This window comes from Pelobates fuscus, chromosome 10, assembly GCF_036172605.1.
Source record: "Pelobates fuscus isolate aPelFus1 chromosome 10, aPelFus1.pri, whole genome shotgun sequence".
Lineage (NCBI taxonomy): Eukaryota > Metazoa > Chordata > Amphibia > Anura > Pelobatidae > Pelobates > Pelobates fuscus.
This window is the reverse complement of record NC_086326.1, coordinates 105,541,496-105,685,674: the sequence shown is the minus strand read 5'-3', so window position 1 is coordinate 105,685,674 and position 144,179 is coordinate 105,541,496. Positions and strand designations below refer to the sequence as shown.

Sequence of the window (144,179 nt, the reverse complement as noted above, 5' to 3'; positions counted from 1 at the left end):
TCCCTAGACATAATTTGAAACACACTTTAAATTCTCATGTTCATAAATAACCCTGGGTGCCTTCTATTAATCCAGATTTTGACAGTAGAAGTGTTATTATACACACAGCAAAGATGAGCACAAAAAAATACTTACCCATTCATCTTGCAGAGACTTCAGGATTGCTGGGATACTTGTAGCAGATGGTGGCTTGGGACGAATTGGATGAGCAACTGAAAATGAATTAAACGTATGTCAGAGGCAAGTACTTCAAGAGACAAAACACATTAAGGTCGCAAACCAATAGAAGGTCTAAAAGGTTAATGTTTTAAACCAAGTGGATAGTAAAGTAAGGGATAACAATTGCCCACTCAAATTCAGTATTCATACAAGCTCTAGTGTAACCAGCATATAAGTGTACAATCCACACTCAAGAGCTCAGAGCTAGGATTGTACTGCCATACACTGGTTATACCTGAGCTGGTATGAAGGGTAAGCACTTGTATTGACATTTTACCCTATTGGACCTTCTCTTTTGTTTCCCCTATAAGTCACAACTAAGCAGCGCAGAAAAAGTACAACCTTTTTCATCTTGTCGTCGTTATATATACACAGATAAGAATTTATGTTAGGCACAACCTGGTTTCTTTGCTTTATTTTCTGTGACAGAAGAGTATCAAGAATTTGTTCTTAGAATGTATAGAGGTGATAGTAACTGACCTTTGATGTCTATAAGCTGCTCCTCACTTAGTGGCTGATTAGTCACAGGATCTGTCCCATTTTCAGCCAAATACTTCTCAATGAGACGCCGATCAAACACATGACCCGAAAGTGGGGAGACACAGGGGCGGTCAGTGACCTCATTGCTGACTGAATAAGAGGAGACAGGGAATGACAATAGAGTAGCTCGTGAACACACATTTATACAGAAATGTTTACTAATCAATACGATTACCCAAAATGTTGAAATATACTAACAGGGTTATTCACTAAAGTGAGAATTCAATGTAAATTTCAAATTTAAGGCCAAAATAGCCAAACTTGAAACATTCTCTAAGTCAGCTGTGCTTTCCATTCAGCTAGTTTGCCATTAAATTTGAAAGTCACTGTGAATTCTTACTTTAATAAATAAGCCAGTAAGGAAATAAAAAAAAGAATGTAAAAAATAAATAAAAAATCACACGTGTCTAGCAAGACAGAAGGTCAGGAGTAGCCATACTGCATTGTAAAGCAAGAAGTGGTAAAGGTGTATTTTAGAGTATTTTATTATTTGCCGTTTCGTTCAGGTGTGATTTAAGCAAAATAACTAAGTCATATAGTATTTGTCTTGAACAAAAAGAAAACAGAGTGCAGCACACAATAGGCGCTAAACAGGAAAGTGCGTCTAACCCCACTGTGAAATCAATCACCTAATTCCACCATACAATCATAGAACATAAACATATTGTGGGTGGCACACACTGTGAGAAAATACCAACTATACACAGTGAAAGGGTGCGTATAACATGTATAAGATGGTATAAATACCCTTACGTATTTTCTTTATCAGATACAGCTGTAAAAGATGGTAGAGGTTACTGAGCCTGTGGAACACTGGCTCAGGTAAATCAGTGTAGATTAGACAAAGTCCAATGAATGTGTCCTCCACAATATATGAGAAAATTCCAAGTTAAAAAGACTTAAAAACAAAGCAAAAAAAAAACATACGTAAAAGTTCTTACATCAAAGTAAGGTGCCTTCAGCAAGGAATATTTCCCATAGAACCCACACACAACACATTCAACTTAAATGTCTCTCAGGTGATACATCTGAGGAAGACTTAAGTTGAAACGCGTTGTGTGTGGATTGCATGGGAAATATCCCTTGCTGAAGGCACCTTATTTTGATGTAAGAACTTTTATGTATGTTTTTTTTTTTATAAATTGAGGTCTTTTAAACTTGGAATTTTCAAGAAGAGTGCCTGCAAGAGAAACATAGCTCTCCCCTCCTTCCCTCCCACCGTTGCACACATTTTTGTTAAATGCTATAGCTGAGATCGAGCACTTTGGGCCTAAACTTTGAAATCCGGGGTTCAATTGGCCTTTCAGAGAACGAGCCTCTCGGTGTCAGTACGATTTAACCTCTTGAGATAATAGTGAGTCTGGGGGCCTCCTGACACCATAACAACTTTATTTAAATGAAGTTGCTGTGGTGCCTGGAGTGTCCCTTTAAGGTATTACCACTTAGCACTGAATACACCGGACACGTTCTCTGTTAGAGAGAGCACACACTGTGACTCCGCAGAGCCGGACTAGTAATAGACGCGGACTGGCTATAGGGCCGCTCTGAGTACTCACTGTAGCAGGTTAGGGACATCTCTCCGCTGTCTCCTCTCTCTGACCCGGTGCTCTGATCGCAGAATTTGACTCAGTCTACGGATGCCGAGCGGCGATTGGCTCTGACTTTGTGATCGCAGCCTCCTGATTGGCCCAATCCCCTTTCGCGGGCTTGCTCGGGGTTACCGAGCTAGGGATGAAGACAGCGTGCCGCCGAAGTCCACAAGGTACTTCCGGTTTGTCGTTTCCGCTTCCGAGTAAGTGGGATTTCCGGTTTGGTTGAAGGGCCTATGCGATCCGTAGTGACGTCATGACATCTATGCATGCCCGGACCGCCATCTTGGATTCTGGACAAATTGTCACGTAGTTCACTGTTGTTTGTTCCTATGAAGGATGTGTTGAGGACTTGGGTAAATAAAATGGCAAGTGCTAATATCACGAAAGTGGTGGCTGGTGATGGATAACTTGCGGCCCTCCTGGACTTTGAAATGCCATTTTGCTGACTGAGGATTGTGGGAAACATAGTCTGTAGGTTAGAGATAGAGTTGCCCGATTCATCATGTTTTTTTCAGGCTGATCACATGGATTCCTTATGTTGTTGGGCAGCACATGAAAATAGCTGTTTGGCAGTATGTCACCTGTCACAAACTCTGGCTCCTGTCCCTCTGGGTTAGTTCTAGAAATAATTATTATTATTATTTATAAAGCGCCAACAAATGTAACAGCGCCGTACAATGGGTGGATTGCATATCACTTTGTAGGGGCCAAGACCAATTACTGGTACCAATATTCTGCCAGTAGTGTTCTAAAGGGGGAGGGGCACTATGTGCCGTAAGAGGAGGCGGCTCGGACCCAGCCTGACTCTGGCAGCTCCTCTCTCCAATTCCCGTAAGCCTGGTATTCCGTGCTGAGTAACCCATGGCAGTGTTTTGGGGGCTTGCAAGAAATGGAGAGAGGAGCTGAAGATAGCGTGCACTGGACCTCGGCTGCCGGATGCCCTATCGGCAATATCGAAACGATTGTCAGAAAATTACTTGAAGCAATTGTGTCAAGACAACACCTGTTTTGCATATTTGTGCATTTGTGAGGGATTCTATTCAGGGGGTTGAATAATTTTGAGACTGGAAAAGTTACACATTGCATTTACAGTTACATTTGGGAAAACCACTTAAAGCATTCATTGTGTTCAGCTATTTTATTTCATTTTGTTTGGTTTGTTCATTGCAAACAGCTGAAAGTCTATACATTTTGACAATTTACCCGATTTTCAATGGGGGTTGAATAATTTTGATTACTATATATATATATATATATATATATATATACACACACACATACAACTGAGAACTGATTGCATATCGGACAACGTATAGGTGAGAATTTAAGCTTATTATTTGATAAATTATTTTTTTAATGTTTTTCTGTCCAGACAAAATTTTAGTTTTTGTTCCCATTAAAGGGACACTATAGTCACCTGAACAACTTTAGCTTAATGAAGCAATTTTGGTGTATAGAACGTGCCCCTGCATCCTCACTGCTCAATCCTCTGCCATTTAAATCCCTTTGTTTATGAACCCTAGTCACACCTCCCTGCATGTGACTTGCAAAGCCTTCCATAAACACTTCCTGTAAAGAGAGCCCTATTTAGGCTTTCTTTATTGCAAGTTCTGTTTAATTAAGATTTTCTTATGCCCTGCTATGTTAATAGCTTGCTAGACCCTGCAAGAGCCTCCTGTATGTGATTAAAGTTCAATTTAGAGATTGAGATACAATTATTTAAGGTAAATTACATCTGTTTGAAAGTGCAACCAGCTTTATTTTCATGCAGGCTCTGTCAATCATAGCCAGGGGAGGTGTGGCTAGGGCTGCATAAACAGAAACAAAGTGATTTGACTCCTAAATGACAGTGAATTGAGCAGTGCAATTGCAGGGGAATGGTCTATACACTAAAACTGCTTTATTTAGCTAAAGTAATTTAGGTGACTATAGTGTTCCTTTAACTAATGCGATATCTAGGCATGTTGAAATTAAAAATAGATGTAAACATTACTTTCCAGGACATCCAAAATACTAGGATTCTAAGAGTGTTTTTTTCTGCAACCCGCTTAGTAGTGAATTGGTTAATATTTAAAGGGCAAAGTCAAAATGTTAAAAGTCCATACAGAGTCAAGCCATCTGCAAAATAACAGTGAGCTAGTTAGAAATACATTCAAGTGTGTTCCTTTTTTTTTTTTTTTTTTTAATTCTTTATTTTTGCAGTGCTTTTGATGGTTACAGGCAAACATATGGTACCCCAACGGCATTCCGTACGTTGAATTCTAAACATAAGTTACAGTGGGTAGTAGATGGACAATGCACTTTTTTTTTTTTTGATAGTACGTAGATAACAAGCTGATAAATATCGCATTAGTGTATAAAATGCTAGGCTAAAATTGCGCTTAGCTCAACTAGTCACGCATCAGGTCGTAGTTATATTACAATGACGGCAGACTATGACATCGAGATTGCTTATCCATATATAGAGATAGTGCATAGGTTAATAGGTTACGATTTCACTACTAGGTCTGGTCATAAACTAAACATGAAGAATATCCTATTGTGGTATTTAGTCAGCAGAGCAGCAGGCTATGGTTCAGTGGTAGTATGTGTAGAGCACACGAGTAGATTACTTTATGTGTTAAAGTCCCCGCCGGTTGCCTGCTGTCTATGGGCCAGCTAGTGGGTATGTGGAAACATATTATTATCTAGCATAAATTAGAAGTATATGCAATCAGCATAGATTATCAGAATATGCAAAAAACATAAGAGCCAAATGTATAGCGAGAGTTCTGTGGAGATCGCCCGTCTTTTCTTTGATAGCTGCAGAAGGGATTAGGTAGAGAGAGTCAGTAAGGTAATACAGAGTCTGCTGAGTCCCGAGAGTCCGCACTGTTCCGCTGTTCAGGAGCCCCCTCCGGTGCTTGGAAGTGGGGACTAAGCATCTGTGTGTAGTTTAAGCAGTGCCCTCCCGGTGCCCGCTCTGCTGAGCTGCTGGCGCTGTGTGTGAGTCTCTCTGGTGTTGGAGCTCTCCGCGTGGCAAGGTCAGTATCCCCTCAGTGTTCTGTCTCCGGTGGGCCATGGTTGGACTCTGTGGTCTGTTCTGCCCGTCGGTGAGCAGGCTAGTTGCGGTGCGATAGGCTTTGTGAGGTCTCAAGTGCGGGGAGGCTTCGTGTCGGTCAAGGTTCGCAGGAACCGCTGGGTGGTAGGCAGGTCAGGTTGTACGTGCGGGTTCTATCTTTCATTACCTGTGTGCAGGCTCAGGTGGTGGCTGCCGATCGTCTTGTGCTCTGGAGTGCAGGCCCTGCGCACATGGTCTCCGCCATCTTGTGCGTGGGTCTCAGGACTGCATGTCACTGCTTCCACAGCATGCCGCTTAGTTTAGCATGGCTTGGACCGGGATCACCCCCCCGGTCCAGGGGGGGGGGAACGGGGCTCGGTCCGCGGGTATTCCTCGCTTGTCGGGCTCCGTCGGGCAGGATAGTGTCGCGGCGGCCGTCCGCTTCACTCACCGCCAGCCTAGGTCCCGCCTGTTGCAGCGGGCCCCATCCGCCGAGGGACTTAAACTGCGAGAGCAAGCCTCTCCCCAGCCCAGGTAGCCCGGTTCTGTCGAGGGTCGCAGTTGTGCCGGTAATTCTCCCCTGGAATCGTGATTTTCGGGCTATTTGTGCCTCTGTTTGCAGGAGCCGAGCCGCCCTGCGACCGCTCAGCTCGGCGGCCCGGCCCCGCCCCCCGACTACTGCATTATTAACTGCTTTTAGATCTTGTACAGGATGATACTCATCTGATCCCGGCTTCTGAACAGGTAATAATGGAGTGTTCCAAGGGGAGGTACAGAATTTTAGGATGTCATACTTTACACACTTATCCACATAGGTTTGTATATTTTCCTTAGCCCTCTATAATATATGGTACTAACTAAGGCTAACAGGATATGCTCCAAGCTTTAATTCAATGTGTATTGGTGGAATATTGCGAGCAAGTCCTGGAGGATTAATCTCTGTCCATATTCTTGAAATGTCAAATAAGGATTCATCACTCTTAGGGTCTGTATTTGTTATTATAGAGTAGAAGTGCCATTCTTCTTCCCTTTGCACCGATACCGACTCCAGCAATCTCTCATAGAAAGCACTAGGTGACTCGTCGGCTTTCATAAAGGAATTATGGGTCTTCCAATTAAACAGATCAGTCATGGTGAAAGGGACATAAACAAATACAGGGTCTGCCAACTGTAATTGACCATTAATATCAATGTGTGGTGGACCAGGGGTAAGCTGCAGTGGCATTTGTAAATGTCAAAGTTGGAGGGCACCGGTCATTTGTCAGGTTAGGGTGGGACTTAGATAGGGTTGTTTAGTCATAGGTTCCGGTCGGGGAGTGGTGAGGTAGGTGGAAATGGATAAATTAATTTTACTGGTCAGTAACTCGGTTAACAAAATGTTTCGGACAGGGCTAGGAGGAGCCTGACCAGTAACCAAAAATGGTAAAAGTGTATTCCAGCGTCCTATACCATTGACCATTTCATCCAGTTGTATTTCAAAACTAATTTACTGTTACTAAAGGTACACAAGGCTCAGTAATTATGGTGTTATGTCAGTGGTTATGGTGTTTGCAGTGGTTATGGTATTATCAGTGGTTATGGTGTTATCAGTGGTTATGGTGTTTTCAGTGATTATGGTATTGTCAGTGGTTATGGTGTTTTCAGTGATTATGGTATTGTCAGTGGTTATGGTGTTTTCAGTGATTATGGTATTGTCAGTGGTTATGGTGTTTTCAGTGATTATGGTATTGTCAGTGGTTATGGTGTTGTGTAATTGCTGAGAATTATCTGATTCAGTGGACTCAGTTACTGTTATTAAGAATTCTCCTCACAATTTTGACTGCTAATAATAAAACTGAACAATAATAAAAAAAAACTAAAATACCCTTCCACCAAAAAGGGCCTCAGGGTACAAAGAACCAGTTCGGGGGGTAGGTAGGCACAGAAATAGGAGGGCTTAAAGCAAGGGGACAGGCATCTGAGAGCCAGGGACAATAGAGCACAGGTGGACATACCAGCTGCACCAGTTCTTGCTAAAGAATTTAGTTGAGGGATGGTCAGATGGGTCAGATTCCATTGGGGATGGACAAACGAGTTTTGGTAACCATCTAGTAACACAAACGGTTTAACAGTCAAAATATGGAAACTGGTCATAGAATTCAAGCATAATAGATACAGCCACATGTACACGCTGCACTAGATTTAAATCAAGACGGATTACCACAGAGGCCATTCTCTACTACATAAGGTAGTCAGGTGATTTGGAGCCAATTTAACCCCAAAATCACACACATTATATCCCTTTTTAAAGTTATTTAGCATACATTCTAAGGAATCAACAATCCTTTGAATCCGGCGCACCCATACTTGGCAACGGAGCGTCTAATTCAAAGAAACACAACAAACACACCTCCAACAGTCACACTCGTTTCCTTGGCAACAGCACCATGTGGCACAGTTACTAAGCGAAACGCACACAACAAAACAATTCCCGTACACACACAGCTGTTACACCAGTCACTAAATAACTATTACTGCGCCTCTTGGCGAAACTATACAGTCACCCACGCTATAATTCCCTATATCTGAATTACCCGTCTATAACATACCCCAGTAACATCGTCTTTACAAACAGTAGTTATAGTACGGTTAGCATTGGTTAGAGTACAATTTAAAGTCACAGTTCAATTAGTAGTGGTTATGGTGTTAAACATACAACATAGACGACAGTTATTAGTAGTTATTTACAGTATCAGTAATTATACATGGTTATGGTACCGTGCGCTATAATACAGTTACACACTATTCACACTCTCGCTAGACGGCAGAGCCCACACTATCTAGCAAGATATACACGCTACTACAACAATCTTTAACACATTTACAATTCCCAACTAATCTATTGGCCAGTACCTCGATGGACTACCTAAAACTATTTACATCCGTTTTGGTTAGCCACGCTGCCCAAGCACCACATATAGCGAACTAGAGGGCGGAATTTACAACAGCACCCTCTTAGTCTATATACTCAAAAATCTAGTGGGTTCCAAATTTACACGCCTTCCCACTTAGCCAAGATAGGTTGAGATCTAGCGGACTTAGTCTCCCGGTCCCTCCGACCTAGCGAACGTAATATACACCCTAGAACGCTAGTCTAGACAAGACACCGGTGTCCGGCTTGGGCTATTTACACAGAACCCAGCCTGACTCCAAACCAAAATTTAAACGGGCTGACTACAGGGCGTTTAATTACGAGCGGTGCGCCTTCGCTCCTTCCCTCTACTGAGGGGGCAGATTCCATACACAAATAACCCCTTATGGGCCTACCGCACAATCGGTATCCAATACCCCTAGTGGGTCCACCATCTAAAACAGTAGTCGTCTTACCTCCTCGTTCCTGAACCTGGGTTCACACTCATCGACGGGGGCACCCCAGCACTTACTACGTAGAGGCCGATGATCTCCTGGACAACAGACCAGTGGCGCCGAGACAAAAGGAGGTCCACGCAGAAGTTCAGGGGTGCAGCTGTAGAGAACGTGGGCAAAGATAGACCGTCTCACGCCTCTGCTTCTTAGCCAACGTTAACGATGAGCTTCCCGGCCAATTGCACCAAATGATACCGGAGAAACTGACACAGAGAAACTGAAGCCAAGCACAGAGAAGTGGACACAGGTTTCTTCAGGAAGGAAGAGATTCTTTATTCGATTCACCGACCGGGGCTCAGATGGACTAGCGTCACCACAACAAACAGTCTGAGCCCAGAACTGTGTAAATGCATAATATAGACATATAGCTCCTCCTATAGTTAACTCTACCCACATATACTCTTTACCCAATCAGCTGAACAAAGCCTAACTTCCCTTACCTGTTAGACCACATGGCTCACCCAGAACAATGGAGGAGGGGAAGTGTTTTCAGTTTTTGCATTCCTGCACTTGCTCAGTACACTGTTGATTTGATTGTATCTTAGCTACGTGTAACTGACTAACTGATACACCAACATACACATATGCCACGTGGAAATCTCGGTCTACTAAATTTCATTTCTACCGAGCTTCCACCACAATATATGTTTGTGTTCCTGACCCTATAGTGATCCTTTAATATGCCCTGAGCATTGAGACATACATTTTTGTTTCCTCTGAAGGATATAGAGTGTGAAATGTATTTACTTATTTTATTCACTTATTCCTTTAAATTGATTCTGGTTTATCTGTGTAGCGATGAATGTGCTGGCAACTCTACTGGTTATCCTTGGTGTATATCTACTACGTATCTTGTTTTCTGTATTTCAATGATTGTTGATTATGAATTCTATGTTTTGTGATGGATAGGTGTGTTATGTGTCCTTGTCTATTGTCTATGACTTTAAATAGTAATGAGTAAAATTTGCATGTCATTAACGCAAGCTTTAGTGTTTTAAAACATGTCAAATGCTGTACAGCCAACATGAGAGATACCATTGCATGCTATCACTCCTGGAGACTTTGGATGATATAAGACTTTGCAGGACAGGCGCTTATGTTAAAGTGGCCCCCATAAACATACATCTAATCAAATCGTGGATTCCACATTTCCAAATTGTAAAGTGACTAATCCTGAACGTGAATCTTTCATTGGAAACGGAAAGCATGGACAAGATAGATGGTCCATATGGTCCAACTACAAATAATTTTTCTTTAAAAGTAAAAAAAAAAAAAACTAAATAGTACATTGTTTTGTTAGTGTTAAGTGGTATGTTATCCATATTTATGTATTGGTGCAATGGTATTTTGCTATGTCCTTATTCTTTACACTGAAATTATTTTTGAAAAAGCCTTCTGTATAGGTGAAACACACAAGTGTGTTACTTACTTTTTATTTGTTTAATGAAATTAATCTGCATTGTACCCCTGGACCTTCATTGGACATCTTTTATCGGAGAAGCTGTATCTCACATTCCCGGGTGGGGGACAAACCACCCATGCAGTAAAGGACTGAGCAATCCCTATTTGCTTATCCATTGTGAGTATATTTCTCTCTTTATTTTATTTGTTTTATTAATCCAGAGAACACTATTCCTGTTCTTTTATATCCTATATATATCACCAGAGCATCATCTGAAATACACCACGTGGATTATTGGCACAGGGATACGATACCAGAGGAAATCAGGACCATCTTAACATCCACAGACGGGTATTGTACTGTCCATACGCTGTGATCTGGAGGTGATCTTGAGCTCCAGAAAAGTGTGAGTGCAATATATTTTTTCCTTATATTAAGTCTCTGCTGTTATAGAAATACTACACTATATTAGTATTCTTGTCCCATTTTGTTTTCTCCCTTATATTGGCTCCATTGGATGCCACACAAGGACTTTAATTGTTAAGCGCTGCTTCCCTACACCCCCCGCTTTACTTGCATCAACGACTAGAAAGAAGAGACTCTGGTGGGAATGTTTTAGCTACTGTAAACATAAGGAACAAGCACCAGAAATCTCACTTGTTGCTATGTCTAATAATAAACCGTCTTTCCTCCTTCAACTAATAATTCCCCGATGGCTACCACAGAATCAGTAAATTATAAACATACATATATTTCTAAGATCACTAACTGGACCCCATAAGTGACTTCTCTACAGTGCCCTTACACCACACCCATAAAGTGATATAAAATAAATAGTTTAACATGCATTTTAGCACAACATGCACATTTGTCAGGAATCAAAAGTATCTGACCAGCTGCCCTCAAACAGACAGAATTTAAAGAGTAAAACTTCCCCTCTTCATTGAATCGGCAATGGGCAGGAGCCCGTCATTCTCAAGGTGCCTCCCTCAAAAGGGGGGATCTCTCCCATAAGAATTTCAGTGGATTATTGAAATATGTTAATAGCATAGATTGGATCTAGTGTTTGTAATGGATATATTGTCACTTATCTTACCCTGATTCAAAGAATGTTAGTATAAAACTCAACATGCAATGTAATAGAACAGTATAGAATAGATCACCGATCATTATTAGTATCTGTATTAAGTGCTATACACATAGGCATGCAGCACACCAAGCACACCCTAATGCAGTCAGACTGCTCGTTCTTGAACAAGCCAATAAGGAGATCAAAAGGCCTCTGTTACCTGCGCTGTGTCCACCCCTAGAAGCTGCGGTCAGAAGCTGGCCCCTGATCCAAGGGGAAGAAGGTAGTACTTCCAGGCCATGTTTTCCGCATCTTACATTGTGTTAGAGCGTTGCAGTGGATTACCATCGCAACACTCTGGTACATTTCCCGGCACTAGCCGGAAGGATCTGTCTGCACCCACTGGGGAATGCAGATATGTTGCATTTCCCACCAGACCACAAGGAATCAGGAATTCCCTCTCCATGGCCCAAGTTAAGCCTCTGGAATTTGGGGAAAAACATTATTATTTAATATTTTGTATAAATAAAAATGTACATTGTTTTTGTAACCCTTCCCTCTGTCCCTTTTCTTCTTTTACTACATGTTCTAACCACCACTACAAGTCCTAACCCTCACTTCACATTGTAGCCCCCCACTAAAGCTCCTAACCCCTCACTTGCCTCTACCCCCAAGCTACTTCCCCCTAACCTCCACTACTGCCCCTAAACCCTACTACAACCCCTTTATCCCCACACATCTTTTAACCCCCCACTTAATCTCCTAACCCTCCTACAACAGTCTTTCTATGCCACTACAGCCCCTAATTCTCCATTACAGAACATATTCCACTGTTTTCCAAGTTCTATGGGAAGACAGGAGAATGTTGCAATGCATCCCTTTTTTGTAGGCTATTCTTTTGCATTACTGGTGGTGTCCTGGGAAATGCGTGGCTGAGAATGAGTTTTGTCACCATCATTATCTAAAAACTCATAGTTTGACATCAGAAAATTGTCAGAATCTGTCCTAACTCTGTGTCTAAACACTTTACCAGAATAATAGTCCTCAGAATAACAAACATTTTTTTGATGTTTTTTAGTCTTCATTATCTGTTGGAACAGATCTAGGTTTTGTTTAGGTTCAATCTCCCAATGATTAATGCTGGATCTAATTTAAGTTGAATGACCTTGTGGGCCTTGGGGAATGAGACACATGGGGCAGCTGGAGGAATGAGGCACATGGGGGGTAAGGAATGACACACATGAATGAAGGGGCTGGGGTTCTGTTAAATACTCCAATAAACATAATTGCATATTGAATTGCACTGGATGTGAAGTTTGGCCACCCCTGTCATAGAAGCAAACTGAAAACACATACATTTATACCAGACTTTCATAAAACCTGACAAAAAGTCAAAATGGGATACAGGATCAATATATATATCAAATGTATCTACTTGTGTGGTAAGTGCGGTGTGTATTAATTCAAAGATTTTATTATTAACATGATGTAAAGTCATGATTTTATTACTGACACGGAGGCGAGTATTATGCTGTACTCTTTCTTTATTTCCTTCAGCAGCAAAGAAAAATATAACATGAAAATCAATATAACAACCAGTAAGTAACATAAGAGGCATATCTCCTTAGCGACAGGAACAGACATCAGCAGCCTCTCCACAGCATAATAGGTGGTATGCAATAAACCACTTCCTCGCAATCCCAAAGAACATGGAGAAGAAATAATCCAACAGAAAAGGAACTTCAAAGAATAGGACGTGGGTGAACATCAACCGGAGTTCGAAGTCATGCTGGAAGAGAGAGGATAATATTGTAATATCTAAGCATAAACTGGATGTATGCATAAGAAAACATACTTTATTAAAAGTATCTAACATATAATATAAATATGGAACAAAATTGACAAGAAAAATTATATATATATATATATATATATATATATATGTTATAAACATAGAAGTTAAACACATGAAAGGATATGGATTCATCAATGAAAAAGAAGACTTACCATGAAATTAACTTAACAAATAAGTACCATCATAAGGGATGGGAGAGAGTGATAAAACTCGTCTCTGTGTCATTAATAAAATCTTGACTATCATGTTAATAGTAAAATCTGTGAATTTTATTAAGACACGGAAGCTCCTATTATGCTAGTTTAAAGCTGAGAAATCACATTTCCTGCAAAGTGTTGAAAATCTCGGAATGTAGACTCTGAAGATCAATCAGCCGATATCAAGATATCCTCCAAGCGGCAACCGATTGAGAAAGCCTCAGAGGCCATTTCTCCATGAACCGAATGAGGCGAAAAAAAATAGAGGTGTCAATACCTGCTAGTCACATAACCCTGTGCATGGGGAAAATAGTTGACTCGGTTCGGCATTCCGAAATTCGGGACTTCGTCACTTTGGGAATTCGGCACTTTGACACTTCGGAACTTCGAAACTTCGGCAACTTCAGATCTTAGACACTTCGGAACTTCGGCCCTTCGGCAACTCCGGCATTTCGGGACTTTTCTTCCAGCCGCTTGGTAGATAACTCCTTAATTCCCACTGTATTAGGGAGTTATCTACCAAAAGGCTGACAGATCTAAATTGGTCTTTCAGACAAATTTACTAATACTAAGTAAAAATTACTTAGTATTAGTAAATTGTGCCCCTACTCGCTATACCGCGAGTAGGGGCATGTCTATTAAACAGTGAGCAGCCTGTGGCTGCTCACTGTAAAAAAAAAAAAAAAAAAGGGTCCCCCCTTCCTGAGCGAAAAAAAAAACCTATTGTCCTCCCCACCGGCCCCCACCCCTTAGCAGCGGGTGGGGGCCCTAAATAAAAGTTGGGGGGGGACCTAATGTCTTCCCCCCCTGGCCTCCACCCCTGAGCGGTGGGTGGGGGCCCTTAACAAGAATAAGGGGGGGACCTAATGGCCCCCACCCCTGAGCGGCGGGTGGGGGCCCTAAATACAAATTGGGGGGACATATTGTCCTCTCCCCTGGCCCCCACCCCTGAGCGGTGGGTGGGGACCCTAAACAAGAGTAAGGGGGGACCTAATGTCCTCCCCCCTGGCCCCCACCCGCCTAAATACAAATTGGGGGGACCTATTGTCCTCCCCCATGGCCCCCACCCCTGAGCGGTGGGTGGGGGCCCTAAACAAGAATAAGGGGGGGACCTAATGTCCTCCCCCCAGCCCCCACCCCTGAGCGGGTTTGTGAAGTGGGTACTAAATACAAATGGGTGGGGGCCCTAAATGAGCGGGTTTGTGAAGTGGGTCCTAAATACAAATGGGTGGGGGCCCTAAATACAAATTGGGGGGGGACCTAATGTCCTCCCCCTGGCCCCCACCCATGAGCGGTGGTGGGGGCCCTAAACAAGAATAAGACGGTTGGACCTAATGTCCTCCCCCTCGCCCCCAACCCTGAGCGGTGGGTGGGGGCCCTAAATACAAATTGGGGAGGATCTAATGTCCTCCCCCTGGCCCCCACCCCTGAGCAGTGGGTGGGGGCCCTAAACAAGAATAAGGGGGGGACCTAATGTCCTCCCCCCTGGCCCCCACCCCTGAGCGGTGGGGGCCCTAAACAAGAATAAGGGAAGGGGCCCATTGCCCTCCCGCCTGGCCCCCACCCCTAAGCGGTGGGTGGGGGTCCTAAATACAAATTGGTGGGGGGACCTAATGTCCTCCCCCCTGGCCCCTGAGCCGTGGGTGGGGTCCCTAAACAAGAATAAGGTCCTCACCCCCACCCCTGAGCGGTGGGTGGGGGCCCTAAATGCAAATTTAACCCCCATACCCCCCAGGTGACTAGGGGTCCCCCAAAAAATAAACCCCTACCTACCCCCCTCACCCTAAATATAATGAGGGGGGCCTTTAACTAAGTACCTGTAAAAATTAAAATAAACTTACCATTTGATGTTTTATTTCTTCTAAAATCTTCTTTTTTCAGCCCCAAAAAAGGCCAAATAAAAATCCATAATAACCGACGCAATAAAAAAAATAATCCATCTTCACCCATGGAGGGCTCCGCGCATACAGAGCTCTGCAGGGCGGGGGAAGGCTTATAAATCCTTGCCTCGCCCTGCTATTAGGCTCAGAGCACTCTGATTGGTGGGTTTAAGCCATCCAATCAGAGTGCTCTGACAGGTAAATGTGAAGAGACTGACAGGTAAGTCTCTACATTTACCTGTCACAGCACTCTGATTGGTTGGTTTGAAATCCACCAATCAGAGTGCTCTGTGTCATTTTACACAGCGTGGGAAAGTTCTTTGGAAGTTTTCCACGCTGTGTAATTTGACTCGTAACACTCTTATTGGTTACTTAATCCAATTTAGGTCTTTCAGCCTTTTAGTGGATAGCTCCCTAATACCATGGGAAGTAGGGAGTTATCTACTTATTCATTCCTGGCTAAGTAACTTACATTTTATATGAATGTGTAGTGTTGCAAATGCTTATAGCTGAATCCTGGCAATGTTTGTATACTTTTTATTTGAAATTGTATACAGTGTAACATTCTTCTTCTTTCACTGGGTAAGTATATTAGTACTTAAGCAATACTGTGCTTCAGAACTTCGGGCACTTTGACACCTCGGAACTTCGGCACTTTGACACCTCGGAACTTTGGCAACTTCGGCACTTCAGCACTACTACACTTCGGAAATTCGGTAATTTCGGCAATTCGGCACTTCGGCAATTCAGCTATTCTGACATTCGGAAGCACGAATTTTAATTCGGACCGAAACAAATTGCACATGTCTAATAACATGTCTAAGGGTATGGGTAGATACCAGAATATACGGCTTTTGGAAGGAGATAAAAAGTTGATGCTTCAATGGATCCTATAAAGCAGCAGTACAAACTTCATATTTACGTAAGCATATAACAGAGCATAAGCGAAGTCTACCAGGGAAAGCTGGGTACTGCACTGATTTACAGGAGGTTTCAGTTCTCTGAGAGATGTCAAAGAAGGACACTCTTTGGAGTAAAGGAACGAGCAACAACATAAAGAGCCCGTACCTCAGTGACTTTCTTGCAGGAAATTAAGCAAAAGAGCATGACCAATTTTGCAGAAAGTTGCTTAAGAGATAGCAAATTATTATCTGGCCAAGTTTTGAAAAAAATTCAGGACAATAGAGATGTCCCACAAGACACAGTATTACATAGTTACATAGTTACATAGCTGAAAAGAGACTTGCATCCATCAAGTTCAGCCTTCCTCACGTATGTTTTTGCTGTTGATCCAAAAGAAGGCAAAAAACTTAGTCTAAAGCTGTAGCAGTACTTACCCTCTCCAGGGGCCGGCCGGGGTCCTCTCTTCTCGCCGCGCGCGGCTCATCCGACAGCGAGATCAGGAATGCGGGCAGTGACCGCGAGAAGCGGTCACGTGTCCCGCCTGACACTAAGAGCGCCACCGCGTGTCTCGGGCGCGCTCTTAAAGGGACAGTGGGAGACAAAATTTAAAACAGTCTCCCATTGGCCCATGTCATGCCACATTCCCCATACACTCACGTTTTGGGGGCGTGGATATGACAGGGGCCAATCAAAGTGAACTCTAGGGTATTTATACTCACCTGTTTCCTTAGTACCTTGCCCTATCGTCGTTTCTGTTCAGTTCCCTTTAGTGCTTGTATCGTTCAGTTGTTTTTTTGGTGCTTGACCTTGGATTTGTTCCTGACTCCGCTTTCTCTTTATCTTTGCTTGTCTATCTGCCGGTTTGCTCTCCTGTGTACCAGTCCCTGGCTTGTTCTACTTTACGCTGTCTCTCGGTTCCCTTGACCTCGGCTTGTTCTGGACTCTGTCTTTTCTTGTACTCATCTAAGTCCGGCCATTCTAAGGTCCGGTAAGACGTATCTTGTTTTCTTGCCTCTAGACTATCTGGACTATTCTTGCGTGTTGGGGTATATTACCGTGACAAAAGCGCTTCCAATTTTGCAACAAACTAGGATAAAATTCCTTCTTGACCCCAAAATAGCAGTCACATGTCCCCTTGGATCAAGCAGCTATTACCCCACTAATTAGAAATTATATCCCTGTATGTTATGTTTTTGAAAGTTTTTATCCAATTGCAGTTTAAACATCTGTATGGACTCTGATAAAACCACCTCTTCAGGCAGAGAATTCCATATCCTTATTGCTCTTACTGTAAAAAAAACTATTTTCTTTGCCTTAGATGAAATCTCCTCTCTTCCAGCCTAAATGTGTGACCTTGTGTCCTCTGTATAGCCCTGTTTATGAATAGATTTCCAGATAATGGTTTGTACTGGCCCCAAATATATTTGTATAATGTTATCATATCCCCTCTCAGGCGCCATTTTTTTTCCAAACTAAAGAGATTAAGATTTTTTTTAACCTTTCTTCATAACTAAAATGCTCGTCCTTTTATCAATTTTGTAGGTCGTCTCTGCACTTTTTCTAGTGCCCTGATATCTTTCTTTAGAACAGGTGCCCAAAATTGAACAGCATATTCAAGGTGTGGTCTAACACACTAGGCCGGTTGCCCTGTACTCTCTTGCTCTGCACTTCATAACCTCTCACGGGCTCCACCGTCCGGAGGCCTCCCTCCACTATCTATATAGAATAATCTTGCTTACTTCAGACTTATCCATGGTTATAACTCTCCACTTAATGTTAGCTTGCATAGCCTGTACACCCACTAATCACAAAACTAATATACAAGCATGCATACATAGACCCACTACACTATTATAGTCCTACGCAAGTATTCCTAACCTGCTTTCTCTCACAAATATAAAATGTGCTGTTTTTCTCTGCCATGACAATGTTTGCTATTGAAATGCCTGTACTCGCTGTCGTGGCGCTACAGGCTTATCTGTTATGTTATCTTATGCACAAGAAAAATAAAGAATTTAAAAACAAACAAAAAAAAAATGTTGTTTTTGCCACTGGAGACGGGAAGATCTACAATAAAGTCCATGGACAAGTGAGTCCAGGGTCGTTCACCATTAGGTATGGTTTGCAGGAGATCCACTGGAGGGTGTCGTGGGGTTTTATTTTGAGCGCATACAGGACAGCCAGCTACAAAAGCGGTGACATCCGAACGGAGACTAGGCCACCAAAATTGCAGAGAGACGGACCAGATTAACTGTTTTTAGCCTGGATGTCCAGCTGCTTTGGGGTTGTGATATCTACTTAATAATTTAGTACGGAGATGAATGGGTACAAAACAACGGCTAGAAGTTCCAAACAATTTATGTGGAGTGTCGATTCCAATCTGACCATCTGCCACTGATGGAAATATTTCCACAGCAAGTGCCCTAACCATGTAAACTTGCATCAGATTCTATTATTAAATCCAGAGCTTTGCCGAATATGGCGCATTTGTTCCAAACCTCCATGAGAAGGAGTCACCAGCGGAGTTCATCTATCTCTTCCGAGTCCAGAGTCACCATATCCATGTATTTTGCGCCACCCTTGAGATACGAGGTCTGTAAGCATCTAAGGGCTCAATAGTGAAGAGGGGTTGGGAAAATGGCCTATATAGAGGTCGCTAAAAGGCCTATCAATCTTGCTAAGTATTTGAGAGATAGTTGAGATGCTGTGAGTGCACGCTTGATCTCATTCTTTATAATGACCAGTTTCATCACCGGCAAGTGCAGGGTTTGAAGAGTGAAGTATCCCAATTGTTTAGTAAAATGTGTTCTGTAAAAGAGTCATGATAGCTAGAATGAGAATGTCGTCCAGATATATTATAAGTTGGACTCCATGACTCCTTAGTAGTGCAACCACAGGTTTCATGAGCTTGGTGAAGCACCATGGGGCTGAGGAGAGAAATTATGTTGCACATGAGGGGAGGAGAGCTGAAATATGGGGGCGGGGGGGGGGGGGGGGGGAGCTGACCCATGGGGGGAGGGAGGTGAGCTGGCAAATAGGAGGAAGGGAGCTGGGCCATGGGGGCACATTTAGGGAAGGAGGGAGGTAAGATGGCACATGGGGGGAAGAGGAGAGCTGAGTTGGCACATGGGTAGAACTGGCACATCGGAGAGGGAGGAGAGCTGGCAAAAGGGGATGAGAGGTAGCATATGGGGATGAAGGAGGGAGGTGAGCTGGCATATGGGGAGGAGGTAGGAGAGCTGTTAAATGGGGAGAATTGAGGGACATGAGCTGGCACATGGGGAGGGCAGAGCTTGCACATGGGGAGGTGAACTTCAATATAGAGTGGAGAGGAGAGATGGCACATGAGGGGGAGAAGGGAGGTGAGCTGGCACATGTGGTGGGGAGAGCTGGCACCTGAGGGGAAGGAGAGCTGGCACATAGGGGTGAGGAGGGAGGTTATCCAGTACATGGGGGAAGAACTGGCACATGGGGAGGGAGGAGAGCTGGCATATGGTGATTAACGAGTGAGGTAAGCTGGTATATGGGGAGGAGGGAGGAGAGCTGGCACATGTGGAGGGAGGTGAGTTGGCATATGTGGAGGGGAAAGGAGAGCTGGCACATGGGAGGGAGGAGAGAAGTGAGCAGTCACATGGGGAGGAAAGAGCTCACATGACACGTGAATGAGATACATGGGGGGCTGAGAGAAATGAGACCGATGGGGCCTGAGGGGAATGAGACACATGGGGACTGGAGAGATTGAGACACATGGGGGTCTGGGTGAGGAGATGAGATATATGGAGGGGCTGGGGGGAACACAAAGCGACTGACATACCGACATAGAGGGACTGGAGGAGAAAGAGGCAAGTTGCTGCTGGAAGAGACACACAAATGGAGCTGTGGAGAGAATAACACACAGAGGGGCTGGGGGGGCAAAAGGCTGGGGAAGGGGAAAAAGAGACACACAAAGGTTGGAGTCTAAGAGGTACATAGAGAAAATATGGGGGATAAGATATACTAAAGGGGAGTATAAGACAAAAATGAGAGAATAAGAAACAGAAAAGGTGTAAGAAATTTGAGAGAGGGGATTAGGGGACACATAGGTGAAGCTGTAACTTCCCTCCAAAAAAAAATGCAACTTCATCTGTGTAGCCAAAAATCCTTGCACTGGCCCCCTGGTCTACGTATTGTTGGGTAAAATTATTTCTCTCAGAGGGGAGAATCGGACAGACAGAGATACAAAATCTGTGCAATAACCTTTCACAGCTTGAAGAACCCAAGCGTCTGATGAAATAAGGGACCATACATGGGAAAAATGGGTGAGCCTGCCCCCACTACCAGTAGGGAATAATGGAGATTGTAAAGATTTACCATAAGGTTTTCATCCCGAAGGAACACCTCCTGTGCCAAGAGCGATCCATGTTCGACCACGTATTAGATTTCGATTTATCTAAGGCTGTAAATGTAAAACAAAGGATCCCAACTCCTTAATGAAATTGTCTCCAAAGAGATAACCTTTGGCTTGTGTGCCTGGCTTGTTTAGTGCCATATTAACAAGTTTAGGCTCAATTTAGTTATATTAATATAAGTTATATTGATTTGTGGCATTCAGTGGCAACCATAGTGTTAGCGTTACCTACCAAGCATATCCGTATTTGGATCCAATCACTTATGGTGTCGCGATTCAATTTTAGATCATCTTCGACTGCTTCAAATATCTTGGTTGCTGGGCCAAGATGTCCAGGATTTTATCCTAGCAATTTCTGAGTAAAACAATCTAAGTCTTTATTTGGCTTCAATTCTGTCTTACTGGGGAACTGGCCGATTTTTAGGATTGACCAAGGGTGTCTTACAATCGTCATCTGGGACCGTGAGTGTGGGCATTCTGCCCCTAATTTACTACAGGTAGCCTTCTTGCGCACTCTTGACACAATATATCTAGTCACATTGTCTGAGGGTGACGTAAGTCATCAGGCTCAAATAGGGGCTTGTCTTGAAGGTCTAGGATCTTACCATCATCACCCTAGATCACATGACCTACCTGAACATTGTCTGGTTCAACAGGGAGCATGCCCTGTGAGGAGATGGTTTTATCTACATCAACATCCTCCAAATCAGGATCGGAATAATCCTCATAATCGTTCATATAGGACACAGGGAACTCCTCCTCGATATCAGTAAGCACAGACTCATAATATAGTTGGGCTTTTGCCCTTTCCAAAGTGTAACCGATTTTGAACTGCCCATCTTTATTGTTTTAAAGGAGTGTTTAGCCATACCTAAGGCTTTGGAACCAGGTTACGGTGTTGCAGGGGGCGTTAAGGATTCCGTTGCCTGAGAAATTGGCTGAGAGGATTACTGAGCCTGTAACAGAGCCTGGGTGAAGGTCTGTGATAGCAAGTTTGACATAGCCCCCATCGCTAAAACTAGGACCTTAATCATATATTTTGACATAAAGGAGTCAAATAAAGCCTGCATCTCAGCAGAAGCATTACATTCAGCAGAAAAATCAGTCTCATCCCCAGAGATGCCTGGGGAGGCCCCAAAGTTACCTGAATTACTGTTTGAGATCCAGAAGGTACAGATAGGTCCCTATCAGTCTGCATACTTATTTAAGTTATTAAAACCACAGAAAGATTAATTATTGAAAATAAGACCTGAGGGAGAGTGTTAAATAACCCACAAATAATTGTTGAAGTATTGGGCCAGGAAGGTCACAGAGGACAGCAAAGAAGACTATACTGAAAAAACAAAATTATGAATAGAAATGAATAATATAAGACTAAAATATAGGTTTAAATATATTAAATAAATGAAAATATATTAAAATTATATAGCAACAATATATATGACAGTAAAATTACTAATGCACAACAGTAAACACAATATAAAGATCCCACAGTTAGGAACCATGGGACCCGGTGTCACTTAGCTGAGGGAGCAGCAAAAAGCAAAAAAAGAGGAAGTGGTTAAGTGGATTGTGCTATCATAGCGATGTCTCCAGTATACAGAACAGCTGTACATGATGTTTTAGTAGAGTAATACTAATTGCATATATATATATATATATATTTGTGTACGGGATTATGAAAGGGGCGCACATTAAGTGTGTGTAGTTTTAATATATAAGAGTCGGTTGAGGTGTGCCGAAACCGACGCGAGGTTAGGCCTGCAAAAAGAGGGCCCACCCAGATATAATGATATATAAAGAGGGTGTGGTGGGAGGGAATTTCCAAAATCGTCGAAGACAGGTGAGTAAGGGGTTTGCTGGGTTTAAATAGGGTAAAAATCCCTCCCACAACTTCAGGCATACGCCTTCTATATATATATATATATATATATATATATATATATATTTTATATATATATATATATATATATATATATATTCTTTATGTTTGCTGTGCATAAAGAAACAAAAGCATAAACAAAAGCAACAGCATAAAAAGCAAAATAGTGTACATAAGATAACAGTTGAATGGCATTTGATTGTGATGCACCAAATTTTTACATATTATTGCTTTATGTGTAACTCACAAGTGTGAGGGTTCTGAGGCATTGCATACAGCGGTTCACAAAGGTGCAGAGACTAATACAGTTGACTAAAAATTTTACCCGTGAGTGGAGTTTTCAACACCTCACACTGGGCAGATTAGTTACCAGCCTTGTGCAAGGTTATCCTAAGGAAAGCTGCTCTGCGATACCATACATTGGGGTAAGTTACAGTATTTCGATGCGCAAGGTGATAAGCTAAGGCTAGCATGTGTAAAGTTGTTAGGGCTGTAGAAAGAGAGGACAAATAAGAGAATGATCGGGCTGGTTAAAGATCAGACCACTCGGGGTACACCGAATTAAAGGGAAGGGGGGTCGGAAAGAGACATTCTATGTTTCAGAGTGATGCATGGGTATCTAAAAGCCGTCTTAAGGCATCCTGGTATAAATGTAAGCAATCACTTGTGCAATCATATTATAAAATAGACATAAGTAAAATAATCAGAAACATAGGTAAACGTCGAACCATGTAAAACATACAATCCTTGTTGTGGGAGGGATTGGAAGCAGCAAGCGAGAGGGCTCTAGCCTCAGGTGGTGACTGTGGCATATGTGTCCGAGAAGGCCCTCCATGGTGTGAACGACTTGATGTTTGCTGGGTCCCTGGGAGCTACTGCAGTCCCTGAGTGTCCAGGTTGTGGCATAGAGTCTTCTGTTAGACACAAGGTGCCCAGGAGCGTTGTTGCTTCTTGCAGGTCATGAACTGAGTGGGTGGTCTCTCCTTGCTGGATCTGTAGGGACAGTGGCGAGCGCCATCGGTATTGCAGGCCATTGGCTGCATAGATTTATGCCATAATAGTGTTTCTCCAGAGAGATCCTGGAAGAATGCGAGGGTCATATTTTCAAATGTGAATGGGGCTCTACCCCTTAGAGCAGACTAGACCGCCATCTTATCAGCCATGTTTTTAAAATTGCACCACTAAGTCCCTAGGTGCTGTTGTCTGTGCCCGTCTGGCTTTTGGGATTCAGAATACCCCGTCGAAGGTGAGGTTCTTACCCTGTTTGGATGCCAGCAAGACTCCCATCATCCATCTCAGTAAGTGTGGGTGTTCCGCCACAGGAGTTTCCTCTGGTATGCCCCTGAGCTCTGCCATCGAAACAGCTTGCTTCTCCGTGGAGGCTTCTACTGCTTCCAGGAGGCCCACAAGGCTCGTCAGATCGGTGCGGAGCTGGGCTACGTCCGTCTGGATGGTTTTTTGGAGGGCTCCCAACATCTTTCACAGAATCTCTCTCACTGGGGTAGAGTCTCCCCTTCCATAGGCAGGTGCCAGAGCGTGGGTGTTGGCAGCCCCAAGCTTCCATCATCTAAGGCCAGATTATCCGAGGAGTCGGAGAAGTCCTCATGGTTGGTGGCCATCTTGGGCCCATAGGTTGCATCTGTTGCATGACTAGCCATAAGTAGCAGTGGTATTGTCTTTGTATTGCAATCAGATTTTTTTTGATAGAACAAATTTTAGACTTGTAAAAAAAAAAGATATTTCAAGCACTTATTTGCAGCTTGGTCAATCCAAACCAGAGTCTCTTCTTTCTGTATGGATACTCTGTAGAAGAAGGGGATTGAAAAGCAGAGCCTTAGGGATGTCCAAGTCAGAATGTGACGATATGTAAACTAAAAGGACAGAATACCGAATATGGTGTAATATTAATATGGTATTACTGAGATAAATAAAAGAATTGCACTTACAATTTGTTGGAGCTGATTATTAGATCCAAATATATGGGCCTGGACATTACAATACCCGCCTGTGGATTTGTAGAAGAAGGGTGGAGTCTTAGGGGTGTCCTCAGGTCCAAGTCAGAATGGCAAAAGCTTCATAGCATGCAAAAGCACCAATAAAGATTACACTAAGATTTCTGTTTTTAAATCTAAATATTCTTCCAAACAAATATAACATAAAGAATTGAATTACATTTTACTCCAAGAGCATAATTTATTTACTAGAAAGTCTGCGAGGACTACAGTATATTGACATGACAACCATAAATCTAAAAGCAGGAATCGCTGAGCTTTGTAGATACATCTAAAAAAGGCTTTTTATAATCACTCTGTTTCAAAAAAAATTTTAAACCACAACAAAGACCCAATATATTTGAAATGTTATGCTATAGAGAAAATCCCTCCAAACTCTCTGCCAAACGTGTTGGGTAAAATTCTAGTCTTTTGTACTGCCAAATTTCAAATGTCTGCCCGCTTATGCCAATCTTCTGTGTGAACATGAAATACAAATAATATATGAGGCATCTCATGATAGTTTGAGTGCATTTCATCTATACATTTGTTGATGATTTCACTAGCACAGCATAAAAAATGAAAATGTTATGCCTACCTAAAGCCGATTTTGTAAACCTCATGTTTTATGGATTTACAATCCCTTTAAATTACTAACATGAAACCCATTATGTTAAAAACAACTCAACTCCTTCTACATATGTGTTCCTAGGATATTCATGAGGTATTTGAACTCTAAATACCTGGAAAATTGGCATTTCACGTGATTATTAATCTCTGCAGGCTAACTCCAGGAGGTCGAGAGATATTTTATAATACAAAGAGAGCTCAGGCACATAAATAGCTCAGTGCTGCACCATAAAAATATGTCTTACACAGCATTACCTTTCCTATCCTCTTTGTATAATGGATTAATGTGACACAGGCTCATAATAAGGAGCCCTCTTCATGTTAAGCTGAAGGAGGTTATGATATTCTCTACATCTCGCTCCTCTGCTGCTCACAGATACACACATCTCATATAATTGCCATACTGACAAAGGGCCTCCTGGCGTCTTTTCATGTTTGACCCTTTGATGTTCTAAAAAACGGAGAATCCTACGTAAAATGATCTTCTTTTTTAAAAAGAGGTTTTACTATCTGAAAATATATATTCTGGTTAATATGAAAATATAGTTTTGATTCTAAGCTTGCAGGCTTTACGTGATTTATCCAGAGCTTCGTAGAGACCTGTGTAAATCTTTGTAGATGCAAAATATTGAGGTGAGTTCCTTATTTCGTGAGTTTCTTATTACTAATCCATTAAACTGCAATACCTCATTATTTTCCATCTATATTACTGTACTAATATGGCAACTCAATTCATATCATGACTAAATATATGAATACACAGTAGTAGAAATGGAGGTGTCTGGTACATGGCTTGGGATCGTGACCTGTTGTCCATCCTTTTCCAGCTATCCGGAGTCTATAGAAAGGGTACTTTTCCCTTCCTAGGAAGGTTGTTCCTTTGTTGTGATTATAGCCCTGCTGAGAGAATGGTCAGAATGATATACATTTTCCCCAGGATACCCAAGACTGGATGTAATGGTTCAGAGAACTGCCATTAAAGGGAAATTGGCAAGGCTTACCTGGCTCTGTGCTGACCCGCTTCGATCTCATTAAACAGGTTGATGTTACATTTCTGTAACACCAATCTCCGGTCTTCCCGCATTCCTCTTCTGTTCTTTGCCAATTTTCCCTGCTTGGGGACACTTCCCCAGACAGGGCAAACCTCCACCATGATGCCAACATGCTGACTTTGTTGCCAGTGTGCCGGGGCCTGACCGGAATGATGTCACATCACTCTATTCCTATACTCCCTAGCCTGCACTAGGAACACCAGCTAGGGAGTTAACATAGTTGTTGTGGGTGAAGAATAGGTGTATCCTGTGGGAGGTCTCTTCTGCTCCCCCTGTCTCTCAATTCCTCGGCATTCAGTGTCTGCAGAGGAATTGAAAGAGAGATGATAAAACTGCTAGAATAATATATAGATATAATTTTCTTTTAAAAGAGCTAAAGTTGCATATTTGATATCAAATTCCCTTTAATGGGAGACACACATGGTATTCATACATAATATTGTTTAAACAGTTAACATTTGACAGTAGACATGTGCAATTCGTTTCGGTCCGAATGTGAATTTGGACGAATTTCGGGCAATTCGGACATTCCGGTACTTCCGAATGTCTGAATAGATGAGTTGCCGAATTGTCGAAGTCCCGAAGTTCAGAAATTACCGAATTTTCGAAGTTGCCAAAGTTCTGAAGTATTGAAGTGCCAAAGTTCTGAAGTATTGAAGTGCCGAAGTTCCGAAGCACAGTATTGCCTAAGAACGACTATACTTCCACGGTATTAGGGAGCTATCTACTAAAAGGCTGAAAGACCTAATTTGGTCTTTCAGACAAATTTACTAATACTAAGTAAAGATTACTTAGTATTAGTAAATTATGCCCCTACTCGCTATATTGCCTATGGCTGCTCACTTGAAAAAAAAAAAAAAAAAGGTCCCCCCCTCCCATGTCGCGCGAGTGGGGGCTTCTAACCTGAAGGGGGGACCAATTGCCCCCCCCCCCAGCCCTCAGCCCTGAACGGCAGGTGGGGGCCCTACAGTAAAATAAGGGGGGGCACCTAATGTCCTCCCCCTGGCCCCCACCCCTGAGCGGTGGGTGGGGGCCTTAAATACTAATAAGGAGGTATCCTAATGTCCCCAAAACCCTAGTCACCCCCTTCCCCCCAAAATAACTAACCCCTACCTACCCCCCTCACTCTAAAAATAATGAGGGGATACCATTAACCCCGCCCTGCAATTAGGCTCAGAGCACTCTGATTGGTGGGTTTAAGCCATCCAATCACAGTGCTCTGACAGGTAAATGAAGAGACTGACAGGTAAGTCTCTACATTTACCTGTCACAGCACTCTGATTGGTTGGCTTGAAATCCACCAATCAGAGTGCTCTGTGTCATTTTACACAGCGTGGGAAAGTTCTTTGGAATTTCCCCACGCTGTGTAATTTGACTCATATCACTCTGATCCATAATAACCAACGCACTTTAAAAAAAAAAAAAACAGCGCCAAAAAAAAAATCCATCTTCACCCATGGAGGGCTCCGCGCAGCTCTGCTTATAAAGCCTTGCCCCGTCACTCTGTCACTCTCCAGACTAAACTAGGTCGGTAGCACAGTGACTAATACTTAATTTTGTAACTTAAATCTAATTGTTTTTGCAGCTATGTGCCAGTGTAATACTTTTTGCCTTTTTTGCTTGAATTAAAATGCATTCATTTGAACACCCAAATGAAGTAAAACAGATGCTCACACTAAAAAGGACTGCAAAAGAAATAAATAAAAAAACTAAAAAAAAACTGAAAGTGCAACATAAAATGAAATACCAGAAAATTTTACAATGGTTTATGACAGAACTATACTATCTAAAAGGGCCATACAAGAGGCCAGCAAGTAAAGTATACAACAGCAAAAATCTTGAAAATGTCTAAAATAAATGCCACAAGAGGAATATTTGGAGTGGTTGGCAGCCGAACTGAAATTCACACCTGTGGCACAAAAAGATAAAACACAATCAGAAGAGTAAAAAAGAAAAATGGGATGACTCCTAAAAAAAGCTTGAGGTTCAATGCACAAAAACATATTTGAATGACTAATAAATGTGACTAACTGTGTGTGTATATATATGGTGTGTGTGTGTGTATATATATATATACACACACACACACTTTTTTTAAAAAATTGTAACATATGATCTATTTTATTTATTTACATTTTATAAAGCTGCTTCAAATGTAAAGGTGTACTTGTACTCGTCCTCTCTGGATGCCTGAATAAGCACTTCTTACTATATTGTTTGATTCATTGGTTCTTCTTTGTGTGTTGAGTTTGGCTTGCAAGGGGCAGGCTATCTCTCTGTCGCCCCCCCAGCTCTCCTCTAGCCTCCTCCCTTCTCTCCCACCCTTCTCATTCTCCTCCCTCTTTTGTCTCTGTCTTTGTATTAGCTTGAAAAATCTCTGAACTGAGGCTTCAGGCTACAGACACACAGGCAGACGAGGTGATTTCACCCTCATATATCGACATATCACATTTACACAAACGTGTTCACTCCAGCAATAGGGAAACCCCAGCTAATACACGTTGCTGGACACAAACATGCACTGACAAGCATTATATTTGCTCACACTAAGTAACATTCTATTTTGCACACCATGTAGTTACATATACACAAGACACAATGGCATGCTTTATAAACATACACACAGTCTGCAGGCTGTGATACACCCAGGCACGAGCACACAGACAATGACAGGCACTGGCAAACACCTCGATACAAACATGATGTCAGGGATACTCTGACACACATCCTTGCACACTTGCATGTACTCTCAGGCAGAAATTTGGGGTTTTCGAGCTCTGCTGATATGGAATTATTGATTCTACTCGGGATTCTGAGCATAACTGGAGGTAGGATATGCGTATACCTCTCCATTTGTCTTCCTAGTGCAGCCTGTCTTCCTTGTGTACATGTAATGGTGCTGTGTGGGGTGTGGCTGGGTAGGCAAAATCTCCTAAATGCCACCTGCTTTATCAAGGTAGAGCTATATTATTATTAGCATTTACATAGTGCTAACATATTTCACAGCTGCTTAAAAAATAAAGACATTCATTGTAATCACCATCTACAAATATTAAATCAAACCAAGCTGTATCTACACTGCTTTATTTACTAAAGGCTGACATGTAGAGAAACTGCAAAATGTAAGGGAAAAATGCTGATTTGGAAAAATGATTTAATCCTCAATATTCACAGCCTAACAATTTTAGACTAAATTTTGCAATTCCATTTTCAGTTCACTACCATATAGTGTTTAGTGAATAATGAATTGTTTACCTTGTTTATAATTCAGCACTTACACCCTATACTCAAAATAATTACAGATTGCCTATTTCGTGTTTGCAAATTACATGTTTTATTTAGCACTGTAGCATAGTGTGTGTGTGTTGAATTCTATAATAATCTCCAACACATCTGCAAAGCATGGGGTTGACAAATTGTGAAACATAATGGCACCAAAAACAAACATCAGCATTGCTTGTCATCTGTTTTGAAATGTATGCTCCAGATCTCTTGTATAATATTTTTTGTTAGCGTAGGATTAATCGCATCATTCCACAGTGCAACATGTTAATTTGTGTGTATGCATAATGTAATGTAATGTCATGCCTGGTTTTGCTTTAGCGTTAGACAGTAAGTAACCTAGTACCTATCATTACAGTGGCACAAACAGGTTGCAAACCTGAAAGGCAGACAATGACAAATATTACATTTATGCACCACTCATTTTAGCTCACATGTATAGCTGTATGTATTTGTGTGGTTTGTGTGTGTACATACATACACGGCTTTCTTAAAGGGTCACTATAGTCACCTGAACAACTTTAGCTTAATGAAGCAGTTTTGGTGTATAGAACAAGCCCCATGCAGCCTCACTGCTCAATCCTCTGCCATTTAAGAGTTAAATCCCTTTGTTTATGAACCCTAGTCACACCTCCCTGCATGTGACTTGCACAGCCTTCCATAAACACTTCCTGTAAAGAGAGCCCTATTTAGGCTTTCTTTATTGCAAGTTCTGTTTAATTAAGATTTTCTTATCCCCTGCTATGTTAATAGCTTGCTAGACCCTGCAAGAGCCTCCTGTATGTGATTAAAGTTAAATTTAGAGATTGAGATACAATTATGTAAGGTAAATTACATCTGTTTGAAAGTGAAACCAGTTTTTTTTTTCATGCAAGCTCTGTCAATCATAGCCAGGGGAGGTGTGGCTAGGGCTGCATAAACAGAAACAAAGTGATTTAACTCCTAAATAACAGTGAATTGAGCAGTGCAATTGCAGGGGAATGATCTATACACTCAAACTGCTTTATTTAGCTAAAGTAATTTAGGTGACTATAGTGTTCCTTTAAGTTGTTTTTGTGAATGGGTAGCTTCTGATTGGCTTAGAGCATCAGGTGACACTCTCAGCCAATTGGCGGCACCCCTGTGTGAGGCTGTGTGAGTCTTCCTCTTTCAAGAATCTGTTGCAAGCAGAAGGACAGGTCCAGAGCCAAATGGCACGGGACACAAGACTTTGGGGTTAGACAGTTTGTAAATGGTTTCACCCCTAAAGGTGCACTGCCGCCAGGGGCCTTCTGGCACCATAACAACTTAATTCAATTGAAGTGGTTATGATGCCCTGAGGTGTTCCTTTAAATTGTAGTTTGGTAAAGAGGAGCTACTTAAAGGGACACTATAGACACACACCTGAACAACTTCAGCTTAATGAAGCAGTTTTGGTGTATAGAACAAGCCCCATGCAGCCTCACTGCTCAATCCTCTGCCATTTAGTAGTTAAATCCCTTTGTTTATGAACCCTAGTCACACCTCCCTGCATGTGACTTGCACAGCCTTCCATAAACACTTCCTTTTAGAGAGACCTATTTAGGCTTTCTTTATTGCAAGTTCTGTTTAATTAAGATTTACTTATGCCCTGCTATGTTAATAGCTTGCTAGACCCTGCAAAAGCCTCCTGTATGTGATTAAAGTTCAATTTAGAGATTGAGATACAATTATTTAAGGTAAATTACATCTGTTTTTTTCATGCAGGCTCTGTCAATCATAGCCAGGGGATGTGTGGCTAGGGCTGCATAAACAGAAACAAAGTGACTTAACTCCTGAATGACAGTGAATTGAGCAGTGAAATTGCAGGGGAATGATCTATACACTAAAACTGCTTTATTTAGCTAAAGTAATTTAGGTGACTATAGTGTTCCTTTAAAAGCTAAGAGGATATACCGCTTTTAATTTGGCTATTTTGTCCAGTTTGACACAATTCCCAATTTAGTGAACTAACAACTAACCTTATATTAATTATTACTTTTTTTTTATTATTATTCTTTTACAGCTATCAGTGGCTCTCCCAGCATTCCCTCACTTCCCCTGTCACTTGAGGTTAAAGATGTTCCACAGTATTTCCGTTTGCAGCGGGCAGTGCCCATTGAGGAAACAGAGAAAACTATATCCAAATGTGTGATGGCCCAATCACATAGTGAGACCTTTCTGGTCACCCGCCTAGGATCACGTGAGCCACATGTTCGAGCATCATATCAACATTTACAGGATCAAGTGGTAAGGCCCCTGCTGTTCTCAGTCTGCATATGCACTGCATTTATTATTACTCTTGTGTAAAGAACTTTGGGGAAATGCACTGTGTATTACAGATGTGAACTCTGTTTCTTACAGGAACACTACTAGCACCATAGTGTTCACTGTGGTGGTTCTGGTAAAGAAAGTAAGAAGACAAACCATTCTAAAATGGTTTGACTTCTTACATTGGGTGGTCGGGGAGGGGGGCAGGGGTAGAACACTCTGTACACCATAAACTCTAAAGCGCTATAAGTACTAGGTCACTATATCACTTTTCTTATGGAACCTCTTGCCAGCCCATTCACTGAACCACAAGCGAGCCTAAAATGTGATATGTTTTCAGTAAAAAAAAAAAAAAAAAATTATTAGCTCCGCTAGTTACAAAAAGTGTTTTACCTTATCCTGACCATCTTGAGGACGTACACTAGTAGGGTCCTTTACAATCACGGAGTTCTGCTGGACTTTATTAAAATGCATTAACAGGCTATTTCAAACTTGCTTAAGGTGACATAATAAGCACTAAGACCACGTCATCTCAAAGTGCTCCTATCATTTTAGCAATGTAAACCATTGCTGTTCAGTAGATACTACAATGTTTTCATTGCAATGTTAAAGGGACACTATAGTCACCTGAACAACTTCAGCTTAATGAGGTTGTTTAGGTGAGTGCTACAGCTACCCGGAGCCTTTTTCTTGTAAGCACTGTATTTTCTGAGAAAATGCAGTGTTTACATTGGAAGCTTGGAACACCTCTTGTTGCAGTCAATCAGACGGCCACCAGAGGGACTTCCGAGTTCAGAGGCCCTAAAAAGGCCTCTCGTCCGATGCATTCTGGGTGAATGCATCAGACGGGCTATCAGCACACAAAGCACTGTGAACGCGCTTTGTGTGCTGACAGCCTGTCAGCACTGCTGTGGGCGTGGCTTCAGCTGACAGCTGAAGCCCGAACCCACAGGGATGCTGTCTGGCCACAATAGTGGTTGAAGGGGGGGGGGGACGGACCTACTCTCCTCCCCCCGGCCCCCACCCCTGAGCGGTGAGTGGGGGCCCTAAAAATAAGGGTGGCACATACTGCCCCCCCGGCCCCCACCCCTGTGCGGCCGGTGGGGGCACTAAAATTATCAATAAGGGGGGACCTATTGTCCCCCCCCGGCCCCCACCCCTGTGCGGTGGGTGGGGGCCTTAAAATAAAAAATAAGGGGGGGACATACTGGCCCCCCCCCCCGGCCCCCACCCCTGTGCGGCGGGTGGGGGCCCTAAAATTCACAATAAGGGGGGGACCTACTGTCCCCCCCCGGCCCCCACCCCTGTGCGGCGGGTGGGGGCCCTAAAATTCACAATAAGGGGGGGGACCTACTGCCCCCCCCCCCGGCCCCCACCCCTGAGCGGTGGGTGGGGGCCCTAAAATTCACAATAGGGGGGGGACCTACTGTCCCCCCCCGGCCCCCACCCCTGTGCGGCGGGTGGGGGCCCTAAAATTCACAATAAGGGGGGGACCTACTGTCCCCCCCCGGCCCCCACCCCTGTGCGGCGGGTGGGGGCCCTAAAATTCACAATAAGGGGGGGGACCTACTGCCCCCCCCCCCCCGGCCCCCACCCCTGAGCGGTGGGTGGGGGCCCTAAAATTCACAATAGGGGGGGGACCTACTGTCCCCCCCCGGCCCCCACCCCTGTGCGGCGGGTGGGGGCCCTAAATACAAAGGGGGTGGGGACCCTAGTTAACCCCCCCCCCCCCACAAAAAAAAAAACTTATCTCCCTACCTACCCCCCTCACCCTAAAAATAATGAGGGGGGACCATTAACTAAAAACCTGTAAAAAAAATGAGATAAAATCAACTTACCATTTGATGTTTTCTTTCTTCTAAAATCTTCTTTCTTCAGCCCCAAAAAAGGCCAAATAAAAATCCATAATAACCGACGCAATAAAAAAAAAAAAAAAAAAAACCCGAGCGCAAAAAAAATAATCCATCTTCACCCATGGAGGGCTCCGCGCAGACTGAGCTCCGCAGGGCGGGGGAAGGCTTATAAAGCCTTGCCCCGCCCTGCAATTAGGCTAAGAACACTCTGATTGGTGGGTTTAAGCCAATCAGAGTGCTCTTTGTCATTTTACAAGCGTGGGAAAGTTCTTTGGAATTTTCCCACGCTTGTAAAATGACACAGAGCAATGTGATTGGATGGCTTGAAATCCATCCAATCACAGTGCTCTTTGTCATTTTACAAGCGTGGGAAAGTTCTTTGGAATTTTCCCACGCTTGTAAAATGACACAGAGCACTGTGATTGGATGGATTTCAAGCCATCCAATCACATTGCTCTGTGTCATTTTACAAGCGTGGGAAAATTCCAAAGAACTTTCCCACGCTTGTAAAATGACACAGAGCACTGTGATTGGATGGCTTGAAATCCATCCAATCACAGTGCTCTGTGTCATTTTACAAGCGTGGGAAAATTCCAAAGAACTTTCCCACGCTTGTAAAATGACAAAGAGCACTCTGATTGGCTTAAACCCACCAATCAGAGTGTTCTTAGCCTAATTGCAGGGCGGGGCAAGGCTTTATAAGCCTTCCCCCGCCCTGCGGAGCTCAGTCTGCGCGGAGCCCTCCATGGGTGAAGATGGATTATTTTTTTTTGCGCTCGGTTTTTTTTTTTTTTTTTTTTAATTGCGTCGGTTATTATGGATTTTTATTTGGCCTTTTTTGGGGCTGAAGAAAGAAGATTTTAGAAGAAAGAAAACATCGAATGGTAAGTTGATTTTATCTCATTTTTTTACAGGTTTTTAGTTAATGGTCCCCCCTCATTATTTTTAGGGTGAGGGGGGTAGGTAGGGAGATATTTTTTTTTGGGGGGGGGAGGGTTAACTAGGGTCCCCCCCCCCTTTGTATTTAGGGCCCCCACCCACCGCTCAGGGGTGGGGGCCGGGGGGGGACAATAGGTCCCCCCCCCTTATTGATAATTTTAGGGCCCCCACCCGCCGCTCAGGGGTGGGGGCCGGGGGGGGGACAGTAGGTCCCCCCCCTTATTGATCATTTTAGGGCCCCCACCCGCCGCTCAGGGGTGGGGGCCGGGGGGGGGACAGTAGGTCCCCCCCCTTATTGATAATTGTAGGGCCCCCACCCGCCGCTCAGGGGTGGGGGCCGGGGGGGGACAGTAGGTCCCCCCCTCATTGATAATTTTAGGGCCCCCACCCGCCGCACAGGGGTGGGGGCCGGGGGGGGACAGTAGGTCCCCCCCTCATTGATAATTTTAGGGCCCCCACCCGCCGCTCAGGGGTGGGGGCCGGGGGGGGGACAGTAGGTCCCCCCCCTTATTGATCATTTTAGGGCCCCCACCCGCCGCTCAGGGGTGGGGGCCGGGGGGGGGACAGTAGGTCCCCCCCCTTATTGATAATTGTAGGGCCCCCACCCGCCGCTCAGGGGTGGGGGCCGGGGGGGGGACAGTAGGTCCCCCCCCTTATTGATAATTGTAGGGCCCCCACCCGCCGCTCAGGGGTGGGGGCCGGGGGGGGACAGTAGGTCCCCCCCTCATTGATAATTTTAGGGCCCCCACCCGCCGCACAGGGGTGGGGGCCGGGGGGGGACAGTAGGTCCCCCCCTCATTGATAATTTTAGGGCCCCCACCCGCCGCTCAGGGGTGGGGGCCGGGGGGGGGACAGTAGGTCCCCCCCCTTATTGATCATTTTAGGGCCCCCACCCGCCGCTCAGGGGTGGGGGCCGGGGGGGGGACAGTAGGTCCCCCCCCTTATTGATAATTGTAGGGCCCCCACCCGCCGCTCAGGGGTGGGGGCCGGGGGGGGACAGTAGGTTCCCCCCTCATTGATAATTTTAGGGCCCCCACCCGCCGCACAGGGGTGGGGGCCGGGGGGGGACAGTAGGTCCCCCCCTCATTGATAATTTTAGGGCCCCCACCCGCCGCACAGGGGTGGGGGCCGGGGGGGGACAGTAGGTCCCCCCCTCATTGATAATTTTAGGGCCCCCACCCGCCGCACAGGGGTGGGGGCCGGGGGGGGGACAGTAGGTCCCCCCCTCATTTATAATTTTAGGGCCCCCACCCGCCGCACAGGGCGGGTGGGGGCCCTAAATTATTATTGATAATTTTAGAAAGCGAGCTGAGCTGTCAGTCAGACAGCTCAGCTCGCGAACGCGCATTCCGCGCACATGCGCGGTAAAGCGCTCAGGTTCTTCATAGGGCGGCATTCAATGCCGCTCTATGAAGAACGCGATTGGTCCAGCGCGAAGCCGTCCCATTGGGCCCCGCGATTTCGTCATTTTGACGAAAAAGGGGGCGCGGCCTAGCGGGGAGCTCGGCGCTGGAACGGAGGTAAGTTTTTAATATAAAAACACCGATTTTTTTTTTTTTAATGAATGAAAGTTCATATAAAAGCAAGAAGGAAGGCTGGGGGACCTGTCTTTCTTGCTTTTATATGGTGACTATAGAGTCCCTTTAAACACAGCTGTGACAGTCACTAGAGGTGTTTTTGTTGTGTGAACCAAGTCAGACTTGGTTCGTACATGTCACCTTCTCTGAATGCTTCTCATGGAGAGCATTCCGTTGGAGCAGTGTGTTGCTTTCCGCGCATGCACTTTTCACACCTAATTCTCAAATTGGATTGGACGGGAAGAGAAAGAAGTGACTAATGTAAAATAATAATAATAATGTTGTAGGAGGAGAAGTGGCCGGAATCACAGAATAATTTAGGGAGGTCCCTAAATCTAAACATTGAGGAGAACACTATAGAGTTAGGAATACTTGTTATTACTAGTGCCATAGTGTTCCTTTAAGCTTGGGTTGTGGGATTTAGTTAAGACTGTGCTGGCAATTTGTGCAATGCGGTGTATTTAGCTGCTGTATCTGTCTACAATAACTGATTAAGATGATATCTTGCTTATACAGGGTTCGCAGCTCATTTTATGTCCAATGGACAGAAGGGTTGCAGCATATTTAAAAATAAATATATTCTGTAAATAAAGTAACTGCTTTCCACATATGATTATATCATCAACTTTTTACCCAAACATGTTGTCTTATCAGATTCTATAGATACATTTAAAAATTGTCTGGTTGGTTGGTTGTTTTTTTGCAAAAAATGTAGGTGTAAGTTAAAGGGACTCTATAGTCACCATATAAAAGCAAGAAAGACAGGTCCCCCAGCCTTCCTTCTTGCTTTTATATGAACTTTCATTCATTAAAAAAAAAAAAATCGGTGTTTTTATATTAAAAACTTACCTCCGTTCCAGCGCCGAGCTCCCCGCTAGGCCGCGCCCCCTTTTTCGTCAAAATGACGAAATCGCGGGGCCCAATGGGACGGCTTCGCGCTGGACCAATCGCGTTCTTCATAGAGCGGCATTGAATGCCGCCCTATGAAGAACCTGAGCGCTTTACCGCGCATGTGCGCGGAATGCGCGTTCGCGAGCTGAGCTGTCTGACTGACAGCTCAGCTCGCTTTCTAAAATTATCAATAATAATTTAGGGCCCCCACCCGCCCTGTGCGGCGGGTGGGGGCCCTAAAATTATAAATGAGGGGGGGACCTACTGTCCCCCCCCCGGCCCCCACCCCTGTGCGGCGGGTGGGGGCCCTAAAATTATCAATGAGGGGGGGACCTACTGTCCCCCCCCGGCCCCCACCCCTGTGCGGCGGGTGGGGGCCCTAAAATTATCAATGAGGGGGGGACCTACTGTCCCCCCCCGGCCCCCACCCCTGTGCGGCGGGTGGGGGCCCTAAAATTATCAATGAGGGGGGAACCTACTGTCCCCCCCCGGCCCCCACCCCTGAGCGGCGGGTGGGGGCCCTACAATTATCAATAAGGGGGGGGACCTACTGTCCCCCCCCCGGCCCCCACCCCTGAGCGGCGGGTGGGGGCCCTAAAATGATCAATAAGGGGGGGGACCTACTGTCCCCCCCCCGGCCCCCACCCCTGAGCGGCGGGTGGGGGCCCTAAAATTATCAATGAGGGGGGGACCTACTGTCCCCCCCCGGCCCCCACCCCTGTGCGGCGGGTGGGGGCCCTAAAATTATCAATGAGGGGGGGACCTACTGTCCCCCCCCGGCCCCCACCCCTGAGCGGCGGGTGGGGGCCCTACAATTATCAATAAGGGGGGGGACCTACTGTCCCCCCCCCGGCCCCCACCCCTGAGCGGCGGGTGGGGGCCCTACAATTATCAATAAGGGGGGGGACCTACTGTCCCCCCCCCGGCCCCCACCCCTGAGCGGCGGGTGGGGGCCCTAAAATGATCAATAAGGGGGGGGACCTACTGTCCCCCCCCCGGCCCCCACCCCTGAGCGGCGGGTGGGGGCCCTAAAATTATCAATGAGGGGGGGACCTACTGTCCCCCCCCGGCCCCCACCCCTGTGCGGCGGGTGGGGGCCCTAAAATTATCAATGAGGGGGGGACCTACTGTCCCCCCCCGGCCCCCACCCCTGAGCGGCGGGTGGGGGCCCTACAATTATCAATAAGGGGGGGGACCTACTGTCCCCCCCCCGGCCCCCACCCCTGAGCGGCGGGTGGGGGCCCTAAAATGATCAATAAGGGGGGGGACCTACTGTCCCCCCCCCGGCCCCCACCCCTGAGCGGCGGGTGGGGGCCCTAAAATTATCAATAAGGGGGGGGGACCTATTGTCCCCCCCCGGCCCCCACCCCTGAGCGGTGGGTGGGGGCCCTAAATACAAAGGGGGGGGGGACCCTAGTTAACCCTCCCCCCCCCAAAAAAAAATATCTCCCTACCTACCCCCCTCACCCTAAAAATAATGAGGGGGGACCATTAACTAAAAACCTGTAAAAAAATGAGATAAAATCAACTTACCATTCGATGTTTTCTTTCTTCTAAAATCTTCTTTCTTCAGCCCCAAAAAAGGCCAAATAAAAATCCATAATAACCGACGCAATTAAAAAAAAAAAAAAAAAAAACCGAGCGCAAAAAAAAATAATCCATCTTCACCCATGGAGGGCTCCGCGCAGACTGAGCTCCGCAGGGCGGGGGAAGGCTTATAAAGCCTTGCCCCGCCCTGCAATTAGGCTAAGAACACTCTGATTGGTGGGTTTAAGCCAATCAGAGTGCTCTTTGTCATTTTACAAGCGTGGGAAAGTTCTTTGGAATTTTCCCACGCTTGTAAAATGACACAGAGCACTGTGATTGGATGGATTTCAAGCCATCCAATCACAGTGCTCTGTGTCATTTTACAAGCGTGGGAAAGTTCTTTGGAATTTTCCCACGCTTGTAAAATGACACAGAGCAATGTGATTGGATGGCTTGAAATCCATCCAATCACAGTGCTCTGTGTCATTTTACAAGCGTGGGAAAATTCCAAAGAACTTTCCCACGCTTGTAAAATGACAAAGAGCACTGTGATTGGATGGATTTCAAGCCATCCAATCACATTGCTCTGTGTCATTTTACAAGCGTGGGAAAATTCCAAAGAACTTTCCCACGCTTGTAAAATGACAAAGAGCACTCTGATTGGCTTAAACCCACCAATCAGAGTGTTCTTAGCCTAATTGCAGGGCGGGGCAAGGCTTTATAAGCCTTCCCCCGCCCTGCGGAGCTCAGTCTGCGCGGAGCCCTCCATGGGTGAAGATGGATTATTTTTTTTGCGCTCGGGTTTTTTTTTTTTTTTTTTTTATTGCGTCGGTTATTATGGATTTTTATTTGGCCTTTTTTGGGGCTGAAGAAAGAAGATTTTAGAAGAAAGAAAACATCAAATGGTAAGTTGATTTTATCTCATTTTTTTTACAGGTTTTTAGTTAATGGTCCCCCCTCATTATTTTTAGGGTGAGGGGGGTAGGTAGGGAGATAAGTTTTTTTTTTTGTGGGGGGGGGGGGGTTAACTAGGGTCCCCACCCCCTTTGTATTTAGGGCCCCCACCCGCCGCACAGGGGTGGGGGCCGGGGGGGGACAGTAGGTCCCCCCCCTATTGTGAATTTTAGGGCCCCCACCCACCGCTCAGGGGTGGGGGCCGGGGGGGGGGGGGCAGTAGGTCCCCCCCCTTATTGTGAATTTTAGGGCCCCCACCCGCCGCACAGGGGTGGGGGCCGGGGGGGGACAGTAGGTCCCCCCCTTATTGTGAATTTTAGGGCCCCCACCCGCCGCACAGGGGTGGGGGCCGGGGGGGGGACAGTAGGTCCCCCCCCTATTGTGAATTTTAGGGCCCCCACCCACCGCTCAGGGGTGGGGGCCGGGGGGGGGGGCAGTAGGTCCCCCCCCTTATTGTGAATTTTAGGGCCCCCACCCGCCGCACAGGGGTGGGGGCCGGGGGGGGACAGTAGGTCCCCCCCTTATTGTGAATTTTAGGGCCCCCACCCGCCGCACAGGGGTGGGGGCCGGGGGGGGGGGCCAGTATGTCCCCCCCTTATTTTTTATTTTAAGGCCCCCACCCACCGCACAGGGGTGGGGGCCGGGGGGGGACAATAGGTCCCCCCTTATTGATAATTTTAGTGCCCCCACCGGCCGCACAGGGGTGGGGGCCGGGGGGGCAGTATGTGCCACCCTTATTTTTAGGGCCCCCACTCACCGCTCAGGGGTGGGGGCCGGGGGGAGGAGAGTAGGTCCGTCCCCCCCCCCCTTCAACCACTATTGTGGCCAGACAGCATCCCTGTGGGTTCGGGCTTCAGCTGTCAGCTGAAGCCACGCCCACAGCAGTGCTGACAGGCTGTCAGCACACAAAGCGCGTTCACAGTGCTTTGTGTGCTGATAGCCCGTCTGATGCATTCACCCAGAATGCATCGGACGAGAGGCCTTTTTAGGGCCTCTGAACTCGGAAGTCCCTCTGGTGGCCGTCTGATTGACTGCAACAAGAGGTGTTCCAAGCTTCCAATGTAAACACTGCATTTTCTCAGAAAATACAGTGCTTACAAGAAAAAGGCTCCGGGTAGCTGTAGCACTCACCTAAACAACCTCATTAAGCTGAAGTTGTTCAGGTGACTATAGTGTCCCTTTAATTGTTGTTCCAAAGAGAAATGTAACTGTCATTATACTTTTTTTTCCCCCACTTGTTGCATAATTGGCCATCGATTCAAATAGTTTTTTGTTTTTGCCTACTTTTGAAACAACTGGATAAAAAGATACATTTTAAAGGTTGAACACAATGGTCTTTTTTTTTTTTTCTTCAACTTAGATTACTATGTCACCGTGTGGTAATTATTTTTGTATGTCTAATATCCACCCATATGTGCCCTCCTTTCCTGCTGTGTACTCACATTTTTTTTTCAATAAATATCACTTTTTAAAAAGGAATACCCACAAAGACCATGTTTAATGTCAGTGGAGTATGATTTATACATTGTGTGCTTTGATTTAGAACCTAATTGTAACGAATGAATGAGCACTGCTTAACCACATGCCATTTGAAAAGTGTTATTCTATTTATTGTGTTTTCTCTCTAATTGTGGAAGCGGCGCTTTGCTCTTTTTATTTGTGACCATAATTTACTACAGCTGTGTTGAGGAGATTGTTTAAACATATGCAGAATAGGCGAGATTGGGACTTTAAATTATGTACCTGTCTTTGATTAAATACATATTTTCCAATACGCATACCTTAAATGCAACATTTGATATCTATACATCTGCTAATTTATGTATTGGTAGTCTCCGACATTGGATTTCTGGAACTGGCTGTAAAGTATTTACAGCTGGCAGCTGTTCTAAAAAAATGCTAGGACCTGGAAGAGACCTTATTATGATAGCTGCATGCCACCATGAAGCCTAGGAAACTTAACCATGGCCTGGAGGTTGGCCAAAAATCCAAAGCAAGCCAGCATGCATTGCTTAGTGGTCAGAGCTCCTATTGACAGTGCAAGCACATAGACATTGAAATTGTAGGCTTGCAAGGTTACTTGAGTGTGAAATTGTAATTTTACCAGGTTACTTGAGTGTGAGACCATTGGTCCTTCGAGAAGGTAGCACCTTATGCCATCCATGCGCCTCTGTAGCTCCATTTTTTTTTCTCAAACCATAAAACATTAAAAACCTGAGAATTAAAAAAAAATATATATTAACTATTTAGTTGTCTCTCCCATGAACCAGCTCAGTGCGATGCCCAGTCAGACGGAATAGAGTTTTTCCTGAACAGCGACAGCCATTCTGAGTTGGCACGTGCAAAGCCTCTATATATGGGGCATGCATTCATGCTTGACTTCCTTTGTTCCCTTTGGTCATATTTGTTCTTTACTGTCAGCAAGGACATATAAATAGAACCGTCCCTATCAATACAAAGTTTCAAATTGGTTATATTTCCAATATCCGTTCATGAAAACCAAAATGAAATCTGAAATGTGAATTATACTTTTGGCAGCCGTCAGGCATCTTTTTGTTTTCTAAAGCTTTAATTCAGTGAACCCAGTGTTTATGATGATTTCTATTGAACCCTTAGGCAAATCCTGTGTTCATTGGGAATAATTCTTCCCATCACATTTGTACACAGACCGTCAAGCAGAGACTTAAGATCTGTTAGCTACTGTTATTATATAAGTGTTTCTACTGATAGCACTTGATACCTAGACCTAGCAAAAACTGTAAAGGGAGGTTGGGCAATCAGTCACTGTTCACAAAAGTGTGGTTCATTTTACATTCTCGGTCACATATCTGTTTTAACACCGTACTTCTTTCAATAGACTGAAACCATTTCCTCTTATTCAGAGTCATTCACCTGCATTACAATCATTTTTTATTTTTTTTAAGTACTGAGTCATCTTTAATTGGACACATTGAAGCACTGTAACAACCGATGCTTCTTACATGGGTTATGAAGCAAAGCTAACAAGTGAGTCGGAAAATATTATTTATCCCCCTGTTACTATGTCTATTTACACAGTTGCTTAAAGGGACACTCCAGGCACCCAGACCACTTCTGCCCATTGGAGTGGTCTGGGTGCCAACTCCCACTACTCTTAACCCTGCAAGTGTAATTATTGCAGTTTTTAATAAACTGCAATAATTACCTTGCAGGGTTAACTCCACCTCTAGTGGCTGTCTACTTCCGTGTCCCTATCACAGGAAACCTGTGCTAGAGCGTCGCGGACGAGGACCTCCAGCGTCGCTCATCTCCCCATAGGAAAGCATTGAAAAGCATTTTCAATGCTTTCCTATAGGGAAGTTATAATGTGCATTAGGTCTCCCCGGCCGGTGGGCGGGATCAGTCTTGCCCACCGGCCGACGCAATCACAGGGAGGAGTGGCGGTGGAGGAAGAAGCAGCGACGTGGGACATTATCGCTGCCTCTGGTAAGTTACTGAAGGGGTTTTCACCCCTTCCGCAACTGGGGATTGGGAGGTGGGAGGGAGAGGGGACCTGCAGTTTCAGGAAAACTGATTGTTTTCCTGGCACTGGAGTTTCCCTTTAACCCCTTAAGGACCAAACTTCTGGAATAAAAGGGAATCATGACATGTCACACATGTCATGTGTCCTTAAGGGGTTAAATGAACATTATAGCATTAGGAATAAAAACCTGTATTCCAATGCCCATTTCCCTTACTTTAGGTCTGTCCCACACCTTCCAGCATTAAAGGGACACTATAGTCACCTGAACAACTTCAGCTTAATGAGGTTGTTCAGGTGAGAACTTGTTTTTCTGAGTCTAACAGCATGCAGGTTTACAGCTTCAGGCTTGAATACAGTAAGATTTTTACTATATTTATGGAGGCATGAGGGGCCCAGGGGGGCTAGATGGTGGTGTTAACACTTTAGGGTCAGGAATACATGTTTGTGTTCCTGACCATATAGTAATCCTTTAACCCCTTAAGGACACATGACATGTGTGACATGTCATGATCCCTTTTATTCCAGAAGTTTGGTCCTTAAGGGGTTAAAGGCTTCAAATTCCTGTTTTTATTACCTGTAATTCCAGTGCCAGGGTCTCCCTGCGCTTTCTCTGTCTCCTCCTCCTGTGATTTCACGCGATACAGGGCCTAATGCGCATGCACAGTGAGCACCATGCCCACATTACAGATTCCCCAAAGGAAAGCATTGAGTCAATGCTTTCCTATGGGGATTTTGAAGACACTGGACGTCTGTCATTTCACAGAGTTAAACTCAGGAAAAATCCAGGAAGTGCCTCTAGTGGCTTTCTTGAAGTTCTGGAACTGCAATGTTTTCAGTTGCAAGGTTAAGGAGACAGTGGCACTTCACCCAGACCACTTCAATGAGATGAAACCGACTGGGTGCCTATTGTGTCCCTTTAAACCAGCATTTAAAAGGCCATTATCACATAGATAATAGATGGAATCTACCTTCCCCCTGTATATGCATGTACTGGTAGGAAGTATGTGTTTTATCATATAATTATTTCACTTGGCAATAGCACCATTTAGGTTTTTCTGAATTAAAGTATAGTCACTACTTCACTTATCCTAGGCCACCGACTACTCTTAGAACAATATAAAGAAACCTTTTAGAGGAAAAGGGTACTTGTATGGTATGTTATAATTACTGTAGTAATGATAAACTGTTTGCTGCGACACAATGACAGGGGACCTTTTAGCATAATATGGTATGCAAAGGGCATATGTCGTTATAATGCGTGGAGTAAAGCTTCCATAACTGAGAACAGAAATCATTAAAATATTTATAGTGCTAGCCTTACAAAAGATTTATTTTTTCCCTTCATTATGCTTGTACTGTCTAGCCAGTCAAGCATAACCCTTTCTGAAAATAAAATATGCTCAGTTCTGGAGATTACATTCCCAGAACAACATTACATATTTATAGGTAATTGGGGAAAAAACATTGCCACAGAAAAGCAAAATCTTGGCTTCAACAAAAGTGATTTAATTTGCCAAGTCCATGTAATTATACTACAATATAAAGCAAATAATAAATGTTTTCAACATCCTCAACCTGATTTACAGGCTCTAACGCAGTGACCATGACAGTGTTTGTGTTTGAATTCACCTATTCTTGTAGTTAGGATACCATTTTGGAGAAAAGATATTAAGATTGCTTAATAGGATACTTCTTATGTGTTAACTATATTAAACTCTTAAGACTGAAACCAAATGATGCTCTCCTTCAAGCCTTCTCTAGGGCAGCACGGTTCCTGTGGAACTCCCTTCCCTTCTCGGTTGGACACTCACCCAGTCTCCACTTCCTCAAATCTTTAAAAATCACCTTCTTCACTAAAGTATACACATTAAACCCCCCACACCCTGATTCCTCTTCCTCCCATTAAAAAAAAAACACACTAAGTGAATACTATTCTACCAACCAACTTTTCTACCCCTACCGTTACCTTTTGTGTCACTTTACCCCACTCCCTCTAGCATGTAAGCTCATTGAGCAGGACTCTCAACCCCTATGTTCCTGTGTGTCCAACTTATCTGGTTCCAATTACATGTTTGTTGACTACCCATTGTACAGCGCTGCGGAATTTGCCCCTTTTTGGAGGAATTCCATATATTGTTCTGTGTGAGTGAATACTGGAGCTCCACAGCAACAGTACTCACAGTAATAGAAAGGGACACTATAGTAACCAGAACAGCTTATTGTATTTGTTATGGTAGGTATAATCATTCCCTTCAGTCTTTGCAGTAAACACTGTCTTTTCAGAGAAAAAGCAGTGCTTATATTACAGCCTAAGGATATCTCCACTGGCCAATCCTCATACAGATACTAGAGGCTCTTCCTGGGGCAGTGCTGCACAGTGTGCAGCAGTGCCAATCAGTGTATCCACTCTCTGCATGCAGACACTGATCTTTCCTCATAGAGATGCAGAATATTGGCTTGTACAGGATCTGCCTCCTTGACAGTCTCAGCCAATCCTATGGTGAAGCATTTTGATTGGCTCAGAACAACACTTCTGATGATGTCAGCCAAGCAGGCAGATCAAGGGCAGAGCCAGCAGCTGCAGACTTGAACAAAAGATTTTACTATATTTAGTGGGGGCAGGGGTGCTAGTGGTTTTAAAACTTTAGGGTCAGGAATCCATGTTTATTTTCCTGACCCTATAGTGTTCCTTTAAACTACAACTAACGTGTTTAGAAGTCAGTCTATGTAAATAAAAAAATATATATACACAGTGATGGAATAACTAGGGTCACCAGTGCGACTGGGTCATGTTAAGCCGCCTGACAGGGAGGGTAGCAGTGGTGGAACTACCAGTGTCGCAAAGGTGGCAAGTGCAACTAGCCTTGGGGGTATGCCTATCAGGGAACCAAAGGAAAGGAGCAGGCTGCAGCTCAGTTCTTTGGAGAGATGCCAGCCTCTCAAAGGAGTTAGGCCACATTGTCTACTGCCTGCTCCTGCCATTCAGCTTCACTCTGCTTCCTTCAGTTTTCTTTTATTGCCTGTCCGCAGTCACTCTGCTTTCTAGTAAATCAGAGACAAGAAGGTGCAGGTAAAAGGTAGAAGATTGTGTGTGTGGATCACACTCCACCAATCATACACAAATTACCCTCCACCAATCACACACAAATCACACTTAGCCGACCTTCCATTACATCTCTCAACCAACCATTCACCCTCCAGTCAGCCGGCCACATACACAGTGCTCCCCCACACTCAGCCACACATTACAACGAAAACCCACATACGACCACCAAAAATAAACTTTTACCTGTGATACATTTATACACTGAATTCATTACATTCATACATTGCACCTTACTCTATGATAAATTCATTTTCACCATATATTACTGTGTTTTATCACTCTGGAGCCATGTGATAAACAAACTCTGTACATCACTGTGAGTTCTATTATTGTGGAGCTCCGTGGAACATTCACACACTGTACATTGCTGTGAGTTTTATTGCTGATGGTGACTGTGAGGGGCGGGGGAGGTTGCTTTCCTTCAATTCTTGCACCGGGGCATGCAGTTTCTAGTTAAACACGTGTGTGTGTGTGTGTGTGTGTGTGTATGTGCGAGTGTATATATCATTATACTTAGTAGTATATACATTCACTTTTAATTACATCTTAATTGTAAAAATTATCGTTCGCATGTCACCAAAAACTTGTGAGAAAAGCCTTGCCCATGACCATAGCTCCCACACAACCCCAAAAATTAAAATAACATTTGAAATACTGGGAAGTATGATATGAAAACAAGAGGGAATGCTTTGTTATTGAACGATAGAAAACTACAATTTACAAAATGCCTTCTTTATAGAAAAGCTTGTAACTAGAAATTGCAGACTTCTAGTGGTGTGCACAAACTGGAATTAAAAAATGTATATGGATATTCTGGTGCAATAATGCATAAGGATATTCTAATGAGCAAAATAGTCAGTGGTGTTTAGGATTTTCTACCAAAATATATTTTAAAGCTGCTTTATGCCCATAATACCAAGTGGTGTGTTACTTTGCAGAACAAAACAGGTACATGTACCAAGCAGGTCTGCATGTTATTTTGTACCACAAGATTTGTGTTTGTAAGTGTAGGAGTGTAGCCTATTTTACTCTAGCCAAATGCATATTTTCAAATCTTTTCTGCTCCCGAAAATGCCTTTTTAAAAATCCTCAATGAGTTAATCGAACTCCTTAAATTATTTATTTTTTTCAGCACTACAAATACCAGGCTATGTTTGTCACTCATACCCAATATAGAATCTGCAGACTATTGAGGTATTATTGTGATGGATGCAATGAATAGCATTAAACAGGCCTGATTGCATATCGTGCCATAAACCTTTTCACCCACTCTACCTTACTTAAACCTTTTAGCTTAATAAAGATATGAGACCAATTAATAACTGGGTAGGTCTTCAACAGCTTCTCCGCTTCATAAAAATGCACATATCATCTTCATTTTTATACCAGCCATGAAAATATAATTATTGTAACTCAAATGCTGCCAACCGGCTCAGAATCAAACATCAATATCGGTATATGCTGGCCAATATATATCTGAAAATTGTGAATATAACTGTGAAACAATTAAGAGTACAAAAACATGTGCAAGGGCTGGAGAGGAAGCAAGTTGTACTAATGAAACATTTTAATAATGCAACATTTCAAATACACTCATTTCTAAATATGTATATGTATCCACTTTAAATTCCATTTAGCTTTTAGCGGACATTCCCTTTACTAGACCCGTGAGGCAGTCAAGGACTCGGCTTTCTTATTTATTGTTTTATTTTATTTATTATTAATCATAATAAGGATGCCTGATCACAGTTGTGATTGGATTTAGGATTTTAATCATGTCTGAATTAGTGTTTTTTTTTTTTTTGGTTTGTTTGTTATTGTTGTTTTTTTGTTTTGTTTTCTACTACAGCAGACTCCTGTGTTTCAAGTTTAAATTAAATTTATATGTAAACTTGAACGGTCGTTACAAAATTGTATGCAAGAAAAGGGAAGTAGTATCTTGGGAACATTTTTCAGGCCAATATGCAATGAGAAGAGAGAACAAGCAGTGAAATATAGTGTACTATGTCACTTATTGATTGGAGTAGATTAATTGGCTCCGATATAGTATGCCTGAGCGATAAGTTTCTCCCGGTTTTATTTTCTGACAACGGCCATAATCAGCACAAGGCACAGCCCATGGAGCCATCTTGGTGTGCCTTCTCTTGCGCCTATCTTCAGTCATTGCATTCTTTTTTTTGTTTGGTTTCAAGCCTCCTCACCTCCCACTCTATAGTTGTAACTCTCGCACAAGTCTCTTCTTCGTTTACACTTTTCAATCGCAGGGATGCTTATCATGTGACACGATCTGCTGCGCCATCTTGGTAATCCCTCTGTCACCCTTATCTTTATTCTCCTATCTGCTATAAACCTAGTTTTTAAGCTTTAAATGCTCATAGTGGTTCTTACTTTTTTCTAACCAATATACCATCTATTTATTATTTTATGTTTTTAAGTTAATTTGACAACTCTGTGACTATGACGTCACATGACTGTCATTTTAAAATTTGTATTCCTCTATTTAAACAGTAAAGGTCTCTCTGACTGTAATACATTAATAAAGCCTGTAGAACACGTTAATGTGTTACTTTACATTGTTTTATTTGTTTTTAAAAGCTGTATCTAATAAAATTAGTATTTTTTTTATAACTGCTGCATCTTCCTGATCATTCACTTGCTGTCACGGTGAGGATTTCTACTATAAATTCAAGAGTGGGGATTATTCCACTCCACACTATTCAATAGGAACAATTAAAAAGGCTTAAAAAAAAGTGAGTATTAAATATACTCACTCCATTCATTACATCTATAATGCTACACTATATTGGTGTTATCTTCTTTTTCTTTTATGCACTCCTGGACTACCCACATTGGACCAAGACACCTGCTATGTATCCATATGTGTGGATTGTACCGCCCAGGCATACTGTATTGGAGCTAATTAACAGCTCCATATACTGTAAGTGCATTTCTTTTGGTTTCTCCTCCGATCAATAAGTGACATACTACACTATATCCCACTCCTTGTACGCTCTTCTCATTACTTATTTATATGTTTGTGTCCCCAGTCACTGTTGAGCAGTCAGTTCCTTAGACATAGTTACACCCTGTTAGAATAATGCATGGGTTAACCACAGCAAAGATTATTTGCTTTGTATAATGTTTGCTGCCATCTGCTGAGTCTTCATTCTTGATGGCATGTGTATGCACCTGGATGTGATCACATGCTTTGAAGGTATATGCTGTATCATATCTGTACTGTAAAATGTCTGCACAATCATGTGTTGGCCTGTCTCCATTTTTTGGGTAGGCCATGTTCCCTGAAAAACCAAGGTTGCTATGTGAATTGTAACAATATTTTCACTTAGTTTCATTGTCAGTTATTTTTCAAATATATAAATTACTATATATTACTGTAAGTTAAATTTATAATTACTGTGGTTGCAACAGACACCTTAATAAGCTTTGGAAACCTGATTCTGTAAACTTTTCTCCCAGCATCCTGTAGTGTTATGAGCTTCCTTCTAGGTTATGAGAAGAATTCGAAGAAATAATGGCAGAAAACACAGTTTTGACCATAGGGAATTTGTCTGTCCAAGACCAGAAATTGGCAAATTGTGGCACTCCAGGTGTAGTGGATACTGTCTCCCTTGATGATTTGTCAATATTATGGCTGTAAAGGCATTATGGGAGATGTAGTCCATAACATCTGGAGTGCCAACAGTTTGCCTACATCTGCTCTAGACAATTCTCCCTTTTGTCCCTGTGTTCAGTTGTTGTCAATGGTAAAAGATATAGTTTGGGTACCATTTACTCAAAGTAGAATTATTTTTATTTAGTTTTTAGGCCACAATTGTGAAAATGCACAGTGCATGTGAATATTCATATAGTGATACTACAAACATTGTTAGTTTACTTGTCTTCATGTTGACATATTTGATATTGTTTGACCTGCTACCCTAAAACCTATTTATTATTCTGTTTGAGTTGAATTATATCTCTTAAGATATTCATGGCTGTGTGTTGAGTTATTTTGAGGGGACAGCAAATTTACACTGTTATGCAGGCTGTACACGTACTACTTTACATTGCAGCAGAGTGCAATTTCTTCAGTGTTGACACATGAAAAGATATAATAAAAGCTTTACAAAAATGTGAGGGGTGTACTCACTTTTGATACTGTATGTTCAGATTACATATGGTAGTGCTAAACACTCTGGGCTAAAATGCTAAAATTTCTGGGCACCCATGATCAGAAAGGGGAAATATTCAGTAGGACACATTAATTTAAGCGGGTCCCTGTGCTACATCCTTGAACATTTCTACTCTTCTTCCCTTGAATCTTGTAATAACATTTCTTTCCTGTTCATTGCAGAGTGTCCCTTGGAAAGTGCTTGGAGCCAGAGTAAAAGGTGTACAAGGAGAATTGGTGGGGAATGAGGTGTCCCCCTCAGATCCTGTGGCACGTGTCCTGTTTCATAGATCAGGGGCTGATGGACCTGTACGTGGATCACAAAATCAATGTGTGACTGTGCAAGGGACCCACAGTGGATTGAATGTGGAAGGCTCCTGTAAGATACAGGTAAGTGCTACACACCATATATGACTTCTGCCTTCTATTTGTCCATGTGAACCTGACTTTAGGACTAGATTATTTTCACATCCATATTTTCTGATGCAAAAATATATTTAAAGTGACACTGTAGATACCAAAACAACTTTAGCTTAATGGAGTGGTTTTGATGTGTGCATCAGGCCACTGCAGTCTGACTGCTCAATTCCTCTCCTCCCCTGTGAAGCTATTCTCTGCACAGACCTCTATGCCACAGATTCAGGAGAGAGGAGAACCCTTTTATGGGTGCTTATCCTGCTCTCCATCTAAAATATGACTCCAGTAAATGTTTCTTGTGCTCGCTTTAGGAATATAAAAATTACGTTTCTGATGTCAAGTTCTTGTTCTCGCAGTGATGCCAAAATGTCAGTGTCATTAAGGAGTATTACCCTGGACAATGTGTAAATAATTTCTTAACAGCTCCTAAAACAAATACATGCATCATTTATATTTATAGTAAATATAAACCACAACCCTGGCACACCAAGCTGGCCCGATATCTCAAAAAATGTTCCAGAACTGCTGAATGCTGTTGGAGTCTCACTCTGCACCTGACTTCCTCCACTGTAAATGTATGCTGCGCTCCTACACTCTGGCTATTTCCTCTGCAAAAGTAAATTAATTCAACACCCTCATAAGCACACTGATCTGGTAACCCAAATGCCTATTTCACACTTTTAATACTCTCCTTCGCCTGTCCGTGCAACTCACTTCACTGAGAATATTTCTACAGTGAAAAGATCTCTAACCTCCCTCCCCCCTTCCAATACATCACCCAACCCCACTCACTCCACTGTTCTATACTTATTCGCATCTACTACAATGGAAGAGGTTTCTGCTCTGCTCCGGACTTCCCACCCCACCACCTGTTCTCTCGATCCTACTCCCTCATATCATCCGCACTTCGTCTTCCTCTCACAAAAATGTTCAATCTCTCGCTTTCCTCTGGCACATTTCCCTCACCCTTCAAACATGCAACTGTAACCCATTTCTAAAAAAGCCCAGCCTTGACCCCAACTCCCAATCCAACTACTGCCCTATGTTGCTACTGCCATTTGCCTCCAAGATCCTTGAGCGAGTTGTGTACAAATGACTGACTTTCTCTAATCCAACTCTCTGCTTGACCCCCTTCAGTCTGCGTTCCACGCTGGTCATTCTGTCGAAACTGATGTGACCAATGTATCCAACGATTTAATTGCTGCCTAATCTCACGGCCATTACTCTATCCTAATTCTCCTTGATCTTTCTGCTGCCTTTGACACTGTTGATCATCAACAGCCTCTTCTCATTGTCCGTAATCTCGGTCTTGGAGATACTGCTCTCTCCTGGTGCTCCTCCTACCTCTCCCAGCGCTTTTTTAGTGTTTCTTTCTCTGGCTCTGCCTCTTTTCCCAACCCCTCTCTGTCGGATTTCCCCAAAGTTCTGTCATTGGTCCCCTACTGTTCTCCATCTATACTGCCTCCCTTGGTAAACTCATCAGTTCCTTTGGCTTCCATTATCATTTATGATAATGATGGCACGCAAATCTACCTGTCCTCTCCTGATTTCTCTCCTCCCATCTTCACTCTTGTCTCTGACTGCCTATCTGCGATTTCCAACTGGATGGCTGCTCACTTCCTTAAACTCAACCTGTCCAAAACAGAACTTCTTTCCTCCCTCAAGTGTTGCTACTCCTCTGTCTGTCTCCCTCCAAGTCAACGGCACTACCATCACCTCTACCTCTCAGACTCGCTGCCAAGGTGTTCTCTTTGACTCCGACCTCTGCTTCACCTCTCATGTCCAGTCGATCACCAAATTCTGCCTCTTCCATCTCAAAAACATAGCTCGCATGCGCCCCTATTTAACACCAGACACTACTAAGGTGCTGGTCCATGCCGTTGTTCTTTTTCGCCTTGACTACTGCAATCCCCTTCTCAGTGGTCTTACGTGTTCCCAGATTGCACCACTGCAATCTATAATGAATGCGACTGCCAGGCTCATTTTCCTGTCTGCCCGCACCTCCCACGCCTCCCCCCACTGTCAGTCTCTACATGGGCTTCCGGTTAGATATAGGGCTCAATTAAACCCCTTAAGGACACATGACATGTGGGACATGTCATGATTCCCTTTTATTCCAGACGTTTGGTCTTTAAGGGGTTAAGATTCCGGTGCTTGCTTACAAGTCCCTACATAATGCTGCTCCAACTTACCTATCGTCCCTAATACACAAGTATGTCTAGTTGAGGCCCCTGCGCTTTTCCTGAAGACCTACGTCTATCCTCTGTCCATACTCCCACATCTGATGCTCGCCTCCAAGACTTATTCAGGGATGCACCTTTTCTGTGGAACTCCCTTCCCTTCTCCGTTAGACTTTCACCCAGTCTACACTCCTTAAAAACATCTTTGAAAACAGACTTCTTCAGGAAAGCAATATACAAAAAGAAAGGGGGGGGGGGGGGGGGAGGGGAGAGAAAAGACCTGTTCCTGAATTAGAGTGTGCACCAAAATCTCAAAGAGAATAGTTAAAAGTAATACTTTATTAATAGATATACATCAAAATAGCTATCCCGGCTATAGTTGTCTGACTGGGTATGAAACAAATAGTCGCAGTCAACTAGCCGAGAACCAACAACATAATATACAGTAAAGAAATGCAAATTCGTAAGTAAGGGGGAAAGGATACACTGGTTGGAATATCAAGTGTTTGGTGTGCTGGGCTGGGTGACGGACCCTCTCTGTGGGAATTAATGAGAGAGGGGGCGATAAGGGATTTCCCGTAGACAGGTACTGAGGTAAAAAAACTTTCTCAGTATTCTAATCCACCAGTCACCCGTGGGTTAAAACCCAAGACCCAGCTCAATGAGCAGTAAGTTAGTTTCCCTATAGTCTTATTGTGGCCACCAGGGGGCGAGACTCCTAGTAGTTATAGCGATACGGCCCTTAATATCAACATGTCTCTGCTAATCAAAATGTAATGCTGAGAATGTCGAATGTAGCAAGAGAGTCAATCTGATACTATATGACATATGCCCATACATGCAAACACAACCCTGGTCGTGGTTCCCAGACAACTTTGTTGTTGTGATCTGCGGTCGGATTTAAGGAAACCATATGTCTGGTTGCGTATTTGGTGAAGTAGTAGGGCGGGTGGCCAGTTCCCTCTGTCTACCTTAGCCAATGTCTCCTATAAAACCTGAGGTGCCTCCAATAGCCAATGCCATCTACTCAATGCAGGGGAAGGTTAACTTCAGTCCTGCATAGTAGTGGGTAGCCATAGGGGGCCCAGTATGCCTAGGTCGGCTGGAGAGCTTACGTGCCCCGGTTGGGTCGTTGCCGTCCAATCTAAGTGCTAACAAATAAGTTATACAGCAATCTAACGAGTGTCATACACGGGCACTCAGAGTATCGTGTCCCAGTTTGACGGGTATATATAGAGAGCAACAAAGTTGGAAAGGTGCCTTCGAGGGCACCCGGGGATAGGAAAGGTAGTAACGTAGATAAAGGAGGAGTGCAGAGTTTACTATAGGTATTTTAACTTAAATCCACAAAATCCTGCTCATAGATGATAAATAAAAGGCTATTAGTTTGTCAGCAGATGGACATGAAAGTCAATTTTGGTGCTAGATTGTTCATTGACACAGAGCTAGTGGTTCACTGGTACGTGTAATAGTGAACTGTAATGACTAGTCTGTGTACACAGCAGAACAACTCTTAGAAGGCACGTCAAAGAGACAATCAATTTTGTCTACATCAATTTGCGGGACCTGCGGGAAAAATATATCTGTCCCACGTCCCGCTGTAATACCCTGGTCGGTAGAGTCTGAAGTGCCCCAAATGGCAAGTACCGTCTACTCTAAGTGCAGGGAAAGATTAAATATCGTCCTGCATGTTAGTGAGTAGTGGTAGGGAGCACCGTATGCCTAGGTCGGCTGGAGAGCTTGCGTGCCCCGGTTAGGTTATTGCCGTCCACTCTTAGTGCTGAACAATAGGTTTACACAGCAATCTGACGAGTAGCATAGAGGAGCACTCAGAATATCTCGCCCCGACGCGCGTTTCGCCTGACTCACAGGCTCATCAGGGGGAACTGATTCGTCAGTTTGTCAGGACTAAATAGCCCGCCCTTAACTTTCATTGGTTCCCTGTAGTTTGAAACCAAAAAGGGATTGTACGGTGGCCGGTATGGCTCAGAAAGGTGTCTAGAGTTAGATGAGAGAAATTCTCCGGTTGCATTATCATGCCAGGAGTCAATGTTTCCATATAATGGAAAAATACATGTCTTGTGGGTGACATTAGTTTATGCTGAGACCTTGGAGGAGGAAAAGCCTTTGAGGGGGAGAGACCAAGAGATGGTTTACTCCCATGGCTCCTATCCTACTGGTGGGTCACCGCAGGGAAAGTCAAGTGTTGTATGGTCCATGAAAGGAGGGTTAACTCGTGTCTATAGACCAAAATCCCGAAAAAATCAATTGGGATAGATATGTTGATGAGACAATGGAGTACTATAGTTAGAGGTTAGGTGAGGTCCAATAGGACCTATGGTAAAGCCCTAAGGGTTTGCCAATTGAAGTCCAAGGTAGACTGGGTATTTATGTTATACTGTACTGAAGCCAATCCTCAGGGCAATACAGGACAGTAGGTGTGTGCATGGATTCATGGTTTCATGAATCGGTTACTTGTGTAGAAATGGTGTGTAGTTAAACTCCTCATTTAGACCTACCACTTCTTCAGGAAAGCATATCATTTAAACTGTTAGCGGGTTTTCATCCCCCCCACCCCCCCATGACTCCTCTCCTGCAGGGCCGGTGCAAGGATTTTTGGCTACACAGGCGAAGATGCATTTTGCTGCCCCCCCCCCCCCCCCCCAAACAAAAAAATGCATCTTCACCTTTGAGTCTCTTAGCCCCCTTTTGAATTTCTTACCCTCTTTAGTGCTTCATATCCCCTCTCTTTAATGTCTTGCCCTTTTGTTTCTTACACCCTCTTTAGTGTGTCTCTTACAACCCCTCTTGTTTATGTGTTACTTCCCCACCAGCCACATTCTATGTCTATTTCTTCCCCCAGCCCCTTTCTGTCTCTTTCTCCCATACAAACATAGATAAATGGGCAAAAATACATATATACACAAAGACACAAAAATAGAAACACACAATCATACAGGCATACAGACCGTTATTTAGGCACACAGTGACAAATATATACAGACACACAATCAAACAAACACATGCATACAGACAGTCAAACAATCTACACTTACAGGTAAACTCATATAAATGCAGACAGACTGTCATACAGAGACATACAGACACAGACATACAGTCATAGAGAGACATAAAGACACAAGCAGTCACACATGCAGTCACAAGTACATATTTACATCTCAGGCCAGCGTTTATGTATTTGAATGTAAGCATGTTTTTGTATACAGTATGGAGTATGTTTATGTGAATGTAGGGGTGTGTTGTGTTGACGTTTGAATGCAGGGGTGTCTTTGTATGTAGTGTTGGCGTTTTACTGCTGAGATGTATGCACATTTACACAAACATTGCCACAAACACTGCGATACACATACATGCATACATAATAAATATATATATATATATATATATATATATATATATATATATATATATATATATATATATATATATTGGTACATATACAGATACACAGATTGACAACATACACACACACACACACACACTGACACACACAGACACACTGACATACAGATACAAACACCTACACACAGAGACATACAGATGCACACACTGACAGACATACAGATACACACAGTCACACACTGACAGACATACAGATACACACACACACACAGTCACACACTGACAGACATACAGATACACACACACACATACACATGCTAATCATATATACTTTTATAGCCACCCTCCTGTTTCCTACCTTTTGGGTGCAGAAGGGTGGCTTCCCTGGAATCCAGTGTGAGGATCTGGCTGAGGTAGTTGGGAGTTATGGGCTGATCTCCTCTCCCAGCCCCTCCTCTCTGCTCTCCCATGCAGCTCCAACCATGCAGATCCGGAGGGGGCGGTATTTCCAGCTCCTGCAAGGAGCCAGCCGGGCTGTGTGCTACGCGGGGAGCAGGGATATGACGTGTTATGCAGGAAGGAATACTGGTCTGTGGGGTCTGTGGGGATGCTGCCGCCGCCGCTCGGTCACGCTACAAGAAGTGACCGGCAGGAGAGGAGTGCTGTGTGCTTCTCTCCTGACGGTCACCCGGACATTTGCGCCCCTGGGCCGGAGCGCCCTAAGGCGGCCGCCTGTGCCGCCTTATGGTAGCGCCGGCCCTGCTCTCCTGCAACTGTCAAAAATAAATAAAAAGTTCTCAGTAAATACTTTTCTAGCAACCTATTTCATTACCCCTACTTATACCTTTTGTATCACTATACCTCGTGCCCTCCAGCATGTAAGCTCATTAAGCAGGGCCCTCAACCCCTCTGTTCCTGTGCGATCATTTGTCTGGTTACAATTACTTGTCTGTTAGTCCCACTATTGTACAGTGCTACGGAATTTGCTGGCACTATATAAATAATAAAATAATAATAATATATAACATTAAGATGGGTCCAATTGAAAGTGTAGTGTGCTGTAGAAGGATCCGAGACCAGCTATATGCTTCAAATGAAGTGCCTTTTTTAAAAAACATGACAATTTTCAATATTATCATAATTTTTATATCTCTAAAAAATGGCACAGCCCTGGGTACATTGGGAAAAGATAAAAAAAAAATTGACAGAACCTAATTATTCAACACATTTTAAAAGGAATCCATTCTACATTATTTCTCAGTCACACGTGTTGAAAGATGGCTCAGAGTGTCACTTATATTTTAGGTTAATTTAATTGTGTATGTGAATAGCTTTTTTGCCTTTGTGTTTAAGTGAAATTGATATCACCAACAGATTGTTTGATGTTTTATTTTAATCTTCTTACACTACCCACATTGGTTTACATGTCATTGTTAATAAAACCAAGCATTAAACATGACCGCTGACTCCTTCGATCACCAAATCCCGTTACCCTTCCATTCCCAATAAGTAACGCAACACCATGTTAAGTGGGTAATGGCAACGCCCACATCTTTATTTAACCCCTTAAGGACCAAACTTCTGGAATAAAAGGGAATCATGACGTGTCAGACACGTCATGTGTCCTTAAGGGGTTAAACCAGCATAACCAAATACTGTCAGCTGCTGGTTTTACCCAGCAAACAGGTACACTTTAAACTTCTTCCAGAGCCTCTTCAGCCTGTCCTTCGTCATCAACCAAATTTAGGCTGCGACTCCCCAAGCCTGTCTGGGCATTTTTCATTTACCAAACTCGCTGGCGCAGGAAACCCGCAGCTGTGACAAAATAAAAAACAGAGAAAACACAACACAAAACAACAATTCCAGAACAGAACAGTTGGGGAGGGTGGGTGGGGAAAGACACTGCCAGCCTCCCCCAGCATTGTTCACCAGTAGTCTGGTAATTTTCCCAGAATTCCATGCTTTCAACTGTAAAACCAACTGTATGCATTTGGTTGCTATGCCAACCCCTCAGGGCAGCAGTCATGCTCCCCACTCCCTATTCGCTCCCGGGGTTGGCCTCAAAGGGTGTAATGAGAGATATTCTCATGCATGCAATCATGTGTCCACATGCACCAATCATATGAGTTTTTTATTTTTTTCAAATAATTACTTTAAACACGACAAACAATCAAAATACTTCACCTGCAGCCATTTTGTATGCGTTTCTCGTAATACATATGTGGATTTCTGTTCTGCAATCCTCACTGTACAGCTGCCACCCAGATGGTTGGCAACAGTGTGGGTCTCTTGTCTTGCCGCTCAGTTTTCATTGGTGGGCATGATGGGAAAGTCTTTCATTGCTCCTTTTGTCTGTGCTTAGTAAAGTTTGGTTTGCCTCGTCATGACATCAAGACAAGCTACATCAACAATCGAGTTGAAAGATATTGGCTTTTTGTGATGTCAACATATTGTAAAATAAAAAAAATATATAATCCCATAGAAATCTGTATTGGAGATGAGAAAAATATTTTCGCAAAAGACTAGGAAATACATTTAAAATAAAGTGTTCATCTTTACTTTGTTTATTCTGTTGTAAAACAATAAATAAGAAACAACTGGACATCAAGTCACCATAAGTGAAAAGAAAATGTTTTATCACACTTTGTGAATTATAGTTACATTTTGTGTTCGTGGATTATTTCTTCATTTATCACATTGATGTCCTTGGTGAGATCCAGATTTACAATGTGTTGATATTATGGGACAGTTTTAATGCAGTGATGTCTGTGTGCAGCTCACACATTGTAAAACGGGGACTGATTAACTGATCTTGCTGAGAATTCTTTATTTGAAGGGTCTTTGTGTCAGAAATAGTTTCTCTCAACCTAACCGGTATCATGAGGCAGTGCTTATTTGTTGTAAACTAAGTCAGAATTCAATAAGAATAAGAATATTCATATTTTACATTAACCCCTCAAGGACATTGTCTCAGCTTACTTGATTTGTAGTTGAAGACGCAAGCAATTTTTGCTGTGTGCGTTCAACTGCAATTTCCATCTTTATAATAATAATTACTATATACCATTTTTTAAATAGTAAAAGGGGCTTTAATTTGATGCGACCTATACATATAAAAAAAAAAAAAAATCAATATATATATTTTTTAACAATTTAGGCAATCCTGTGCGCCTAATGAGTGTAGAAAGAAAAGTAGAACAAAAGTATTTAAAAATAAATGCATTTATTTGTCCTGATCTACAGAGTACATCATACGTCTATGATTTCAGTTTATTTTTGGTGTCAAAAAATTAAGAGTAAAATACAACTAAAATACAACTTCAATGTGGAACAATTTTAGAATTTGATATGTTTGTCTTTTATGTTTCGCTGAAAATAAAATTGCTACACAAAAGTGTATATTTTATAAAGTAGACATCACAGGCATTTTACCTAATGGTATTTTGAATGTTTAAGTGCCAATCTCTGCTAAATATTGTAGCAAAATTGTTTTTTTTTCTGATTTTTAACACACACAACATGTTGTTTTTTGTTTTTGTTTTAATGTGTTGTTCGGAAAACCCGATGTGTGCTACTCCTGTATAAAATCCCATATTGTGTTCAGTTACATATTCTGTATAAATATGCAAAAATAAACCCTGCACTCAGACTCCCTTTGCTCCTGGGTGTTAGCAAAGACCAGGGCCAGATTAAGAGCACAGTGGGCCTGGTGCTGACAATTATGATGGGCCTAATTACAGAATCTTATCGACCAAAAACACTAAAACAGTCATACCTCCCAAGCGTCATGTATCTGATGGAGATGGTGCTGCAGGGAAACTCATAGGATGCAGCTATAAGAAAACACATACCCTATGCTAATCTATCTCTAATATATGCTTTCATCTTTCAAGTAAATCCCTAACAGCAGTGTCCAGTGAAGCAGGAAGTCAATGGGCAGGGTAAAAGGGTGGGACACTGGTGTGAATCACGTGACCAGACCTGCCAAAAGGAGAGAACATGCCCAAAAAGGGGGTATGTCTGTCCAAAGAATTTGAAGGACAGCCTGGCATTAATGCATGTCAGGCTGCCCGCCAATCATGCAGGCATACTACGCAGGCAGCACCCTGAGCTTGACATAAATGCGTCTAAAGATGCGCTCACTCCATGCTTTCTAAGGACTGTCACCTAGCACTCACTGGTCCACTTGTCTCCTTACTTTCTTACTAGCAGGCAGAAGTTCCTGGTATATAGTCTGAGACAGAGAAAATGTGTATTTAGTGAGTGTAGAAGAAAGGGGACATGCCACAGTGTTAGAGAGACCAATGTCTGGATTACCTAAACTAATTTTATTGTCAGCCAGTCCACACAAGTTTTGTTCCCATACATCCCTCTTAAGCTTACAAACTTAAAGGGACAATATAGTCACCAGAACAACTACAGCTTATTGTATTTGTTCTGGTAAGTAGAATCATTCCATTCAGGCCTTTTGCAGTAAACACTGTCTTTTCAGAGAAAATAACTCCACTGGCCGCTCCTTAGATGGCTGCTAGAGGTGCTTCCTGGGGCAGTACTGCCTATTGTGCAGCACTGCCATTCAGTATATCCACCCTCTGCGTGCAGACACTGAACTTTCCTCATAGAGATGCATTGATTCAATTTATCTGTATGAGGAGATGCTGATTGGCTAGGGCTATGTTGGACTTGTGATGGCTCTGCCCCTGATCTGCCTAGTTGACAGTCTCAGCCAATCCTATGGGCAAGTATTGTAATTTGCTCAGACCACCACTTCTGATGATGTCAGCAGACAGTCAGTTCAGAGGCAGAGCCAGCAGCTGCAGACTTGAATACAAGTTATATTTTACTATACTTAGGGAGGCAAGAAGGGGCCAAGGTAGTGGTTTTAACATAATAGGGTCAGAAATACATGATTGTGTTCCAGACCCTATAGTGCTCCTTTAAGAAAGAGTATGTGAAGAGTAGTTAGGGTTGCCACCTTTCTTGGGAAAAAATACCAGCCTTAATCATTTGTATAATCACAAGGAGTGACATCAGAGAAAATTCAGTAAAATCACCAACAAACTACTCACAGTTTGATTCTGCTGTATAGATGGATTGCTCCCAATGTCTCCCAGTGTCTCCATCTCGCAAGTCACCCAGTGTCTCAGTGTCCCTATGTATCACAGTGTCAGTGTCCCCATGTCGCCCATTCCCCTAGTCTCCCAGTGTCTCAGTGTACCCATGTCACCCAGTGTCCCAATGTCTCAGTGTACCCCCATGTCACTAGGATACTGGGGACACAGTGAGACCCGGGAACACACAGACATGGGGACACTGGGAGACATGGGAACACTGAGACATTTAGGGAAACTTGGAGAAATGGGGACACTGGGACACTAGGGACACAGACACTGAGAGACATGGGGACACTGAAACATTTGGGGACACTAGGGACACAGAGACATGGGAACACATACACTGGGAGACTAGGGGACACTGGGAGACTAGGGGACACTGGGAGACTAGGGGACACTGGCTGGGAGACAGACATTTGGGGACACTGGAAGACATCGGGACAGTTGTGGACATAGACATGGGGACACTGGGACATATAGGGACACTGGGAGACATGGGGACACAGACACTGGGAGACTTGGGGACACTGAGACACTAGGGACACTGGCTGGGGGAAATGGGAACACTGGAAGAAATGGGGACATAGTGTCTCCGTGTCCCAATGTCTCAGTGTCTCCCAATGTCCCTATGTCTCACAGCGTCCCCATGTGTCTCTGCGTCCCCATGTGTCTCTGCGTCCCCATGTTTTCCAGTGTCTCAGTGTTCCCAGGTCTCCCAGTGTCTGTGTCCCCATGTGTCCCTGCTGCCTTTCCCCCCATCCCTCACTTACTGTAGAGCTGCTGTCTGGACTCTGTGCCGTGTTGCTGCTCCCCCATGGATCAGTGAGTAGTAGAGAGAGGCAGGGATATGCTGTAAATTCCTATCCCTGCCTCTCTCCACACGCACTACTGGCCGGTGCTGGTATTGCAGAGTAATCTCCATTTATTCTGAGAAAAATACCTGCATTTGTATTGCCGGTATTACTGCAATACCAGCATGGCCAGGCACACTCAAATACCGGCTGTGCCAGTAAAATACCAGTCAGGTGGCAAACCTAACCTTTTTTTTTTTTTAAATGGGCCTGGGCCTGGAGCTGCAGCTCCATCAGCCCCTATGTTAATCCGGCCCTGGCAAAGACCATAGTGCACATCAGCCCCAATACATACAATAAAAACCAAAGAAAATAGTTACTTGCGCATTATCCCAAATCCCTATGTAGATTTAAATAACTGGAGGTTATACCCTCAATGTGGGCCTTTGCCATTGTCCTGCGAAGCTACAGTGCCATATAAGACCTGACCATTCAGTTCTAGTAGTTAGAATTTTTATGGGTGGATCTGACGCACCCATTTTGGGGCATTGTAGCAGTTTGACTGTTCACATAACCCCACAAGGCCCACTATTTGTGAAAGTAGACACTCCAGGGTATTTAATGCAGTGTTCATTGTGCTTTATGCTGCCATTTTTCCACCAGTTTGTGTCAAAGTTTGTAGTAATAAAATGTTTTGCTTTTTTTTTTATATACATATATACAAATTTGATATGTGCCACTATGATTAATCCCCCCCCAAATTATGTTCAGCAAGCCCATGAATAAAACAATACCCACAATTTATCCCTTTGCCAGAATTTTGTGATGTTCAATGCCATATAAGATACCTGACTATTTCATTTTTTTACAGTTCGAATTCGATAGATGTATTTGATGGGCCTAGTTTTAGGCAATGCAGTAGTCTGACAGTTCAACTTACCCCATAAATGTATATAATTTGTGAAAGTAGACATCAGTGTGCATTTCATGGTGTATTTATTTTTGTCATTCTTTATTTTTGTAGTGCATTGAATAATAAAGCAGGGTTACATAGACATTTGTCAAATGACAGAAACAACAGTAAGAAGTATCATACAATGTCAGAGTTGCTGCACTTTTTTTGTAATTGAGTAGAAATATTTCTGGGTCATAGTTCTATGTGCAGAGTGACAGAAAGAAACATGTTTAGGTATAGAACTATAGATAAACTTCAGAATATTTAGACCACTGGTCCCAAGGACATAACATAGCTGGTGCTCATATGAGCTCAGAGGCTAACATAAAAAACAAACAACAAAACAGTGCATGGAGGTTGCTTAGTGTGGTCAGGAACGAGACAGCCAAGTTGGCAGCATGGTATGAGGACCAGTCAGTCGATTCCTAATGGGGAGAGTCCCTGCCTTGGCCACTGTCAGCCTCAATGATGTAGTCCTTCCGCTGTGCCCAATTAGTGGTACATCCCAAGAGCTTTCCCCACCTGCAGACATTCTTTCCTGCGGTATGAGCTTGTGATCGCCGATCGCAAGGCCAGTGTAGCTGGGTACGTGAGTGACAGGCCACTGAGCTTTGTGGGAACCCGTGAAGGGGGCCCTATCAAGCCACGCCGGGCAACTGGTTGGGCCATGGAGGCCTTGACTCGGCCTGACGGAATAGAGGTAACTCCCTGGTGCAAGATGGTGATCGAGCCCTTTCTTCCAGGGTTGCCAGAAGCATTAAAATATCTGGTCAAGCTTCTTAAGGGTACTTTTGACGGTGCCTGGCTGATGTCTGGGTAAGCAGTGTGAGTGAGGGGCGGCTGTGTCCGCCATCTTGGCACAGTCTACTTGGTTATGCAGGCAAGTTGGAGTGTTCTTTAAACCACACAGGAGATTTGCAGTTTAACTCAGTGGGGACCTGAATAACCCCTGCCGGCCAGAGGGGGGAGGACAGTAAGAAGTTATCTGGGGCTGTGTTACACGCAGCAGGAAAGGGGCCGCCTCTCCCGCACAATGCATGCACTATGCCTCGTCTGCATTTTGAGATAAATCAAGCTTTGTGGGGTCATCCAAGAGACCTCGCTCGGTTTAGGCTTCACGTAAGTCCCAAAGAGTGATCACACCACAAAGGTAATCTGTCAAGATTCAATTAGTAGCGGAGGAGAAATCTCGAGATGTGTGCTGCCGCCATGAAGCCCATGCCCGCCCCCACGTAATATTTTGTTTTTATATGCACATTGCAATTTTGCAATCTATTTTGTAAACTTGATGTGTGCTACTGTAGTAAATGTTACTAAATTATGCTCCGCTATATAGTAGAGAATGACCCCTTCACATGTTCTTGGCAAGTTTCTGTGAAAATACAGAGATGAATTTATAACCTGCCCAGTGCAATTTTTTTTTTTAAATGGCAAAGTGAACATTATTATTATTATTGGTATTTATATAGCGCCAACTATTGCCAAAGCACTTTACAATACTCTGAAAGGGGGAGTTATTTACAATAAATGAGACAATGACACAGGAACAATAGGTAGATGAGGGCCCTGCGTAAAAACGGCTTACATGGGTCTGTTTTATTAGCTCACATATTTCACTCCATAAATGCTATTTGCAAGTGTGGACAGCGTCTGTCAGCATGGGGCCACCAATTTTAGCTTGCCCAAGCATTTAATGATACCTGAAAACATTCCCTGCCGGTAAAATACTGCATACATATATGCATACTGCATACATTAATAAATAGAGATGTTGATACTTTAATTTTTATCAATTAACAAAATGCAAAGCAAGTAAAAAGAAGAAAAATCTAAGTAGTGCAGCTATATGCATATATGTCAACAATATGGAGTTCTCATTGGTTATATTGGCTAAATATTGACAGGATTAATTGATGCTGTTATGTGACACAATTTTATCTGCCGTTCCTTACAGACAAAATGTTTAAACACAAGAATACATCTCTACTGTCTTTAAATGTATTATGTTAATAGAAGTAGTGTACGTGCAAAGTTTAATGATGTACTTTTGCAAAAATATAGGTTTATTGCTAACTGGTGTCATGCACAACTCCAAAGAGCTCTTGAGATGCTAAATGTATGGCTTAGCGCTTTATATAAGAAGATGGTGGTGGAGTAATTAGTGTGCTAGGCCAATTAGTCTCTTGTGTGCAATTATTATGCAATTGATGCATTGTATCTAGGTAGAAAACTAGACGTTTTGTTTGCATGCGCATTGTTTAGAAGGGTGAGGGGATGATAAAGAAGGGGGAAAGAGGAAGCTCAAAGTATAGGCAGAGAGCCAAGACTTTGTATCATGTCATCAGACTAAGAGTGTGTGCTTCATAGACATGTTTTTGCCCATTTCAAAAGATTTCCACCTGAGCTCACAAATGGGGAACTACAAAATATACTGTACAAACGCTTGTAATCTATAAAACAGAGGAACGGGAAATGATTGTCTTGCTTGACCCATATATTATTGTGATTACTGAAACAAGTGCACATGTTTGTTTCTCTAACCTATAAATCCTTTTTATTTTTGGGTTAAACGTAGGTCTCTTAAAGGGACACTAAAGCCACCAAAACAACTTTAGCTTAATGAAGCAGTTTGGGTGTAAAGATCATGCCCCTGCAGCCTCACTGCTCAATTATCTGCCATTTAGGAGTTAAATCACTTTGTTTATGAACCCTAGTCACACCTTCCTGCATGTAATTTGCACAGCCTTCGTAAACACTTCCTGTAAAGAGTAATCTAAAGTTTATCCTTTCTTTATTGCAAGTTCTGTTTAATTTAGATTTTCTTATCCCCTGCTATGTTAATAGCTTGCTAGACCCTGCAAGATCCTCCTGTATGTGATTAATGTTCAATTTACAGAGCAAGAGATACAATTGTTTAAGGTAAATTACATCTGAAAGTTAATCATGTGTTAATTATAGCCAGGGGAGGTGTGGCTAGGGCTGCATAAACAGAAACAAAGTGATTTAACTCCTAAATGGCAGTGAATTGAGCAGTAAAACCTGAGAGACATGATCTATACACTAAAACTGCTTCATTAAGCTAAAGTTGCTTAGGTGATTATAGTGTTCCTTTAAATGTTTGTTTTATTGAGTGATTGGTGATACTTGCATTCATCTGTTACATCCTATTTTTTTGTAGTTTTGTTTTAGTTTTTTGTAGCTCTTACTGTTGATTACATACAAGATATAAACTGAAAAACATATATTTTTTCAATTATAACAATGTAATTTTCATTTTTTTTAATAGATTCCTCTGGATGTGTGTGTCGTGGAACTTCTATTTTCCCCTTCATGGTTCACCCTTACTTCCCTTCCATTGAATGTGACCTTGAATTACTCCGTATCTGAGGACTGTGAATGGACAGGGGAAGGATCAGAGGTCAAAGGTTCACTGCGTGTGTTAAGCGTGGGGACCCCAAAACTACAGAAGCTCAGTGTGGGCGATTCAGTCACTGTGACCCTCCCAGATAAGACTCTCCTCCCTGGAGAAGTGTTCACCGCTTCAATTAGCCTTAGGCACAACTGGACACAACCTAGCTTTAGTCTAAGGTGAGAATGATGTGGAATGTAAAAATATGACATTCTTGCTTATTACCATGATAGCTGTGTAGTTCATATAAGAATAGGTATGTAGTACAATTTTAGAGGTTGTTTAATACATATGTTAATCTATAGCATATCTCAGAATTGTGCAACTTGTTACAATAATTTACTTAAAGTGGCACTGTCATGGCCACTTTTTGGGGGGGCTTTTTTTGTAGCCCCCCTTGCGACTCCACTATATTTTATTGTCCCCTTAGTCGCCCCCAAATGCGTCTGGGTCCCCCATTCACCGCCATCTTAGTGTGGGCAGATGAAGACCTTGCGGGACGCATAATCTACCCATACTAGTTAGCACTGTGAAATTCCCATGTATATCCAGTTTAACACTTGGGCATTCGCTATTGTCCAGAATTCGGACAGGAATTTGAACTTGACGAATTTCAATTCGATCTTCGTTTATTCACTTATTATACGGAGGGAGTTACCGACTTGCCGTTCCCTCCTTGTAATATGTAAAAATAGATGCGGCGGGAAGCACACTATCTAAACCTTCACATACCCTCCCTCATTCTTTGGTCATCAATATGATCCCCATATTAGTATAAGGTAGATTAAAATCTTCCTCTTGCCAGTGGCTGCTCACTGTTGTAAAAAAAAAAAAATTGGAGCCTTGCAGATTGTTTGCCTTAAGCCAACCAATCAGGGCACTCCGAGTCAAATTGCATGGCATGGGAAGACTTTAAAAGCCTCTCCTGCCATGCAGAGCTCAGGCTGCACGAATGCTCTCACCAGGTAAAGCGGGATTCATTTAGGTCCCCCTTTCGCTGCTATCACTTATGGCCCCCATTCGTCACTAATGGTTGGGGACTGGGGGGGGGAGACAGTGTTATTACTTAGGGGCCCCATCCATTGCTAATAGGTAGGGTAAGGGGGGTGAAATAGGTGTGTCCCCCATATCTTTTAGGGCCGGCAGTATGTGGAGGCTTAGTTAGTCCCTACTTATGGGGCATGGGTGGGGCCTTGAAGGGACACTATTTCCCTCCTTGTTAATTGTTATGACAGGTGTACCACAATGGGGAACCTCTGCTAGGTCCTCCTTTATTCGATTTGGAGGGGGGAGGGGAGAGTTTCTGCTCATTGTTTACTAAACATGCACCTACTGATGACATTGTGCGTAGGGGTAGAAGGGATATTTTGATCTCCCTTATTTACTAATACAAAGTAATTTTTACTTAGTACTGATAAAGTTGGCTGAAAGCTCAATTTGGTCTGTCAGCTTTTTAGTAGATAGCTCCCTTATACTGTGGGAATTAGGGGGCTATCTACTAAACAGCAGCAAAATGCCCCGGCACAGATCGGATCCGAAATTAATTTTCCAAACGTAATTCTGAACCGTAAATTATGCCCGAATTTTTCCCTTTGAACAAATGGACAAACTTTTGACATTCTGTTAGGACGAAATTCAGTCCATTCCCCAGCTCCCTAGTCTAAATGACAGGTAACGTAAGATCACGGCGAAGGGTGAGTATGATGGGAAAATGTTCTCTGACAAAGGAAATGGAGCTGACTTAAGCTACTCCAGCATCAGAGAGTGTCAGGTGTTGGAAAAATACATTAGACAAAGTAGTCCCTACTTTATCTTATGTTTTAAAGAAAACTTGATCCAAAAGGAAGAAAAGAAGAACAGATTATGAGAGAGGAAGAGAAGAGGAAACAATAGGAGAAAGGTAAGTTTGGCGTGACAGTGCTGCTTTAAGTAACATAGCTGCTTGATTTTGTAGGGCTATGTAAATAAGAATTGCATTTTTATCTACTTTTTGGATTGTCTTCATAATAGCTATCATCATACTGTCTTTACTTTGCATATATAACTATCGTGTTCACTTCTGTGAGTTATTCATTTAAAGCACAGTCTTCTCATTTAGTCTGCATTTGTTGGAATCCCTGACAGCTAATAAATCCATAAATAATTTAGATCCAAAATAATTTTAAATGGTAATTTTCTCGGCTACACTGACATCCGTTGTGTAGCTGAGACAACTGTAGAACTCACCAGATTCACTTTGTGAAAGTTCGTTCTAAACGTTTTGTAACTGATAAGTCAAAGAAGTATTCATTAGATTAATCAAAACTCTATAGAACTTGTGCCAAAATATGATTCTTTGAGCTGCCAGCCAGAGGTGGTGAGATTCAGAAATTATCAGTTTGCACAAGAAGAAAAACTATCAAATGTTATGACAGTGCCATTTTGGATTGGTTTTGTGCTAAAATATGCTAAATTGTTTCAGGGTTCGGTGCCGCGCAGGATTGGAGCTGCTGTTTGCTCGCTCTGCTGCTCCGAACATATGGGCTGTGAAGACTGAAATGCAGCGGGGTGCCAAACACCACACTGTGATCGGACATGTGACTCACCGTGGAGCAGCTGAGAGAAGGTAGGACGTCTGATCAGATTTTCCCAGACCTTTCCGGAGCAAATCTCTGACAGAAACACATATCATTTAAGGTTTTCCCTTGAGACCATTTAATATTTAGCAGTCAAAGGAGCAGAAAGCGTTATTCATTTATTAGATTTTAAAAATGTTTTCCTTTGAAATCTGGACAAACAAAGAAAGAAGGATATATAAATTAATGCAATTTAGAAGTATTTGTTCACATGTTTTAGCTATATTTCAGGGACATTCCAGGCAACACCATTTTTAATGTTAAAAAAATATTCCAAATATATATTTGCTATAACTTGTTGGCTTTGTAGATTCTGCATTAAAGGAACACTATCGGGTCAGGAACATCTCCGGTTAGGGTCCAGTGGTCTTTGGATGCATTCAGAGATAGGTTTAGCTACCAGAAGCTGTCCCTCTTGGCCACCTCTGTCTTCATGTTCTGTACCCTCTTCCAGGAGATGCATGCATGATATAACAACATGTTCCATGGAGGATCTGAGAGGACTGAAACAGCCCCCATAGATCAAGTCTTGCAATTTGCGAGACGATGCCTGAATTCCTCTGGCATTCGTGTCATTTGTGATGGCTGCTTGGATTGTAAAAAAATTTACGGTGGAGCTCCACTTTCAGTCAACGCTTGCAATCCTCAGGCTTGCCCATAAGGCAAAGTAGTCTCTACTACTACTACTACTACTACTACTATTACTACTATTACTTACTATTACTACAGAAAGCTTTGGACTTGGAATTTGAACGAAATTAACATTTCATAAAGATTATATCTTTATGAGATACTAAGAAGTGGCATGGCCTTACAGGCAATTATTACTATTATTATTATTATTATTATTGCCATTTATATAGCGCCAACAGATTCCGTAGCGCTTTACAATATTTTGAGAGGGGGATTTAACTATAAATAGGACAATTAAAAAAAAAAAAAAAAACTTACGGGAACATAAGGACCCTGCTCAATCGAGCTTACATTCTATAGATCATGGCAATCTTACCATGAACTTTCTATCCTTATAATGGATGACATGGTAAGATTCAGGTTCCTATGCCCATTTATTCTGTATCTAAGCTGTTAATTTCCCTGAAAATTTGTGGCTTTAAAATTAGGTGATTAGCTGCCACCTTCATCTGCCCTTCCCAGAATGGAGGTAAAGGCGTGAAAGTGATGAAAATATATATATTAAAAATGAATGTATTTGCTAGTAATATGACAAATGCAGATGAGCTGTAGTCTCTATAAAACAGTTTAAGTTTTGTTTGATATATATATATGTTAAGATTTGCTGTTTGTTTTTGTTCTTACCTGCATATTTATGCTGAAATGTCTTTGTAGTGCTAGAAAGTCATTACATACACTAATGACAGGCAATTCATTCCATTAAAGGAACACTATAGTCACCTAAATTACTTTAGCTAAATAAAGCAGTTTTAGTGTATAGATCATTCCCCTGCAATTTCACTGCATTTTGACTTTTCCCTTTAAATATTAACCAATTCACTACTAAGCGGGTTGCAGAAAAAACACTCTTAGAATCCTAGTATTTTGGATGTCCTGGAAAGTAATGTTTACATCTATTTTTAATTTCAACATGCCTAGATATCGCATTAGTTAAAGGAACACTATAGTCACCTAAATTACTTTAGCTAAATAAAGCAGTTTTAGTGTATAGATCATTCCCCTGCAATTTCACTGCTCAATTCACTGCCATTTAGGAGTTAAATCACTTTGTTTCTGTTTATGCAGCCCTAGCCACACCTCCCCTGGCTATGATTGACAGAGCCTGCATGAAAATAAAACTGGTTTCACTTTCAAACAGATGTAATTTACCTTAAATAAGTGTATCTCAATCTCTAAATTGAACTTTAATCACATACATGAGGCTCTTGCAGGGTCTAGCAAGCTATTAACATAGCAGGGGATAAGAAAATCTTAATTAAACAGAACTTGCAATAAAGAAAGCCTAAATAGGGCTCTCTTTACAGGAAGTGTTTATGGAAGGCTGTGCAAGTCACATGCAGGGAGGTGTGACTAGGGTTCATAAACAAAGGGATTTAACTCCTAATTGGCAGAGGATTGAGCAGTGAGGCTGCAGGGGCATGTTATATACACCAACACTGCTTCATTAAGCTAAAGTTGTTCAGGTGACTATAGTGTCCCTTTAAGCATGTATAGAATCATCATTTAAAAATACACATTATACTCAACATAAATATAAAAAAAAAAAAAAAAAATCAGAACCACTATTTAAAATAATAAAATCCTTGACTAACAATGACATGCAGGTACAATGCAAAACTTAAAATTAGACCATAATTGCAAAGGCTAATGCAATAAAATGTCTGCCTGCAGTTTTATTTGGCTATCTCTTTTGACAGGGGCATAATGCATATAAGCCAGAAATCTACCAGGTATTAGCAAATTTAGGCCAAATTACATTATCCACAGCATGTTTTGGCACAAAATCTTCCAATTCTTTTGCTAGTCCATCATTTCTGATTTTGTGAATAAACTCTTATGTGTCCTGATCATACTCATAATTTACCTTAAAGGGATATCCAAGTACCATAACAACTTTGGTGATTTCAAGTGGACATGGTGCTTTGAATCTGTACGTGCAGCATTTCAGTATGAAACTCTACTTTAAGATATTAGATATAAATATAAGATATTCAGGTAAACTGCGTATGTGTAACTTCAGCTCAGGAAATGTGAAGTTTTTTTCAAGCTGGCTACCTTCAATTCTATGCATATGTCTTTCACAAAGGGTCGTTCATTGGCTGAGAACTCTCAGTTGACATTCTTAGCCAATTAATTAGCAGCAGGAGTGGTGTCTGGCTTCTGCAGCTCTGCAAAAGCCAGAGGTGATTAACCCGCCGTCTTTTGAGCCTTGGTGCCTGGCGGGACACAGGTTTGTGGCAAATAGTTGCTAAGCAGTAAGCCCCATTACCGGGGAATGACACCAGAGTACTCTTCATATTATAACCACTACAGCAGTCTGTAGTGGTTACGCTGCTTGGAGTAACTATTTCAGCTGTAAATAATTGTGTTCATTATAGCAATTTTACTGTTTAATTTGACAGTACAGTTTTCACTTAAACTTGGACTTTAGTGGTTATGATGCTTGGATTAACCTTATAATCAAAATGTTTCTCACTATAGTTTTCTGTATTTTGCAGATATTCATGGTTCCTAACCGTATAGTGGAAACCGTCTCGGTATTTTGAACCTGTTTGTTTCCCTCTTTTATTATCTCTTCTTTCATTAGGCCTCCACCAGTAGTTGCACTCCTGGATTTCTTGGTAGGTAACGTTTCAGCTGGTTCTGCTGTATCTCGGAGAATCACTTTCCAACTAGATGTTCCAGGAAGTAGTGCTGCTGCTGTGGGAGTTCGGGGGAGTGCTGAAGTTCTGGTGTCTGATCGTGACCTTCGAGCCATCATACCGCTTGTGAAGGTACTGTTCAAAACCTTAAGTTATTAGCTTAACCCGTCAGATTGAAAAAACTTAGTGTGCTGTGAACATAGCAGTTTTGTGTTTTTTGGTAGAGAGTGTGATGAGCACTCTTTTTTGTTTTTGTTTTTGTAACCTCCTGCTCATAAGGTACTTTATTTCCTTAATATTATTGTGCCTTCCCCTGATAAACATGTTGGGAACGGTCTTTCTTTTACTTGATCTCCTTTTCTTCCTCATCCCTCTCTCTCATCTCCCCGTTCACGTTCTCCCTTTTGTCTCCTAATCAGCATGAAAATTGCCTTTTATAACTAACCAAATTTTAATATTGTGTTTAAAATCAGGAATTATTCAACATTTTACAATTCAGAGTTTATATTATGCTCTAGAAGTTCTCTTAATAATTAGTTAACCCTAATAATATCCCACAAGGTTATTCACTAATGTCTGAATGGCCCCGTACTGAATAGGTCAAAACCATCTTGCAGCATACAGGGCCCTTTGGAATGCAAATTTGGGACATTGTTCACCCTCAATAAAAATTTCCAGATTTTGCATGCAAGACTCCGAATTAGTCTGAATTGGGTCCAGATTTCAGCTGGACAGAACATCGCCAGATGGCTGAAATTCATGTTTAAATCCAGACCATGATTTAAAGAAATCCAAGCTATTTGCACGCTGACTGGTAGCACTATCAGCAGGTAAATAATACTTCAAATTTGCATGCGCTAGCAAAAAAGTAAGTGAGCGATAATTTTAGTGAATGTAGTATGACCACTATACAGTATTGAGAATGAAATTAAAACATGTGGGTTTCATTGCAAGCATGCTAGGCATTGTTGTTCAATTTCACTCTCTCTCTTCCTGTAAAGACACTTGTAGCATGACTATTCCTTTATGCATTCTCTTTTCTGTAGTCCCATGAGATATTAAATACAGCCCCTCTCACGGGCATCTCTCAGAAGATCCCAGTTCGTGTCTTAGCTTTGGAGGCTGGAGGATCAGTGCTAGATGTCACCAAGCAGGCAGGCTGTGAGACGCCCAATGCTCAAATTGTACAGGTAAATATTAATAGCTGTCTCACTCTGTAATATATTTTGATGTCTGTTGTTCTTTATTTTATTTATGTTTTGGTCATTTTGTTTTTCCATTATCCAAAAATACACAAGCAATCACTCTGGACAGTACCACCTTCTGTCCAGAGTGCCACCTATAATAACACAGAAGTAGATCCAATCAGGCACTCTAGACTGTAGAAGACCAAAATAAGGGGCGACCTTAGTTGATTGAATAAAGCATTTTTCACACCATTTATTGCCTGGTCCTGCCAGTTTTTATTTTATTCTTCCATGACTGGTCTTGAATGTCTAAGGTTTATTTTTTCGTTATCATCTTTCTCTGTATACTTGTATCACCTAATAGGTGTCTGATGGCTGTGACTTCCTCTTTGTGGGTGGAAAAGAAACCCAAGGAGCCCTTGGCGTAAAAGTTGAATTCTGGCTGGAACGTCTCCGTTCTTCTCTCTCTCTTTCACTTTGGGTTCCGCTGCTTCCTCTAAGAGTTGAGGTCTCTGATACAAACTTGCAGCGGCTGCAAGGCTTTGGGTAAGTGAATCAGGAACATCACAGAGAACTATAAAGCTCACCAAATTCACTTTGTGAAAGTTCATTCTATAAGTTCTAAAAAACATACCAAACTAATGCATGCACAAAATAAAAAGGAGGAGGAAGAAACAAGGAAAAAAAAGGAATATACAAGGCAGAAATTAGATATCCTGTGAAATAATATACATATTAAAGTACAATTAAATCAGAGAATTTAAAAAAAAAATTCCAATCCTTGGGCATTCCAGCATATTTTTAATGAAAAGAGGGATGAGGCAGTTTTGGTCCAAAAACCATGTCGCTTTTTAATGACAATGTAAAATGCTACTAGAAGCGCTGCATTCAGAGAAACATTTTGCCTAAACCACACCTCTAGTTCGTTTTCCTCTTTGAAGACCTCATCAAAACACCAAATGCCACTAATACTTACTATAAGAAACATTGAATTGGTGGAGCGCACAGTTGCGGCACATGCGCTGCAGGTCCCCATTGCTTATCTGTGTGCATATGATTGTATTTGATTTTTTTATATTCTTATTATTTAATTGGTACAAGGAATCTAAAAAAAGTAAAGGAACTTTAAAAATAATATATTTATATTTAAAGTTAGTGTTCCGTGTTAAAACTTGTAACCTTAACCTTGTTAACTGTACTTTATTGTCCCAGAGAATAATTAAAAAATAAAATGAAAACTAACATCAATATATCCATCAAAGCAAAGCACTTTATATATAGACATCGCTGTTCGTGTTTATTTTTCCCACTCTTGTATAAAACTGTACAGAAAATAATAATATACAGAAAGAAAAACTATGAAACGATAAGACAAGAGTTTTAGTTTAGCTTTAATATCTCTAAATTGATATAAAAATAATTTAACATAAACTGAATATCTGGAACATTGCCTACCAAAAAAAAAATCAAAACTGCCATATGCTCACTAGTGAATTTGTATTAAACATTTATGATTTGTAATTTAGGTGTAATTGACGCTCTATAAATGCATAGGAGTAATTATTTTTACTTTTCAGAACATTGGGTGCCCATCAGGAAGAGGAGGGCAGTGATCGTCGAGCTGCTGATCGCAGGATACACAGCTGCCGAACCCAGTATCAGAGGGCCCGTGTCCGCTTTCTGGCGTATTTTGTTGCTCACTCATTGGATGGCAGCCGTCAGCTGAATTACCTTCTTGGAACAGATTGGCTGCTGGATGTGTCGCCCCTTATCAGGAGTCAGGCAGTTATAAGAGATTCCCGTATTGCTCGTCTAGAGGAGGAGGGTAGTGTACTCATTGGACAGGAACCAGGTGTAACCTCTGTAGAGGTAACAGTTGAAACTGTTTTCCTTATTTTATATGAGATTGTATTGTACAGCACTGCAGAATGTACATTTAAAACCATATGACCACTGAATGTGTGGAGCTCAAAAAATAGAAATTGATTTTCTATTCAGTTCAACCCCCAATGTTGTCATGCAGTGCAGGACTTTAACGCCATTTGACAACATAGACCGTCATGCATTAAAAGTACCAGCAGTACTTCTTGGAACCCCCTGGTATCAAGGACCCTAGGTATTATTGGACATCTGAGGGTTCCCTCTGTCAGGTGGGCCACAATTAGTGGCCCCATACTGACAGATGAGCTACATGCCACATTTAAAGTGAGCACTGCACATAGCCCTTTAAATCCATTACAAGTCTGCGGCTGATCGATAACACTCAGCAGCAGTAATTCTGAGCCTTGCTCCCAGTCTTCCCCAAGTTAAAAACAAGGAGAACTAAATATCTTTCATACCTGAGGGTCCACTCTCAACGTGACTGCTGCACCTGCCTTAAAATTAATTTAACGCTTGCTCACTCACTCAGCTGCTGTGATGCTGCAATCACAGAGTTCATAGAAAAAACAAAGAAATAGCTTTCAAAATAATGTGAGAAGTGTGTGCCCTGCTACTCATTCATATGAAAACATAATTAAATACAATAATATTTATTAAACCAAAAGGAGCATGCAAAAACACAAAATGTGACACATGAAAATGACTCACTCGTTTTCCTGGCACTACAGTGCCCTGAGGGTGCCCCCACCCTCAGGGTCCCACTCCCGTGGAGCTGAGGGGGGAGAAAGGGGTTAATCGCTTACCTCTTTTCCAGCACGGGGCTCCCTCGGCGCTGGAGACTCTCCTCCCTCTTCTTCCGTCACCAGCTGAATGCGCATGCGCAGCAAGAGCCACGCGCGCATTCAGCCTGAAAATCACAGTGAGAAGCGCCTCTAGCGGCTGTCAATAAGACAGCCACTAGAGGCTGGATTAACCCTATTGCAAACATAGCAGTTTCTCTGAAACTGCTATGTTTACAGAAAAAAAGGTTTAACCTAGCTGGACCTGGCACCCAGACCACTTCATTAAGCTGAAGCTATTAGGCGCGGTATACACCTCCTTTCTTTCCATTAAGCTGAAGTGGTCTGGGTGCTTATAGTGGTCATTTAAAAAGAAAGTATAAAATGATTGCAAATATCCTAAACCCCCATATATAACAAGTTTTATTCAGTCTTAATGAGGTTTAGTGATTAAATCAGTTTTATCCAAATTGATTTTTATGTATATACTGATAAGAAACAATAACAGAGGTAATGCCTAGTAATTTTAAATATCAATCATTTAGTCCCCGAACAGACGTTGTTTATTATGAACCATCAGAGTATGATTTAATGTACGTAACTGAAAGGATTAAATTGAAGCCACATGATTGTAACATCCTAACGCACCTTCTCAGGAAACTGGAAATATCTGTTGCTAATGCTTATAGCTTATATTGACACTCCACTTTGGAACTGACAGGGTGATTAAAGTACCAAAAGTATCAGGATTCAAAAGAGCCCATATAGCAAAACAAGGAAATTGCAAAAGATAACTATTTCCTGGTACTTATGTACACTATACTCTAGTGTGAAACTAAAAGGAAAAAAACGAAAAGTAAAGGGGCCAGAGACACTTAGTAAGTAATAACAGTAGTAGTAATAACAATCAGATCTGGAGTCTCATGAAATACAATGTTTTTTGCAAAGACAGCAGACTATGCTACCAAACATGATACAATACTAAACAGCAGTGTATTCTCCCAGGGGATACACCATAGTGAATAAAAAAGGCAAACCCCTCTATACCTCGGTACTCCAGAGAGATTGCAGAGATCTACTTAACTGAAAAAGTCTCCCTAACTAGGTAAACCAGCCTAAGATTTGAAGGTTGATTTCAAAGCGACCCAGCAAAAACAACTCCCATACCCAAATGCTCATGTGAAAAAAAACAAAAGAAATGGAGAAACGTCCAATCAAGACAGAAGATACTACATACAGGGAACCTCTTTGTGTTTACAGTACAGTGTCCTTACAGAGCGCTCTGTACTGTGTGAATTGGGAAATCCCTTTGATGCTAGTATGGACATAAGCAGAGGGAATCCCTCAGAGGTAGGATTAAGGGGAGGGATTAGGGCAGAATTAGAAGTTGGGTTATAAGCAGAAAGGTGAATTGCTAGTGCTGTTAAGTGTTAGTGTGGGGTTTGCCTTTACTTGCAGGTGAGCTTACATTTGAATCGCCATTGGAGTGATACAAAAAAATCTCCAATTATTTAAATGTACCTAGAGATTTGGAATAGTGCTCAAGTATTTTTTTTCTTTTGTTTTTATTGTATGTATTGGGGCTGATGTGTACTATGGTCATTGCTGCCGCCCAGGAGTAGTGGGAGTTTAAATGCAGGGCTTAATTTTGTATGTTTAGTAAATGATAGATTACCAAAAAGGGCATTATCCCATAAATAATATTCTCTGAAGCTTTTTTTTCTTTTTGCTGACTCTCTGTTTTTATTTATTTCTATCAAGGTGCGATCTCCTCTTTCCCATTCAATTCTTGGAGAACAGACAATTTTAGTCTCATCTGAAACTGTCTCTATCTTGGAACTTGGCTCTCACTTGGTATGGGGGATATCATTGTCTGTTAATCCTTATGAGATTCAGCATCCTGGTGTCTTTACAGTCTCGTGTCAGTCCCAGAATACAGCTGTGGTTCCGAAACAGGTATGAAACTGACAACAAGCTTCGTATTCTTGCTTTTTCCTAATATTTGTGACTCACGCTGACATGCATAATTTTATATTTCACTTGAGGAACTAACATTAAAATGAGCCTGCCATCCACAAAACATTTAAGTGCTTACATGTGTAAGAATACATTGCCACAAATACATATGATATAGCTGTAGACTGCTACCTCCATCTTCAGAAAATCTGGTGTAGTGGATGGCATAGTGTCACGGGTTTAGGGTGAATGGGCTCAGTATGCAGAGATTTTATACGGACACAGTCACTAAATTAAAAGGTTTTACATTGAAAACAAATAAATATAATGCAAAAGTCCCAATGTAAGTACAAACGGTAAATAAAGCAATTCCTTCATAAGAAATAAAAGTCTTTAAGGAAAAAAAAAGTATTTTACAAGAGTTCCAGCACTTGGCAAATGGAGGAAGACTTGATTGAAACTGTAGTTGAATTGCAGGAGATAGATCAAAGCTGGGACTGCGTTGCAGGGGTTAACTAAAGTAGAAACAGAAACAGCACTGCAGGGGTTAACAAAGACTGAGAATTCAGGCAGACGAGTTGATTCAGGGGAATTCCACAGGTGAGGGTGATCAACTTACTTCAGTCAGGAGCTGGATCTATACTCCAGAGGAACAACAAATCAACTGAACAGAGACACAGAGGGGTCTAAGGGCCTATATAAGTGGAAGGCTCTCTATGTGGGCGGGACGCAATGTCAGTTTGTCCAGTTAACTTGCAAACCTCCATGCTTGTTGAGCTGGATTCCACAGAGCTTAGTCACCCTGAGGAGATCTTTGAGCAGCATTGGGAACACACAACACATTACCCAACATGCCCACAGGTGGAGAGGTAGGGGTATGGGTAGACAGGGTGTTCCTTCTGGAAACAGGACAGGAAGGGCAGGCCTCTCTGGAAACAGGACAGGCAGGAAAGGGCAGGCCTTCTGGAAACACGACAGGCAGTGCCTGACACACATGCTGCCTGCTCCACCTCCTCAGCAGGCATACTATTAGTGCTTCTCTCAGTAAAATAATTTATTAATTTAAATGTATTTATCCATTATCTTAATTAGTTACAAGGAATTTGAGCTCTCGGTAGTCTACAGAATTGTTTATTTCAATCTGTAATCATAACAGGGTAGTACTAGCGCTAATTTGCAAAAAGTGAATAGCGGATGAGCAGCTTTAACACCAAGTTCTTATCTTTAAGAGTGAGTTCAGTGGTAGTGTACTGGTGAAGCGCTATAAGATATTAAATTATAACAATCGTGTTTTTTCCTATTTACAATTGGTGAATAAACTTTGACATGTGAATATATGCATAAACAGTACCTTTTAGGTATATACAAAGGTGTCCTAAGTTGGTAATCAGTACCTTAAAAAGAAACAGAATATACCAAACATAGTGTAAACTGTGACAAAAATGAAAATAGATTTGAATTAAGAGGGAAAATTCCCACTCACACTTTGGAGAGCTAATAGTGTATAGCTCAATTTGATCGCCTGTGGGGTCCGTGGAGGCGACCCTATCCCTTCTTTTTGCTGGATATTGTTGTCTTTAAAACTCTGAAACGTTAAAACATATATATGGTGCAGAAACCCGGAAATACACGAAAACGAGACGTGAATCGCAGGGCGTCATCGTTCCCATGGAGATAGCCCGCGAAATCACGGACTCTTAATCAAGGATTGGACTCTTAAAGACGTATAAAAGCAGGAATGATACCGGAGGAACTGACGGAAGCCAAGCACAGAGAGATGGACACAGGTTTCTTCAGGAAGGAAGAGATTCTTTATTGGATCACCGATCGGGACTCAGAGGGACTAATGTCACCAAAATACAGCAAATTCTGAGCCCCGGACAATAGTGCAGGCTCCTTATATAGGCATATAACTCCTCCCATATTAAGCTCCACCCGCACATTCTCTTGACCAATCAATACAATATAAGAATTAACTTCCTGTTTGACCGCATGGCTTGTCCAGCACAATGGAGGAGGGGGAATACTATATCCTGTATTCTTGCACATGCTCCGTACACTACTGATCGTATCTTGCCTCGTGCAACCAACTGATCGATACGTCAGCATATGCACGTACACATGCCACGTGGTAATCTCGGCCTACTAAATTTATTTTTACCGAGATTCCACCACATTCCCCCCTTTGATGCCTCTTGATATTTTACAATTACTTGAGGCATCACATAACCTTGGTTTTGCTTACACCGCAAGTTACCTTGAACCAGACCAGACTTATCTTATGATGTGAATCTTCAACATTCATCTTCCTGCAGTGGTTCTCCCTGATCTAGAGCCCTATACTTATATATCGCCATTATCTGTGCAGCAGCCTTCCTCTCTGCTATACTTCCTATCAGGCTTTGCACAGACCTAACTACTAGGGGTATAAGACACGGTAGGAGTAGACACAACAGTAAAATCAGTAGGACTCCACCTACCACTGCCTTAAGCCCTCCAAACCACTCATACCAGCTACCAAACCAACTACTTGGATTGTACCCTTTCCATACCTGAGTAGGCACATGCGCTAGTTTAACCATATGGCTAGTAAGCTCAGCTATTGCTTGCCCTTCGTCATCTATTTGAAGACAGCAATTGCTTAGGTTAAACTTCCCACATACACCTCCCTCTACTGCCAAAAGGTAATCCAAGGCTAATCTATTCTGGTATACTGCTGTCCTCATCCTGGTATTATGTTTCACTAGGAGATTGAGCGCTTGTGATGTTTCATTAGTGATAATCTCAACCACCGCCTGTAATCTTATAATACGGTTGAGCATATAAATAGGGGTTCTATAACCAAAGGTACCATCCTCAGCCCACGTGGCTGGCCCATAATAATCTATGATACGCTGGGGAGGCCATTCATTATCTTCCCAGGTACCTATCTCTAAGGGTCCCCTTTTCTTCCTATGATTCACATCATACACTTTAACACCTAAAGTCTCACCTGTTTCAATCGGTAACAAGAAGAAGGATGGTTTGAGCATACCCAACACACATGCCCCTTCCCAGTCCTGTGGCAGCTCCGAATAGGCTTTCTTACCACAGATCCAGTACAAATTTGCTGGGGCTCTCCAGGTAGATGTGATGGATAAATCAAACCACACATCCTTTAAATTGGCGTATCTAGCAAACGGGTTAGATGGTTCTGAGACATTTGAAGCCGACCACCAAGTTGTATTCTTTGTATCATCATCATAAGCTTTTTGCCCTAGACAAGTTAATTCTCCTACAGAAGTATTATACATTATTCCTTTCCTTGCTATGCAAACATAACCTATGATGGAGGTCTTTAATCTCCACTCAGATTTACCTCTAACACTCAAATGATAATCGGCTGGTGCAGATATTAGTTGGTCAACTGCCTCAGAACCGGACATTACCTCCTTTGCTTCCCAAGGCCATTGGTCTCCCATGTTAGTACCTCCACACACATAGCAGTTGGTAACATTAAGACTACCGGCAATACTTTCAGCTAGGTCAATGAACAGGTTCTTAGCGCTATGGGGGATCTTATTATCTATACTCATCTCTTCATAAAAGGAGTGGTATACTTGATGAGTCTGGGAGGATACCGTATCAGTCTCTATCCCTATAAACAATAATGTCCCAGGATCTAAACCCGTCCCGTATATCTGAAACCCAAATAAATTGCCATACTTATCTAGGAACTTGTCGGGATTATTAATAAGTATATGGACTGGGTTGCATTCCATAGACTTACAATATGGGCTAGTCGGCAACTTAGTCACTATCATGTCTTTATCTACTGTCTGTCCCCAAGTCGCCCACCCCACACAAGACCAATATGGGCAAAAGTTATAGTCTTTATTTGGGCATCTAGGACTCACATATTTATTTTTACTACTGGGACAAATATATTTATCGTTAGATCCATACGTCCTCTCCCATCTAAGATCCCCACATACATTCCACGGCTTTCTACCACTTGATATCGCCTTACATGCATCAAATAGCAGAACACCCGAAGAATATACGGATTCTAACACCGTCTTATTAATTAGGGTCCCCTGAGGATCTCCATTCCTGAGAGTCAACCAAATTGTACGAGGCTGATACTCCGGACTGAAGCACTTAGGTTCTCCTACTCCTAAATGGCATACACTATAGTCTATATTTAAGTATCTACATCTTGATACATCTCCTTTACATTCGTATTGTGAATGCCAAATTAGGGTTTGGGAAATATGGTTACCTGTTCTCGTAGTCTTAATGCATACCTCACAGCTAGGAGTGTCGGTACCTCTACCTTCCTGAATATAAAAACACATGTAAATAAACACAATCAAAAGCACATCTTTCGCCGTCATCCTCAGTCTTCGTCCGTGCGATGGAACCTCAGCTTCCAGGATGTGAGGGCTGCAGGGAATGGAGTTCTGCTCGTCTTCACAGGTGTCCCTTCGGGACTTTCCTGGCTTATACACTATGTGATGGTAAGAGGACAGGCTTTATTATGGCCTTCTCACTTACACCTGTAACAATAAAATTTGTAATCCACAATAATTCCTCGTTACTCCGACTGAGTAGTGCGTTTCAACCGGATCTTGCAGGGATTCTCTGGATCTGCTGTAACTTGCCAAGAATCGACTGCTGCTGGTTTAACCCTGGAGTGATGTATCCACGGAGTCACTTCTGCTACTTTTATCGCTGTAGGGGTAGACAAAAGAACAACATAAGGACCTCTCCACTTGGGCCCTAACGGTACATTATTCCACTCTTTAATCCACACTTGGTCTCCTGGATGATAATTATGAACAGGGGGATAAATATTCACAGGTAATCTATCTTGTACCCATTTCTGTACCTCCTCCATAGTCTTACCCAACTCTACAACCTGCTGCCGAGTAATTCCTTCTCCCAACTGACTCAAATCCCCCCTTAAGTTACCAAGTACGGGAGGTGGTCGCCCATACATAATTTCAAAAGGAGAGAGGCCCATCCTTCTGGTAGGGGTACTGCGGATTCGCAATAGAGCTATAGGTAAGAGAACGTTCCACTTAAGTTGGGTTTCCTGACACATTTTAGCCAACTGGTTCTTAATAGTTCTATTCATTCTCTCTACCTTACCAGAACTCTGGGGTCTATATGCAGTATGAAGCCTCCACTTTATACCAAGCATATGAGTCAGTTGTTGTAGGCACTGGTGAACAAAAGCTGGACCATTGTCCGATCCTATAGAACAGGGTAGTCCATATCGGGGTATTATTTCTCGTAGCAGGAATCTCACAACTTCTCCTGCTTTCTCTGTACGAGTAGGACATGCTTCTACCCAGCCTGAATAGGTGCACACAATTACCAGCAGGTAACGATGTCCACCCGATTTAGGCATCACTGTAAAGTCTATTTGTAGATCGGACATGGGGAGTCCCCCCATAAACTGGACTCCTGGTGGCTTTACTGGTCCTTGTCTTGCATTATTCTTAGCACACGTTACACATCTGCGTACAATGGCCTGAGTCAAATTGGACAATCTTGGTATGTAGAAATGTTTCCGGAGAGATTCTTCAGTACTGTCTCTCCCAGAATGTGTCCCGTTATGATAATTTTGGACAATTTCTACCGCTAGCGATGCTGGTATAACTATTCTTCCATCTTCTAGCTGATACCACTTGTTCTCCAAATACTTTCCCGGTTCAGTCTTTAACCACTCCTCTTCTTGAGTTGTATAAACTGGAGTCCATTGAGACAGTGGGGTTGGTATTAGAGCAGCTATATGCCCCACATACTCCTGTCTTCCTGATTCAGCAGCACGCTTAGCTGCACTATCTGCCATCCGATTTCCCTTAGTTACATCACCATCTCCTCTCAGATGCGCTCGACAATGTATGATACCGACTTCTTTCGGCTCCCACACTGCTTCCAATAGTTGTAGGATTTCAGCTGCGTACTTGATTTCTTTGCCTTCTGAATTCAGTAGTCCTCTTTCTTTATACAGAGCTCCGTGGGCATGAGTGGTTAAAAACGCATACTTAGAGTCCGTATAGATATTTACTCTTAAACCTTCAGCCAATTGTAACGCTCGTGTTAGTGCTATTAATTCTGCCTTTTGTGCTGATGTTCCTTTTGCCAATGGCCGAGCTTCTATCACCTTGTCTATTGTTGTTACTGCATATCCTGCATAGCGGATCCCTTCTTTCACATAACTACTGCCGTCGGTATAATATTGAACATCGGGGTTCTGGATGGGAAAATCACGAAGATCTGGTCTACTTGAGAATACTTCATCCATTACTTCCAAACAATCATGTTGACTTTCAGTAGGTTGTGGCAAAAGGGTAGCTGGATTTAAGGTGTTTACAGTCTCTAAATGCACTCTTGGGTTTTCACACAACATTGCTTGATACTTGGTCATACGGCTGTTACTAAACCAATGATTTCCTTTGTAATCCAACAACGTCTGTACTGCATGTGGAACTCGTACATAAAGTTCTTGACCCAGAGTGAGTTTATCGGCTTCAGCTACTAGCAGGGCGGCTGCAGCTACGGCTCTTAGACAAGGTGGAAGTCCGCTGGCCACTGCATCCAATTGCTTAGACATGTAGGCAACAGGTCTTTGCCATGATCCCAAGTACTGTGTCAATACTCCCACAGCCATTCTTCTTTGCTCGTGTACATATAAGTAGAATGGTCGTGTGTGATCAGGTAGACCTAATGCTGGGGCACTCATCAAAGCCTTCTTCACATCTTCAAATGCCGTTTGCTGTTCTTGGGTCCATAAGAAGGGGTCGTGCTCTGTACCTTTGATGGCTGCGTACAGAGGTTTTGCTAGTATCGCATAGCTGGGAATCCATATCCTACAGAAGCCCGCTGCCCCCAAGAATTCTCGCACTTGTCTTCTATTCTTGGGTATTGGTATTTGGCAGACAGCTTCTTTTCTCTCTGGCCCCATAATCCTTTGACCTTCAGAGATATGGAATCCCAGATACTTGACAGTTGGCAAACACAACTGAGCCTTCTTTCTAGACACCTTGTATCCTGCCTTCCAGAGAATATGTAGTAGATCGTGCGTTGCTTGCTGACATTTTTCTTTTGTAACTGCTGCTATCAACAAGTCATCTACATATTGTAACAATACACATTCTCCTGGGATAGACTCGAAATCCAATAAATCTTGACTTAGGGCTGAACCAAATAGGGTAGGTGAATTTTTAAACCCTTGGGGCAGTCTTGTCCAAGTCATTTGGCGTTTTGAGCCCGTTACAGCGTTCTCCCATTGGAAAGCGAAAATACATTGACTTTCTGCGGCAATTCGGAGGCAAAAGAAGGCATCTTTGAGATCTAAGACTGTGAAGTAAGTAGCCCCGCCCGGAATTAAAGCAAGCAGGTTATATGGATTGGGTACAACTGGATGTATACTAACAACCGCATCATTGACTGCTCTTAAGTCCTGTACAGGTCGATACTCATCTGTACCGGGCTTTTGAACAGGCAGCAATGGGGTGTTCCAGGGGGAAGTACAGAATTTTAGGATACCATACCGTATGAACTTATCCAGATAGGATTGGATGTTCTTCTTAGCCTTCTGTGGGATGTGGTATTGTCTTAGGCTCACTGGATAAACCCCAAGTTTCAGTTCAATTTTTATAGGTGGAATATTGCGGGCCAGTCCTGGTGGGTTGTTCTCTGCCCAAACTCCTGGTATGTTAAACAATGTCTCATCACTCCTAGGGTTTTGGCTAGTCAACACTGTATAAAGTCGCCACTCTTCTTCCTTTGGTACGGATAAAGTCATAATACCTGAAGGTCCATTAAACTTTAAAGATGTTGTTCCATTTGGTAGGAACGTAATCTGCGCTTGTAATTTTGATAGCATATCACGTCCCAGCAATTGGACTGGACATTCAGGCATATAAAGGAATTGGTGTTTTACTACGTGGCCTCCCAATGTACAGAGTCGACTTTTAAGAACCGGTCTTTCAGCACTTCTTCCAGTTGCTCCTATCACAGTAATAGTCCTTCCAGATGGAGGAGCAACTAGATTAGTCACCACTGAATGTTCAGCACCAGTGTCGATCATGAACGCACTCCTTTTCCCCCCTATTGATACATCGACCATAGGCTCCGCTCGACCAAGGGGGATGGAGCCCGGTCGGTATCAATAGTCCTCCATGACCGTGTCAGCCAATCCTACGAAGTCCCTACCTTCTCTATCGCGGGACCTTTGCGCTGCTGGAATATATCTATCTTCCCTAACACTTCCTCTGTTCCCATTACTCCCTCTATAACCATTACTCCCTCCGGGGCCTCCTCTACCTCTCGCTCTGCCTCTAAAATTTCCATAACCTGTCCTAGGTCTGTCTTTCTCAGACTGTTCTCTTCGCGGACACTCATTTCTCCAATGCCCTTCTTCCCTACAGTAAGCGCACTGATTTCTACTTAGAGGTTCCTCATTCCACTTACTATCGCCTCTATCTGGGCCCCGTCTATCTACGCCTGCGATCGCTACCGCTAGCATATCAGCCTTTTTACGCATCTTGCGCTCCTCCTCTTTCTTACTTTCCGTATCCCTGTTCATATAGACCTTATTTGCTACCTCCATTAGTTGGGTGATGGACATACCTGCAAACCCTTCTAACTTTTGTAGCTTGCGCTTAATATCTCCGTATGCTTGGCTGACAAAGGCGGAGTTAACCATTCGGGAATTGTCTGCGTCTTCCGGATTAAAGGGGGTATACAAGCGGTATGCCTCCAATAATCGGTCATAAAAGACACTGGGCGCTTCATCGCTTTTCTGAATCACCTCAACTGTCTTCGACATGTTAATGGCTTTCTTTCCTCCTGCTTTCATGCCAGCAATTATAGCGTCTCTATAGGCTCTGAGTTGAACCATATCAGCACCATTTACGTTCCAATCGGGATCGGTATTGGGATAGTGTGTTGCGGCCCATGCTGCTGGATTAGCTTGGTTCAAAGCACGGGCTCTATCTTCTAATGCTTTAATGGCTGCTTGATTTATTCTTGTCCTTTCCTCATTGTTAAATAAAGTCATTAGTAACTGCTGGCAATCAGCCCATGTCGGATTATGCGTCTGTACTATTGAGGTGAACAGATCAGTCATAGCTTGTGGTTTCTCAGTATACGAGGAATTATGGGTCTTCCAGTTTAAAAGGTCGGTAGTGGTAAATGGGACATATACGAAGACTGGGTCAGCGTGTGCCATTTGACCTGCGGCATCGATATAAGCTGACCCGGGATTTAGGCGAAGAGGCATCTGATAATGCTTTAATTGTTGGGCACCAGTCAACTGTCGGGTTTGGATGGGGCTACGTAGGGAAGCGTCAGTCATGGTTTCCGGTCGGGGAGAGATAGGGTATGGGGATGTGGGAGGTTGGTTTTGGGAAAAGGTCGTAAATAGAACACTTCGAGCCGAGCTAGATGAAGCTTGACCGGAAGTCTGAAGTGGCGCCAAATCAGGATATTCGTTTCTAATGGGGGTGGGTTCTGGTTCCGGAAGGGGAGATTTAGTACGAGGGGGGGTGGATCCTGTACTGGAGGAGGAAGCGGAAGTGGATGGGGGTAATGAGGGGAGGGGTGCAGGACTTCCTGCGTTTGCGTCACTTCCTCTTAACGGAAAGTAAGGGGGCGGCAAAGGGAGCTCGGACTCAGGGGGCGTGTCCAAAATGGGCCTAACACCAGTCCTAGTGGACGAACAAGTCCTAGCTACCATGAGGCGACACTGCTCCTCGTGGCATGTCTGGAGCCATTTTGGCGAGTCATTTACGGCCTGTCTCCAACAGTCAATATAAGGAAACTGGCCGTAAAGTTCAGGCCTACCTGATACAGCCACGTGTAAGCGCTGTACCAGAGTTAGATCCAAACTGCCACGTGGCGGCCATGCCGCAACCAAAGTAGGCCACTCCCTAGTGCACAAAGTAACTAAACGCACAGAAGACATCTTAACCCCAAAATCACAGGTTTTGAATCCCTTTTTAAAATTCTTAACCATACATCCTAAGGGATCCGGAATCGTTGACTGCGACGCACCCATTTTTAACAATGGAACGTCGTCGACAACGATTACTATACACGCGTACTTATTCAACAGTCACACCCGTTTCCTCTGGCAACAGCACCACGTGGTACGGTTACCAAGTGAAACGTACACAATAACACAATAAACACTCAGGGAATTCCCGTACACACACAGCTGCTACACCAGTCACTATATAATCAATATTATGCCCTTTGGCGTAACTATACAGTCACCCACGCTATAATTCTCTATATATGAATTACCCGTCTATAACACACCCCAGTAACATCGTCTTTTACAAATAGCGGTTACAGTACGGTTAGCATAGGTCAAAGCACAAGTTAAGGTCACAATACAATTATTAGTGGTTATGGTGTTAAACATGCAATGGACGACAATGATTAGTACTTATTATGCAATGTCAGTAAATATACAGGGTTATGGTACCGTGCACTATGATACAGCAACACACTATTAACACTCTCGCTAGACGGCTGAGCTCGCGCTATCTAACAAGATATACACTTTACTAAAACAATCGTTAACACATTTACAATTCCCAACTAAACTATTGGCCAGTACCTTGAATGGACTACCTAAAAACAATCTACATACGTTTTGGTTAGCCACACTGCCCAATCACCACATATATAGCGAGCTAGAGGACCGAATTTACACAGACGCCTCTTAGTCGTACTATCAAAAGTCTAGTGGGTTCCAAATTTACACGCCTTCCCACTTAGCCCAGATAGGATGAGAACTAGCGAACCGAATTTACACAGACGCCGCTTAGTCTCCCGGTCCCTCCGACCTAGCGAACAAAATATACACCCTAGAACGCTAGTCTAGACAAGACACCGGTGTCCGGCTAGGGCTTATTTTACACCAGAGCGCCCTGCCTGACTAACAGAATCAAACGGTCTGACTAAAGAGCGTTCGATCGAGCGGTGCGCCTTCGCTCCTTCCCTCCGACAGAGGGGGCAGATACAGATTCAAAAACCCCTTTGGGCCTACCGCACAATCGGTATACCCCTAGCGGGTCCTGCCGTCTAAAACAGCAGTTGTCTTACCTCCTCGTTCCTGAACCTGAGTTCACACTCATCGACGGGGACACCCCAGCACTTCTCACGTAGAGGCCGATGATCTCCTGGACAACAGACCAGTGGCGCCGAGACGAAGGGAGGTCCACGCAGAAGTTCAGGGGTGCAGCCGTAGAGAACGTGGGCAAAGATAGACCGTCTCACGCCTCTGCCTCTCAGCTACCGTTGAACGATGAGCTTCCCGGCCAATGCACCAAATGATACCGGAGGAACTGACGGAAGCCAAGCACAGAGAGATGGACACAGGTTTCTTCAGGAAGGAAGAGATTCTTTATTGGATCACCGATCGGGACTCAGAGGGACTAATGTCACCAAAATACAGCAAATTCTGAGCCCCGGACAATAGTGCAGGCTCCTTATATAGGCATATAACTCCTCCCATATTAAGCTCCACCCGCACATTCTCTTGACCAATCAATACAATATAAGAATTAACTTCCTGTTTGACCGCATGGCTTGTCCAGCACAATGGAGGAGGGGGAATACTATATCCTGTATTCTTGCACATGCTCCGTACACTACTGATCGTATCTTGCCTCGTGCAACCAACTGATCGATACGTCAGCATATGCACGTACACATGCCACGTGGTAATCTCGGCCTACTAAATTTATTTTTACCGAGATTCCACCACAGGAACAGGTCCCAAAGAAGAAATAGAGACTTTTTTATCCAGTTGAAGAAGCTGTTGAAGCGAAACGCGTCCTGGAACTTGGAGAATACCGGTCTTTATTTATTTGGACTTTTTTATGCCTACACAGTGTTTTTATATTGCTATATATAGTTTTTTATTGTTATAAATAGTTTTATGTAATAAATATACTTATATTTCTATAAACACTGGTGGCATTGTTCCTGCTCTTAAAGAAGGTGTGTGGTCCTTAACCACATATACCCGTGATCAGAGCCGATGTGGATGGCTCTGTGTCTGTGAGTACAAATCTGTTCTTTTTCACACATATTTGGAACCATACGGTACTGCACCATATATATGTTTTAACGTTTCAGAGTTTTAAAGACAACAATATCCAGCAAAAAGAAGGGATAGGGTCGCCTCCACGGACCCCACAGGCGATCAAATTGAGCTATACACTATTAGCTCTCCAAAGTGTGAGTGGGAATTTTCCCTCTTAATTCAAATCTATTTTCATTTTTGTCACAGTTTACACTATGTTTGGTATATTCTGTTTCTTTTTAAGGTACTGATTACCAACTTAGGACACCTTTGTATATACCTAAAAGGTACTGTTTATGCATATATTCACATGTCAAAGTTTATTCACCAATTGTAAATAGGAAAAAACACAATCTGTAATCATGACTAACTTTTTTTAATTTTATTTTTTAGGAATCTGCATTGTCTCTATGGCTTGTGTTCAGTGACATGTCCATCTCTCCAATAACTATCTATGATCCACTAGAGCTCTCACTTAGTGTTGTTTCCCCTGAACCTTCTGTGCTCTCTGTGCGTCGTACTTTAATTACAGGGAGCACTTGGTCTTTGCCAACGCTTGTGTATGAAGGCCCAGGGGAGGCCCCTTGGTTACGTTGGTCTCTGCTTATTCCAGAACGATGCCGGGATGGCGAAGCTCCAGGGTTGCTTAGTGCTGGGCGTATGTGTGTTACATTTCCCAGTAATGCTACAGGACATGGGGCACATTCTACAAGTGATATTATCCAGCGGGACAGTGACCTCCAAACCAGAGACAATGACTTCTCAAGTGCCAATAATGTAATTCCAGGAACTAGTGACATAATACTGAGAAGTGATGACACCCTGTTAGAGGATGATGAATCTCATCCTGGTGCTGATGACATTGTCACAACACCAACACGATGGGGTGTCCCAGGCTTGGAAGAAGGATTGTATGGACTTCTTGCCATATTTTCTCTTCTAACTCTCCTCTTTTTGGTTAGTTGCGTAGCTTTCATCATGAGGCACAGGAACAAGTCACCCCCTGATTGTCCTGGGAATCCAGAGGCACCCAATTGGGTTTGGCTGGAGGGTCCAGAAAGTGATGTTCCAAGGACTCAGGGAGGAGGAGGAGGAGGAGTGAGGGAGGAAGAAGAAGAGGAGAGTGGGCAATGGGAGGGAATGGATAGGGGACCACAAAGCCTTACCAGTACTTTTCATCCAGTAAGAAATACCCAGGGATCTGATGCCCCCATTGGCTTACAGCCAGATACACGATCATTCTCCACACCAACAAGCCATTCTAGGGCTTTATTAGAAGCCAAGAGGCCTGAAGCAGTGACTTTCCAAACCCCACAAGAAGGTGAAAGAAAAGTAGTTAGAATGCCAGATGATCAATCTGTACGCTCCATCCTGGTGGCCAGTGAGGAGGATATCATGTGGGTATGCAAGGATATGGGCATGAGGGAACCCCAAGAGATCCTAAGTTACATGGAGAGAATAAGAGGAGAAACACCACCTCTTGGAGAGAGGAGGAGAGAGGGACCAAGGGGGAGAGGGATGGATATAGTAGGGGCAAGTGTGAGAAGACTAACTTAATGCAAGAGGTATTATGGACAGATGGGGTATGTGGACGGCAAGCAAAGCAAGAATGAAAGAAGCTCTCAGATGAGTGTCATAGAGATATCGGGCAAAAAACTACATGTGTTTTTTTCAGAACCAATGTAAATTAACCGATAAATAAGAGTGCATCAGTGGAAAACATTATCAGTGTTTTTAAGCAATGAGGAGTTTGCAAAACTGGAACTAGAAGTTACCAAGAAAGCACAAATGATTCAGTATTATAAAAAGGAATGTGCAAGGAGTTAGATAAGTCCCTCCTGAGATATTTGAACATTAGAGTGGAGAAAACTAAAATACATTTTATTCTTTTTTTTGCATTCTTTAAGGGCAACAGATAATTCTGTCTTGTAAAAGGGGATTGGTATTATTGAAAGTTAAAAAGATATCAGTGCACCTAAGAATTATTGTACCTACTGCCACTGCCATTAAAATATATGTATCATGTTATTATCTGGTCACAAACATATTGTTTAATGAACCCATTTAAGTGTAAGTGTTTAAGTTTGTAAGTGCAATGTTCTAAAGAGAGATAAGCTGCTTCGTGTGTTGAAATTATATTGGTTTTATCTTTGCTATTCTTCTATAAGACTGAATATGTTCAGTGGTGCTTAATACGTAATAAAATGTGTTCAAATATGTACATATAAACCTAGGGATACACATGTGGAAATGGTTTCCTGGACATTACTATGACAAGTTTAGATCATAAACTGGGATAATAGAGAACCTGGCGATCTAATGTAAACCTTACACTGATGGTATGGGGAGTGGATTTTGCATTTTATTTAATTATACACACCCACTATGTTATCAGTTGAAATACATTTTCAATTTATGATTTTAATTTACAAAGATATTCTGGTATAATCAGAGGTAGGTGGGAGCAATAAATACAAGAAAGCAAATTATATTGTACAATGCATCATTTGTTAAACACTCTTGTGGGATTCCATAGTAATCTAGGTTGGAAATAAGACTTGAGACCATTAAAGAAACACTATAGTGCCAATAAAACAAACCCGTTTTCTGGGCACTATAGGCTCTTGGAGTACCCCCCTCCCTCGGCTCTCAAGGGCTTAAAACCCCTTCTGCCACTTACCTTAATCCAGTGCCGGACTCCCTCAGTACTGGTAACCTCTCCTACCCCGCCTTCGTCAGCTCCCGAGTGGAGCCGAATGCGCATGTGCGGCCAGAGGCGCGCACGCATTTAAACCCACCCATTCTTATTATTACTCAATGCTTTTCTATAGGGATCTTATTTGACGCTGGACTCACTGAGGACATCCAGCGTCAAATAAGTGCGATTTACTTGGTGTAAATTGCGAAAGCGGCCTCTAGTGGCTGTCAGGGAGACAGCCACGAGAGGCTGGATTAACCCTGCAGTGTAAACATAGCAGTTTATATGAAACTGCTATGTTTTCAGCTGCAAGGTTAAAACTAGAGGGACCTGGCACTCAGACCAGTTCATTGAGCTGAAGTGGTCTGGGTGACTATAGTGGTCCTTTAAGATCAACTTTTTTTTTTTGTAATTTAAAAAGTCTGCCACAGAGTATAATGCAGAAGCAATTCATCTCATGTTTTTTTTTGTTTTGTTTTTTAGATGATAACCTATCTATACACTGTTTTGTAACTTGCTAGAAAATGTATTAATATAATTGTATTGTATATCTTGGTTTTATTATTTAACTCTGTGCTTTAGGCATAGAGGCAAGACAAAACTAAAGATATGGACGCCAAAACAAATGCACGCTCACCTTCTTACTGCAGTTGCAGATGACCGTGTTTAGCAAGTTTTTATTTCACCAGCACAATGTACATAATACATGTTTGTACATTCTTAAAGTTGATATCCACATGCTGTTTGGATGACAGGTCCAATTTAAATTAATGTTGTGTCCATGTATATAAAAATAAAGGACACTTTCAGAACACATTATTGAGATTTATCATGTTTAGATTAAAAAAAATATGACCACCTTACTTGTACGTAACTGTTGGACTTTTATTCAACTAATAATCAGATTACAAAATATGGGCCAAAAATGTAATATATATCATTCACCTAAATGCTAAAGTTCACTTTGCAATTCAACCCAAATCATTATTAAGTGAACAGGTCCATTGGGGAGATTCAGCCATGGATATGAATGACTTACAAAAACTGAGGAACGTGTTGACTGCAAACATTGAACTATTCCAAGAGACAGTTCCTAAAATATTACTGCTTGTGCCTAACATTGGAGCAATGGTTCAAGAGTTTTTTTTTTTCTCTCTTTCAACCTTAATTTGCTCTTGAGAAAATCAAAATCACACATACCATTTTATGGTGCGCTTTTCTTATTTATTTTTTATAAAATTAAAAGTAATTTTCTCTTTTTATCCCTTGTAGTGTATAGGTTTGACTTGGCAGTAAGGTGTTTGTTTTTTCTTTCTTTCACAGCAATATGTACCTTGCCCCCAGAATATTTGATGATAATTTTGGCGGGATCTTGTGTAGTGTAATAGGATCATTTGGGATTATGAAAAGCACATACAATTTCTAAAATGGGGATGAATCACAGTCACTAACAAAAAATGGGATCTTGCAGTGTGATTTTATCATTTTAAGAAATACTCATGTATCAAAGGGATCATTAAAATAAAGAGTCGCAAACATGTTTAAAATCACTCTGGCAACAATTACAGGGTACAGTTATATGGAGCAATAAAGAGAAGTGGGAATGGAGAATGTCATGTATATCACATTCACACTCTTTTCCTGCTAGTTACAAAAGTTGCACTGGTGATTCTGTCACATGCTGATGATTGTGGGTTATCCATAGCTGTATGTAAAAGCTCATTTTAAAGAGCTGTCCTGGTACCATGTTTGTGAATCTGTCCATTGTCAATGATGTCACATCCTGCTGTGTCCCATGTAGATGATGTGTATACATTCACTCTGCACAAATTGGGAAAGCTTAATCAAAGCACAAAGTTATCTTAAATTGTAATAAAATTTTATGAAATATCAATCTGTTTTCTTGACTGTTATTTTTACCAGTTTTTGTTTGGGTTGATCCTCACCCTGCATAAGAAATCCTCATTGCCGTGTCGTATTTGGGTTTAAAGATACCAACTGGCATTTAAACACTGTCATCTGTGGCTTTTATGGTTCAATAAAAACATCACTATAAATTAGTGGAATGCTGAGTATTCCTGCTTTCAACTCTGTTGGGGACTGGGAAGAGGGTTGCATGCAGTCTATCACCTGCACTTAAGTATCCAGTGACTACCTACCACAATACTTTTTTACTGTGGCGCTATACATTTAGTCAAGCTAAATAAGAGTCTTAGCAGGCCCAAGACAGGTCACGTGTAACCATAGATAGTGACATTGTCAACAAATCAAAGCTTGACATTAAGGAGAATTATTTTGTAATTATAACACTATTCGATTGAACATTTACTTTTATGTACCCTAAGAAAGTCAAAAGGTGTTAAAGGAATACTTAAAAATTGAATTTCTAGTAATGTAGTCCCAAAGTATGTTTTTCAATCCCTAAATCTCACTAAAGCCACCAATCTTTATGATAAACTGGTGATTAGTCCTCAATGGATCATTTAGTTGTCAATGCACAGCATTAACAAGGAAGTAAATGCTGGGCAAAAGGGGGGTGGATCTGCAACTAATGAAAGGTATGTTTTTGGGCCTTAGGAAATATTTGTACACATTTTAGTACATTTCTATTGTTTTTGCAATTGTATGGATTAAAGAAATATCTTTTTTTTTTTTTTTTTTTACGGTTTCCCTGCAAAACATCTTTTAATTGAATCCTCCAGTCCAAAACATTGATCCTAACCCCTTTGAGATAATATTCAAAACTTTGAAGAACATTGCTTAATTTCCCTAACATCCAGAAAATTCTGTTGCTAGCCATACCATGCCCAATGAGCATGATTTATTGTTTTATCATAAAAAAATATATGATTAATGAATGTGATGTGCATAATGGGTACATGTAATGGTTACATAATAGGGGTGGTATGGCTCATCTAGCTGCAGGAATGTGCAATTTGTTGATTACAGGAAAACAGGTGTAAATTTGGTTCCTTTCTGCATACTTTTGACCAGGTTTGAAACTTTGCCTCAGAGAGCATTCACGTATACTTTTCCACAGAACTGCAGGCTGTATGCCTTTCGGTGTGCTGTTACAGCACAGGCCTCTGGCCATCTGGTGGACCTTTTCCTGAATTTATGTATATCAATTTTTCTCTAAATTGGACAAATGTGAGTTGGGAGGTGTCATCAAACTGGGATGTCTACAGTCACGCCCTTGGAAACCTGAGATGAATGCAAAGGGTATAAAATCTGATGACATGTAAAAGAATAGTGTACTCACTGGGTGACATCTAATTTTGAGCAATCTGACATTTTCTTTGCTGGAGTCCTGGAACCAAAGATACAGTGCTAGCAAAATTAGTAACTAAGATTTTCCCCTTATTTGTTGGTGCATTTAACTTGTTCACCATTAACATTATATGTAAACACTGGGACATATTTTAGCCATAATAAATGTTTTTATTCATTTCTGCCTTTTCTGGTGTTAGATTCAAGTTACTTGAAGAGACCTAATTAATAGTATTGTATTTATTACTATCATTTAGTGTGGGTCGTGAGGTATTTTTTATCATTTTGGGTCTAGAGCAGACAAAGTGTTTTTTAACCGTTTCAGCTACATAACTAAGACACATGCCTGCTTGGAGTAGTTGCTGTCCTTTACAAAATATTGAATCATCAAATCATCACATGATGAAAAATCCTGTTACCCTCTTTTGAATGTCTTCGTATAAAGCTCCACTCTCCAGAAAATATTACCACTCCACTTCAAAAAAATCCTCCCTTTAGGTCCATCAGAGCATTCACCATTCCCCTCAAGAAAATTTTGCTTAGCAACTCCTGAACATCCTCTCATTAACTTCATTTCCAGGTTATTTACCTTTACAACATCCATCATTTAAACTTGTGCCTTCCCCTGAAGAGCATTCTTTAATTGACCTTTCCAGAACTTCCTTCCATTAACCCTGCCATTGAATAGTTCCATTACCCTCACCCCAGAGAACATACATGCATTAACATTTCCCAGAGATACAAGCAGAGGAGACACCATGAGGATCAGAGACTTTTATTTTCATGTCATAATTCAAATTTGCATTTGTCACTTTCAAAATGGTATATGCAGAACATTGTGATTACAATCGTGTCTGACACATTACAAACATGTCGTGATGCAACATTCCCGATGACTAGGAAAAGCAAGTGACAGGATTATTAAACTGTGTTAATTCTGACTGCAGGGAAAAAGATTAAATAAACATAAACAAAATTAACCCATTCATTGCTGAGGTGTCACAACAAACCGCTTTTTGTCCTGAGGCTACACATATTTGTGGGGAGTTAGGGGCAAGATGTTGCTTATAGCTCCAGTGGGGGAAAATAACTGAAACCATGTTTTAAGAAGTAATGGAAAGGAAAGAGGAACATGAGTAAATGAGCGTAGGCATAGGTGTAATTTAGGCAAGAGGAGCCATTGCCACGTAGTTATTGGCTCTGTCAAACACCACATAGTATTCACGAATAAATACATCTCCCAGAATCCACAAGTCTCCTGAGCTGGTCGGGAGGTTCATGGATTGGAATCCACTGGTGCATCCTTGCTGGTTCTGTGGGAATAACTACATGTTAGACACTGAAGCAAACATCCTATCGGTGTCATATGCAGTGTGATTACAGCCATCCATATATACACAACTTGTCGTGCAAAAAATGTCCAACATTGAACTGCTTACATTATTACTGAGATCAGTGTGTACATTTTGTGATGTTAATTGTCCAGACCAGGGATGGATTTAACACTAGCAGATGACTAAAATTAACATTCCAATTTTTTTCTTTTAATATTGCTAAAGTCATTTATATGACTGGCCCTCAATTCTTCAGGACCAACAATAGTCAAACCTTTAGGGATCATCTACTTCTGTATTCCATATATAGGGATAAAAACAAAACAAAACTGGACAATAGGGTGAGCTTCTGGGTCTCTTTTGAGAAACATTGTGTAGATTATCAAAGTTCGAGGGCACTTAGGGAATTCTTGACACCATAAATGTAATTGTGCCAGGATAATCTCCAGATGAACTCCTATAGTTGTTATATATATGTGCCAGTATTGGTCATGTTAAGTGATTCCTCTATATATTTGGATTATTACCAGTACTTTGATTTTGTCTGTAGATATCTATTCAGTATCATAATAGCTTTGAGAATCAGTTTACCTGGCGCACGTAGGCACTGGCTGGCAGTGGGAACTGTACTCCATTGATGGTGAAAACAATAGTTGGCATGCTGCTAATGCTGTTGCAGTTGATCACATACTGGGAAAGAGAGAGAGGTAATAATAAATATGCTGTCTGCTCCTTGTATGTACAGCTGGCTTTGCTTTTAACCCAAATGACTGTAATCTAACAGTGGGACACCTGCAAGGGAAATGGCCTGACTGTGAAACGCACCTGCCCATTGGAGTCCTGGGTTGCTCCGATGTAGTACTGAATGTTGGCAATGGGGTTTGGAGGTCCAGCAAGGAGAGAGGTACCAGTATCAACAATGGCTTGGCAGGAGCCACTGCATGCAATGGCTTGTCCATTGATAGATATGCTGAGAAAATAGGAAAATGATTACATTACTTTTCCTTCAATCTTGTTTAGCCAGCTAGTGCATGGAGGAACTTCAGGGCCTATTGGCTATGTTCTGGAGCTACTGAATTAGTTGACCAATAAATAGATATTTGCTGGGTTTCTTAAAGACCCTATTTAGCTTTCTGGATCAGAAACATCAGCCTACATTTATAAAACAAAATATCTTCTTTGCGGTTATATTCCCATATTAAAATTGTAAGGTTCTGCAGGATGTGTTGGCGCTCTATAAATACCAATAATAATATGAACTATGCAACTCCCATTGGATGTTTATTTGCAGTCTGCGGATGGTGGACTGCAAAAGAGCTTCTGCTAAGATCAATTACGGAGAGTAAACATGGTTCAGATATTTTCTATCTGATTTGTGTGCAGTACATCATAAGAACATTATAAATAACATGTTCTTAAGCATAATGTGACTTGAGAAGTTACCTTTATCTCTATGTAAGAGAATGTGCCTAATCTTTAGCATTGAATTGCTGTACCCATCAGCAGGAAAAGGTATTCTAAACTTTCACATTGCAGAATTTGTTGCACATTCAGTAAATTCCTTAAATAACAGTATCATGAGTTTTTTGGACACATGTATATCAGTACTGAAACCGTTAAATGACACTCTATATGACAAATGTTTTGTGCAAGGTTGCACTAATAACCATTCATGTGCAACCTTTCAAAATGTATTTTTCTCAATACCCTTACTGTGAACAGTGCTTTACTTACCTGTCAACTGTGAGCTGCCAGTAGGTTTCAGCTGTCAGAGGGATCCAGTTCAAGCTTCCGCTGTAGTAAGAGGTGTCCACCCCACCAAAGAGAACAAAGCTGCCACTCTGCCCATTACTGAAGGAAAAATATAGAATCCTTATGTAATACCATGATTTAAAAAAATCACCATTTAATGCTGTATTTTATTTTCTACTTAAAAACATTTGTCTTTTTAATTAAATACACACTTGAGCTTTTAGAGACGGCTTAACACAAAAAAGAAGAATTATTGGTTTTTTTTGTTTTTGTTTTTATAATTTTTTTATATTTTAGTAGTGCATAGAAAAGGAACACAAGAAGTTAATAACATGACATAACATGACATAGTTTATATGAGAAGGTAAATTGCATATACATAACAGGTCATGTTAAGAGACCTGCACTTGCAAAAATAATAGCAAGCATGTTATGCATGTCAGGAAGAACACTCATTTTGATAGTGTACTAAACAAGAGTATGTTGTTGCTTATGCTAAGGCCATCGTAAGGAAATTACAAGAGAATCCAAGCAATGCTGCAAGATTATCAAAGGCCTGGCTAGAAAGGCCGCCAGCACATCGGTATGGTGACATTTTTTGTATCTATGCTAGGCAGTATTCATGCTAGGCAGTGTCAAACAAGTATTAACAGGTGAAAGCGGAGGCTAGACTATCATAAAAAAAAGGAAGCTGGTTGTAAGTACCCAATAGTAATCGGTATGGCAACTTTTAAGAGCTAAGGAGCTTAATGTTTGCTTGAATACAAGAGTTAACAGAATGACAGCCTATGCCTAGACAGGATAAACTCAGTGGGCTGTGGGGTCGACCAGAGACAGGTCCAAGGAGATGATCAGCATAGCCAGTTTTTCTTGTTTTTAAGTAATTTTACTCTGCTTCTTGTATCTAAAGTTCATGATATAATACTGTAACTTTATATTCATTGTAATATGTATTAATTATATATTGCTTACTTTCAGAATGCTCTCCAACATAATTGAGAAATCTCTAAATTACCTTGTATGGTCAAGAAGGTCTAGTTTGTGAATGAGTATTTTAGCTGAAAAATTACTAAACTTCACGTATTTTCATAAACCTACCACATTGGAATTTAACTGTGTAGTGCTATATCTATGCTATATCTCATTGTTGCAAACTCACGAGCTAAGATAAACAGAGAAGAGGTCCTGAGGAATGAGGCCTTGACTCCACATGTTGTCAAAGACTGGTGTAGCCTGAGAAGATGCCAAGCTTGGGAAAGCCAAACCCAAGATCCCATCGAATGGAGAGTAGTACAGGAAAGAGCCGGGCTCGGACTGACTGAGTCCGAATATCTGGTTAGTAATAGCAATGTTTCCAACCTATTTTGAGGGAGAACAGAAAATAAAGGTCAATACGGTTTTCTGATAATATATTAGTTTCAAGATGTCCCAGTTTACAGAATGTTCCATCTCACCTGCACTGTGTCGTATCCCAAGTAGCCAGTCATGCTGCCTGTACCATACTGGATAGACAGTGGTGTGTTAGTGGATTGAAATGTGGATGACTGTTGTGGATTAAACATGTGGTGATTGGCTGTTAAGAGAAGAGAAAAATGTCAGGGATCTTGTATACTTGCAAAACGTTAAAAGCTTATTGTGCTGGGGAGGATGTGAGCATTCCACAACTTTAAATATCTGTAGAACTCGTCCTCTAGTTAAAGGTACTCAGCCACTACTTTGCTCAGTGCACAAAGCAAAATAATTTCAAAGTTTGGCACTAAACCTTCTGAGTGTTAAACATAGCGGTATAAAGGGTGGGGTATTAGATGAATTCTAATAGTTATCCAGGAGTAAAATAGGATATATACCTAATTTGATAAAACCTATTTGAATTGGTTTTTAAATCAATACTCTTAAAAGATTAATACTCGTAAAAAAATCAATGCTTATAAACATTAGCATTCACAATTGTTACACCATTTGTTAACCTTATTTGGTATGAAGTGTTAAAGGATCTGGTCAATAAAATAAATCCAGTGTTATAAAAAGAGCTGTTTTAAAGTCCACAATAGTTGCAACTTGTATAATCTTTGCTGGATACAAATTGTATTAGTCCTTTCAAATGTTAGCTGATAGCAGTTATCTTCAGTTACTATGTAAACTGGGGTATGCCTCACCCTAACTTTGCATTTTGGGGTTACCTGGTGGGAACCCTATCTTTTCCAGTCAGAGTAATATCTCTACCCACACTATTTACCCATATTTGTGAGATTCTTATCTCTACTATTACAGCATATCCGTATTAAGATTGCCCTAGGCAGGGTGCCATATTGGGACCCCTCCTAGAACCCTGGGCTCTTTTTCTGTGAGTGATGAGTGTGTAAGAATGTGTGAAGGGTGATGCAAGCTATATGGAGGGAGTGTGGTTTTGTTCTTGTTGAGAGTTGTATATGCTGAGGCGGTATCTGTCTTTGTGTGTAGCGTAGTCTGAGTGTATGTATGTGTGTGTATGTATGTATGTTTTCCCCTCACCTCCTGCTTCCCTTCCCTGGTGTTGCAGAGGAGTATAAGCATGATCACTGGTGGTCAAGTGGGGGAGCTTTCCTATCCGCACCAATTTTGCTGACCAACCACTTAAAGAGTGTTCTCACTCTTCCAGCGCTCTCAGTCATCAAGAAATGCCAGGGGACCGTGAGGGTGTCCTTAAAGTGGTCTTTATTTTTTTTTTATCTCACTGTCGGTTCAAGGAGGACCCATTCAGACCCGGAACCCCAGGGTCAGGCAGAGGACCAACGTCCCATGTCTGAGCCTGGGCCCTAGTCGGCTGCCTTGGTCACCTAATGGGTAATCAGGCTCTGGTGATACAAACAAAATCCAAGTGCACAATGAAGTCAATGTAGATTCATGTTTGTGTTTGCACAGTTTTTATATGCTATGTTAGTAGTAAGTTAGCCGATTCCTCAGTCTCGAAATGGACATGATTTAGAACTCCTCATTCAGAACATGTGGATATGCTCCTTTGCATGCAAATTAAGACTAACAAGTTTAAAGGTTACTCACTACATGCAGGACTGGAGCAGTACACAGATGGAACCCACAGGTTAGAAGATCCAGTATCAAAGATGACAGTGAACTCCTGGGCTGGTGTGCCAATGGAAATTGTGCCGAAATATTCAATCTGTCAGGAAATATGAAAATGGGTTCATTTGCACAGAATTGAAAGTCAAACATCTTAAGAAGCCTAAAAACATAAATACATACACATTACCTGTAAAAATATATCCAACTTTTAAACAGTAGACTGTGAAGACTGATGTATGAGTCATATGATGACTACAATAATTTATAGTTTAAATAGTTACGCCAAGCATCATAACCACTACAGCCTGTTATCTGCAACACTCCATATCCACTCTCTGATCACCACCTCTTATCATTTGCTCTCGCGTACCCCCTCACCCAACAACCTCACCCTAACCCCCCTCAACTCAGGAGGGACCTAAATTCTCTTGATCTCCAGCAGCTGTCAGCTGACATTGATTCAAGACTGCTGTCCATCCCTTCCCTCTCCTGTCCTTCACTGGCCATCTCCACATATAACTCTACTCTTACATCTGCCTTGAACGCTGCAGCGCCACTCCAAACAAGTACCTCAAGGAGGACCCGCCCCCAACCATGGCATACTAAATCAACTCGCTACTTGCAAAGATGCTCCCGTTGTGCTGAACGCTCCTGGAAGAAGTCTCGCACCCAATCTGACTTTCTCCATTATAGATTCATATTGTGTTCATACAGTGCAGCCCTTGCCCTTGCCAAACAGTCCTATTTTTCCTCTCTCATTAGTTCATGTTCCCGCAACCCCAGGCGTCTCTTTGACACCTTTAATTCTCTTCTTCGCCCTGCTGTGGCCACCCCCCAAACTAACCTTACTGCTGATAACTTTGCATGTTACTTCACTGACAAGATTGAACAGCTAAGGAAAGAATTCTCCCCTCCTTGCCTTTCTGTTTCTCAACCACACATAGATCATGCCTTTCCTACCCTTCAGACATTCTCCCCACCTACTGACCAAGAGGTGGCTGCTCTTCTTTGCTCCTCTCGCCCCACCACTTGCCCACTCGATCCTGTCCCATCTCAGCTTATCAGATCTCTCAGATCTCTCTTGGCAAACTTATTACCTCTTTTGGATTCCACTACCACCTGTACGCTGATGACACCCAGCTATATCTCTCCTCCCCGGACCTCTCCACTGCCGTCCTGCAACGTGTCACTGCTTGCCTTTCTTCCATCTCTGACTGGATGTCCTCTCACTTTCTGAAACTCAATCTCTCAAAAACTGAGCTCCTTGTCTTTCCTTCTCCTAATACTGATCCTCCTCTTTCGCTCTCCCTTCAAGTTTCTGGTACTAACATCAGTCCATCCTTGCAAGCGCGCTGTCTTGGCGTCATACTTGACTCTGGTCTCACCTTTGAGCCTCACATCCAGCATGTTGCCAAATCCTGTAGATTCCATCTTAAAAACATAGCCCGCATCCGCCCCTTTCTTGCACCAGATACTACCAAGGAGCTTGTCCATGCTCTAGTAATTTCCCGCATGGATTATTGTAACCCTCTCCTGATTGGTCTTCCCAAAAGCCGTACTGCACCCCTACAGTCCGTAATGAACGCTGCTGCTAGACTGATTTTCCTCTCTAGTCGTTTCTCTCACACCTCACCCCTCTGCCAGTCCTTACATTGGCTTCCTGTATGCTATAGGAGTCAATTCAAGGTTCTAACTCACACCTATAAAGCACTGAACAACTCTAGCCCCTCTTATATCTCCTCACAGATCCATAGGTATGTCCCTTCTCGGTCTCTCCGCTCTGCCCGTGACCACCTCCTGTCCGTTGTCCGCACCCGTACGGCCAACTCGCGCTTGCAGGACTTCTCGCGGGCGGCTCCCTTCCTATGGAATAGCCTGCCTACCGCCATCAGACTCTCCCCTAGTCTTGCATCTTTTAAGAAGTGCCTTAAAACCCATCTCTTTAGGAAAGCTTATGGCCTCCAAGGCTAACCCTTACCTCACATACCTGTCTCTTGCCCTCTCCTAAAGGGCAGCCCACCTTATTTGATTGCAAATTCCTGTCCTAATGTGTTTTACACCCCACCTCCTATAGAATGTAAGCTCGATTGAGCAGGGTCCTCTTCAACCTATTGTTCCTGTAAGTTTTTTTGTAATTGTCCTATTTACAGTTAAATCCCCTCTCGTAATATTGTAAAGCGCTACGGAATCTGTTGGCGCTATATAAATCAACAGCAAAAAACAGGTGTGAGGAAGGCTGAACTTGATGGACGCAAGTCTCTTTTCAGCTATCTAACTATGTAACTATGTAACTATGTAATAATAATAATAAGGAGTACCCTGATGCCATTCTTGCAATGGTTTGCATTCTTACCTGGGTCTCTGCCAGATGCTGAGCCCCCCGAGTCACCCTCTGTGCATGGATATATGCACAGCATTTGATTAGCAGCCCAGCAGCACTATAGTTACATAGTTGTCTAGGTTAAAAAAACAAACTAGTCCGTCAAGTACAACCTTGAAACTCATTATTTTATGAAGTTGATCCAAAAGAAAGCAAACACCCCAACTGTAGCCATTTCCAATTATGCCACATAGAGGGAAAAAATTCCTTCTTGCCTCTATAATGGCAATCAGATTACTCCTTGGATCGACACCTTGTTTACATGGATATCAAATAAATCCTTATATATTCTGTTTATGCAAAAGAGCATCCAGCACTTTTCTAAAAATATATCTAAAATATCTTTGTATATATGTATAATGAAACACTGCACATACAGACTCCAAGCACAATTAACCACTTCAAAACACTTAAGCGGTCATGGCACTTGGAGTACCCCTTTAATTTTATTGATATTTGATATGAAATACAATTGAAGAGATACTTGTCAAGAAGTGCATGGGTATTGAACTGGTAAAAAAGGGAATTGGAGTAAAAAGTGTGAGAGAACTACACACAAGCATTGTGTGTGCGTTACGGTTCAGGGATATGTAATTAGTGTCCAGTGACTAATATGCCATATTAATTTAGACAGAAAAACATAAGCTGTTACTTACATCCATGTAGTTTTGCAGAGGCTCGCCAGAGGCCTGAGCTAATTCGGGGAAGTATTTGGTGGCAGGATTGTATGGGTGTTTATCAAGATAATCTCCCAGCAGTCCCAGTCTCTTCAGACGGTTCCTGAGAGATTCCCCCTTTCTCAGGGGAACCCTGAAAAAAATGTAGACATACTATTAATAATGCTTGTACTTTGCAGAATCTAAATACCCATTAAATTATATAAGGCATGCTAGAATTAGGGATACTTAGCTACAAGTACACAAATCCCAAATGTAAACAACAAAACTAAATACATTTACATTTTTGTGCTTCTTCTGAGTGAAATAAAAGTATAATAATTGTGTTTGCTTTAAGGGTGGTTTTTAAAAAAATTAGGGGAATTAGAATTAGGGTTACTTAGCTACAAGTACACAAATCCCAAATGTAAACAACAAAACTAAATACATTTAAATTTTTGTGCTTCTTCTGAGTGAAATAAAAATATAATAATTCAGTTTGCTTTTAGGATGTTTTTTTTTTTAAAAAAAAACCCTGAATGTTTGGAGTGAGTAATGCCTATAAGCATATTAATTATACATAGAGCTCTGCATTTTATAGACATTATAGATAGAGAGCTGATAAATTAACAGATACACATACACAGGCGCAAACGTTAGAAAGAACTACATGGTAAATTACATTCTTTCTCTATTCTTAAATTGAAATTGAGAATACAATTTCTTCATGCCGTGCCCTTTTACTGAATCTATCCTCCCATTAAAAAAAAAAAAAACACCAAAAGTACATAGAAAATAGAAAAGATTCCTGAAATGCAAAATAGATAGATGAAGAAAGCCAGCAAATTACATACTTCACCAAACATTCTGATAGAACCACCAGCCCCAGAAGAAGTAGGATCTTCATTATTCTTCTTGTGTCCACCTCAGTTTTCAGGGAAAGGAGTCTCTGGTCGGTGTATGTGATGCTGAGTATGTAGGTACCAATTATATATAAATCTGAGACTCCTCCTTCTGCCCTTCAGGAGAGCTAGATCTGATGGGACTTCATCCATCACCTTGCAGAAGGTGATAACGGCCACCGTATCTTTACTTGAACACTGATTATCAAAAGAAGGCCACGCGTAGCCAAAAAAGAGAGAAAACAAAATAGAGAAACGATAAATAGGAGAGTGGATAATTAAAGGGATACCTTAAGCACCATAACTACTACAGTCCAAAGTTTGATACATGACTGGTGAAGGTATTCTCTGTATTGGCACATATGAGATAAAACCCTCACAACACCTAAGCGGGGACTCATCAAAAGGCAGAGCTGTTGTCTTTTCTCAATGTTCCCATTCATGTTATTATAAAGTATTGTTAATGTTCTTTAATACCACTTGCATTAACGTTTCTCTTGCCAACAAACAGACAGATGCACCTGACATTCCAGATGAGTAAATCTTGTCAACACGTTTTCATGGCCAAAAGCACACTTTCCATTTCATATTCAGACTTCTAGGGCACATATTCAACACAGAAAAACATACTCAGTAGAGAAAATTCCAGTTATTACAAAGCACTAACTGAGGGTGGAATACATTTTAAGAACTATTTTATTTATATTCAAGCATAAAAAATAGTGCATCATGGCATGTCCTAAAACTGGTCATTTCAAACTAGGGTCTCGATTTACTAAGTTTTCCAAACAATTTAATACTGTCACAAAAAAACTACAACTAATAATGTACAGAAGTCAAGATTAAAGAATATGGGAATTTCTGTAGATACGTAATTTAGAAAGTGTTTCTTACAGTATTGAATAATTTGTAGAGTTTTTTAAATCAAGTCCTATAATTTAATAAGAAGAGAGCATATCTAACCACTCATAAAACACATAAAATGCATAAACTTTGTGAATTAATAAGTTGTTCATTTTGGTTGAAATATCTTTTTGCACTTTTTTCTCCCAAAGTAATTATCCTTTTCATTAAGTATTTAAGGTCCATCATGATCCATCACCATGACAATTATAATTGGCAATTATTAGTAGTCAGCAACTTTATTTTAGCATCTCCTATGGGCCTACCAAAATGGAGTATTGCTAAATATTACTGTTGCAGTAATTGGATGATATATACGTCACAATGACATAGTTGCAGTTGCGACAATTCCAAGATATCCCTCTATGCATTGATCCAGAAAAAGACAGAATTGGTGTAGATGATTTCTGATATAGATATTTAAATGTACAGTCAATGCATCAAAATAACTACAGCTCATTATATTGGTTGTAGTGCTTTTATGTTTCATGGGTCGGTTAAAAAAGAGTCATTGTCCTGAAACTTATTAGCAGAAGTATGAAATCAATAAGTCTCAATTGAAAATCGTTTTTTCCAAAAGAACATACCAAAAAAATAAATAACTATCTAGCCAGTTATGTTTTATGGTCTTTAACAGAAGCCCACATTTACATAGAGAGATATACAAGAGATATTTATTATGCTGTTGCAGTATATTATTATTATATTTACGGTATATAGCGCCAACAAATTATGTAGTGTTTTACAATTGGTGGACTAACAAACATGTAATTGTAACCAGACAAGTTTGACGCACAGAAACAGAGGGGTTGAGGGCACTGCTCAATGCTAGAGCTTACATGCTAGAGGAGTATATAGTATAGGAGTGGGCCCCCTCTATTATATTTTATGTACTTCCTAATGTCTTTATTGAACCCTAATTGCAACTATTTGCGAATACCAGGGTGAGCCCATGCAGTCAGTTGCTTGGTTGTCATATCCAGTGGGATATTTTTAGTTTGTGCTGCCATAGGCATAATAAAACTCTGGCACCCCCTCCAATCTAAATTTGCCCCATCCCTTCCTGTCAAGGCCACACCTCTTCCTGTTTAAGACCAACATGCACTTTGAATGACCGATACACACTTAAACACCCACTCACTGACATGCACACACTCTCAGATAGACATACAGTGACATGAATTCACTGACAGACACACACAATCACTGACAGACACACTGACACACACATTCACTGACAAACAATTACTCACAGACACATTCACAGGCAAACACATTTACTGACAGACTTCCACTGACAGACAGACACCCACACACACTGGCAGACACTGTCCGGGCAGCGGAGCAGGACCGGGACCCAGTATGCCTGATGTTCAGAGTAGGAGTCACAGCGTGGAGGTGGATTAGCAGGGTCTGGTGCAGGGTAACCGCACGCCTCCTGGTGTTGCGCACCAGCGTTTGTGCAGCCACATATCAAGACCCTGAATTAGCTTTAGCGGATAACAGGAACTAGGAGCTTGGAAATTAAGCAAACCTCCCAGGAGCTTAATAGGGAGGCTCTGCAGCAGGATTGTATCCAGTACTAGAAACAAGGCTAGACTAGAGATAGGCACCAAACATGAAAACAAGACAGAACTAATAGAACCCAGAACCAGAGAAGGATAGTAAGCTAAACCCAGAACATATACACAAGACATGAGGAAAACATGAACATAACATGGGCATGACTGGACAGGACTGGACATGGACTGGGTATACAAACTAAAACAAGACAAGATAACATAGGCAAAACAAGAGGAGAAATAACTAAGTACTACATATGGAAATCATGGGGATTTAGTCACACTATATGAGCATACATTGCATAAGCCTGCCAACAACGCCAATGTACTCCATATCTGGCAGGTCCTACACTGCCTAATGTATGCTAAAACAACCAAAAGACATATATAGCACTTACCTGCAAGAAAGGGCAGAAGCCTTGAGGAGCTGCCTGCAGGAACACTGAAACAGAGTGAAAGATGGAAAACAAACGGGTGTGGCAACATAAAACAAACATTTAAATGAAACCTGGAGACTGGGAATCCCAGGGATGGATTACAGGAATGAACCCAGAAATCCCAGCATAAAGAAAACCAGACATAGAATAGAAAACCGAAAAACCAAGAAAAACTAAACAAGAATTGTAACAAGAGTACTGGATACTAGAAGCCAAGGCCAGACATCTCCACAGAACAGAGCAGGACGTGACACATACACATACATGTCATATGTAATTCAATTTTAAATCCACCCAGCCTCCCTATCTTTCCCTCACCGCCTGCCTACAAAATAAACAGGTGCCCACCTGAGCTCTTGGGCATTCCATTAAATAAGGCTAACAGAGCATCTGCCAGGGTGTTTGTTGAGCTGGTGTTTTTTGCTGCCCCCAACCCCTCTAAAGGACCGCACAAAGCAAATGCCTTGTTAGCCTCACACTAAATACAGCCCTGGTCATATTCCTGCATTTTTGTTCTGGTATTGCCTGGTGCCTGATGTGCACCCCATATTGGTGCCCTACCTTGTACTGAATATTGGTGCCTGTCTCGTGCAGTCACACATCACTCTGTATTTGATATATTTAGTGGGCAGCACTGTTAAGATACAGTCCATTGCATATTATGGAAGAGTCTACCCCTGATATTCAGGCCATGATTAATACAGCCTTCTCAGCCTCAATGGAAAATGTGGTTGCAAAGGCATTCAGTTATCTGCCAGACATGGCCCAACGCACACCTACACTCAAGCCAAGGGAGTCAGGCTCAGAGTCTCACAAAGAAACAGATCACTCTACTAGAGCTCAGATATGCCCATCCAAATATAGACACTGGGAATGAGATTCTAGACTTACTAGATAATCTAATCTAAGGGTCCCTGCCAAAATAGAAAGGCTGTCCAAAGTCAAATAAAGGTGGCTTCCCCGCTGTCCTTAGATAGAACAGATAACCATTTACCTCCCTCCTTGTCAGTGGTGGATGAGGGGCAAGCTAAGAAATCGGCTTCTGACATGGAGGATGGCGTAGAAGAGAATACCCGCCTCACCTCCTGTTATGTCCATGCATCATTTGTGGGTGAGTTCCACATAGCAAGACTCACAAGGATAGGCAGCCACAGATACAGACATCATCCTGTATCCCCAGGGAGTTTGAATGTTTGCCCATGCAAAAAACAAAGTTTGAGGAGACCATGGTCACCTATATGGCCTACAGTGGCTGGTGCCCTTGTAAGGGTATCAAACGTTACTGTCAGGCCTTAAGCCTCCCGATGTCTCCTCATGCTTCCGGGTTTGACGGAGCTTAGCCACACCCCCATTGCCGCGGTCTGCTATTTAATGCGACCGCACCAGCTGTTAGACGCTGGATTATTGAAACGCGTACCGCGCCAAACTCACCGGCTCACATACCTCGGTGAGACGACCACTCGCTACTAGATCGGACTGGACATGGTCACCTATATGGCCTACAGTGGCTGGTGCCCTTGTAAGGGTATCAAACGTTACTGTCAGGCCTTAAGCCTCCCGATGTCTCCTCATGCTTCCGGGTTTGACAGAGCTTAGCCACACCCCCATTGCCGCGGTCTGCTATTTAATGCGACCGCACCAGCTGTTAGACGCTGGATTATTGAAACGCGTACCACGCCAAACTCACCGGCTCACATACCTCGGTGAGACGACCACTCGCTACTAGATCGGACTGGAGGAATATTCAAGTCCCCAACATCTCTCCTCATCACAGACAACTACCAGCACTCTCGGCAACCATTCACTGAAGTAACCGCCTCTGAGGAGAGTTGGGGACACAATCCCTCTACTTCCAGCAGTTAAGTAACTTACAGTCTCTGAGTTAAGAGCTAACAATGCTAAAGCTTTAATTCAACTTACTAAAGTCTGCTATCAAGTTCTCCAGCAAGCCTGTTACAGCTTTCCTCAAATCAAGTATTATTCAAGTTCAGCTGTACCTGTCTTGCTACAGATAATCTTATTTCTTCATACTAAAGTCTGCTATCAAGTTGTTCAGCAATCCTGCTACAGTTTTCCTCAAATCAAAGTATTATTCAAGTTCAGCTGTACCTGTCTTGCTACAGATAATCTTATTTCTTCATACTAAAGTCTGCTATCAAGTTGTCCAGCAATCCTGCTACAGCTTTCCTCAAATCAAAGTATTATTCAAGTTCAGCTGTACCTGTCTTGCTACAGATAATCTTATTTCTTCATACTAAAGTCTGCTATCAAGTTGTTCAGCAATCCTGCTACAGCTTTCCTCAAATCAAGTATTATTCAAGTTCAGCTGTACCTGTCTTGCTACAGATAGTCTTATTTCTTCATACTAAAGTCTGCTATCAAGTTGTTCAGCAAGCCTGCTACAGCATCCCTCAAAAAAAGTATTATTTAAGTTTTACTGCACCAGTCTTGCTACTGATAATTCCAATGTATATAATCTCTTATAATTTGAACTGTTAACAAGAATAACGGACTCTAATGAATTCTGAACCTTGTCAATGCTAAATGAAACAAACCGTTTATTATTTAAAGAAACAGTAACTGTAATTCTGGAACTGAAGTCTCAGTTCCATCTAAGTGTCTTAATAAAAGATCAAAGTCCTAAGAAATCTGCAGTTGTGTTCCACATCATTTACTGTGAACGTGACAGAATAATCCAGCCCTTGTAATGGAACCAGCAGATTTCGATTCTAAAGTATTTTTGCTGAATCAACGAGTCGATTCACTTGACCAAGGTGTGCAAGACCTACAAGTTACAAATGAAAGAATTCTCACTTATGTCAGAGACTTACAAACGCATTCTCCTCATACTGTTCTGCACTCAACTAGCGATCCTGCTATATGCAACCCTGAAAAATTTAATGATGATCGTTACAAATATAGGGAGTTTTTTAATTCCTGCAAATTATTGATTGCTTTAAAACCTAGATCTTATCCCACAGAAAGATCTAAGGTTTTTTCAATTATCTCATTTCTGAGAGGTGAACCTATGTTCTGGGCCCATTCCTTTTTGGACAATGATGACCCATCTTAGATTCACTGGAGGAATTCTTTAAAGCCATGTCTCTTCTCTATGAAGATCCATACAAACAAAATACTGCTGAATTAACAATTAGAACCTTGCTGCAAAAACATAGACCCGTTGAAGATTATATCGCTGAGTTTAAAAGATGGGCAGTAGAAAAGCAATGGAATGACATCGCATTGCGCAACCAATTTCGAATCGGCTTATCTGAAGCTGTAAAGGATGAACTATCTAGAATAGAACTCCCTACTACTTTGAATGCTCTGATTCATCTATCGATCAGCATTGACAGAAGGCTTAGAGAAAGAAAGGCCGAAAAGGCTCTCTCAGCTTCAACTGGGAAAAAATCATTTCATCCTCCAAAGCCTTCTGACAACTCATCCTTACCAACCGAACCTATGGAAATAGGGGTAATAAGAAGTCCCCTCACTCCTGAAGAGAAAAATCGAAGACGTATATTAAACCTCTGCATGTATTGTGCCTCTCAAGTTCATTTGGTCTCTGATTGCCCTTTATTGAAACGGATAAAGGGCAGCAGGCAGACTCATGCCTCTTCCATCTTAAGTGCACTCCCCTCTACAGCAAATACTCCAATGTCCCCTATCATTCTCATATTACAGTGGGACAATAAAAGAATTATGACAAAGGCTGTCATCGATTGCGGTGCAAATGGAGTGTTTATCGACTCAGCCTTTGTAACAAAGAATAAAATTCCTTGTATTCGTAAAAGAACTTCTGTTCCTGTTAGAGTGATTGACGGGTCCCTCATCTCATCGGGACCAATACTTCATGAAACCATGCCTCTAAAAGTAACCACCAATCATACTCATACTGAAAATCTTATATTTGATGTTATCTCATCACCGTTTTTTCCTATTATACTAGGGATCAACTGGTTAAGGAACCACAACCCTCAAATCTCTTGGTCCCCCTTTTCTCTTACATTTAACTCCGATTATTGAAAGAAAACATGCTTGCAACATATTCCAATCCTTCAGCCTACTAAAGAACCAGCTATAACCTCTTGTTATTCGGACACCGAACTGGAACCTCCTCCTCATACCGTCGTTGGGACTTTATCTTCCCTTCTCGACGACATAAAAGGACTCAGTAAAGATACTCTTAATCTTCCTACATCAGTTAAACTATCAAAGAAAGACGGTCTCTACTATTTCAAAGACCGAATTTATGTACCTCCTGCTCAATTTTATTCATGATTCTAACCTGGCAGATCATCCAGGTATAAAAAAGACCCTTGAATTGTCCAAGAGATATTATTGGTGGCCTCATCAAGACAAAACCGTTAAATCATATGTTAAAACCTGTTCAATCTGCCAAAGAACCAAACAAGGACCTCAGTACCTAAGTAGTCAATTATTGAACCTACCGATTCTCGGAAAACCTTGGCAATCCATTTCTATGCACTTCTTGGTGGATCTTCCCCCTTCTCAACAGCATACCACCATTCTAGTGGTAGTGGACCGCTTCAAGAAAATGTCCCATTTTATCCCTTTAAAGATGTTACCCTCATCCTCTGAACTTTCAAAATTATTTCTTGACAATATTGTAAAACTTCATGGACTGCCTGACGAAATCATTTCAGACCGAGGGACTCAGTTTACCTCCAAATTCTGGAACGCATTATGTGCTTCTCTTCATATCCAACGTAAACTGACATCCGCATATCATCCCCAAACTGATGGACAAACTGAAGGAGTCAAACAATGCTTAGAGCAATATCTACGATGTTATTGTTCTCACTTACAAGATGATTGGATAACCTGGTTGCCCATGGCAGAATTCGTATACAACAACTCCTATCATACTAATAACAAGATGACTCAATTTTTCTCCAATTATGGATTTCATCCCTCCTTGTTTCCTGCTCAAACAAATCTTTCGTCTAATTCTTCTGTTTCGAATCAAATCTCTCATATGTCATCCTTATTAAAATTTTTACATGAACTTTTGGGATTTGCATCATCCACTCAAAGAAAAAAATTTGATATTAAAGAAAACTCTTCCCCCGATTATGGGATTGGAGATCTTGTATGGCTTTCCTCAAAGGACATTTTCATAAATTGGCCATCTAAGAAGTTAAGTTCCCTTTCTCATGGTCCATTTCCAATTAAGTCAATAATCAACTGTAATGTTGTTGAATTGAAGCTTCCATCTACTTTGAAAATTCATCCTGTTTTCCATGTATCCTTACTTAAAACTCATCATCCTCATCCTCTCCATGAAGCTGTAACTGCTTCTCCTGATCCTGGTTTGGTCCAGGGTGAAGAAGAATACGAGATTCAGAAAATTCTTGATTCAAGGGTTCATCGTGGCTCTTTACAATACCTCATTAGATGGAAGGGATATGGAATTGATGAAGATACTTGGGAAAACTCCTCTGGAATCCATGCTGATAAATTGATTTCCGCTTTTCACAGACGCTACCCTTCTAAACCATGTTGAAATAGCACCCTGAGGTTGCTCATTAAGGTGGGGGTACTGTCAGGCCTTAAGCCTTCCGATGTCTCCTCATGCTTCCGGGTTTGACGGAGCTTAGCCACACCCCCATTGCCACGGTCTGCTATTTAATGCGACCGCACCAGCTGTTAGACGCTGGATTATTGAAACGCGTACCGCGCCAAACTCACAGGCTCACATACCTCGGTGAGACGACCACTCGCTACTAGATCGGACTGGAGGAATATTCAAGTCCCCAACATCTCTCCTCATCACAGACAACTACCAGCACTCTCGGCAACCATTCACTGAAGTAACCGCCTCTGAGGAGAGTTGGGGACACAATCCCTCTACTTCCAGCAGTTAAGTAACTTACAGTCTCTGAGTTAAGAGCTAACAATGCTAAAGCTTTAATTCAACTTACTAAAGTCTGCTATCAAGTTCTCCAGCAAGCCTGTTACAGCTTTCCTCAAATCAAGTATTATTCAAGTTCAGCTGTACCTGTCTTGCTACAGATAATCTTATTTCTTCATACTAAAGTCTGCTATCAAGTTGTTCAGCAATCCTGCTACAGCTTTCCTCAAATCAAAGTATTATTCAAGTTCAGCTGTACCTGTCTTATTACAGATAATCTTATTTCTTCATACTAAAGTCTGCTATCAAGTTGTCCAGCTATCCTGCTACAGCTTTCCTCAAATCAAAGTATTATTCAAGTTCAGCTGTACCTGTCTTGCTACAGATAATCTTATTTCTTCATACTAAAGTCTGCTATCAAGTTGTTCAGCAATCCTGCTACAGCTTTCCTCAAATCAAAGTATTATTCAAGTTCAGCTGTACCTGTCTTGCTACAGATAATCTTATTTCTTCATACTAAAGTCTGCTATCAAGTTGTCCAGCAATCCTGCTACAGCTTTCCTCAAATCAAGTATTATTCAAGTTCAGCTGTACCTGTCTTGCTACAGATAATCTTATTTCTTCATACTAAAGTCTGCTATCAAGTTGTTCAGCAATCCTGCTACAGCTTTCCTCAAATCAAGTATTATTCAAGTTCAGCTGTACCTGTCTTGCTACAGATAGTCTTATTTCTTCATACTAAAGTCTGCTATCAAGTTGTTCAGCAAGCCTGCTACAGCATCCCTCAAAACAAGTATTATTTAAGTTTTACTGCACCAGTCTTGCTACTGATAATTCCAATGTATATAATCTCTTATAATTTGAACTGTTAACAAGAATAACGGACTCTAATGAATTCTGAACCTTGCCAATGCTAAATGAAACAAACCATTTATTATTTAAAGAAACAGTAACTGTAATTCTGGAACTGAAGTCTCAGTTCCATCTAAGTGTCTTAATAAAAGATCAAAGTCCTAAGAAATCTGCAGTTGTGTTCCACATCATTTACTGTGAACGTGACAGTTACCTCCATATGGTGTAAGATAAACTGCTTGACATCATAGGACTGTTGGCATAGATTCTGCATTTTGTGGATGATGCCCTGTCCAAGGGCATGCAATTAGGTGTCAACACTATTCAAGATGAGCCCAGAGACCCGTGTGCCTATTGGGCAACACAAATGGTTTTATGAAGCACAGGTAATGTCAAACTAACTTGATTGCATTCTATGAAGAAGTAAGTAGAAGTATAGATCAGGGTGTTGCAGTGGATGTGATTTGGATATTGCCAAGGCATTTGATACAGTTCCACACAATAGATTAATGTTCAAACTCAAAGAAATCGGTCTAGATGAAAATTATTGTTCTTGGGTAGAACATTGGCTTAAAAATAAATTACAAAGAGTTGTCATTAATTGTAAATTTTCAAGCTGGACAGAGATGGCAAGTGGTGTCCCTCAGGGTTCTGTTCTGGCACCTCTTCTATTTGTGGTTAAGGACATATGCTGTTTCATTGAGCCAATTTGGATGGCTCTGGGTTTGTGTGTACCCCATTTTCATTCTATTATTCACAAGGTATCCACCTAAGGTATTGCACTATATGCGTTCTATATCCTAGATTGAGAACAAAAAGAAGAAGGTTTAAAAGAAGGGAGAGGGTCACTTCTACGGACCCTAAAAATGCAAGAACTGAGCTAAAATCTTTTGGCTCTATAGATTGTGAGTGGGAAAAATCTCTTGTACCTTTCTCATAGCTGTATTTTACAGTTTTACACTATGATAAGTTTTTTTGTGTTTATGTTTTTAAGGAACTATACACTATATGCTAAGATTTCGAGATAAGATATAGATATTGATTTATCCCACTATAACACTGAATACCTCTGTTTTCATTACTTTTATATAGCGCTTCACCATCACTTTGAGTTTTATTTCTACTGTCTAAGATAAGATATTGGTGTTTTAGCAGCTTATTTTATATTGGTTTATTTTAGATTGTATACTGTTTTTATATTAGCACTGGTACCTTCCCCTTTTTTTAGACACAGTGATAAATACTTATTAGTATTAGTGTAGAACCTCCTGATCGTTTTGAAAAAAACTGTATAAAAACAATCATAGCATAATATTGTATAAAATAAAATTTGATAAATTGAAAGGTAAAGGGTCACTCACACTTTCCATAAGCCACAACAAGCAGGCTCTGGCTATGTAGGCAGTTGAATAATAAGCTTATTCTGGCTATCAGCTCCAATCCCTAGAATTCTCCTTCCAGTACCACATAAATCAGAGGATATCCAATAGGGTAGAAGTGAGAAGACTTTACTTGAATAAGTAACAAAGTTTATACACTTTAAAAAAGATCGATCCAGGTTGAAACGCATTAGTGTTTGTGCACTTTGATCTCATTTATATTTTTTTTTACAACTGCTGTTATTTTATTTGCTCTTATTCAAGTAAAGTCTCTTCACTTCTACCCTATTGGATATCCTCTGATTTATGTGGTACCAGCACTAATGGGCCTTGGCGCTGGGTTGGCTCTCCGCATCCTCCCACATCATCCATGGCATGCACCGCGTGCGCTTTAGGCCTTCCCCATAGGAAAACATTACTGCAGTGCTTTCCTATGGGGATTTTATTGATGGTGGATGCAGGGCCGGCGCGTCCATAAGGCGGCACAGGCGGCCGCCTTAGGGCGCACCGGCTCTGGGGGCGCAAAATTCCAGTGACCGGCAGGAGGGAAGTGCTCCCTCCTGCCTGGTTACCTCCTGGATCCCCGGAGCGGTGCGGCGTGCGGCTGAACTGAATTAGGAGGCGGCGAGGGAGCTCTGATCTCTCTGACCGGCTCCCTCGCGCGCCTTTTGCTGATGCCGCGGGAGCCGGAATATGACGTCATATTCCGGCTCCCGCGGCATCAGAAAACAGCCTGCGAGGGAGCCGGTCAGAGAGATCAGAGCTCCCTCGCCGCCTCCTAATTCAGTTCAGCCGCACGCCTCCCAGCAGCCCCACTGGACCACCAATGAGAGACCCACGCCAGCTCTCCAGGTAGGGAGGCTGGGTGGGACATTTCAATTTAATTTAGATTATTAATTACTGTGTGTATGTGTGTGTGCATGTGAGTGTGAGTGTGTATCTCAGTGTGTCTGTGAGTTTGTGTGTGTGTGAGTGAGTGTGTGTGTGTCTGTCAGTGTGTGTGTGCATGTGAGTATGTGTGTCTGTCAGTGTGTGTGTAAGTGTGTCTATGAGTTTGTGTGTGAGTGAGTGTGTCTGTCGGTGTGTGTGAGTGTGTAGGTCAGTGTGTGTGTGCGCATGTGAGTATGTGTGTCTGTCAGTGTGTGTGTGTTCGAGTATGTGTCTGTGAGTTTGTGTGTGTGTGTATGTATTTTTCTGTATGCCTGTCTGTATGTATGTATCTGTATGACGGTATGCCTCTGTATGTATGTATGTGTCCGTATGCCTGTATGTCTTGTACGTATGTTTCTGTATGTCTCTGTATGCATGTATGTAACTGTATGCCTTTATGTCTCTGTATGTACGTCTGTGTGTCTCTGTATGCCTGTATGTCTTTGTATGCATGTTTCTGTATGTATGTATGTGTCTATATGACGGTATACCTCTGTATGTATGTATGTATGTGTCTGTATGCCTGTCTATATGTATGTGTCTGTATGACGTTATGTCTCTGTATGCATGCATGTATCTGTATGTGTGTATGTCTTTGTATGCCTGTATGTATGTATGTATGTATGTATGTGTCTGCATGCCTGTATGTCTGTATGTATGTGCCTGAATGTCTTTGTATGTATGTTTCTGTATGCCTGTCTGTATGTATGTGTCTGTATGATGGTATGCCTCTGTATGCATGTATGTCTTTATATGCCTGCATGTCTATGTATGCATGTATATCTCTGCTTGTATGTCTCTGACTGTATGTGTCTGTATGTCTCTGTATGTCTCTGTATGATTATTGCTGTCTTTGTATGACAGTGTACCTGTATGACTTTGACTGTGTGACTGAAAAATGATGCCTGTGTGCCTGTGGCTTGGGAGGAAAGACACACAGGTGAAGATGCATTTTTTTTTTTTTAATGAGGGTTGGGGGCGCCAAAATGCATCTTCGCCTGTGTAACTAAAAATCCTAGCACCGGCCCTGGGTGGATGCAGAGCAAGATGACATCCAGCGTCAGTTAAGTGACCTAAAGTCCGGTGAAAGCACGGAAGCACCTCTAGTAGCTGTCCTGTCTGGTAGAAAGCCACCAGAGGCTGTCTTAGCACTCAAAAACTGCAATATTTTACATTAGTTTGACTTACTGAGACAGGGACATTGCAGCCAAACCACTTTAATGAGCTGAAGAGGTCTGGATCCCTTTAACAAACACATGAATCTTTTCTCCTTGCTAAACAAGGCACAGTCTTCTATCAGGAAAGTCTTTTGTAAAACAGTATCCAGAAGTTTAATCCAGGGCTGGCTGTCAGAAGGGCCATGCCACCATCCTGTTCTGGGGTAAAGGTTTCAGGTTTTATCAACTTGCTTCAAGTCTCCCACCTACAATGACAACTAAGCAATGAGGCAACATTTTCCTGGAACAAAAAAAGACAGGAGATAAACACCTGGTCTTCAACCTCCTCAATGTGCGCATTCAATATGGACATTTCAAAACTGAGGTGATCTATTTCTTGAGGGATTTGCTTCGGAAAGGAGATTGGCTCACAAGCACAGACCTTTAAAGATGCTTATCTGCCCATTCCTATTCATTTGAAAAGTCCACAGTTTTTAAGACTCATGGCAAGGTCTGAGTTCCACTCCTTGGTGCTTCACCAAGCTGTTCAAGCCAGATATGGTGCGTATCTGTGCTTAAGGAATCTTATATACAGTTCACTTGACAACATCCTGTATTTCTCGATGACAGCCTACAGGCTATATTCACAGACGCAACATGCGATTCATCTACTGGAATCCCTGTGCTTTGTGGTTAATTAGGGACAAGTCACCTTTGACACCTACATGATGAATACAATTCCTAGGATACGAGATAGATTCAGAATTGTATGTGTTGAAACTGCCCAAGACCCAGTTCACCAGAATCAGAAACCTGAAAAACTCACCTGTGACTGATCCCTCTCATATAACTCAAAATAATTACAATTACAAAAAATAATGTGAGGTGCACTCATATATAAGTGGTATATAGTGGTGTACAAGTAAAAAAGAGATAACATGCCCAAATAATAGTGCAGATCAAACCAATACCAAATAATATTGTAAAGTGCATACAAAAAAATGTAAAATATTTACAGTCTAAATAAAAAGTTAATGTTGATTAATCGCAGAACATATAAATCACATACATACAACGTGTAAGTAGATGAATGGATACAAAGAGACAGTTTTAAAATATAAAATATATCCAAGGTATATGTGTGTGAGAGATCATCCATTGCTTATGGTAGTGCTAGTAACTTACTAGATAGAGGGTCCCGATTTGGCTGAATATAACAGTGCCTAGAAAAAATGCACTATTCTCTGGCATGGCAACCACTCTCCAACCAGTATGCTCGGTTTATGGAGTTTTCCACAGGGATGTGAGATGTTCTGCTGTGTACCCAGGATAATGTGGAGCCACAAAGAAGAGGTGCAGAAAAGTGGGTTTTGTAAAATGATTCAAATTTATTATGCTGGATTATGATTTAAAATGAATAAACAACTTAAAGTTAAAATCAATTTAAGAGGAAAAAAAAATTGCACGTAGCATTTCACTTCCAACTGCATGGCTAAGTAATATGGTCTCTGCCTCCCCTAAAGAGTAACTCAGCCTGAGACGCATTTCGCATCAACTGTGTTTCCTCCAGTCGAGATGAGCACCCAGCCTGAATATATATCAAGTCATTTATCATTGGCTGCTGTTGAAAACCTGATAAATATATTTCACATTGGGTGTGCAAGCAGACATCTTTATGTCCGTCTTACTAGTGATGGTAACAATGTTCGTACGCTGGGTTTGTTGGATTCTCTTGCGGGTATAGAATCCTCTTTTGGCGTGCACTCGATCTATGGTGAGGAGGCATATTGCGCAATTCTTATTGGGAGCTTGGATTAGTGATATTATGCTTTTTTTTTGCATTGGTCACATGAGATGACATTTCAATCTTTTTACTTTCATCTGTCTTCCAATTTGTTTTTTTGCTTTTGACTTTGCATTAAAATAGCAAATATTAAGCCTCCTGTCATGTTGTAAAATTGCAGATAATCCTAGCGAAGTAGAGATAATCTTCATTTTATTAATTACCGGAGTCAAATATTTCCCTCATGTCATTATTAAAATGAAGATGATCTCTTCACTAAAGCTCCTATAATCTGCAATCATTTAGCACCCTGTGTGAGAAACAACAGGGGTGAGAGAGACAGAATATTTACTAAAGTGAGAATTCAATGTGAATTCAAAGTGAATTTCACATTAAAAGGAACTCTATTTTGGTGTGTATAGTATGTCATTGCAAGCATTTGCATGCCAATATTCAGCACTGACATTCAGTGTCTCCACATTCTGCATGGAGACACTGAACATTCAGAGGAGAATGCTGATTGGTAGGAAAGCAATGGATTGCCTGAGATCGTCAATTCGGTCGTTTGCAGCCAAAGAGGCATGGTGGGGGATGAGCTATGGACTACAGCTTTTTGAGGGGAGGGCTGGCTACCTAGATAGTGCTTTTTAAAACTATAGGGTCAGGAATATGTTTGTTTTCCTGACCCTATAGTGTTACTTTAAGGCCACAGTAGTCAAACTGAAAGCAAAGCCGTTTTTTAAGAAATTTTCCAGTTTAGCTATTTTTTTAATTTAAACTTGAAACTCACTTTGAATTCTCACTTTAGTGTATATTACTAAGAGAAAAATTCACGCAAGACCTCTCTAAATTGTACCAATCTGTCTCCTTTTGATACTCTTCATCATTTTCTGTTAAACTGTACAATAGTTTGCATTACAATGAGAATTAAATGAGAATGGTCATGTTACAGTCCCACATTAGGCACAATCCAAAAAGCAAGCAGCACTAGTGATAAGGATTATTTGATAGAGATAGAGGATAGACGTGACGCAGGGAGATATTTCCATGTTAGTTCAAAGTTACTCAAGGACTGAGCAAGCCAACCTGAAAATGGAATTCTTAGAAATAAAATGTGCTTATTTAGCAAACGATGCATTGCTGCAAATTTATACCAAATTTTATCATTCAAAAATTGAACTGTAAATGTTTTTTTAAACAAGACACATTTATATTTTGGTTTACAATTGAGTTATTGAGTTTTAAAATATATTGTTTAGTGTAAACCATAAGGTATTTTGAACGTATTATGAACATTGAGAAGGATTTGTCCTTCACATTGTGTAAAGCAGTATACATGTCTATTTTTCCTTATGTCAACATTTGTATTTTATCTCTCTACTACCTTAATTAACCCTATTAAAGTTCACACTCAAGATTAATAATGTTCTGCTCATTAGCGGTCATAAGAAATATGTACCGGTATTTATAGAGTATACACAAATGATATATACACACACACACATACAATTCCATGCACTCACTCTTTTTAGTTCAAAAGAAAATAATAAACCATCATACATGACATGGCGACATACATGATATACATATTAAAACTACAATATATTTGCATTATAGGAGAAAATTCCTCAATAGTCAGTATTTCGTCCCTACATATGTCATGCAATGCACGCAGTGACACCAGTGCTAGGTGTATCCCTATAAATAAGTACTTGATGATGGTAAATAAACCATTACTACAATCATATTGACAATAAAAATTAATGAATTAATTATGCAAACAAAAACATAAATATAAATACAAATTAAGCACTAACTCCCACATGCATTAGTTTGCTGTGACATGTCTACCATAGGAATCCGTGAAATGTTTACTGTAGGACATCTGCCATATCTCCGCTCAACTGAGAGACCCTCCCCTAATCCCCTCTTCCCACACCTCTGCCTCAGTCCACCAGCACTGGGGGTGTAAAGTCCAACCAGGCCTTCCAAGCCTTATCAAATTATGCAACCTATACTCATGTGCTCATATTGATAATTCAGTCTTACCATCTCTATTAATCCTGAGTTGTGCATCCTATCTGTTTCCAAAGATGAGCTACCTTGCTGCTAATATAATCTGGCAGGTCATGTCTCGGGAGTGTTGCTGGAAAAAGTAATAAAAAAATAACACAACGGGATCTAAGCCCAACTGGACAAAAAGTTTCTCAACCTCCGCACCAGCCACTGTAGGCCATATAGGTGACCATGGTCTCCTCAAACTTTGTTTTTTGCATGGGTAAACATTCAAACTCCCTGGGGATACAGGATGATGTCTGTATCTGTGGCTGTCTATCCTTGTGAGTCTTGCTATGTGGAACTCACCCACAAATGATGCATGGACATAACAGGAGGTGAGGCGGGTATTCTCTTCTACGCCATCCTCCATGTCTGTGTCAGGATCGGGACAGGGATCCAACACGCAGAGTACAAACAGGTACAGGATACGTATACCGGACCTTAGAATGGCCGGACTAACGTACGGAGAATATAGAGAATAGTCAAAGACAAGCCGAGGTCGAGGGAACGAGAAGACAGGTAAGCGAGGAACAAGCCGGGTCAAGGGTAACAGAGATAAACAGAGTAAGTCAAACAAGCCGGGTCAGAACCAAAGGGATAACAGAAATACAAGAGCACTGCGTGACTAGGCAGACTAGAACCACGACAGGGCAATGAGCAAATGGGAGAAGCAAGTTTAAATACCCTGGCTCGGAAGGGTAGACACACCTCCGACGAGTCCTGATTAGTCTCTGAAGGATTGAGTGACAGGTCGTTCCGGGTTGGCGTCATGACGTCGGTTTCCGGACGTCATGCTAGAAAAGGAAGTGAGTCCCTCGCGGCCGGCGTTTACGTGACCGGATGGACCGCGAGGAACAGAGGAAACAGCCCGTCCGGACGGATGGACGTCTAAGTCTCTACCTCTCTCGGAGGTAGAGACTTCAGGTACCCTGACAGTCTGAAGCCGATTTCTTAGCTTGCCCCTCATCCACCACTGACAAGGAGGGAGGTAAATAGTTATCTGTTCTATCTAAGGACAGCGGGGAAGCCACCTTTATCTGACTTTGGACACCCTTTCTATTTTGGCAGGGACACTTAGATTAGATTATCTAGTAAGTCTAGAATCTCATTCCCAGTGTCTATATTTGGATGGGCATATCTGAGCTCTAGTAGAGGGATCTGTTTCTTTGTGAGACTCTGAGCCTGACTCCCTTGGCTTGCGTGTGTACTATTTATAGAGATTAACCAAGTTTAATCAGAAATCTGCATCTCACACTTGTTCTTCCACATGTACAGAAATTAAGGGTTTGCAGTGTAAAAACTATCTCCCAGAGCTTTGTAGCAGAGTGACAAAACTTTAGCCTTCGTCGGGCTCCTTCAACACCTATTGATAAGTAGACCAAAAGTATCCTTAGGGTTTGCTGGGTCTTGGGGTGCACTCACATGTGTTAAGATTCTACTCATTATTTCTAACAATGGAAAATTTTGATTTGGCAGAATTGCTAACTTAGTCTGCACCTCTGGAGACGGTATCACCATACCGTATGTAAACTGCCCCTGCCCTCGCCCAGTGTCGTAATGACAAGCATGAAGAAAGTGTTGACGGCCTTGACAATGGGGTGATATTTAATAGTTTCCTCCCTTATTACCAAAAATCTATTGCCTTCCGCAATCATCAATTCTGTTGTGCCGTAGTACCAGGAAAGGGCCTACCGCAAATGTTTTGGGGTCCATTTAAAGTCCAACACCACAGGTGTCGACTTCTGGGACATTATGTCCACCCACTGGAGAGTACCACTCGGGAATGCAATGCTACAATGGCCTGTAATATGGCTGCTTTATAATACAAGTGGACATTTGGAAGCTCCATACCTCCTCTCTCCACAGTGCACAGCAGCAGCAACAAAGTCAGCCTTGCCCTCCTATTTTACCAAATAAATTAATAAATATTATATGAAGTGACTTGCTATGTGTTAAGGGTATCTTAACTGGCAATAATATGAAATGATACAACATTTTTGGGAACAAAATCTTCTTGATGGTATTTACTCATCTTGCCCATGTTAGCAGCAGTGGTCTCCGCCTCGCCAGCTCTCTCCGCCAAATGTGTATGTGTCACTGAGTGTGTCTATGGGTCACGGAATGTATATATTGGTCATTGTGTGTGTATAGGTCACTGAGTGAGTGTGTATGCATCATTGGGTATGTATATGGGTCACTATGTGTGTATACATGGGTCACTGTGTGTGTGTTTCATTGAATGTATTTGTGTGTGCATGAGGCAGTGTGTGTCACGGGTAGCAAGGTCTCTTAGTGTCCCTTGGTCACCGTCTCTCTAATCCTCCGCTGGTCCTGGATTCAGCTACAGCAAACAGTGATTATAGCCCTCTGGAACCTTGTAAGACACATTGCCCAATAGCTGTTACATAATATAACTAACTCAATAGCTTTAATTAATTTTAACATTTTACAAAACAACTTGACAATTACGCACTGTATCCCCACATCCTATATATGATTTAAAATATATATAACCAGGGGCTGCACTCACCTGAACATGCATAAATGAGGTGCTGCTGGGGGCCAATTTATTGAAAAAAAAATACAATCTGTCAACACTGAAGTTGCTGTTTAGTGGATAAGTAAGTGTGCTGGATCTTGTGTATTGTGTAACTTGGCCCCCAGCAGCACCCCATTTATGCATGTTCAGGTGAGTGCAGCACCTTGGTTTCATATATCTATATATTTTGGAGTCTATCCAACTCCTTGATTTTGCACCCCTCCCTGTCACAGGTGCCTCATCCCAGGGCCCTATTTAGCCCCCCCCCCCCCCCCCCCCCAAGGGTTAATTTCATAAGAGCAGACATTCGGCTGTTAGAGAAGGACCTGCAAAGGATGGGGTACATTGATGTTGTGGCAGGCTTATGCAATGTATGATCATATACTGTAACTAAACCCCCATTATTTTTGCCTAGATTAAGGTGTTAAAAAAAACAAAAAAACAAAATCTAATACAATCTGTCAACATTGAAGTTGCTGTTTAGTGGATAAGTGAGTGCGCTGGATTTTGTGTAATATATATTTTAAAGTCTGTGACCAGACCCATAGTCTGTGGGAAGGAGGCTATAGCTATTATGCCTCTCCAGCAGGCTGTGGCACGGGAGCTTCCGTGACAGTGTGTATGGGTCACTCAGTGTCTGTGCATCAGCCACTGTGTATGAATTACTTAATGTGTGTTTGGGTCACTGAGTGCATGATGTGGGATCATTAAGAGTGAGTGTATAGGTCATGGAATATGTGCCACTGTGTGTGAGTGTATGGGTACCAGAGTGGGTGTGTGAATGTGTGCATGAGTCAATGTGTGTATGACTCACTGAATGTGTGAGTGCATGGGTCACTGATTGTTTGTGCATGAGTCAGTGTGTATGAATTACTGAGTGTTTGTTTGGGTCATAACTGAGTATGTGTGTCATTAATCGTGAGTGCATGGGTCACTGAATGGTAGTGTGCTTCGGTCACTGAGTATAAGTGTATGAGTCACTGAGTGTGTGTGTGTGTGCATTGGTCGTTAAGTGTCAATATATGTCACTGAGTGTGTGCATGTAGGTGGGAGTATAAGTCAGTGAAAGTATGGATCACTGAGTGTGAGTATGTCTGTGAGTGTATAGGTGTATAGCAGAAGATGGATCTCAATTGTTTGCAAGATTGAAATTCATTTACTGACTAAGAGTATTAGCCAAAGCTCTCACCCAATGAATAATATCCTATTTTGCATGCAATTGACATATGTCTTCTACATCTTGATAATTGAGTAGTGTTGGCTCCCAGCCAAGAAAAAAACAAATGGATTGACAGGTGTAATGCGACAATGGCACTCCTGGCATCATAAACACTACAGCAAGCTTAATTGTATGATTTTAAAAAAAAGGCCCAACAAAATTCTCAGCACCAGGTCCATTAAGCCCTTTATACAGCCCTGGGTAGGAGAACCCCATTTTAGGATACCAAGTAAGGGGAGTCATCTTCAAAACAGTGCCCAAATTTGTTATCCGAAGTAGGGGAAACAACATCATAGTACCAAATGAGGGAGCCATCTAATAAACATCAAAAGGCCCAACAAAATTCTCAGCACCAGGTCCATTAAGCCCTTAATACAGCCCTGGGTAGGAGAACCCCATTTTAGGATACCAAGTAAGGGGAGTCATCTTCAAAACAGTACCCAAATTTGTTATCCGAAGTAGGGGAAACAACATCATAGTACCAAATGAGGGAGCCATCTAATAAACATCACCCTAACTTCCTTTCCGAAGTAGGGGAAACGACATCATGGTACCAAATGAGGGAGCCATCTAATAACCATCACCCTAACTTCCTTTCCGAAGTAGGGGAACCTTAAATCAGGGTATCAAATTAGGGGAGTCATCTACAAAACAGCGCCCTTATTTGGTAACCTAAGTAGCAGAACTCCAGATCAGGGAACCAAATTAGGTGAGGCACCTACTGAACAGCACCCTTATTTGGTATCCTAAGTAGGGGAATCCAAAATCAGGGTACCAAATTAGGAGGGCCACCTTCTGAACAGTGCCCATATTTTATATACTAAGTAGAGGAACCCCATGTTAGAGTAGCAAATTAGGAGCGTAAGCTACTAAACAGCACTCTTTAGGGAATAATAATAGATGTCCAAAGTTGTAAAATTCCAAATTTCGACAAAACAAAACCGAAATCCAACCATTATTTTTCCTCTTACATACGGTAATTATCCCAACTCCTTTGACTTTGCACTCCTCTCTTTCACAGGTTATATATTTGAGAGCCCCAGAAAGATGGATTTCCTAAATATGTGGGTTAACTTATAAGAGCAAGAATTAGGTTGCTAGACAACAGCTGCCAAAAATGATACATTGGCGCTGTGGTAGGCTTATGCACTGTATGATCATATACTGTAATTAAATTCCAATGATTTTTGCTTATGTCAGGTGTTTCTTTAAAAAAAACAAAAAACTGTTGGGGCGTGTCCTGGACTTCAGATAGAGCGGTCGCATGTAGCGAGAGCTCCGTGCTGCCAAGGCCTTAAATAGACGACAATAGTGACCCAACCAAGGGAGAGAGGTGACAAAACCAACTTTTGGGTAAAAGCGGGCCACACACAAGGCCTAACCCCACACGAGGAGACACAAAAGGGCGGCGAGGAAGATCTCAATCCTGTCACACAGGGGATTCTCCAGACTATACTTGACGCTCTGTCAGACAAGCTCCAACTTACGTTTCAAAACTCCCTCGAAAGTCTGCTCTCCGACCTCCGAGAACTGGGGGATAGAACGTCCATGACAAGATGACGGAACACGAGGAGGCCCACAACGATCTGGCGACAAGAGTGGAGGGTCTCATAGCCAGAATGGACACCCAAAAGGGGAAGGTTGCCGACATGGAGGACAGAGGTAGGCACAACAACCTCCGGATTAGAGGTATCGCCGAAACGGTGGGGCCAGCAGATCTGGTTCTAGTTCTAATGTGTATTCACTTTCTGTTATCTAATTTCTGTTTGTATTATATTTGTTTAATGTTGTTAGATTAAGCTATGTCATGCACCATCCATGGGTCAACCATCCTACACCTTTCAAGCCTGACAATGCGCGGAACCTTTTCCAGGCTGTACGGGGACGTCATCTTGGTTCGACCGAACTGGGACAGGGGGGACCCCCCGACCACTGTTTTCCTACACGTTGGTACACACAGTTCTATTATCACCAGCCACCGTGAGGATATACTCACACAATGTTAGAGGACTCAACATCCCAGTGAAAAGACACCTCTTGTATAGGGAAATGAAAAATAAGGGAATGGATGTAGTGAAATTGCAAGAGACACTTTATGATGGGGACCCACCCAGATATAATGCAACAAGACTATCAGTTCCAATTCCATGCAACCTCCCCCAACAAAACTAGGGGCACCTCGATATTGATCAGTAAGAATGTGGCTTTTCTCCTACACTCCCAACACTCCCAGACAGCAGGTACACTATTATTGTGGGCACGCTTAACGATATGCACTATACTGTAGCAAATGTATATGCCCCCAACGCAAACCAGCTGAAATTTCTCCACAAAATCATATTAAAACTACAATCTTTCCAACAAAGCACCACAATTATATGTGTAGACTTTAATCATGTGTTTGAAACCTTGCAATAGACACGACTCTGGCCTCAGCTAGAGCTCGCAATGCTCCACTCAAAAAAAAAAAAACATTCCTGGCTAATCATGGCAGCATCACTTATGGGTAGCTCCTCCCTTAGCAGTCACAGGACAGGAATTAATTAGATTAATTAATTAGACTGATAGGTATAAAGAGTCCCTCCTCCCCTTACACCACAGTCTTTTTTCCTGTCCTTAGCAAGTTCTACAGGACTTTTAACCTTTTCTTTTATGGCCGCCTTCCTGCGTTTGTCGTGGGTTCGTTCCAAATGAAGTTCAGCCTCTCTTCATTTGAAGGACCCAGTAAACAGCCTGCATGGGCAGGACTAACTGGGTCAGGTTCTGTGTAAGTACTGAACCGCTGCGTGGGATTTAAGTGTTCTGAGGGAGACACTGGATTTCTATTTGCCTGATGGGGTTGGTCTTCCTTAAAAATTCCCCTTGTTATCAGCTTGCCCCTCTTAATTGGGGTCCAAAATATCCCCCCCCTGCACCTATTTCTGGCAGTTCTTGGGATCCATACTATGGGGCCTGGAGTGCTCCTACCTGTTGCTTGTCCGGTTTCATGTGGGGTCTCTTGGGCTGTTGGCTATGCCTTCTGGCCCATGGGGCTATTCCCCGACTGCCTGTGGCTTCCTGGGGGTTCGGGCATCGCAGGCTGGGACTCGGTTTGTTTTCCAGCATCAGGCTGGTGCTCGCGGCCGGATCCGGCGAACCCGGAAGTGATTTTCATTGGCCGCGAGCGTTTGGAACGCACAGCGTGCGTTCCAGCGGTCTGCGCATGCGCGGACCGGATGGGTTTTCCCGGCTCTATTTAAACAGGCAGATTCTGCCTGTCTGATCGTGCGCTGCATCAGCTGTTCGGAGATCTCGTTCCTGACTCCCCTGCAGTTCGCCCTTTGCTGTTTCTTGGCTGCCTGGAGGTCTTTGTGTCATTATAAGGTAGGATTCCTGATTATTCTTGTTTGAGGTTGTTTTAATTTCTCTTGCTGGTCAGTCTGCTCTGACCTTTTTGATTGGGATTGTGTGTTGAATTTTCCTTGGTTCTTCCTTGTAGTATGGATTCCCCCTCTGCCTCTGCAAGATCCCTCTCTAGAAAACATAGGTGAGCCATTCAATTTTTTCTATTGGGGGGGGTTGTTAAAAAGAGTGCCTAACTAAGCCTGTAATATATGTCATATATGGCTTTATTTCAGCCCCAGCAAGCATCTGGATTCCCCAGCGAGGAAATCAAGGGAAAAGTCCAATAAATGCATTAATTGCTCATCACCTGCTCCGCCTGGAAGGAACCTCTGCAGGGAATGCTTGTCGGAAGCGGCTAATGTCCCCAGTAAGACTTCACCGCAGGATGATCTTAAGCTCTGGATTTCCCGTGCAATTGCTGAGGGTTTTAAGTCTACCACGGGATGTGGTGGCCCTCCTAAGAGACGCAGGGCGGAACCTCAGTCTTCCAGCTCTGAGGAGGATCCGGACCTGTGGGAGGTCTCTGATGAGGGGGAGGAGGAGGCGGACTATGTCTCCAGGTCTCTGGACTCTAAATCTGTGGATCGGCTTATTAACCTCCTCAGAGACACTCTTAGCCTCACGGAAGAAAAGTCTGAATTGAAAGAGGCTGACAGGTTTTTTGAGGATCTGAAACCTAATAGACCGACGTTCCCTGTGCATTCCTCTATAAAGGACATGATCCTTCAGGAGTGGAATAAGCCGGAGAGGAAGTCCACCTTGAAAAACAAATTTACTAGGACTTATCCTTATTCTGCCGTGGACTGCTGCCTTTGGAATTCGGTTCCCAAGATTGATGCCGCAGTGATCCATATGGCTAAAAAGACCACGCTTCCCATAGACTCCATGGCATACTTAAGAGAACCTATGGAAAAGCGTATGGATGGTGACCTGATTAAAGCCTATCTGGCGCTAGGCTCCGCCCTTCATCCGGCAGTGGCGCTGACCACTCTCTCCAGGGCCTTGCGAGTTTGGCTCGCTAATTTGGAGGAAGATATTGACCAAGGTGTCCGTAGAGAACGTCTCCTGGGAAGTCTCAAGGATTTGAGCCTTGCCACTGAATTTTGCTCTGAAGCCTCCCTGGACATCACTCGCATGATTGCCAAAGGTATGGCCCTATCGGTGGCCTCCAGAAGGGCTTTGTGGCTTCATTCCTGGGGGGCGGACTATGCCTCCAAGGCGTCCTTGTGTGGTCTACCGTTCCAAGGGGACCTCCTGTTTGGTAAGATCCTGGAGGATGCCATTCAGAAAGCGGCTGATGGGAAAAAAGCGTTTCTTCCACAAGTCAGCAGAAAGGGTTTTTCCTCCTCCTGGAAAACCAGGCGATTTAAGGATCGGTCCTTTCGGGACAGTAGAAGCTACAAGCCCGGAAGGGAGTATTCCAGGAACTCTTCGTGGAAGTCCTTCTCTCACTCCTCTTCCAATAAGGCTTCCAGAGGTAGAGGTGCCAGGACCTCCGGGAAAACCTTCTGAAGGTCCTCGGGCCCATCCGGGTACGGTGGGTGGAAGACTGCAGTTCTTTTACCCGGTGTGGGCCGCAAATGTCACAGACGAGTGGGTCACCTCAATCATAAAAGAAGGCTACAGGATAGAATTTTCCTCTCGTCCACGTGCTGCCCATTTCAGAAAATCAAAAGTGTCAGAAGGTGTCAAACGAAGGGCCATGAGGACTTGCATTTCCACTCTGTTGGGACAGAAGGTGTTGGAGGAAGTCCCTTCTCACGAAAGATTCCAGGGGATGTATTCCACTGTGTTTTTGGCCCCAAAGCCCCAGGGAAAGTGGCGTCTCATCCTGAACCTAAAAGGAGTGAACGCCTTTCTAGACGTAAGGACTTTCAAAATGGAATCCTTACAGACTATCCTAAAGTGCGTAAAACCAGGAGATTGGATGACATCCATAGACTTAAAAGACGCCTACTACCAAATCCCTGTAAACAGCAACCACATGCAGTTCCTTCGATTCTGGGCCTTAGGAAGACATTTCCAATTCCGAGGACTTCCGTTTGGTCTCAGCTTAGCGCCAAGGACTTTCTCGAAGGTCCTTGTCTCTCTGATTGCCGTCATAAGGATGAGAGGTATCGAGATATTCCATTACCTGGACGACATACTCATCGTAGGGCCTTCGCAGGGAATAGTGGAGCATCATACATTAATGGCAATGAACATCCTGCAAGATCACGGGTGGCTTCTCAACATAGAAAAAAGCTCCCTGATTCCGTCTCAGACCATCGTGTTCCTCGGAGCAGTGATAAATACCATTTCTGCTCATGTGTTTTTGTCTCCGGAGAGGGTCCTGAAGCTACAAGACAAGGTCAAGAAGCTCCAGGTTCTCGAGAAGGCCTCGGCAAGGGAAGTCATGAGTCTCCTGGGTTCTTTGACATCTACGATAGGTTTGGTGAAGTGGGCCCAATGGAAGTTTCGACCGGTACAGAGTTGTTTTCTTCTCCAGTTCGACAGAGGAAAAACGGATTGGGATCAGGAAATTTCTCTGCCCCTGCCAATAAGAAGAGAGTTGGACTGGTGGAGGAACGGGAAGAACCTAGCAAAGGGTTTTCCTTTAGAAGAACCTCCGTGGACCGTCATTACGACGGATGCCAGTTCTTCTGGTTGGGGTGCCCACCTCGATTCCTCATGGACTCAGGGGTGGTGGACTCGAGAAGAAAGTCGGCTCCACTCGAACCTAAGAGAACTGCGAGCTGTTTCCAAGGCCATTCAAGTGTTCCTTCCAGAGATCAGGAGTTCCTGGGTGTTGATCAAGACGGACAACCGAGCGGTGGCCTCTTATATAAACAACCAGGGAGGCACAAGGAGCAAGCAGCTCTTAAAAGAGCTGGATCCTCTAATGGTGATGGCCATGACCTATCTCCAGGGACTGAAGGCTATCTATCTTCCAGGCTCGGAGAACGTAGCGGCGGATTTTCTCAGCAGGTCGGAAATTCTCCCGGGAGAATGGAAACTTCACCAGTCAGTTTTCGCTTGGATCACCCGTCGGTGGGGCATGCCCCAGATCGACCTGATGGCCTCATTCAGGAATCGCCAGGTGGAGAATTACTACTCCCTCCACTCAGAGAGTCAGGCACTGGGCCAGGATGCTCTATCTCTTCCTTGGTCGTTCGATCTGGGGTATGCGTTCCCTCCCCTACCCATGATACCCAGATTCCTGAGAAAAGTTTGGGCAGAAGGAAAAACCGTTATTGCCGTAATCCCGATTTGGCCTCGAAGGCCGTGGTTTCCCCTACTGTCAACGCTGAGCCAGGAACAGCCTCGGCCCCTGCCTATATTGAAGGATCTGCTAACACAGGGTCCAATATCCCATCCTCATCCGGAACGCCTCAAATTGGGGGTGTGGGTCTTGAAAAAGAAAGACTTCAACAATTAGGCCTTTCAGAAGCAGTGGTCAATACTCTCTTACACTCAAGGAAGGCTTCTACATCTTCATGCTACCATAGAATCTGGGATGTGTTTCAGGAATGGGCTTCGGCCAAGCAAGTTGACTTCATACGCCCTCGCAACACTGACATCTTGGAGTTCCTGCAGGAAGGTCTGGATAAGGGTCTTAGCGTCAGCACTCTTAAAGTTCAGTCTTCGGCCCTGTCAGCTTTGTGCAACACCTCTTGGTCATCAGACCCATTGATCTCCAGATTCCTCAAGGCAGCTTTCAAGTTGAGACCGCCCTCTAGATCCACTACCCCTCCTTGGGACCTTCCGCTTGTTCTTGACTACCTGTCTGAGGATCTATTCGTTCCTCTTGAGAATTTGGATGCTGTCCTCCTAACTTACAAAACATTGTTCTTAGTAGCAATTACTTCCGCTAGGAGAATTTCAGAGATCAAGGCCTTCTCCACCTTGCCTTCTTGTCTCCAATTCTACCACAATAGGGTGTGCCTGAAACCTAATCCAGCATTTCTGCCTAAAGTGGTCTCTCGTTTCCATCTATCTCAAGAAGTGGTCCTGCCATCCTTCTATCCCAATCCTTCTTCACCAGAGGAGATCAAGTGGCATCGTTTGGATGTTATGGACTGCCTGTCTGTGTACCTTGAACGTTCTGCTCCTTACAGGAAAACTCACCAGCTTTTCGTTTTGCCTTCAGGGGCCAGGAGAGGTGAGGCAGCCTCTCTATCTACATTAAAACGTTGGATTGCTCTTGTAATTAGAAAGGCTTATCTCAATAAAGATCGCTCTCCTCCGCTGAAGATCAAGGCTCATTCAACCAGAGCATTGTCAACTTCCTGGGCTAATTGGGCAGAGGTTCCATACGATGATATTTGCAAGGCAGCCACCTGGTCTTCCCCGATGACGTTCATGAAACACTACAAACTTGATGTGGATGCTCCTTCCACCTCATTTGGGAAGAGTGTCTTGTCTACGGTTTCTTTGTCCCGTTGATATTAAATTCAGTCATAGCATATTGATTTGTTCTGTGTGTTTTTATCATACTTTTATTCCCACCCTAATTTTGTGAGCTTGGGTATTACCCATAAGTGATGCTGCCATGATTAGCCAGGAATAGAGAAAATTTATGCCAAACTTACCGTAATTTTCTTTTCCTGGCTATTTCTCATGGCAGCATCAGGGTTCCCGCCCATTTTTATTTTCAGCTTTATAATTGGACTGTGGTGTAAGGGGAGGAGGGACTCTTTATACCTATCAGTCTAATTAATTAATCTAATTAATTCCTGTCCTGTGACTGCTAAGGGAGGAGCTACCCATAAGTGATGCTGCCATGAGAAATAGCCAGGAAAAGAAAATTACGGTAAGTTTGGCATAAATTTTCTCTATTTTTGACTGTAATCTAATAGCAGTCAGTGTCCTTCATAAGTGTGGGTCAGGCCTACAGCGTGTACTCTGAGAACCTCTGCCAGTGCACAGTGCCACTCATATCTGGTGTCACAATAGCGTGCATTTAAAAACAAAAAAAGGTTTTGACAGTAATATAATAGCAGTCAGTGTCCTTCATAAGTGTGTGTCAGGCCTACAGCGTGTACTCTGCCAACCTCTACCAGTGCACAGTGCCACTCTTATCTGGTGTCGCAATAGATTGCATTTAAAAACCCAAAAACTTTTTTCACTGTTGAAGAGCAGTTAGTTGTCTGCAAGCGGGTGTCAGGCCTACAGCATGTACTCTGCCAACCTCTGCCAGTGCACAGTGCCACACATATCTGGTGTCACAATAGCTTGCATTTAAAAACAAAAAAACTAACAGGGGAAGAGGTGAAAGTAATCCTCCTCCTCCCACGACCACGCCGGCAAGGACAGGATGCTTTACAGACGTGTTGTTGATGGAGGACATGCGGAGCTTTTTAAGTCCTACACATCGCCACAGCCCTTCGGGATCCACCCTCAGAGAACGACTCGACCGACAGGTAGCAGACTACCTCGCCTTGCAGATATCGACACTCTGAGGAGCGATGAACCCCTTCACTACTGGGTGTGCAGGCTTGACCTGTGGCCTGAGCTATCCCAATTTGCGATAGAACTTCTGGCCTGCCCCGCTTCAAGTGTCCTGTCAGAAAGGACCTTCAGTGCAGCAGGAGGTATTGTCACTGAGAAGAGAAGTCGCCTAGGTCAAAAAAGTCTAGATTACCTCACCTTTATTAAGATGAATGAGCGATGGATCCCGAAGGGACAGACAGTGGGCGATACATTTGACTAAAAAAGGCCTGATGAGATGAGCTGCCTTGGGCTAAAAATGGTCCACACGCTGCTGTATTTTAGCTCTGAATGCCGGTTGACTTGCGTGACTTATCCGCCACCAACTAGGGTTCAAGTCGCAATGTTTTAGGGCACTTTCTGCCTGGGAAACAAACATCAATTTTTCTGGACGCTGCTACAGCAGCGGCTGCAACAATACCTATTTTTTCAGGCATGTGTACATGCCTAATTTTTAGGGCCTCTGGTGCTGCACTGTGGCTTCAAAAACCAAACCCAAAAAAAAGGCACATAACAGGGATTAAACTGATAGGAATAGTACTACTTAACACACCACTCCTATCTGGTGGCACATTAGATTGCACGCGCAGTGCCCCAAATTTGAAGTAGGAGGACCGACCAAGCATCTTTTTCCATCTCCCGGTTCCTAAAATCGATGCCATATACACGTCCCCTGATAGGGCGCCAGCTCATTATTCTCTTGGGCGCCAGCTCGTTATTCTCTTTTTCACTTCACTAGGGACACTTTACTGCACTATGGGCACTTAGACCCACTCTTTGTCTTGCACAGTGTTATTCCTAGAAGCATCTGTGATGGGAAATCAGGCAGTCATCTAAACGTTTAGATTGAGCTTTAGCTTAGAACACCCTTGAAGGTGTTTAAGGAGATTAGGGCTAGTTTAGAGGATTCTTCTTAGACCTCTCTGAGTCTTTATAGCCCTTTTACCTATCCAGCATTTCTGGAAACTAGCTAAGAGAAAGGGTGGCTCTGTGTCTGTGATACATTTAACTTTATATCACCTTATTGACACTTTTTATGACAGCATCACTCCAGTCTCCATACTCTCTGCCTATACCCATCTATTTCGAGGGAATTTCCTTTCCCCTGGCAATATTATATAATAGGTAATAGTATTACCATTATCACACAATTAGCCACTATAGGGGAATGAGTATAGTATCCCTTTGTTATTTATAAATGATACAATAAAGACTTTTGGCCATTACTCAATTTACTTTAACAAAGGGTACAAACCATGGTATTAGGAAGCATTACTCTGCTTTCCCTTTCTCCCTCTATTATACACCTATGCTCACTAGGATTTGTAGGTATCACTTTATTATAGTTGTCTAACCTTTTCCTATGCCAGTTTCAGATCTCCTTCTTGGGAGATTTTTTCTTTTTTCAGTTTATTAGCATACCTGGGTGGGGCTGGCACCACCACCTGACCACATTTCCTCGTTTCTTCCACTCATACCGCTTTTTCCATCTTTGAAGGGGTTTGGCGAAACAAGGAAAGAGTCCTCTACTCGTAACAGGGATTAAACTGATAAGAATAGTACTACTTAACACACCTTATAATAACGCAGAGAGAGGCAACGCAGAGAGAGGAGTCTGAAGAAGAGGAGTCAGAGGAGGAAGGTGGCTTTGAGGAGGTGGAAGACCAAACACAGGAAGTGTCCCAGGGGGCTTGTTGTCACCTTTCGGGGACCCTTGGTGTTGTACGTGGCTGGGTGGAGGAAGAGACCTTCAATGACATCAGCGAGGACAAGGAACGGGACATGGCTAGCTTGGTATCCAACCTTGTGCAAATGGAGAGTTTGCGGTTGTGCAAATGGACTGTTGCGGTTGTTTGCGGTGAGTTAAACGGGGAGTTTGGTCTGTCACTGTGAAGCGGGCATAACCCTTACATTACCTGATCGATACAACATCATACATTAGGTCCCCCCCCTCATTATTTTTATGGACCCCACCCACCGCTCACGGGTGGGGGCGGGAGGACAGTAGTTCCCCCATTGTGATTTATGGTCCCCACCCACCGCGCAGGGGTGGGGGCCGGAGGGGAGGACAGTAGCCCCCCCCTTATGCTTATTTACTGAATATTCCCCTGTATAACAATGTTTGGCATTTAGTGAATATACCCTATTCTGCTCTGTGTCAGTGTGTATCAGGGTCTCTGAGGACAGGTGTCAATCCATATCTGCCAAGTGACCCTATGTAGGAGGAACAGTCCCTATGCTCTGTGTCAGTGTGTATCAGGGTCCCTGAGGACAGGTGTCAATCCATATCTGCCAAGTGACCCTATGTAGGAGGAACAGTCCCTATTCTGCTCTGTGTCAGTGTGTATCAGGGTCCCTAAGGACAGGTGTCAATCCATATCTGCCCAGTGACCCTATGTAGGGGGAACAGTCCCTATTCTGCTCTGTGTCAGTGTGTATCAGGGTCTCTGAGGACAGGTGTCAATCCATATCTGCCAAGTGACCCTATGTAGGGGGAATAGTCCCTATTCCGCTCTGTGTCAGTGTGTATCAGGGGCGGACTGACCGGTCGGGCACTTCGGACATGGTCCGAGGGCCCGGCCGGGAGGGGGGCCCGCCATCAGGGGGCCCGGCCGCCCCTTTAAATGCTGCAGCCGCCTGAGCGCTCTCAGGCGGCTGCAGCTTCTCACCTCACCTCACCTCCCCTCCCCTGTAGCGTGGCCGAGCGGCTTTCCGGTCCGCGGTGCCCGGCCGGAGTGATAGGAAGGTGCACACTGAGTGTGCACCTTCCTGTCAGTCCGGCCGGGTACAGGAAACAGAAACTCCGCGCGGAACAGAAGTTTCTGTTTCCTGTACCCGGCCGGACTGACAGGAAGGTGCACAGTGTGCACCTTCCTATCACTCCGGCCGGGCACCGCGGACCGGAAAGCCGCTCGGCTACGCTACAGGGGAGGGGAGGGGAGGGGGGAGGGGAGGGGGGGGGGTTAAAAGAGAGAGGGAGGGGGGGGGGGGTTAAAAGAGAGAGGGAGGGGGGGTTAAAAGAGAGAGGGAGGGGGGTTAAAAGAGAGAGGGAGGGGGGGTTAAAAGAGAGAGGGAGGGGGGGGGTTAAAAGAGAGAGGGAGGGGGGGTTAAAAGAGGGAGGGAGGGAGGGGGGGTTAAAAGAGAGAGGGAGGGGGGGTTAAAAGAGAGAGCGGGGGGGGTTAAAAGAGAGAGGGAGGGGGGGTTAAAAGAGAGAGGGAGGGGGGGTTAAAAGAGAGGGAGGGTGGGGTTAAAAGAGAGAGGGAGGGGGGGTTAAAAGAGAGAGGGGGGGTTAAAAGAGAGAGGGAGGGTGGGTTAAAAGAGAGAGGGGGTTAAAAGATAGAGAGGGGGTTAAAAGAGAGGGGGGGTTAAAAGAGAGAGGGAGGGTGGGTTAAAAGAGAGGGGGGGGGTTAAAAGAGAGAGGGGGGGTTAAAAGAGAGAGGGAGGGGGGGGGTTAAAAGAGGGAGGGAGGGGTTAAAAGAGAGAGGGAGGGGGGGGGGTAAAAGAGGGAGGGAGGGGTTAAAAGAGAGAGGGAGGGGGGGGTTAAAAGAGAGAGGGGGGGGTTAAAAGAGAGGGGGTTAAAAGAGAGAGGGGGGTTAAAAGAGAGGGGGGTTAAAAGAGAGAGGGGGGTTAAAAGAGAGAGGGGGGTTAAAAGAGAGAGGGGGGTTAAAAGAGAGGGGGGTTAAAAGAGAGGGAGGGGGTAAGAGGAGGGAGGGGGGTATGAAGAGAGGGAGAGGGTAAGAGGAGGGAGGGGGGGTAAGAGGAGGGAGAGGGGGGGTAAGAGGAGGGAGGGGGGTAAGAAGAGAGGGAGGGGGGTAAGAAGAGAGAGGGAGGGGTAAGAGGAGGGAGGGGGGTAAGAAGAGAGGGAGGGGGTAAGAAGAGAGGGAGGGTAAAAAGAGGGGGAGGGGGTTAAGAAGAGAGAGGGGGTAAGAAGAGGGGGAGGGGGGAGTAAGAAGGGGGTAAGAAGAGGGGGGGGGTAAGAAGAGGGGGAGGGGGGAGTAAGAGGAGGGCAATTGCCCCCTTCCCTGTCATACACTGCCCACCCATACACACACAGCCCCCCATACTAACATTGCCACACACATACACAGCCCCCTCGTACACACATTGCCCCACACCCCCTCACACACACTACACCCCCTCACACACACTGAACCTTTCACACACACTGAACCTTTCACACACACACTGCACCCCTTACACATTGCACCACTGCTCCTATACCCTACTACAGCCTCATATCCCAGCAGACCCCAGGTAAGTTGTCAAACTGTTCTTAAACGGTTTGACTACTTACTCTAGGAGGGGGGCCCGGCCCTCCTGGCACCATAACGACTACACAGAGCAGTAGTGGTTATTGTGCATGGATTATTTCTTTAAATAATCTACGAGTGCCCCAGTAGCCAGCAAGCCAGCCAGCCCACAGGCCGGCCAGCCAGCCAGCCAGCCCACAGGCTGGCCAGTAGCCAGCCAGCCAGCCCACAGGCCACCAGTTAGGCTTAAAGCCAGCAAGCCACAGCCTGCCAGCCAGCAAGCCACAGCCAGCAAGCCACAGCCTGCCAGCCGCAGCGAGCAAGCCCACAGCCTGCCGGCAGTAGCCAGCAAGCCCACAGCCTGCCAGCAAGCCCACAGCCTGCCAGCCGCAGCCAGTAAGCCCACAGCCTTCCAGCAAGCCCACAGACTGCCAGCCAGCAACAGTAATTAAGGTAAGAGGAGCCAACTTGGCCTAGGTATCAGCGAGCTATTTTGTGTTGCTATATTGTGAATAGGAACCAGAGTGCTGGAGAGACGCCCCTCCAGGCCCCATTAGACTCCATTGTAGTCTCTAATGGGACCTGGAGGAAATTCTTTCTAACACACTCTCTAAAGGACACTGAGATAGCCTCTGCTAGAATGCTCCCCCCCCCCTCCATGGCCCATTAGCCCTCAATTGTAGTCTCTACTGGGGCCTGGAGGCGACTGTTTCCAGCAGGGACACTGAGATGGCCTCTGTTAGAAAGGCCCCCTTCCAAGCCTATTAGACTCCATTGTAGTCTCTAATAGGGCCTGGAGGCTATTCTTTCTAACACACTCTCTAAAGGACACTGAGATAGCCTCTGCTAGAAAGACCCCCCTCCATGGCCCATTAGCCCTCAATTGTAGTCTCTACTGGGGCCTTGAAGGGATTATTGCACTTTTGTTCCTTGTGTCTAAAGATTGTGTAGGGTGTGGCTGGAGGCGGTGCATGGAGGCGGGACATGGGTGGCGCTTGCTGCGGAGTATGGGTGGGGCCTGTAAGGGGGCCCTTGATTTATTTTGCCCGGGGGCCCTGAGGGTTCTCAGTCCGCCCCTGGTGTGTATCAGGGTCTCTGAGGACAGGTGTCAATCCATATGTCAAGGTGTCAATATGTCATATGTCAGGTGTCAATCCATATCCATTGTGATTTAGGAATGTTAGGTGATTTATGCCCTTTATGGATTAAAACCAGACTCTGCAACTGTGTAATTTTCCATGGGAGTTTTGCCATGGATCCCCCTCCGGCATGCCACAGTCCAGGTGTTAGTCCCCTTGAAACAACTTTTCCATCACTATTGTGGCCAGAAAGAGTCCCTGTGGGCTTTAAAATTCGCCTGCCCATTGAAGTCTATGGCGGTTCGCCGGTTTGCAAACATTTGCGGAAGTTCGTGTTCGCCGTTTGCGAACCGAAAATTTTATGTTCGCGACATCACTAGTGCTCAGATAGGGTGGGAGCTTCCCAGAAAGGAAGGGTTTCTTAAACACAAGGCTGGAAAGATGAAGGGTGCACCTGGATTCCAGCGATAGCCAGTTTAGGACTCTTTTTATTTTTTTTTGAACTTTATTTTTGTGTGAAAGTCTTGTCATGAATATAACATACAGTATTTGATGTGCATAAAATACATGAGATAGGTATCGACATTTTCTATTGCACATCTCCTTTTCTCCATTTGTTAGTTGAGCTTATCTTGTACTGCATACAACTAAGACAATTCACTTTTTTGTTTATATAACGTAAATACAAAACCAGCGGTATGCATCAATCAAAACCTTCTGATCAAATAAGTTTTCGGGTTCTTAAGTAGTGTAAGATATTCGGGTGGGGAATTGTCACCTGTCCCTCGTATCATGGTCCTGGTCCAGCCAGGGTTCGCTGTATTTATCATTATGTAGAAATTTGGATCTCAAATCCCCTCCCGATGTAAAAAGAGGAGAAGTAAAGAAATAGAGAATGAGAAAGATAGAGGAGGGGGAGGGGGGTTGGAGGGGGAATACGTCAGTTCAGTGTGGCACCGGGGTGTCCGGTGTTTTGCCCCGTGCACCCGGTCCCTGAGGGGTCCATCTCTGCTCAAGCCTCAACCCTAAGGGGGGGTTGGGTTAAGCCATGTCATTGGAAAGATCGCTACTTGTCCAGGGTTCCCACGTTTTTTCGAGTCTAGACATGGAACCTCTTACCTGGGCTGTCAAGCTGTCCATTAGATATACTTCTTTTAAATTGGATATTACCTTACGTATGGGTGGCATGTCTACCTTTAACCACGACTGTGCGAGAGTTCTCCTTGTCGCTAATGTTATTTTGTGTATCAATTTCTGTTACCTGTTTGTCCAGTCATCTCGAGATCTATTTAACAGATATGTCCAAGGATTTAGCTCGGGTGACCTGTGGAAATTCTTTTTATTAAATCAAAAACCTTCGTCCATAAGTTTTGCACTCGAGGGCAGGCCCACCACATATGGAGGTATGTGCCCCTGTGGCCACATCCGCTCTAGCAGTCATCAGTTGGTGTTTGTTGCATGTGAGTTAGTTTGACCGGGGTGGTGTACCACCTGAACATTGTTTTATAAGATTGCTCCTGAAGGGAGACACATATGGACACGGCGTTATTAGCTTCCCATATTTCTCTCCACTCCCTTCAGGACTTCTCCCAGCTCCCTCTCCCAGGTGTTCGTATACGTTAATGTACCCCATTCCTCTGTGTTTGAGCAAATGTGTGCGTATATCTTAGTTATGAGTCCTGGTTGTGTGGTTTCGTCCAGACACATTTTCTCAAAGAAGGTCAGTGGACCCTTCTGTGACGAAGTGCCCTTCGCCACTTTGTCCTGAAGAGGCCTGCTTGCCTGGCTTCTCCCCTGCAACTATGGCCCCTGGGAGATTGTACCCTCTTAAACCAGCTTTTGGGCTTATGGACTTTTATTGGACTGCGTATGGCCCTTTAAGAACCATCTGTGGGCACATTGTGACTTTGGTGAACAATGCCCCTTTAAGACTATGGCCCCTGGAAGATATTGCCTGTTAAAGACTATTTTAACAGATTGGATTTTAAAAGACTCTTGCTGCCCCTTTAAATTGTATTGGAGCAGTTCTGCAGCTTTAAATTGGCACTTCGGATGCAGCCGAAGTAGCCCAAGTGGCCGCCATTCGACAAACGAACACGTGGCGGCGGCCATTTTTGTTCATTCGAACGAGGTCAGCGATATGTGCCAAATCCATGGAACTGAAATCAGCTACACATTTCAACGAACACCGCTGACCCTTACCTTCTCCTACACTCCGTTTTCAGCTGCAGAGACGGAGTCCCGTTCGGCAGTTTGAACTCACTGCTATACTAAGCTAAATGCACGAACAGCCCCGTTCGTGCATTCGAATGGGACTTAGTCATTTTTCTGTGTAAAATAGACCGACCGCACAGCCCAAATCTATCGAACTGTTTTGGGCAGGAAAATGTGCTTGCGGTCTGTCATAAAGGACTCCCAGCTAACTTTTTATCTACTGCATGGATTTGTCTGACTTTTGAGAGTGTTTATGTTTAAAGTGTGCTGATTCTGAATATGTATTTTTATGTATATTTTTAAAGTTATAGTACATGTATAAAAACTGTATTTTTCCTGCTTGTGATAATTATGTTAACCCATTGTGTACCATAATTATATCACAGGCAGAGGGGAGGATTTTTGTGTATAATTGCTGGGAGTGTTTTCTGTAATGTACGTGTGTTATTGGTTGTTCTGTAAAAACCCTGTGGGTGGTCCTATGTAGGGAAAACCTGCATAAAAGAAGGCCCTTTGGTGCCAAGTAAAACAGATCTTCTTGACCCTCAACACGTTGTCTTGTCTCGTGATTGGAGGGAACTGCTATATCACACTGGGGATTGCAATGCTCTGCATACTCCCTTGAGCTTTAATCACTTAGCTCTTTTAAGAGCTTGTTCCTGATACGCTGTCCTGGAGGAGAGGTCTTCCCCACACAGTCCTGGAGGACAGAAGCTGATCCAGGGTGGACGTAAGACGGCGAGACTCCAGTTAAGCTACGGCGGTTGTGGAGTCTGCAGTGGTTGTGGTGTCCGGTGCGGTGCTTGTGGTCCTCGGCGCAGGCTAGGAAGCGTCCATCAACTGAAGG

At 42.8% G+C, this 144,179-nt stretch overlaps 3 protein-coding genes across 3 annotated transcripts in view; 1 reads left to right on the top strand and 2 right to left on the bottom strand.

Annotated features, from left to right (window-relative positions):
• The window catches only part of PRPF19 (pre-mRNA processing factor 19), a 12,890-nt gene extending 10,352 nt beyond the window's left edge, over positions 1-2,538 (bottom strand). The window contains exons 1-3 of the mRNA XM_063434780.1: positions 2,316-2,538; positions 700-849; positions 136-212 (exon numbers count right to left, since the gene is read on the bottom strand). Of these exons, the coding sequence (XP_063290850.1) occupies positions 136-212; positions 700-849; positions 2,316-2,334 (246 nt within the window). The 5' untranslated portion in view covers positions 2,335-2,538. The remainder of the gene's footprint in view (positions 1-135; positions 213-699; positions 850-2,315) is intronic.
• A 25,845-nt stretch (positions 2,539-28,383) lies between these two features.
• TMEM132A (transmembrane protein 132A) lies at positions 28,384-94,782 on the top strand. Its single transcript, XM_063434705.1, has 11 exons — positions 28,384-28,872; positions 31,350-31,573; positions 50,298-50,504; positions 66,221-66,522; positions 68,805-68,948; positions 72,239-72,425; positions 73,340-73,483; positions 73,845-74,026; positions 75,058-75,349; positions 77,902-78,096; positions 90,584-94,782. The coding sequence occupies exons 1-11, from the start codon at positions 28,830-28,832 to the stop codon at positions 91,745-91,747; spliced, it is 3,084 nt and encodes a 1,027-aa protein (XP_063290775.1). The 5' UTR covers positions 28,384-28,829; the 3' UTR covers positions 91,748-94,782.
• Positions 94,783-96,971: 2,189 nt separating this feature from the next.
• Positions 96,972-106,247, bottom strand: LOC134575479 (pepsin A-like). Its single transcript, XM_063434787.1, has 9 exons — positions 106,195-106,247; positions 105,341-105,494; positions 102,284-102,401; positions 100,699-100,817; positions 100,404-100,603; positions 99,227-99,343; positions 98,318-98,462; positions 98,084-98,182; positions 96,972-97,471 (listed from the first exon to the last, which is right to left on the bottom strand). The coding sequence occupies exons 1-9, from the start codon at positions 106,245-106,247 to the stop codon at positions 97,322-97,324; spliced, it is 1,155 nt and encodes a 384-aa protein (XP_063290857.1). The 3' UTR covers positions 96,972-97,321.
• Positions 106,248-144,179: the final 37,932 nt, after the last annotated feature.

What these genes read in the sequence shown, in the direction of transcription:
- TMEM132A (XM_063434705.1), top strand. Translation starts at nt 28,830, where the DNA reads ATGGAATTATTGATTCTACTCGGGATTCTGAGCATAACTGGAG. An exon ending in CCATCATACCGCTTGTGAAG is followed by an intron (nt 72,426 to 73,339) that starts GTACTGTTCAAA and finishes TCTTTTCTGTAG; the next exon opens with TCCCATGAGATATTAAATAC. An exon ending in CAGCGGCTGCAAGGCTTTGG is followed by an intron (nt 74,027 to 75,057) that starts GTAAGTGAATCA and finishes TTTACTTTTCAG; the next exon opens with AACATTGGGTGCCCATCAGG.
- LOC134575479 (XM_063434787.1), bottom strand. Translation starts at nt 106,247, where the DNA reads ATGAAGATCCTACTTCTTCTGGGGCTGGTGGTTCTATCAGAATGTTTG. An exon ending in TGGGATACGACACAGTGCAG is followed by an intron (nt 100,604 to 100,698) that starts GTGAGATGGAAC and finishes CCCTCAAAATAG; the next exon opens with GTTGGAAACATTGCTATTAC. An exon ending in TGGCAGCTCACAGTTGACAG is followed by an intron (nt 98,463 to 99,226) that starts GTAAGTAAAGCA and finishes CTATTTTCTCAG; the next exon opens with CATATCTATCAATGGACAAG.